General features: G+C 42.4%; 10 protein-coding genes and 1 long non-coding RNA gene across 24 annotated transcripts; 7 read left to right on the forward strand and 4 right to left on the reverse strand.

Moving 5' to 3' along the window:
* Positions 1–455: 455 nt before the first annotated feature.
* On the reverse strand, positions 456–14,587 carry LOC124187471 (regulator of G-protein signaling 19). Its single transcript, XM_046579690.1, has 6 exons — positions 12,363–14,587; positions 11,925–12,242; positions 8,710–9,062; positions 8,413–8,421; positions 5,638–6,034; positions 456–4,333 (listed from the first exon to the last, which is right to left on the reverse strand). The coding sequence occupies exons 2-6, from the start codon at positions 11,931–11,933 to the stop codon at positions 4,052–4,054; spliced, it is 1,050 nt and encodes a 349-aa protein (XP_046435646.1). The 5' UTR covers positions 11,934–12,242; positions 12,363–14,587; the 3' UTR covers positions 456–4,051.
* A 4,886-nt stretch (positions 14,588–19,473) lies between these two features.
* Positions 19,474–34,683, forward strand: LOC124187340 (protein charlatan). 12 transcript variants are annotated; one of them, XR_006871891.1, is made up of 9 exons: positions 19,474–19,725; positions 22,230–22,558; positions 22,961–23,152; positions 23,371–23,684; positions 23,825–24,336; positions 24,455–24,745; positions 24,835–24,939; positions 25,727–27,582; positions 34,673–34,683. XR_006871891.1 is itself a non-coding variant. In XM_046579685.1 (8 exons), the coding sequence occupies exons 2-8, from the start codon at positions 22,411–22,413 to the stop codon at positions 28,748–28,750; spliced, it is 1,572 nt and encodes a 523-aa protein (XP_046435641.1). In that variant the 5' UTR covers positions 19,474–19,725; positions 22,230–22,410; the 3' UTR covers positions 28,751–29,099. The 12 variants fall into 12 exon arrangements, 11 of the variants coding, with proteins under 11 accessions (XP_046435641.1, XP_046435629.1, XP_046435637.1 ...); XM_046579685.1 differs by lacking the exons at positions 25,727–27,582; positions 34,673–34,683 and adding an exon at positions 28,741–29,099; XM_046579673.1 differs by lacking the exon at positions 34,673–34,683 and having other exon boundaries at positions 25,727–27,690.
* On the reverse strand, positions 24,824–28,757 carry LOC124187484. The gene is made up of 3 exons (XR_006872009.1): positions 28,632–28,757; positions 28,217–28,375; positions 24,824–24,947 (listed from the first exon to the last, which is right to left on the reverse strand). It is a non-coding gene; the product is annotated as an uncharacterized LOC124187484 (long non-coding RNA).
* On the forward strand, positions 29,215–32,893 carry LOC124187455. Its single transcript, XM_046579687.1, has 9 exons — positions 29,215–29,892; positions 29,971–30,186; positions 30,248–30,434; positions 30,564–30,781; positions 30,869–31,000; positions 31,069–31,408; positions 31,516–31,748; positions 32,343–32,511; positions 32,736–32,893. Exons 1-9 carry the CDS (start codon positions 29,711–29,713, stop codon positions 32,871–32,873), a joined length of 1,815 nt encoding a protein of 604 aa, XP_046435643.1. The 5' UTR covers positions 29,215–29,710; the 3' UTR covers positions 32,874–32,893.
* Positions 34,684–35,093: 410 nt separating the features above from the next.
* Positions 35,094–39,806, forward strand: LOC124177471 (GSK-3-binding protein-like). The gene has a single exon (XM_046559857.1). The coding sequence runs from the start codon at positions 36,491–36,493 to the stop codon at positions 37,076–37,078; it is 588 nt and encodes a 195-aa protein (XP_046415813.1). The 5' UTR covers positions 35,094–36,490; the 3' UTR covers positions 37,079–39,806.
* Positions 39,807–45,667: 5,861 nt separating this feature from the next.
* Positions 45,668–62,654, forward strand: LOC124186553 (xaa-Pro dipeptidase). 2 transcript variants are annotated; one of them, XM_046578364.1, is made up of 9 exons: positions 45,669–46,019; positions 50,739–50,937; positions 52,444–52,683; positions 52,848–52,909; positions 53,029–53,073; positions 56,573–56,842; positions 60,356–60,800; positions 61,349–61,500; positions 61,686–62,654. In XM_046578364.1, the coding sequence occupies exons 1-9, from the start codon at positions 46,000–46,002 to the stop codon at positions 61,762–61,764; spliced, it is 1,512 nt and encodes a 503-aa protein (XP_046434320.1). In that variant the 5' UTR covers positions 45,669–45,999; the 3' UTR covers positions 61,765–62,654. The 2 variants fall into 2 exon arrangements, with proteins under 2 accessions (XP_046434327.1, XP_046434320.1); XM_046578371.1 differs by lacking the exon at positions 56,573–56,842 and having other exon boundaries at positions 45,668–46,019.
* On the forward strand, positions 53,094–54,854 carry LOC124186563. Its single transcript, XM_046578385.1, has one exon. The coding sequence runs from the start codon at positions 53,607–53,609 to the stop codon at positions 54,852–54,854; it is 1,248 nt and encodes a 415-aa protein (XP_046434341.1). The 5' UTR covers positions 53,094–53,606.
* On the forward strand, positions 55,218–56,517 carry LOC124186567 (FAST kinase domain-containing protein 3, mitochondrial-like). The gene has a single exon (XM_046578402.1). It carries the CDS (start codon positions 55,226–55,228, stop codon positions 56,138–56,140), a length of 915 nt encoding a protein of 304 aa, XP_046434358.1. The 5' UTR covers positions 55,218–55,225; the 3' UTR covers positions 56,141–56,517.
* Positions 62,655–64,518: 1,864 nt separating the features above from the next.
* Positions 64,519–85,162, forward strand: LOC124186523 (C-Maf-inducing protein-like). The gene is made up of 9 exons (XM_046578307.1): positions 64,519–64,986; positions 65,051–67,778; positions 75,949–76,128; positions 77,747–78,327; positions 80,259–80,351; positions 80,466–80,718; positions 81,694–81,951; positions 82,073–82,373; positions 82,467–85,162. Exons 2-9 carry the CDS (start codon positions 66,567–66,569, stop codon positions 82,589–82,591), a joined length of 3,003 nt encoding a protein of 1,000 aa, XP_046434263.1. The 5' UTR covers positions 64,519–64,986; positions 65,051–66,566; the 3' UTR covers positions 82,592–85,162.
* LOC124186578 (ras-related protein Rab-43) lies at positions 84,182–87,241 on the reverse strand. The gene is made up of 5 exons (XM_046578413.1): positions 86,917–87,241; positions 86,739–86,823; positions 86,548–86,646; positions 86,165–86,322; positions 84,182–86,049 (listed from the first exon to the last, which is right to left on the reverse strand). The coding sequence occupies exons 1-5, from the start codon at positions 87,124–87,126 to the stop codon at positions 85,942–85,944; spliced, it is 660 nt and encodes a 219-aa protein (XP_046434369.1). The 5' UTR covers positions 87,127–87,241; the 3' UTR covers positions 84,182–85,941.
* Positions 87,242–89,328: 2,087 nt separating this feature from the next.
* Positions 89,329–117,736, reverse strand: LOC124186513 (protein patched). 2 transcript variants are annotated; one of them, XM_046578290.1, is made up of 11 exons: positions 116,493–117,736; positions 111,833–112,025; positions 104,586–104,775; positions 103,307–103,376; positions 100,470–100,567; positions 100,038–100,245; positions 94,401–94,808; positions 92,448–94,304; positions 91,774–92,262; positions 91,267–91,390; positions 89,329–91,145 (listed from the first exon to the last, which is right to left on the reverse strand). In XM_046578290.1, the coding sequence occupies exons 1-11, from the start codon at positions 116,712–116,714 to the stop codon at positions 90,991–90,993; spliced, it is 4,014 nt and encodes a 1,337-aa protein (XP_046434246.1). In that variant the 5' UTR covers positions 116,715–117,736; the 3' UTR covers positions 89,329–90,990. The 2 variants fall into 2 exon arrangements, with proteins under 2 accessions (XP_046434246.1, XP_046434251.1); XM_046578295.1 differs by lacking the exons at positions 103,307–103,376; positions 104,586–104,775; positions 111,833–112,025; positions 116,493–117,736 and adding an exon at positions 100,800–101,204.
* Between the last annotated feature and the right edge of the window lie 5,249 nt (positions 117,737–122,985).

Here is a 122,985-nt window from a genome sequence, read left to right on the forward strand (position 1 = left end):
GAATTTTCGCGCGTTCGATATTTGAATACTAGGTGAGTGCCACAGAGTCTGACGGAGCAGTTATGATACGATATTTAATTTCTTTGATTATTATTCTGCAATATTTTATAACAATAAAAATTGTCGCTGTAATTATTTTATTTAATTTTTTTTTTTTTTCTATTTTTATTTTACTATAATTCCTTAGACTCGCTTGTAGACAAGTTGTGCATTGAGTGTCGGTATTGTTATTACTATTATTATGATGATTATTATTATATACCTTTACAGAGGTAGGTACTCGCAGAACGCTTCCTGACTGCACCGAGTCGATCCTGAAGGACACCTGCAAGTGTCCCTACACAACTCGTCGATTTGTTAGCATATCAATAACGGTATAATTATCCCCTACGATACAGCTCTGTGCTCTCTCTCTCTCTCTCTCTCTCTCTCTCTCTCTCTCTCTCTCTCTCTCTCTCTCTCTCTCTCTCTCTCTCTCTCTCTCTCTCTCTCTCTATGTATGTTCACACATTCCACGTTCGAGATGCAATAATTACCGGACGTAATACCTCTGTTTCCTAAACGAATCGGTGAAAAAAGTTACTGCATATTGTATACCTCACGTTTCAGGCTCAAATTGTACGGATTTTCGTCAGAATGTTGAAGTGTGTCATCGTGGGTACAATTGGATTCCAAAATAATGGTACATAGATACGTGTTCAGATTATTCTACTAAATGTGAAATTTTTTCGATCAACTGTATGTATAAGAATATATATATATTGATATATATATATATATTGATATATATATATAAAACGCAGAATTTATAAATTGATTAACTTGGGATAAACTGTAAATAAGACTTATATACGTAACGATTAATTATATGTTAATGCACATTCAGTAGAATAATTTATTACAAGTGTTTAGTATCCGATATAGCTGTAGACTTTTTTTTTTATACGGTTAAGGATATCACCTGTTACCGAATTTCACATATATTATTGAGTAAATATAATTATAACGATAATTAAAAATAATAAGTACAATAACTATATAATTATTTTTCTCTCTTTGGTTAAATATTTTTCTTCCAGTTTATAACAAACGTATCACCACTATCAACGTATCGTATAAATGAATAAATAAATAAATAAATCAATAAATAAACAAACAAAGAATACGAAATTACCATGTAGTTAGATAAATAATATCGTAAAAAAAATATGTTGATTTTCTTTTTTTGGTTCTTTCTTTTCATTTGTACAACTAATATATGTATACGCATCGATTTCTCTTCCATTCCTCTTGCTGAATGCATCATATTTCAACGGTATGTATGTATAGGGCGCGATAACTATACGCATGAGTATATAATATAATATACGTATACATATACACATATGCATATACGTATATATGTATATGTAACGTATGTGTAACAACATTAGAAAGAGTCAAACGGTAGACTAGGCGGGTAGGCAGACAAGTAGGTGAGTAGGTAGGTCAATAGGTAAACGTACAGGTCAGGTAAGGTGGGAGGGGATATAAATACGCGTTTAATTTACTCAATTTAAAATACAAATGAACGAAGAAATTTTCAATTTCTTCCCACGTTTCGTCTTTAGGCCCTCGATAATAGACCACGCGTGTTCTCCTCCCTGTCCGCAGATTAAAAGGTGTCATGTGTATATATATATATATATATATATATATGTATATGTATATGCATGTATGTATATTACATACTTATACGAATTCTATAACTTGTTATCATTAGAAGTAAGTATAGGTACAAGGGCCTGCATAACAGTAGCTTACATCTTAAGCGGTATAAAGTACAATCTGTACATTTCGAAGCTCGACGTATCATCTACTGTATGACTCGTGTATATATATATATATACATACACACAGACACATATATATCCATAAGTATAAAATACGTCTTACTCGATTTTACATTTATAGAATATAAGTGTACAAGGTACTGTATATTTCTTTGGCATATTGTTTCAGGTTAAAAAGAGAAAATTTGTGCAGGTATCCGCCCGTAAATAATTTTCTTTCGGGTCAGATATTAATATTCCATCTTTCGTAACTGATTTCTCATTTTCAAGATCCGTTCGAGTTATACATAGGCGATTGTATATTTATGGCTGCGTTTACACATGGGCATTCATTCCAATTGCTTTCCTGAAGTAAGAAATTATTTTACGTATAGTATAAGTGTGCATATATATATATCTGGATCTGCGATAGAGATCAACCACCGTGTCACACTCTCTTTCTTTCTTTTTTCACCTGCTCAATTCTTCCGTTTCTTTTTCACATCTCACTCTCACTCATTCTCACTTTCAATCGTATTCTTCACGTAATTATTATTATAAATACAATGGTTATAATTACAACAATATATTATAATAGTATATAATATAATTATTATAGAGTATAATAAAAAATGACAGGTAACGAGTTTGGTATAAGATGTTCCATGTATGCGTATGTATATAGGTATGTACGTATGTATATATATATATACGTATATGTCTAACGTATTCATGTACCTACATCAAAAAAGTTAATGCAACAGATATACTATACAGTAATTGGATAGGTAATATAGTGACGTTTTGTTTCTGTGCCATTTTCATTTTTTCATATTTTGCTTTTCGTTTCTTTTAATATTTTGTTTTTGTGTTTTTGATGTTGTTCTTGTCGTTGCTGTAGCGTCTGTCCCAGTTGTCTCGGAGACGGTCAGAGTAACTATATGCCTACATTAATTAACGACGCCACTTCATTTACAGGTACACACACCGACCGACTACAGCAGTATAGGAAAAACATAAAAATATGTGCAATCAATCAACGGCTAGCGAAATGTACAGGTGCATTACAGTACAACAGACGTACCCGCACATTTAGGTATACATCATGCTACTTGAAGCGGCGTGTATAAATGGTTTTTTCTTCTTTTTTTTGTTCTCCTTATTCTCGACGATTTATGCATTATTATAATTTAACATAGTATATATACAAACACGTATGTATAAATATATATATATATATATATATATATATATATATATATATATATATATATATATGTATATATATATGTATACGGTATGTAGTATAGTAAGTGATGAACTTTGGTTGTGCGTGTAAAGAGCTTAAATCTTCGTTTACTCGTGTTTCTTTTTGGTTTTCTCTTTTGTTTTTGTTTTTGTTTTTGTTTTTGTTATTTTACATGTATATTATATTATATCCTTGTTCGTTTTTAGATATACATGTATTATATAATGTATAATATATGTACGTGCTTCTCGTTTCTCCGTTCGCTCATGCGTATAAGATATATATTATTACTACTAATATTATTTATTATTGTTATTATTATTAGATATCATCATCATTGTTATTATTACTGTTGTTGTTGTTGTTGTTGTTGTTGTTGTTATTATTATTATTATTATTATTATTATTATCATTAATGTTATTATTATAGCATATATCATCATTGATTGATTATTGATTGTTGCGCATTTCTTCGATGGTTATTATACCCAATAATATATATATATACGATATATATATATACCTATTATGTATACCCGTTGATGCAGTCAAGTATATGTATATATCTATGTATATAATTTACGGTAGCAGCAGCAGTAGCGGTTATAGCAGCAGCCCGCCTGCACCCACCCCCCCGCCTATTTTATTAATGTCATTTCACGTCGCGGCATCCTCGTCAAGTTTCCGAAACTCATATTTTTCGTCCAGCGGGCTTCGAGGTCCTTCCGTATGGTCCCGTCCCTGGAATGGTGCAACCAGCCCTCAACCCTGGGCAACGAGACTGCAATCTTAAGTGGGCATCCTGGAGGGTTGACCAAGAATCAACAGGGAATGTCTGACGGCGGCGTGAGGCCAGGTCATGCCGCTGTTATCCTGCAGGTACCTTTGCATGGCCATCTCACTCCGTAAGATATTATTATATCGTTACCGAGTATCGAAGTAGTTCTGCGGAGATCGAGTCTTCTGCAGCGTTTAGAGGGGATGGTCTGGATTACGTTGCCATCGCCAAGGACCGGTCCTTGTCCTTGTCTTTGTCCTTCTCTTTCGTCGACCTTGATTTGCTCCGCGGCAATCCTTGCTCGCCGCTCGATGGACTCGGCGGTCCGCTTCCCAGGCGTGCCACCCTTCTGTAGATGTCGCTGTTGACGAAACGTGGATACGAGTCTCGGTGCATCAGTGTGTAGATCTGGAGCTGCGCCTCGTCAAATGTGTTTGGCGTTGGTGCCACCATGTTCCTGTTCACGATTTCTCGCACTCGCGAATCCAGGCTCACCTGAAATTCGTCATTCGTATACTTTATGTCGTACCCGATGTATTATGGTACTTACTGAAATAAGACAACAAAGACGATATGAAATGAATGTTTAGAAATTATTTCAGTATCGTGACACATGACAATCGATCTGACCCCGGCCGATAATGCAGCCTCTAAGACGGCTACTTCGTCAGTGCCACTTCTTGATTTTTCCCACATCTTAGGTACTAATTTCCCCGTATGTACTCGAATAAATCATGAACGAAAACTTCGACGGATACTCCCACAAATATGATTCGCAAAGAAAAACAGGCCGTAGTGATTCACTGCCATAGGTATACCCCTCGATGCGTCACGCCAGTGCACGATACGTCGAAACTCGATCCTCTCGAGTTTAGAAAACTTGTTGGAAAGAGAAAGAAGGAAAAAGGAAGGAAACTGAATACTCAAATAAAGAAGGTCGCGAGGTCACAGGCACAGCTGAAGTCGCTGAATTAAGGTCACATGTACGCAAGGTCAACAGGCCAAGGACCTCCCCTTTTCTGGCACGCAGAATTCAAAGTTATAATCGCAATATATCGCAGTATAATCATAATTCATACGACATAGAGTACGTGAAACTACTTCTTCAGTTTTATGTCATATTACAGTAAGATGCATTTTAAAAAAAGATTGAAATCTACCGAAAATTATTAAAACTGTACCAGAGTTAAATAAATAACGACGCTGAGTTGTGCGTAGTTAAAGTCCCGATAATTGTCAACGTTTCGTCAAATCTGGAGGAAGATTTGTAAATTTCAACACAGTGAATACAGTAATAAATGTTCAAAAAGTATCTCAGCATATCTGAGACGATGAATTTATTTTTTCCGAATTCCGGATGGAAATTTGATTCCGTATAGGCATATTATGTACACACATTAGGACATGAGTGATGGGACCAAGGATGCTTAAACGAATGAATTTGTGGATGACGAAACTTGCATTGAAATTGACCAAGACCGTTGGTGTTTTTTTATTTTGTTCTCGCCTTCGGATTGACGTCGACAAGTCTACAAGGATAATAACACTTCGCTTTGGGATACAAATAAAAGAATAAGTACCGCAGACGCTATGACTACATGTTTGAAGAATTTCTCGTTCGCTTAAGCACATCATTGACAAAAGCTTGACTCATCGGAAACAATATAGGTAGATCTCGGGGGTTGTCGTTTTGCCTCCAGCACTGACACCGAATTTACGACAATCTCAAATCCCATATGTTTCCCTGCAGCGAATAGTATATTTAAGCGTTTCGAGCTGAAAGCCTGGGATCTACTCACTTCCTTCGGCGAAAGAATGGATATGTAGTCCTCGTAGATGTATCGAGCCTTCTCCTCGATGCGCTCCGGGTTTCGTTCGAGCTTGAGCTGTTCACAGGCAAGCCAAAAGGCAATGTTCTCTTCGCTGTACTCGCTGACGAGGAACTCGCGGAAGAGCTTGCGCCCCGCGGCGCTGTGCATCAGCCTGTCGAACGAGGAGCCCCACTCTCTGATCTCCTCGAAGCTGCTGCAGGCGACGTCACCGTTTCCGTCGAGGCCGTCGAGGCCATCGCCCGTGAGGTCACCCCCGGTGCCACCCCCGGAACCCAAGTCCCCACCGCCTCCGCCTTTCTTCTTTCCCTGGTCCCCGGAGTTGCCGGCACCACCCCCTGGGCCTCCACCGCCGACAGCAGCCAAACTAGGAACAGGGATTAACACCGTTTGTTAGCGCGTTGTGAGTCGATGAACTATTGACATTACGTCAAGTCGCCGCCAGGCGTCGGACGAGCGCGATCGTTTCTCGCAGAAAAAGTTACACGTTACGGGATTTTGACAGATTTACAAGAACAGGTGGTAACAGCCGCAGTGAGCATTTCTCGAGTACTTTGTATCGTCTGAACTGGACATTGTGAAAGACAACCAGCTAAATGGAGCATTTTTAAGCTCGGTGCAACTAGGCGAGAGACGATGAGGGGAGCTTTCAGTACAGAAATTTCCTATCATTACCGGCTCATTGGCCATCATGAAAAATCCCATAACTGAGTCGGTAAGTGTAAGACGCTACGATTACCCCCGCGCCCATCGTGCCCTTGGCTTGCTTCCAAAAAATACCCATGGCTAGCGGTTGCTTGAGCAATTTTCAATCAACCCATATTTCTAAAAGTTATGTTGTAATATTTATTCAAAACAATCTAAAATACAAAGACCAGATGTGTATCACGGATTTGCAACTTTTAGTTGTTGCTCCAGTCGTCCTTTCGGTTTTCTGAATAGTTGATACGGGGAATTCCCGACTCAAATTAAATATGGCGGCTGCATGATATATCGCATGCGTGCCACTAAGGATATACCTTCTCTAGGGACAATTACTGTGTAGCATGCATGCGACGAGTGGGTATATACATAACGCTGTCGATTTTCCGAACGTCGACCCTAACGTGAAACAGTATTCTACGAATATTAAATAAGCATTTTTAGGATATTGATCCATGGTATAAATATCTACATCCGACAGACTAACGATTGCGGCTTGGGCACAATAAATCGCTCGCGAAGCATGATGGTTAGAAAAAGTAACGCGTGCATCTAGTCGTAATCCGCTGTAACGGGTACAATTCACTTACAGACGGGTTCAAAACCCATCAGCAGGTTCCCAGAACGAAGCTAAAGCAGAGTCATATCGATAAAGATTCGCGGGAAGCCGCTAATTGGCATTCGTACAAGAACTTGAGAGCCCCCGGTGTGCACATAGGGTGTTTCTGAGTAAGCGTCGCAGTGTGTCGGGTTGCCTATCGTCCACCGTTTCGCCGGTGTCGACAAAACATCTGCATGTGGTAAAGTAGCAAGTATAATGGTAAGAGGGGGAAATCGATTAACATTTTTAGCTGGTCATTTCTTACTGGTAGTTCTGTACTATTGACCAAAAACGGAAGAAAAAAATATATATTGCATCGCTGTGTCGATAAAATAATAGCAAATATCGAAATTTGCTTTTCTCATGTTACCGATCTCTACGGGCATTGCTAACACCCGACCATAGGCAACCGAACGTACTGGGGTGTTTGCTCGGAAACATCCTGTATGCATCGTAAACAACCGTTGGACGGTGAGGCTGTATGTATGTATGGAGTCGGCGTTCTTGGCGCCGACCCGTTCCAGACGCGAGGTCGATACGGTCGCGCGAATATTGGCTCGTAACACACGCGTTACGTACCTTGGGTTGCCGCTAGTCAGGCGTAGCTGTTTCGCATGAATGGCAAAGGTTAGAATTCGATCTTTACACTTGCCGGGGGCAGCCTCCAGGGGCCACGAGGTTGTCAAATACCAAATAACTCGTTATATTTCCACTCAGCGGAACAGGGCCGCGTTTCTATAGGGTGTATAACACGCCACAAGGATAACAAAAGTATTTCTGGATTACAACGACAGCTTTCGTGCTGGTTGAGCATTGTATCGTGAAAATTTATGTGATGTTCGTGCGCGACTCCGGTTGATGATTCGATCGCCACGAAGCAACAACTTGATTACATGTATTAGGAATCCGAGTGGCAGGTTATATACCTATGCAAAGGTGACGAGAAACAACTCGATTTTAAATGCACGATAAGTTTTAAATATTTAAAAGTACATGCAATACCGTTTAACGGCGTTATCACGGCCACCCGGCATTCGAATAAAACGGACATAATTAATTTTATTTGACTTTTCATGGGTCAACGCAACTTTGAAAAGATCCTAAGATGCAAGTGTCTATCATTTTCCCAAGCTCAAGCACCTATGTCGAATGGTCTAGACGCGGGGAGCCGAAAATTCAAATTGGAGTGGGAAATTTGAACGCACCTGATGCGATAAAGCCGACGGAAAAGTGAGTACTAACGTAGAGATAAGATCGAACGTTTACATCACAAACCCTATTCTACCATAATGTAACCTAACTTGACTTAACCAGACCTGACTTATCTTGCCACTATCCTGATATATCGAAGAAAGTGGACGACATCGCTTGTCGCCAATTTCATGAACTTTTGGTGCGAGGTCGCACAATGACTAACGAAATTGTATTAATTTTCAGCTTACCACTTGTTCCTGCAGGCAGCATGAAACAGAAAAATTTCAAAGATAGATTAAACGACGAGGATTGATGGATCGGTGAAAAGCACGAAGCAGCGGTAATCAACATAGCTATTATATGATTGTCTCTGGGACAAGTAAGGATCCCTTAAAATTTTCATCGCAACCGAACACCATGGAGATAGAAGATTTGCAAACAAGCAAAGTAACAACGACGACAAGCGGTAAAGAAAAAGAGAAGCCGCAAAACAAGACATAAAAATAAGAATACGACACATAGTGATTAGGTAAGAACGCCAATACCACGAGCAACTGCAACAGCAGCACCAGCACAGGCAACAGTTGTCCTTTTTAGATCGTCCAACAAATGCGTCACGCGTACCAGCGCGCTGCTGCTGCTGCTGTTGCTGTTGTTGTTGCTGTTGCTGCTGCTGCTGCTGCTGTTGTTGCTGTTGTTGCTGCTGCTGTAGCTGTAGCTGTTGCTGTTGCTGCTGCTGTTGCTGTGTGGATTGTTGCGGGTTGCCGTGCTGAACCATTGTTCCTGAACTCTGCGACTGGCCCTGGGATTGGCTCTGCGCTCTTAAGCGACAGCCACCCCCTTCCGTTCCATGACTAACACCGATCCCCATCGCAGTTGCACCGATTCCGCTCGACATCTGAAATAAATTCCAAGACAAGTTGCTTATTATGAAAAAAATTACGAGTTCCGATGCGTTATAGCTGCACTGGGTGGTGTAGAAATTTTTTAAATAACATCGCGTTTAAGCGAAATTCTTCGATAAACCAATTTTCTTTCACCATCATCTACAGTCGTTTCCACTGTAATGGATTCGCGGCGAAATCAGTTCACGTGCAAGATGTCGCGTTTATACAAAGTAAAGGCAATCGTCGTTATTTTACGATCAGTTTTAAACTATTTTAAATCGTAGTGAGAAAAACAAGTTCCTGGCTATGTGTAGGGGCATAAAAATCTCTGATATATTAATTGTGACTATACCGGAAAGTCACAGGAGAAGTAACTGAAATTGGTGTATAGTTAAATTTGTATGATACAGAGATGCTTGTCTTGTATCAAAAATTTTCTCTGCATGTCTGAAGATCGTTACATTAAATCACATTTTAGTGTGTAAATTGAATGGAAGTTCGCGCTGATAAATTTGTCTGCAAGTGGGTTGAATTCAGTTGTTGGAAAATCATAAAGTTCATTCAAGTTATGCAGTAGACCTAGAAGTTGGAAACATTTGAAATTTTCCTGCCAAATCATCTTGAATTTCATTAATGTGTAGACCATCAAGGTGTTCCGCTAGAACAGAAATCAAATCAGCTTTGCCGTTTACGAGTAATTTGAAAATTTGTTGTGAATAACTTTTTAAATAGGTCAAGGATAATAGATGTATCATTTTGAGAAACTGACAAAGTAGAAGAGACGCCACGTGATTGCTGATCAGACCTGTAATCAACATTGACCAGAGCAGCTGTGAGAACCTTTTACGAAATCCTGACCTTAGAATGATCTTACTTCAAACGACGGGCGTCCAGCCTTCATAAAAATTTGTTATAAACACAGAGAATTGAGAAGAAATTCCTTTCAAAGATCCCCAACCCCCTAAAGATACGTAGCTAACGTGATTTTAATTGCGTGAAAATACCATTCGACTCATCAGCCCCCCCCCCCCCCCCCCCCAATTGTTTTCCCGGACGCAAACTTGACTAATGTTGCGTGCTGCTCATTGTCATAACGTCGAATCGTGGCTCTTTTTCTCCTCCCTCACCGCTGCCGCTTAAAGATTAGCAGCGGCACGTTGGCGGCGGTTGAGTGGGCGGCCGAGTGACTGGCATTTGTTTACCGTAGCTTCCAAATTGAATGGACGTTGGTCAAGCGAGGGTTTATCGTGGCCACGGGAGTGTAACGTACACCATTTTTAACAAGCGGTTATTTTTTCCTTTCTTGTCATTTTTGCGTCATTCCTTAATTTTCCTCCTATAATCGGTTAATTGTCGCTAATTGCCCCCGATGGGACCTTCGCAGTTTCAGAACATCGTACTGATAATAAAAACAAAAGAAGAGGAAAAAATTTTTGTTCCCAATTATAATACCTAATAGAAATTTTTAAATAATATTCCACCGTGTAGGCATGACGATAATTACGCCTTCATGCCCCATCTAAGTGGCGGATGATGAATTGAAATGCTTTTAACTCTCCATCGATCGGTGCTCGTTCGCATATTCCCGCACCTGCAGGGTACCCCTCCCCATCACTCCTAACACCGTTTTGACAGGTAATGGTTTAACCGATGATCGCAGTCGCCGTAACGAAGAGCAACAGCGTGAAAAACGAAACCAACGCCATCTGAACCCAATGTAATAAACTGTATCGAATACAAACGTTGAAGGAGATAATGAGAATAAAAAAATTCAACGAAACATCCAAGAATAAAACAACACATCACTGATTGAAAACTTAATCAGCGATATTTTCAGACTTTCGGTCGACAATTGACCGTTGTTTCGTTTAAAGAGAAACAAACGTGAATAAAACAATAACGATCGGTACTGTCATTGGTGTCCGTTATGCTCACTGGTTGTAATTCAGTATTCGAGAAAATGCTAAATATGCGGCTTTGAGACAATGTCCAGTCACTGGTAATATAGATTATAAAAACTAGGAATCTCATTTTAAATGGATAGGTTATCCAAGTCGTAAGTCACACGTATTTAAGGCGCATCGTTAGGTAAAAATTGAAATTCGATTTCACACTGCAAACGAATGTTACAAGCGGACGGATACTGAACTATAAATATTTCCGGATACGTTAACGTCGATTATTTCTGTTTCTTTATTCAGCTGCAAGGTAATTGTGCCACGACATTGTTTATTCACGGTTCAACGATCCAATTTCGGATGCAATTCGAAAATTTGATTGAATGGAACAGCAAACACCTCCAACAAAAGCAACCTACAAGCTTGCAGTGGTACGATGATTTGTACTTCCTTCTCCGCCCATTGACATAATTTCTACAGATCTCAGACGAATTTCAGTACAGGACTCACCAACAAACCATGAATGAAGGTGCAATATCAGTCGGTACGGCATGACGACGATAAACCAAAAATCAATGAATACCAACCAATTCCGATTTGGTCACGAAACCGAAACGTGGTGCGAATGGACGCTGAAGAATCAATTGCAACCTAACCGATACTCATACTTATACCGCACAATAGCTTCTCCGTCCATCGACGTAATATCTGTACAGAACGAGACGACATCATACAGTGAGTTTTTCATTGAAGGCAGGAAATGAACCGATCTTGTCGTCATTACTACACATACATACCCAACGTACTAAGAGACGTTATTACCGATGATGTTTATGCAGTTTTTCCACTCTGTATCTAAACGAGTTCCGCGCGATAGATGTCGGAGCCATTTAAAGTTTCGGAATGAAATTGATGAAGGGAACTTTTGCGGGTGAGGAGGCGAAGCGGCATCTCTAGATTCAGTATCAGACGTACCTCTATCATGTTCCATGCGATTGAAAGCGAGTCCAGCTCGCCTTCCGCGTAACCAGTTGCTCGGTGTCGAGCAACGTTCCTCGTTGGCGATGAGGTGTCCGTGCGGGTGCGGGTGCGGCGGGTGCGGGTGACTCGTAGCGATCCTTAGCCTGGTCCTCCGGGGCCACCTCGCCGGGCCTCGCCCGAACCCCGCATGCTTCCCGCACCCCGTCAGCGTTATACCCGACTAACGTCCCGCTACGTATTACACCGTACCACACGTCACTCCTATGCAACACACTTTCCGATCTTTCCGATGACCACCGAAGCCGTTCACTGCTGGGTGAAAAAAGATTAAATTTTTTTTATTCAAACACGAGAAACGCACAATTCTCCACGAATATCGATATTACTATACGATTATAATAGCGATTTAATCACGAAAATACGATGTTATACCAGCACCAAATATAATCCAAATGTGCACACCGCACGAACTCTCTCACTGCACCCCCCGCAGAATAATCCCGCACACACGAGGCACCCCGAATGGAACTTCTTCTTCTTCTCCTTCCGCTTCTTCTTCTTCTTCTTCTTCTTCTTCTTTTTCTTCCTCTTGTTCAGTTTTTCTTTTCTTTTTCGTTCCTCCCGTATTATTTCCTTCGTTTAACCCCCCCCAGTCAGTATTTTCACCGCTACTTTCACCCTCTGCAGGGCCGGCAACTCCTCCGCGTCGTGCGGAGCAGCAGCATTCCTCCCGTATTCCCCGATGGGGAGGTTTCGGTTTGGCGGGATGACGCTAGGAGGGCTTTTAAGCGGCGCTGGGGGGCGGGAGGGCGGGAGGAAGGGATGACGGGTGGATCGGGAGGTCGGGAGAGAGGGGGGGAGGGAGGGAAGGAGATGGCCCTAGCTCAGCTCCGGGATCGTCCGCGTGCTGCCGAGGCCTCGCGTCGTCTTCTCGCGATCCATTGATGACGTCCTCGGGTACGGCGCACCTCGCCCGGGGTCCTCCTTGCCCTCGTCCTCCTCCTCCTCCGCCTCGGCGCTTCTCGCCAGATAACTACTGCTCCTCCTCGTCGTCGTCGTCGTCGAAGCCGCCCGTGCCTCCTCCGTGCCGCACCAGCTTCTCCGCGTTTTCCTCCAACCAAACAGCACCGCTGATCTATGACCGGTACAAGACAACGCGTTGCCACTCGGTCACCCGCACTCGCGTTCACACAGTAATGTGGGCTTTATCGAGGGTTCTCGGAAAGAAAGAGGGGCCGGAGGGAGAGAGAGAGAGACAGAACGGTGGAGAGGGGGAGGGGGCGGGGGGGCGGGGAAGGAGGAAAAAAAAACGTGTATACAGGTGTATTCGATATATATCCCAGTTTCGAACCGCTGCTGCAGTTGTCACTGCTGCTGCTGCTGCTGTGGTTGCGGGTGTATTCGGCGAAAGCTTGTTCCCCTCGTTTGATTGGTTGGCTTTATTTTTTTTTTTTTTTTTTATTAATTTCTTCGATTATTTGTTTGTATCTTGTTTTTTGTTTGTTTTTTTTTCTTCTCCTCTTCTTATTTCGTTAATTTTCAACAAAAGTACCGGTCGCCGTCGACGACGGTTATAACACTCCGGTGCAACACACCCGACGCACACTCCAGCATTACGACGGATAGGTAGGTACGTGTGTTTCTCCGGTCGTTCGGGTATCTCCTTCTACTGGTATAATCCGAACGGTTGTGGCTCGTTTTTCGTGCTTGATGGTATGTGCGAGTTGAGTAAAAATAGTTTTTCGGCTCTTTCGTTTTCAGGGGTGTGCTGTGTGGCGGTATAAGAGACGGTGTGTGTGATGATGATGTTGGCTTCGCGTTCCCGCTCCAGCCCGCTGGTGGCAGGCGCGGTGCTCGCCGGCGAGTCGGGTCGAGTCGGGTCGAGAGTTCCCACGTATTGATTGGCGAGTGGCTTGGGAGCGCCTTCGCACCGGTCCACCACCACCGACGCGACGCGACGCGACGCGACGCCGACGGCCGCGCTGCCGGAGGTGTACACAACGCAACCCGGATAGGATGAATCGAAGGAGGAAGAGGAACCTCCGCGATCCGTCCCGATTCCCTCCTATACGATAAGGCCGGCCGCCCCCGCGCCGGTTTTCCACCCCCTTAAATTTTCTTGCCAGAGCTCACTTGGTCCCTCGATCGCTTCGCATCACACACACACACACACACACACGCGCGCGCGCGCGCTCATACAGTTACAAACGTAGCGCATGGATTATATACGACCGAAGGAGATCAACGTTGACACAGTTTCCTTTTTTTTTTCTTTCTTCTTGTCTTTCACCCTTCCTACCGATTATTACTCCCATTCACTTACGTTTTAACCCTGTACACACGTGACCCTTTTTTACGTCTACTTGTCACATGCGTTTTTCAAAGGGAGGCGAACTCGCTCGCTCGTATCGCATGCGACTCCCAACGGCGAAAAGCCTGGCCTTCGCGCTAAGCTGACAACTAAACGCCGCGCGATCCTGTCCGTGTGTGTGTGCGTATATAATATACGCAGACGCATACGTATACCTTCGAGCGAGATATTTTTACCCTCGTAATAACAACGAACCTCTCTCTGTTTATTTCGCCCGCGCCACTATATTTCCTCGAGAGTCAGGACGGGAGGGAGGCTCGGGGAGAAGGAGGAGGTGGAGGAGGGACGTCGCTGCTGCCAGCCGTGAGCCGTTTCCGAACTTCACACAATTATCAGCGTTCTCTATCGCATCTCCACGAAATCCGCGACGGATCTAGGCGACTGGCTCCTATACTCGTCTTGATCTTCAACGGCGCGAGATCCGCGAAGCTCTCCGAAGCTCCGAGCACGCTTCGATGTTAACCTCTGATCCACAAAGCCCAGCCGTAACTTTTCTACCTCGATTCCCCCGCGACCAAGCGCGTCGTTCTCTTTTACTTCCTTCTACATAACCGCGATATGTTTCGCTTCAATTGTATACGTAAGACGCCGTGTGCTTGTAGGATTTCCGTTCGTCCGGTGACCCGGTTTCCGTTATAAAAATTTGACAATGGCTTCAATGTAAGCCTCTCGCCTCCGCAGCGGAGCATCGCTGTATATTAAATATACGCCGCGGCGTAATCTTTGTCGGGAAGAAGAAACTCGCTGTAGAATCTACCGCGGTATTTTCTTTACCTTTCGTGTGCTCGGTACTCACACCACTCGACGGTGAATTCTAGGCGTGTGCGCACGTTCTGGTACACCTGCAACCCTCGCTTCGACCTCATTCCGCACCCTTAGCTTATCTCGCCGCCTTTCCGATACACGGTTTATACGTTTTTCACGCGTGTGCTGCAGCCGGCGTGGCGTTTTACCGATAAGGAATCAAAGACTCTCCAGCCGCTCGTCACGGCTCGGAGTGCGCGGAGAAGAAATTTTCAAATCAGTAAAATCGGATTCTCGTGAAAATTACGATACGTATTGTCCGCAGTGATAACAATAACGTTCAAAGTTTAATGGAATTTTCTACCGTATTTTTTAATCTCCGAATTTATTCGTTCAAGAGTTTGCAACGAAACGAAATTAAACTCGGGAGAAAATTCAGCCGACTCGTTTCACCGACGTTATTATTTATTTCGATGAAATTGCAGCGATAACGTTAAACGAGAGTACAAAGTGGAGGCCTCACACCCACGCAAGCGGTGTACCGATACGATCGGACAACCCTTTCGGCTCGGAGACCTTTACAGCACGTCGTTCAAGAAGGTCCTCAGACTCGTGAATTGATTCTCGAGTCTGTATGTATACGTTGTATGTGTACCCGTGAGGTTATATAACAACCCCAATTATTTGATTGAAAATTCAGCAAACCTGAGCTTCCGCGGTTGTCAGAAAAGTATGGAAAAACGAACGAATGATATGTGTCAGAAAATTTGATGCGGCTGCAGCGGAAATATCGGACAAACGTCAGGGAAACAGGGACGTCAATTCTGACGTTCGCAATATTATTTTATATACGCATATGTTCGCTATATAGAAATTATTTCACTCGATGATGGAAACTATTTCAAAATTCCTGTCATTCAAGGTTTATCAGAAGTTACCTTTGGCTATCCATTTTCCTGGGTGCGACGATGTTCGAATTGCCGGAGGACTTGACGCTCCATTGACCGCGTCAAAGTGCACCTTGCGGGGAAAACTCCGGTTATATTATACTCGATTTGAACAGCCGTTCATTGTGTGTAGGAACGATAATATTCTTTGCTTAAACACAAAGGCATAAATTTACGATAAGCCAAACGCAGCTGCCGACCGCAGGGAAATATATGCATACAGCGGTGTAACGGCAAGACTTTTGAAGACCCTTGATAATCGAAGGGTATTCGGAAACTATCTTATTTTCACAATAGCCTTTACCCTGGGACCCCAATAATGAGTATTGCCCATGAAATCTCCTAATACACACACACACACACACATATATATACATATAATCTCCTAATATAAATGTAAGCGTAACTATCGATAAGACCTGACTTTGCAGGATCTTTGCCACCTGTCGATTTCCTATGCAGGGTTCAACTTTTACCTGTTGACAATTCAGCACGCTTTTCAGCTACTTACAATGTCGAAACAAAAGAATATGATCGAATAAGTGTCAAATTTTATTGAAGGTCTCCTAATGTCGTTACAAATTTATGACATGCACCGAAAATTCCCGAACTGACCGAATAGTCGCCGAAACAAAGACTGCAGTTATGCCATTTTTAATTCATTAATCAGTAAAGCACATCTTTTCTTCCGTTTGCATCGACAGTTCCGAATTCAGTATTTTCCGTTCCCGCAGCTTCGTGTCTGGATTTACTTTATTCTTCATTTTAATTATTACTGGCTCACGTTTACCGCCGTAGTGCACCCTAGAATTTGTCACAGTTGCTTTATACAAGTCGTGTCTTTCACGTTCTCCCACAAATGCTTTTTATCGATCGCTTCCTACCGCGACATCGGCAGGCAGTAGAACGAAATAAACAAGAAACGTCTTATTCAGGCTCTGGTCGTTTTGTTATTACTATTATTATTTCTTTCATTTTCTTATTGCTTCGCAGACAAACATACAGCTCCTTCGCGCTGTATAAATTTATTCCATCGCTTTTCCTTGCGTATCTAAGTGCATGCGTATGTATATTATACCGAACCCATTTTTTACGCCATGAAAAATGCCTGTAATAAATTTTATTTTACATATAATTTGTCAAAATTTTTTCCACGTCTTTTAACGGTTTAAAAAACTATTACGCTATTATGAGTCGACTAGTGTTTTCTTTTTTTCATACGCATCGAACGTATACACCGATCGCCAAAAGTTTGGATACAACAGTCGAAATTTCTCGCCACACTAAAATTTAGATAGCGCACTCAATGATAAAGATAATCAAACGTTCCAGGCGGCGTTTCAAAGAGGACAAATCTACCTTCATTTTGCTTCCTTCGAAGTGTTCGTAGCCTCTGTTCGCACACAAGACTGTCGAAACAAATTAAAAAAAAAAAAATATATCGACAATTTCGTGTAGAGCAATTGTGAAACTTTCTAAAAAAACTAAAATGTAGGTTTCGATATTCTTATTAAGTTTACCACAGAAAAAACCGAGGGAAAATTTTTCCCGAAGATGCGCAGTTACTTTCCGGCGGCTAAAAAATAGCCGAAAAACGTCCATGTTCAAAAATATGTACCGGGGCCAAAAGAAAATGTAGAGAATTTTCTAAAAAAGAAAAATAAAGGTAAACTTGTCGTCTTTAAAACGCCGCCAAGAAATTTTGATTATCTTTATTTTTGAGTCCGCTATCTAACTTTTAGTGCGGCAAGAAATTTCGACTGGTATACCCAAACTTCTGGCCGGCAGTTTATACAGTTCAGAAGCTGAACAGCATTATAGCGCATCGATTCGTGAATGTTGAAAAAAGTCATAATAAAACCAGTACTACAACTATATCGGTACATAGCATTCGCATAAATTTTATGAAAAACTCGATGCCTCGTCACGATTTAAATAAATGTTTTTACAGTCATCAGGCTTCGATTGATACGTGTTACATTAAAAAAAACGCTATTCATATATGGATAGATTTCGCTCGAGTTGCAGCGGCACAGGCATATATATTTATATGTACAGGTATGTGTGTAAGTACATATGTAATATATACCTAGGTATATACATCGGATCATCCAATCGGCATAAGAGAATTAATACAATTTTTTCTGTTGTGCCTAAGAGAAATAATATAAATGGAGAAACGGAAACGGAAGAAGATTTACGGATCAACTCTTCCTCCGTATATAAACCCTTCATTTCCACACACGCCCTTCCAATTTTATACGTCTGTATGATAAATCTTGTACACTGCAGTACCGGTGGGCACCATCCCTCCGTAGATGGTACGGCTTATAGAAAGAGGTTGTAGGTAAAGCCAGCTGATCCGTAGTCAGGGGTTTATCATAAAGTATTGATTAAGAGTAAACTATACCCGGAGGGAAAACATCCGGATATCACGGACGAGCGAATTCCGTAAGCTAAATTGAAGCTTTTATACTTCCTTCGAAGGTGAAAACATATATAATAGGGAAAATATTACTTGCTGTCAATTTGAAGAGTATCAACGGTCGCATCTTGATTTCTCGCCGGTATTTGCGATATTCACCTGTCAGATTATTTTCAAACGTTTGTTTCTATTCTTTTTGCCCTACTCTGTCACTTTCGACAAGTTCCGGACAGTCGATCTCTGTCATACATATGCCATAATTTTTGCATGAGCAATGATTTCTGCATCATAAAAAAAGTTGGAAACATACTGTTTTCATTTTGTACAATGATCGATTTCAACAATTACACTCATACATTATGTTATCACTTGCCCTTAAACTGTGCCAGATGAAAAAACATACCAAATAACATAAAGGTTCATCTAATTTTTAAATATTGAACAAGCATGCGCCGACGAAGGTATTTTTCAACCCTTTCGTTCATAAAAACCGGAGAGCAAAATGCGGTCGATTTTCGAACGATCTGTAGTAATTGAAGTATAGATCGACTACACGGGGCCGCATGGTGGAGCATCAGATCTGGTAGATCCCTGGCAATTCCACCCCTGGCAGTGCAGAAAATCTGTATAATCGCGCGAGCTCCGGGTTCCTACGGTTTCTCTCTACGTTGTACGTATAAGAAAGCCAGGAAATCAGCATCCGCCCACGCGTGTCTCACCATGATAGATCCAGTAACTCCTATGAGGATACGAAGCGCAGCTCCAGACGCCGTCACCGTCGTCGTCGTCGTGTCGTGTCGTTGTTGCCGGTATGTGTGTGCAGCCGGGTGACGCGCTTACGTGTATTAAACGCGGGTGGGCGATGAGGAGGAGTACGAGGAGGAGAAGGAGGAGGATGAGGATGGGGAGGAGGAGGAAGAAGAGGAGGAGGAGGAGGAGGAGGAGGAGGAGGAGGAGGAGGAGGTTGAAGGGGGAACGGTGGGAGGAGGAGGGAGGCGGAGGGGGAGGAGTAGGTGGGGAGGGTGAAGGCACGCACGCACGCACGCACGCACAGGCGTAGAGAGAGGAGGAGGCCCATGGGCATGTGTACTGTGCGGGATTGAATGGGCGAGGGGTGGTAGATATTGCCCCCCTCCCAACGCCCACCAACGACCCCCTCCTAACGCCACCCAACACCCCACCCGGCCACCACCCCGCCTGCCACCCACTCGCCACCCGACTGCCGCCGAGGAAACAACCTGCAACTCAACATCGTGGAACACGAGGTTCCTTTCTACGGGACACGAGATCGACTCAGCCTCACTTTGGGTGAGTACAAAATATCAAAACTTGAAAAGAGTGAGTAGGCAATAACAATACGTAAGCTGTACTCCGTACGACCCGTTTCTCGCGTATGTATGTACGTGGCGCGTTGGCATCATCCACCGCCTTCTAAATTTCCCTCCCGAATTCGCCTTGTTTCATTCGGACGTCGCGTCATGCTGGCCTTTCTCCTTCCACATTTCTGTCCTCCTCCTCCTCCTCCTCCTCCTCCTCATCGTCCTCCTGTGAATTAGTTCTTTCGCGTATACATATGATATCTACGTACGTGTATCTATATATACGAATACGGTGCGATCACGACGATGTTTCGCAACGCACAGGTGTGCCCTGCATTCTGCAAACCCCACGAGCTGTAGACAGGCGCAATGGGGTAGTCGCCTAGCAGTTGTCCCAACCGTCTCTACCGTCGCGTCGTGCGTCCCCCGACCATCCCTTAAAACCCGAAGTAGTTGTTTGCGCGCGCGTCCTTCCCCGAATATGAATGTATGTATTGTGTACGTACGTAAATGTGCGCGCGTTTCCATGTGCATATATCGAAAGTGATAACTACAGAGTACAGGGGGTTTACGGTGAAACGATACAAACCGGGGTTTTCACCACTCGCACGAGGATAGATGACGTAACCGCTTGCCTTGCCTTAAAGCTCCTGGATTACAAAACCGTATTGTAATTATTTAAACCGAAAAATTAACGAACATTCTGTGGAACATCTCTCTAACCGCGTTCCTCTAGCTCTGTTCCTACGAGAACCGTTTCCTCGTGAAGTTTCAGCCAACGTGTGTCCCTGATGTCGTTATAGTCAGTGGCTCGCAACCGGTCGACAATCCGTCCATCCATCCGTCGGTCCGTTCGACCGTTCGTTCCTTCGGTCGTTCGTTTGTTGTGCTCGTTTCTCTGCTGCCAACTCGATGAGAAAGGGGAGGAGGGGCAGAGGTCGAAGGGAGCCGAGGCGGTCCGAACTCAGCCGAGGCCCATCTGCCTGACGAACCCCACCAACCTCCCCCCCCCCCCCCCCCCCACTACCCTGCCAACCTGGCGCTCAAGTTTACGTGCTTGCGTTTACGTCCACGTTTACGCCGAGTCTGCACGTTTATCCGTCGATCGGATTGGTGTGCGTGCGCGCCGAGTTACAGCCGCCTCGACCTCCTCCGAGGGTGTATTGATTTTCTCCTCTCACATCCAACGACCCCCGCCCCTCCGCTCTGTCGGTACATACCATCCCTCACGCCCACACGAACGGGCGAACGAACACACGCGCGAAGCATGGAACCACCGGGCCGACGACTAGGAACATGGTCTCGAGACTCCCTGACCCCGGGCGATCAATACAGACGTACAACGCGTCTCTTCAACTTAGTTCCCTCTTTTCTTGATCAGCCCGACGCGCGGTCGACAATTCGTATTTGTATCCTCCTGTACCACCCGAACAACCCCCGCATTAACCCCCATATACGTATGGATAATACGTTTCCGCAAGCTGCAAGCTGCACGTTGACACGACAAACGTGCTGTATCATAATACAATGTATACTTGTTCACTTGGAATTTTTATTTTTACTCAAGTTTAGTTCGAGATCGATTATTATCGTATAATATAAATCTTGATAACGCTAAAATCCATTTACAACCCCCTCTGTTTCAGGATAAATTAGTATGCTAATAAATGTAATACAGAAATCTTTCGTGCCGGGAGAATTCGTTTTTAGATTCCGGAACAGATTGTCATCTATATGTGTGTGTATATATATATATATATATATATATTACGATTTTTCACAAAGTGTATATTAAAGTACGATCGTAATACCGTTGGTTATCGTCTTAATCTTGACATTCGTTTTTTTCCATGTCCCGGAAAGTCGACTAAAAAATGTACAGTAATGCATCACGAACACATTTTGCGATATAAGTACGTTTCGACAATAATAAATTATACGAGCAAAGTAGTATAATGCCAAGAGAAAATGATATTTTTGAGAAGCTAAATCGGCGGTCATTATATACGGTTCCCAATTTCTTTTGCCGCGGAAAGCGCGCAGCTTTCAATGGCATATAAGACTATATTCACCGTTACAACTTACAGTAACTCTTATTCGGCGGTTTGTATTACTATAAAAAAAATAACAGAAAGTTAACATTTTTTTATGAAAGAAAAAAAAAAAAAAATCAACCGTCGCTTGTATATTAAATGATGTTCAAAATGTTGCGACCGATCAAGAAAAGTTGAAAACATGCAGCATGATTAAAGCGCCAAAGTTATAAATTAAGGAAACTGCGATTCAGAACAAAATGGTGTTGAACAATGAGCGTTATTTCTCACTCGCGCAATGTCATCTTACATGCTTATATACGTTATAATATATCTGCATATATACACCGGTATCTATATCATGCATGAAAGGTATAAGAGTCGAGAGGAGTTACGAGATTCTGCCCGGCGCAGGGTTGAAACCTAGGTATAAGAATACCGGAGATGTTCGCAATTTCAGGTATAAGAGGCGGCAGCGGTAGCACCGTCAGAGGAAGAGGAGAAGGTGGTGAAGGAGCCGGCGGAGGGAGGGTGAAGCAGGTCCATCAACCGAGGCCCGGCCTCGAAGCTTACCGCGAACCGGGCCGAGCGCCGGGTGTGCTGACACTGGGAGGGTCGCTGCACCATCACCGGAGGTGGGCATGGAGGGTAGCGGCGTCGGAATCGGCAGGATTGACTGCTACGAAGATATGTTCAAGGAGATCACGAGAAAGCTGTACGGAGAGGATCCTGATCACCGAAGTAAGAAAATTATAAGGTCATGGGACACCTTGAGAGCCGAATACATAGGTACTTTGTTCTCTAATGATGAACGCCGAACAATTTAATCATACCTACATGGATGAAAAGAAACTTTTCAGGGTTCGCATTAACTCTATGAGTAACGTCTTTCGATGTTCAGTATAAATTCTGGATCCGTAATTCGGTGCATTGTGTTGATAATCACCACGTATTTTACAATGAGATCGATCCTTTGAGTGAAAATATGAATCTAAAAATTAGTCAAAATTGTTGCACATTTTATATAATTCCTCTGCGTCGTCATAGCTATACTGCGTATACGCCTGTACTATAATTGCTATATTTGCGCTAATGTTTCTGCTCTGACGTATATAATCGAGGCTAAACTGCATGATCATCTGTTTTACATTTAAATTTCCAATAATTCGTCTCATTTCCTCACGACGATAGCATCGAGCATACAAAATGAGTTCGAGACTTCGGCATCCTATAAAAATAACACGGACGACGATACCGGAAACGGAAATGACGGGACTGACGACGCAGGTTGGACCTGCGCCGAAGAACCTCTGGAATGTACAGAAGGTAGTCGAGTTGCTGCCTACCACGCGACCAAAGCCACTTGGAGATGCTGCGAATGTGGTAAGTATTACGACACTGCATCTCCCGGTGTTGAATCATTTTTCAGTAGAAACTCCAAAGTTTGAATAACGTGCTTGTAAACTCTTGAATCGTACGTGACTGACGTTGTAAAATAGTTAATTAACAAATAGATTGTAATAGATTTTAATCAATAAATTTTTCCTATAAAAAAGTTGGTGACGAATAATTTTTGAACATGCCAACTTGGTCATTTTCAGGCGAATGTCTCGGCGGAGGGCCTCGGGAAGTCGCCGAGCATTTCCTCGGACTGCATCCGTCCAGGGTGTCCGTTGAGGATGGTGGAGTAGGGCACCACGCGGGTCGATCCACGGAGTGCAGGAAAGACTCCCTCGCAGACGAGGTTACCCTTTATCTAGAGCGGGTCCGCGAGCGGGCTGAGAGACCGTCACCTCCGTCTCGTAGGTCCCAGGAAACCCAAACAATTCCTGCAGCTCTTTTGCCTCCCGCCACTAGTTTTCTTCTTCACGATGTTCACGCCGCAACGTCGACGCAGCATGCTCATTTGCATCAGGTATATGAAGATACGATATTAAACTAATAGGTACTACTTAACAGGTGAAAGTTAGTCAGATTATAGGAGGCTAATTGACAAAGAGAATTGAACAAGAAGACTTTCGTACTCACCGTATAATTCAAGTTCGACTTTATCAGCAGAGTCCTGGAACCGGAACCACGACAACAACGGCCAGCGGGAAGAGGTACGCGTGTCCGTATTGTCCCTACGGTACGGACAGGCGAGATCTGTACACCCGGCACGAGAACATTCACCGTGAGGAAAAGCCGTTCCATTGCTACGTCTGCTATAAGCCATTTAACAGAGCGGATCATGTGAAGAAACATTTCTTGAGAATGCATAGGGAACACCGATACGAGTTGGCCAGGATACGTAGACCCACCGGTAGCACCTCCAAGTCCTTACAGGACCAGAGCGCTGCTGCTGGAAGCGGAGGAACCGCTTCCACTGGCTCCCACCATACCGGAAACTACCCAACCGCGTACAACAATAAAAGCTATCAGCTGCATTCCACGTCAACTACTGGTCTCTATCCAACGCCAGGGATGCCTGCCACCACGATGCACACACCAGCACGGAGAACGCAGAATGGCGGATGCAATAGCAAGAGTCACCTCAAAGGAGCGTCGAAAGGAGCCCAAGAAAGAAGGTTGTGAAAATCACAAGTTTGCACAATAATAGTTGTTGATTCTTAGGCTGAAATATGATTATAGTCAATGGAGATGATGTATACGTTTTAATACGATTTGGCGATTCCTTTCACCCAGGTACACGTGCTGTTACTGTTCTTGGAGCGGTGTGGACAACTGGTGCCTGAAACGCCACTTGAACACTCACCTGAAACCGTTTGCTTGCGCGTTATGCGAGTACAAAGCCGCCCGAGCTGAACGTTTGTCAACTCATGTACTCAAGGTCCATAACAGGAGACAATGCTCGCGCTGCTCTTACCTCGCTGAAGATGCTGCACAGCTACAGCTGCACCAGCTACACGTTCACAGGGTTACAACCGCCAATGCCCCAACGGCTCCTCCGACTCCGCGCCATCATCAACACTTACAGTGCGTACAGCCGTGATTGCGAGCATGAAGTATCAGCATTTTAGTATTCATTAGATGCCTAATCAACTTTGTTCTGTCCCAATGAATAGGCCGTCTGGTGGTGGTGGACGCCCGCCGCCTGGTCCCCCTGTATTTCCGGCTCCAGCTCCGCCGACTGTTAGCGGTAGCGTTATACCGCCAACCACAATTCTTGGGTGAGTATCTCCACAGATTATAATTTACTACTTTCAGTTTACTGTCTCACAATCAGTTTCATTCACTCGATGCTATATAATAGCCTATTGGTAAACTAACTGCATAAAAAAAAAGAATTGTACTGCATGATTCAATCAGAATTACTCTACAATCACACTAATTACCTAACGCATGACACATTTGGTACTATTCTTTGCTGTCTCAATTTCTGCATGCCATCCATTCATTCGTATGTTTATGTATGATGTACAAGATTATGCAATCGGAATTAACTACAGCTCTAAATCTAGCAGCAATTGTATTTCTATCGAGTTTGTACGCATCTCTGAAATTACGATTTCGTTACTAGTTTTTCAAAGTGTAGGTCGTCAGAGTCCACTCGCTTCAAGTGAAAGCAAACTTTCAACAGTTTATTGGAAGCATTTGAGGACAACTTCGCTTTCATTAATTTGAGCAAATGGCATTACAAGTTTTCTAACTTTTGTCAGATTACACATTAAAAACTTGGCAAATTGCAGAAAATACCGGTGGAGGTACACCTATACCGTATAGCATATCACACTAGGGCTGGTAGTTTCCTTTTCTTTGCTGCTAACGCTGTTTTCCGATTCGTGCAATTTGTACGAATACATATGTGAAATACTCTGTTATATTCTCTTAATGTCCCTTCAACTAACACCTGATATTCCTGAAATGTTATATTCTCTTAATATCTCTTCAACTAACACCTGATGTTCCTGAAATGATGCGAACGTAACTTATGGAGCAGTGCCGCGGTGGTTGCAGCCACGAGATGGTAGACGGCTCCACAGCCGCGGCAAGCTTACAGTCGCAGGATATATTAATTTGCGAGAATTGCGGATCTGAGTTTCTGAAGAGGACTGGATTCGGAACGCGGCACGAGGGAACTGTCTCTCGACGTTGCAGTGAGAATCAGCCAATTTACTGCTACAAATGCAGTATTTACCAATTGGACGTTGGTACTTGTTCGGAAATGATAGACCGCATAACAAGAAGTTACTTAGCTTCTTATGAAAATCAGATCAAGACAGAAAACAGGAATAGGCCAGATGATGATATTTCGTGCACCAGTGAAAAGCGTGCGCGAAAACAGAGACGGCCACAAAAATTACCTGCCGAAAACGATGTTCAATCTAGACAAAACACTTTCACAGCCATCAATATTCGAGGAACTCAGTCGAGTACGAATCAAACGAAGATAATCGAGATACGAGAAAGATGCTTAGCACAATTAGTCTCCAGAAAAGGATTGTTAAAGTGCTACCGTTGCTCGAGACATGCTTCGGCTAGAGCATTTATGTGGGTCCCTTATCACACCAAGGCTTCCCTAATATTGCATAATCTTTGGCGTCACTCCCGACCTAATATTTCTTTACGCACAAAACGTGAATCGCGATCGGTTACATTACGAGCAACCGTATACACGCGTCATGCGGATGCGTTTCAAGAAATCAGTTAACAATCCTCGATGTTGACTTGGATATATTAATGTTACCGGAGTCCGAAATTAACAGATTTATCATTTAAATTCGAAATTGAATGTAGAACATAACTCTTGAAAGTCGGACCATCTTCACTAATTATGGCAATATTTTACCCAACCAAGATTTATAAATCGTCACTGATTAAGGGCAGAGGTTTCCCAATAATTTAAAATTTGAAGTATTAAATAGACTCTTGGTTTAGCATTTGATGGTTTGCAATGACTAGCATGACTTGAGATATGTCATTCATTAGAATGATCAGAAAACTCTGCCTACGATGATTCAACTTGTTCGAGAAGGAATATAGCATTGTTCAATTTCGAAAACGTATTAGAAGTGAATTGAGCAGCGCCTGCAGCCTCTTTCGCGTTTTTATAGTACTTACTTTGACCAAGTAACACAATACAGACCTCTAAGTAATACAATCATTCCGTGAAACTGAGATTTTAGTATCGCGAATATTTTTGTCTTGTATATATAGCGACAATATTGCGTGTTATTGGAGAAACGAATTACTGATAAAAGTAATGACATTTATATATGTAATCAGACCTTGGTAACTAGCTGTTAATTGTTAAAATTGTTAGAAATTGTGAAGAAATCAGGGCGTTATTTCATTTCTAAAACGTACAACGACCATTTTTTGTAAAATAGCCTTGATAACATAATAATACCATATTATTCTACCATCGGAAGGTTTGTCAATAGTTTTTAGGAGCAGTGCTGTCAAGTCAAGTGTGTATCGTAAGCATAATATAATGGATGTAATGAGATGAAATTGTTAAAGTCAAATTCTACGAACTACGTGTAACGGAGTTTTACAAATTCGATAACGATTTGAATACGTCTAATTAGGAATCAAGATTGTTTCTCCAGTTAAATTATTATACATTCCAAGGACTTTCGTGGTTTGGTTCAAGTAGATCTAATCCAATTTGCCAAAGGCTTGCTCCGAGCTACTTTTGCAATCCTTTTGTTTGTATGGAATAATCGTCCTCAATAAACAGTGTCACTTGAATTGAAGTCTTTTACGCGAATTCAGATAACACTCTAATAAGTCTCATTATCAAGTAACACTGTCTTCAGAGACTAATTGTATATACGTCTAATATATTTTGCTGAGACGTAAGTAGGGAAGTAAGAAAAGAAATTCACTTCCCGAATATGTGCATCTTTTTATAATATGCTATTTGTACAATTATCTTGTTTACGTTATGATATAAAATATATCTATTGACAAACTTATGATCTGAGAATGTTATAGCAATTCCTCCTCAATTTCCTATCCAATTTACGTGTTGATATAAGATTCTAAACTCGAAAAAATTTAATTCGGTAAAATTTCTACCGGAAATTACACAAGAATAAATAATATCTCAGAATGTTGCAAATAAAAATTATGAGAGCTAGACAATCAAACTGCGATTGCTCGTTTTCCAGATTTTACCCATTTGGATCGATGCACGAAATATTCGAGCACAAATCAAACCGTGTTCATCAAGTTTTCGTGGCTATGCTGTATCAGGCGTAAATTTGAGTTGCTTTAGTTTCTAAACAAATCGATGGATGTGATACGGCAGAATAATCTTATATGCTTCAAATATATAGCAAAACATTGTGTATTATCTGCAGTGGATTTACGAACAGTGTCACATAAGAATGCAACAGTATAATTATATTGAGATCACCTCTATGAGAATTATCACTACCCGAAATTATGGGCAAATATCATGGCATCTTGATACTTTAACAGGATGCAGGTAAGACTCACGGTATCGGCTCTTTTTATACATCGACTCCTAACACGTCACTTCAGGCTGCATCGGCGATAATATTCACTGATATAGAGTCGCTGTAGTTTTCAGCTCTGCATAACGGTGATTTGTAATTTCTTCTCTTCATTCTATAAAGCTCTAGAGCCCGCACATACCTGTTGAAAATTAAAAGTAACGGTTATACAGGACGAAAGGTTTCGCAATTTATACCAGAAACGACTTCACGCACGATCTATGAAGAAAAATGATCAAGCGCGTTGTGAAAACACAATTGAACGTCAGGATCTTAGTGTCGGTGTGAAGACGTAATCGTGAATGTCATTTATTTAGGTTGAAAAAACCAGTCCCAGAGATATGGCGTGAAAATCAACGTCTCGGTGACTTGGAAGTGTATATTTGATGAACACTTACTAAGACCAGCTCCACGGATCGAGTTAATTACGAAAAATTATTGAATTGAGCACAAATTTGCACAGATTCGTGACACAGGATGCGAGCTAAGCACATTCGAATTTTTCAGCGCCCCGTGATTTCGGGAGTACTCTGACGGTGGCTCTGCAAGCCACGCTGACGGCGGAACCAACCCGACACCAATGCCTCAAGTTGGCAACAGTTAAATAGTCTCAAGCATTGCGGGGACTTACATTTTCTTGGATCGGTAATAAAATAAACCAACCTAATGTTTTTCCTCTTCCTGCATCTGCCACATTGTGGCTTGTTATTATTAACAAAAGTAAAAGAACCCGTTTGTGATGAAGTGTAGCGGAAAAATGTATAAATAAATATAGAATGTAATCCCACTTGTTCCGGATTTTAGCAGGCTACACGAGAATCAACGGCGCGTCCTCTGACCAGGCTTCTGGAACTAATTTTCTATGACAAAACCATGCTGTTAACAGCTGTTAACATACCCTCAAGCGTCGTGGCGTGCATGCATTGCTTATGTAGCTACTGTCAGGAAATAGAATAAATATAGATTAGTTACCGACATTGGTTTCCCCACTGGAAATTAGTTTAAAAAAAGTGAGTCGAATAGTGCTGCGCTCTGTATGGAGCTTTTGCCAAATTTTGTGCGGCTTATGATTCACCTTTTTTGTCAATTTATAGCCAATGATCTCGTTGATGCTGAAGAATTCCGAATTTCAAACTTCTGAGTGTCGTAAAAAACTGTCATACCTATGTAATGTTTAAAAATATTTTTATGAAGTGGAACAAATAGTAGATAAGTGGCTGTTAAAACGTGGTTCACTCATAGTATATAGTCTTCTTTCTTAGTCTATTTTTTTTTACACTGAAAGCTTGGAAAGTATCCGAAAGCCAGATCGAGGACAATAATTTGTAGGTTATAAACATCGTTGGTAAATACCCGCGGTTTGAACTTTGAACTACACTGTTTACCGAACTGTCGAATGTAACGAAGGTTAGTGAAGTGTCTGGCTGATTGCTTCAATTACTCGATTATATTACAATTAACGCACAAATTACGAGCAATGGAAGTAACAGGATCAATTTTGCACAAAAAAATTCATGAAATTTTCCCCGACATATCACCCAACATAACTCCAGAAATATTAAACAGAATATGCCATCAATCTGAAAGCCGGCGATTTTTGGAATGGTTTTGCTCTCATGTTACGCGTGAGAATTTTTTATCAGATGAGGATATTCAAATGTAAGTATTTTTAATATCTCAGTTGAAAGATAAACCTCTAAGCAAGTAAGATCGATTTTTTTTTTGTCCGAATTGCAGAAAACAACATCTGACAAAAACTAATAAATGGTTAACCGACGATCTGAATGCCGAGCTTGAACAGGCCACTGCAAACTGCCCTGAGCTACGCCAACTCCTACATTCTAAGATTACAGATGAAACGGACTATAATTGTCAATATGAAGTGGAGAGAGAAGCTTATAAGGAGGATTGGGCATACATACAGTTACTCGAACAAAGTGTTAAAAATTTAAAGTAAGTCATTTTCATATAAAAATTTTTTGGACTTTAAATACTAGGAAATTCTGTGTTACAGGGAACAGGAAGACAGAGTGAACGAAGATGTTGAGCAGGAAGAAATTGAGCTTGCTAAAGCGAGCAGCGAATTGGAAGAGCGTTACAAGGACTGTTTGGATCTCACAAGGGATTTTGACGAAGTCCATAGAGTTCTGTACAAAGATGTGGAACATTTAATCAATGTTTATGCTGACGCTGCGGAGATGGTACAAAACTTGGAATTAAAAAGTTATCATAACATTTAATAATTTATAAGAGAAATTAGGAAACTGTATGTACAAATTTCTATTATGTCATTCGAAACAAACAATACATATTTTGACTATTTGGTTCAGAAAGGACCTGCAGTCGTTTGGACCCAGATGCCTTTAGAGCTATGCAAAACTCAGACCGAGATGTACATCAATTATTTAACTGCTTGTATAAAACGACATTTTGGAAACACTGGCAAAGACGAACACATCAATGATTCAGACTATAACACTTTTATGGAAGACAGCAGAGACAGACGCGGAGAAGAAATATTGCAAGAATTATCCGTTTGTTTTAAAAAGTAAATCATTAATCAGTATTGCATATTCTTTATTGCTGTATAAAGTTTAATTTTGTAAGATGTACAAGCATTAAATATGGTTTTCAGTTTGATTACTTCAAAGGTCGAAGAGGTCACTAGCAAAGCGAGCGCAGATGCTTGTCTGGCCATGCAAGAATTGGCAGTGAATATATATAACAATGGTAACCCAAAGCTGCCTCAATCACAAGCGCATCTCGAGTGAGTATTTTATCTATACTTGACATCTGTAATATCTTCGAAAAATCTCAATTAGGCGGTTATTTCAGGGCGGAGGTAACGGAGTTGATCGGAAGGAGAGATTATTTAGAAGAAAAGGTCCGACTTTGGCGAGAAAATCAAGTGGAGGAGGCGGTAACGCATTCTGCAGAATTTTTCATAACCGAAATTCTTGTGCTGGATGCTCGGCTTCGATACGAGAGAAGGGAACACCGTCTATCCAGTATGCTTCGCCTTCGGGAATTAGCACGTGAACGCGGACACGCGCACTCAGACCTGCTTTGCATGCTCATGGAATTGCAATTCAACAGAGTTATGGAAGCGGTTGAATTCGTCGCAGATGCCCGGTATTATCTCTCCACCGAATATTCGCTCTCTTCAGTGAGGGATGTGTGTATATATTTATTGTCTGTTTATTAAATGGAGTGACATAATTAATAAGAACAAATGTTTTTATTCGTGTTTTTTAACTGTTCCATTTACCATTTCAATTACAGAACATCACGCAGCAAATGCAAGCCGAATATGACGCTATCGTTTCAGGCTCACCCGCTAAGAGGAATGTATACAACAAAATATTTATTTCTATGATGAATGGTAACGTAAACGACATTGATTCTTTGGCCGAGTCCATGAGGCAACTCAAACGATTAGTAGCAGATAATGAAGCAAACGAAGAGAAAATATTCGGCGACGATGTTGACGGCAGATTAAACGGGGTCATATCATTGTGAGTACAGGGCAGGGTATAAATAAACGTCTTTGAAAGTACATAATTTGGACAGTTTCCATCCCAATAAACCTCATCAAAAATTTCAGATGCACGGCTTTATTTCCGAAAATTGTTCAACTTCCAGTTTAAAATTTCTTGATATTTCTATACTTGTATCCCACGTATGTGTTTTCGACACAAACACACGTACCTCAACTGTCAACATTCATTTTCCATACAATTTACACATCTAAATTTATCTCCTTGGTCGCAACTGTTTTCGAATCATACGTCAAAGTTGTGAAATTTCAAATTCTCACGTTATGGACGTTATTAGATATGTTTATGCATGCGATTCATCAGTTTTTTGTTAATCTTACTTTCTAATTCCACGAGTATTTGGTTTGCAATTTGAAAATTAATTTCTTTTGATATTTGTTTTTCCTCTGGAATTACACTCTTCCTGCTCATGAATTTAGAAACTGCAATGTTTATTTACGATGTGCCATGCATATGCACATGTACATAACGCAACTATACGTGTAATTTGGACTTTAAAAACTATGTCATGAACATTATTAACCACCGCAACCGGTAAAACTTTTTCTATAGGGAAGACAAACTGAAAGAAGTTTATCAACGGGAAATAAACAACGGCCGCACGTCGAGCTTAATACAAACGTCGTTTGAAACAGCAACGCGAACGAAGGAAGTGGTCAGCCGGGTTTCACAGCTTCAAAACGACGTTGCAGCGCGGAGAAAACGGCTGAAGGAAAAACTGGTAATTTTTTATAGAGAAGTAGAACTTGAATTATTGAAATATTTGATGAGAACAAAGAATATAGTAGGATAGCAGTTGGCTCATTCAACCTCAAATTTATAATTTCAATTAAACTGTTTGCGATTTACTTTTCACGAATGAAAAGAACAATTATAATTATTTATTTCCTAACACTTTTCTCGTAAAAAGTCGCGTTGATTTTATATTATTCTATTTCTTCACAGCGTAAAAATATCGACGGATTTGAATGGGAAAAGTTGATCCTTTGGCAGAGATTCCTCGCTAATCCTAACTCCGTGAAAAAGGTCTATGATGACGCTCAGAAGAGGCTGGAACAGTTACACTTTGGTACCAATTTTTGAGAAAAACTAGCTCAATTATATAAAACGAAGCACGTATTTTTGTAATTTTTTATGTAAGAAAATGAATAAAATCGAATTGTGACAAATATTATAATCAAACAGAGGGATAAGAGAGTCAAGTATTAGAATTAACAGTCATGCGTGACCCAAAAAAAATTTAATTAATAATTTTGGAACACGATTAGTCTGGTTGTAGGAATTGGAATAAAAAGTCAATGAAAATAACCCAAGCATATTGATTTTCGAAGAAAAGAAAGAGAATCAGCCGAGCTGTTTTGAACTTCACAACGTGGGTAGCGCGATTGCAACCCGCTAGCATTGTATTTATGAATTGAAAACGATGCAGAAATCTAGGTACTAGTTAATTGAGGTGCCTCGTGCAGGCACCTTGGCATAATAAATAGCTGCCTGCCTGCGTGGATTGGTGTGTAAATAAAGGAATGGCGCATAAATCAGCTAGCTTCAACGAACCTTGAGCTAGTTTACAAATTCATCCGATTAAATATAGCGATAATTATAAGAACGAGATACGTTTTGGTTACATAATTGATACTGGTATCTCCGCAGACCCACTTACGATAATAGCGTGAATGAATTTTGACAGTTGACAGAGCGTGCTGACTCTCGACGACGTAATAACGGTAATAACCGTCGAAAAAATCGCGAAATCAAGAGAGTGCGATAATACAGATTTCGACAGTCCTACGCTTTATACATTGTTTTGAATTTGTTTTGTCAACCACTCAAGTTTATATTGCGGTCACACGAGCGTGTACGGATCCCAGCGTCAAATCAAACTCTCTCTCTCTTTCTCTCTCGGCTCTTTCCTTAACCTTGACCCATAGCTAGCTAAATTACTGCAGATATATGTACATTCGTTCAGGTTTAATGATGAATGGATACAGCTCCCAAACATCAACGTATCTAGAGTTCTGCAATGGCAGGTTGATCGTTACAACGAAGTCATCGAACTGAATTTCACCCCTTGTACGCATCCTTGCCCTTCGTTCGCACTTAGGGCTTTCATCTAAATTTAGACTACGTTATGCGGGTAGATATAAACGGTATAAAAACCGCCTCAGCTGACGCGTATTTCACTCCTGTTTACAGAGTCGAATAACAACAGCCCGCATTTGTCTCCGATGCCTTAATGGACGATAGGGAAAAAACTACAGGTAGATAAAAACAGCACAGGAAGCGGATAAAAAGCGAAATTACGAACGCGGTTGATTTTGTCAGACAGAACGATTAAGATGCAATCTTAAAATGTAGGAAATCAGTTTCCAATGTCATTCAGGATGATCGAAAGATTTGGAAGGGACCGACGGAGGCCGAAAACAAAATATCTTCGAAAATAGTAATGGTTTTTTCCGAGGTTTCTTTTCCCGATCGAGAATAACATAAACCGGAAGTTCCTCGTCGAGTACCCTTGGTAGATAGATTCCGACGAAGACGAGACAAGTTCCAGGTGTAAAGACGAGAAACTTGAACGGATATTCAAAAATAACGGTCATAAACAACAGTTTCCTCGAAATGTAAACAATACTTTTTGTTTTTCCTTTAATCAAGGCGGAATACAAAAGGGGTTCGATAAGCGCACGTGTTTCTTGCGCCGGGAGGACAAGGTGCGATGAATGATAGACAGCGTGGCAGAAAGGCAGGGAGGGAGGGCGACCCGAGAACAACACACGCACACATCTACACACCTCCGCAGAGGCGCGCACGAGCCTCCGGTGTAACCTTGATCTGACCTGAGGGTTGGTGGGCCTAGGGTCGGGGGACGGGGGAAGGGCAAGGAGGACCGGAAGAGGTCGATCAGGTGGTTTAAAAATGGCAAAGATATCGCCAAACGCTGTAGCGATTAGGCTGCCCGAGTACGGAGAACGAATCGACCGATGGTCGATTTACGCAGCAGTTAGGCTGAAACCCTAATCACCGAAGTAATTAGCCAAACGGCTGTGATGTTTGTAAATAATATTCCCGTTACGGGGGTTAAATTTTGACCGATGTATTACGTGCCGGGCGGTAGAGGGAGAAACGGTATCGAGAATAGTAGCGGATGCATACCAGCGAGTGGGTATCGATTGACCGGGCTTGCCTGAGTTAACGGTTTGTTTACACGAGCGAGTATAAAAGGCGCCACGGCGCATGCGCGAGTCGTTCCAAAACAATAATAGAGTAGGAAGGAAGGCTGGCCTGGCGGCGTCAGGGAGAGACAGGCAGGCAGTAGTCGCTGGCTCGATTCTCCCGTGTTCCGAACGTACGTCGTCGACACGTAACAAAACACGGATACTAAACGAGATATAGGCGGAGAGGCGCGCGCGCGCACTTACGCATACACGTATATATATAATAAACACGACCGAACGACCAACGATCGCGCACCAAAATATATATTGCATATACACGTATTATACATAACTACCATCATCTCGATTGCAGAGAGCGTGTCGTGTCGTACGGTGGTAACTAACTAGCTGGCTGGCTGGCTGGCTGGCTCTGACTCCGACTCTCTATCGCTCGCAGCAACGGTGTCCATAATTTCGTCAGTCGGCTACAGTCTCCGAACCCGCGTGTTGCCATTATTGTGTAATGTTTAATCAACTGTTCTCAATTCTAACTCTCTAAAAAAACTCTTGCCGGTTCTAAGTTGTTTGCACGTGTGTGCTTCGACTACGAGTGCGAGTGTTACATATTCTGTATCTCGTGTTTGTTCCGTTCCGCGGATATACGATATATAGATAAACACACAGCCGCGTAGCCACACAGAGACGTCGGTTACGAACGACGATCCGTCGGCAGCGCGTAGAGTGTGACGTAACGCATACACAGACGCTCGACGCTATTCGAAACCAAAACAATAACAACAATAGACAAAAGAACCGAGAGCTACATTAAGTACAGTTGTAACAAAAGTTTGGCCGAGATAGAGAGGAATATCAAGAGGAAATACCTGCTGCGTAAGAAGCCGAGAGTTGGATCGAAATCTCGTTCATCAACGTTTAATATTTCAATACAATAACAAACCGAGTCTGCGGCGGTGGTAAATACAGCTTGTTCGAACCGGTACGAGTCTATTGATATACGCATATACATCGTACTCGGCGGTCGAACGATAACGAGGAAAATTCCAAACTCGATTTATCCTTGTTGTGTTATTGTTTTTGTTGTTGTTGTTGTCGTCGTCGTCGTCGTCGTCGACCGGTGATACCGTTGCCGGTTTATCGAGAGAATAGCCGAGCAGCAAGTAGCTTGGCTGGGTCGAGTCATCGTCAGTGAGTGGAGAATAGAGCGAGGCAGAGTGAGACTTGAGAGAGGGGGCGTGAGAGAGAGGTGGGATAGTTTTCGTCAGCCGGGTGAGTCACGCTCACGACCCAGTACACATCAGCGGCCCGCAAGTTCGAACTCGCCTGAACGGAGGAGAAAGACCAACTGCATTGCGGTCGCGTTCTGTGGTAGCGAGGGATTCGGAGGTGACCAGGGCATACCATTGCCGAGAGAGTAAGGAATACGTACAAGAATACGGTAGGAGTGCGAGTGTAGCAGCAGCGGCACAACCCGAAGAAACGAGCAGTATCCCTCTTTCTCCCGGCGGAAGACGGACGACGGGCGTAAAGATGCCGAGCGCAGCTGAAGAGACCACTTATTTGAATTTAATCGACGTTATGCCGAGGCGAGAGGCAACGACGACGCAGGAGTTTCTCACGAGAGACGTCGATCTGCTCGTATCCCAGATAAAGGAGAACCTCAGGCTGTCGGGATTCAAGGCCAAGTCGAGCTTCACGCAGAAGAGTCGCCCTTCGCCCTACAGGATACCGTCGAGATCGTGGGCAGACCCGGCGGCGACGTGCGAAGCATGCAGGTTAAGAGTCGACGCGACCGAGGACGAGAGGCAACAGAGTCATCACCACTACCATCACCACCATCATCACCTCCACCACCAGCATCATCATCATCATCATCACAGCCAGAAGAGGTCGAGCACAAACGTCGACGACCCCTACGAGCTGCTCCAGGTCCTGCTTCGAGAGGGTGGTCTGATTAAGGAAGCGGTCAAGAGGCTCCAGGCCTCGTTGCAAGCCTCGCTACAGGCGAATCTTGAGGAGCTGGACAACCCCGAGAAGGAATCTGTCTACGAGAGGAAGCCTTACTTCTACGACTCCGAAGACGAGCCCAGGCCGGTTATACCGCCGCTTGAACTTTGAGGTGATGGAACAAAAACGTACCACGGACTTGGTAGAAATAAACGCGATTTGGTACGATAATCGTAATCGTAATCATAATCACAATCATAACCATGATGTCAAACAGCAACAACGACGACGATAATCAATGTGAAAAAGTGAAATTCATACGTAATTTCGACATACCCTCGCGCTGTTCAGTTTACACGCATACTGTGTGCGGGATACCGAGGTACATACATAGTGTGTTGCCTATAGTGGTAGTTTAATAGTAATCGAAAAATGAAGGTGCAGAACCGATTTAAAAAGAAAAAAAAAACAACAAAAATTCCATAAAAAAAAAAAAATAAACAGTGAACAATTTGGCAAATAAGATTAGGGAAAGAAGAAAAAAAAATTCCATATAAACGTACACACACATCACACATACACGTTTAATTTGAAATGTTACAAAAAAAAAAAAAAAACAAATTCATCCACACCCACCCACCATTGCATTTAAACGTACAATACCAACACCGAGGTTTTCTATAAACCGTATGTTAGCTTGCGCCGAGTATAGGTATAAACGTAATTGGGCAGGAACTCGCCTTACACGGTCGTGTGTTTGTAAATATGGTGTGTTGTTATTTGAAGGAGTATCGCTCCTTCTCTCTCTCCTTCTCACTCTGGCGGATGCTTCGTGAACGTTCGGTCAAGATCGTCGCCGGCGTATCGACTCTGACTATATAACTATATATTCGTAAATACAGATATACGATAGTACACGTATGCTTAGCGAGAGGCTGTACGTGGAAGACTCACGACGAGCGTATGTTACACACAACCATTATCGATGTAGCGTGCCGGCAGAATATAACACACGCATACACGCACACCCGGTATATTACATAGGTGCGCATACACGCTGTGTGATTTTATTCACGTAAGATGCGGCATAAGTTTTTTAATACAACCCACCCCGCACACATTCAAAGCTAAACCGACGCTGGGACAAGCGCAGAGAGACTATAGCCGTAAAACGTATAAAGTTTTACGTACCGTATGTATATTATGTGTACGCGGCACGACGCTTGCCTTTCGCTGCTCTAAACTCTCAACAGTCGCGACACCATTCAACGAATTTCATGACTCACTACTATTATTGTTGTTATTACTACTGCGAACGGGTTCGCAAAACGCAGCTTTCTAACGATTCGCGGTAAATAAATATTGCCACGTTTCGCCGCGAATCGCGAACTGTTCTACGGGCAAAGACGGGGGGGGGTAATATTCGTCATTAAATACTGTTACCAGATTTCGTTGCGCCTCTGTACGGTATTACCGTTGTTGAAAAATTATTTATCGTTATTCACACATGCACGCATCATCGTCATTATTATAATTATTGATATTAGTTTAATTTATACAAACATATAGATACATAACGTACAACGTTTAAAGTTCCAAAACGTGTATTATTCTGGCACCCATCGGACTAGCCAGTGTTTACACCTTTTTCTCCTCCTGTAGCATAATAGGTATGTTACACGTAATGTACCGCAAACAAACCTGGATGATGTACGTGAATAGTATATTATTATGTATAACAACTAAAATATGTATGTCAACATTACGATAAGGGAGTTGCATAGTTAACATGCATACATATATATATATATATTGGTATGTAAAATGCTACGGCGACTTGTATCAATCCGTAATAACTTGCGAGATGAGCATAATACAATATAAGTGTATTTTCATCGAGTACCATCTTTGTAATCAACGATATAACAGTATGTATAGTATAAAAGTTAGAAGGAGAATAATAAGAGATAAAAATAGTAAGAATAATTCTGTACATTTATCAATAAGTACGGTATGCTGTTGCGTTTTTGTGCGCGTATGTGAAATTTTATACTTTGGGAATGAAAGGAAATATGTGATCTCATTTATTTGTCAAACGAAAAAAAAAAAGAAGAAGATAGAAACTGAAAATATGTTCGTCGGTGTCATTTTTTTTTTTTCTCTATTGTCGACATACAGAACATATTGAGGTAAAGTATTTAAGTTGGAACGTTCGATTTGATTGGACATTTCTCCACAATGTTTTCCCCGATTTTTTTTTTTTTTTATTTTTATTTTTTATTTTTTATTTTTGTTCTCTTATTTTCAAGATAAGTTTGTGACCTTTGTTCCGACGAGTCTTGCAGTTGATACACATAATATTATGTCTATACAACCGTGTATATTTACGCGTATAATTGTTCATTGGAATGAAATGGAAATAGCTTGTATGTATGATGATAATAATGAAATGCGAAAAGGCTATGTAGGGAATACACGGAATACAAATATACGAGTAAATACTAAGAAAAATAACGGCTTATTAAAGAGTCGGGAATATAGTACCTACGGGCACCAGCTGTACATGTAATAATAACACATGTGTGTAATTTATACTTCTAACTGCGAGAAGAAACACGGGGCTTATAAATGAAAAAAAAAAAAAAAAAAAATAGCTTTACCTCGTGCCGTGCATGTTTTAGTGCATGGTATGTATAATATAATCACATAATGTTATAATAATCATTTAACATTTAGATGTAACGACGTGTTATGGCTTTTGTAAAATATCATGTATATTCAAGCAGAAAAAAAACCGAAAAAAAACCCGACAAATCATAATGAAATAAAAAAAAAACAAAAAAAAAAAATAATAAACAAAAAAAAAGCTGTATATTAAAATATGGTCATTGACATCAGAGAACGGAGCTATTCACTTCTTACGTTTACCGCAGCTCAACTCGAATGAACAATTGTGTACACCTTCGTTATGTTATAGCAGCGTAAATTTTTTTTCCGAACAGACGTATTGATATTGCGTCGCAACGTGGGTTGTATAAACTGATGAGAATTATTGTGAATGTACAACCAAGTGCGTCCCAGATGTCAACCAAATTACGCATAACTTCGGTGACTACGCGTCATTGCATATTTAAGTATGTTAATAATAAATCTTTCTCAACTAGTATGTAGTTACAAGTATTGTCTACCTACTGAGAATGCTGTGAGAATTAATTTAGTACGATAATATCAATTTCCGACGAATGAGTATGTCGTATAGAAATATAACGATATTCCTTACCGTACGAATTTTTTTTGTACGAGTAAAATCTTTTTTTCCCTCGCATCGTTATATTTTCTTTTTCTTTATCCTTTTTATTTCCCCCGCCTTTCTCGTATTATCGTGACAATAGTGTTGTTGCAATTAAATATTGAAGTCAACAAAAAAAAAAAAAAACAAAAAAAAAGAAAATAAAATTTTTTTTCGGAAGAGAAACGAAAACAATTTAGTAAATTAAGATAAAAAAATTAACTCTATGTGATCGTTGCCGGGGACACCGCCTCTGGCAAATTTATTTAATAATAAAGGAATTAATGAAAAGTTAAACTACCAGTGTACGTTATTTTCTTCGCTCACCTACTTACTCTGATATTGCATGTATCATTCATGTACGTGTAATGGGAATGCGATGTTGGAATTCCTGAATAATGAAACATGCCTGCATAGTGAATTTATGGATCCTATCGCATATATTCATCATCGGACCCATTAGGCTCACAAATATAGATATTACTGCACTACCTCGCTGATGTCAGCAGATAACAACGTTATCATACGCAGTGTAGCACACTTAAACTGTATGCATGTGACCGGCTGCCACACATCCACGAATCGTGTCCTAAAATATACGATGAAACTCCTATGCGTACCATACATATTACCTGTTATACGAAGTACGTATATAGGTATGTATAATGCATGCATGTATGTAGATTAAGGTGGCCCTTAATATGGGTAAAAAAAAAAATTGATCACGCTGCCCTCCAAAACGGTTCCATATAATAAAAAAAGAGGAAGACGTGGCTGTAAGCATGAACTTAAATTTAATTATCAATTTTTTTTCATAATTGGAGAAATTTTGATTCTTTGAATCTAGTTTACGAGTCAATTTTTTTTTTTTTAACTTTCCGAAGCTATTGTATATTGATATTCAATATACAGATCAAATAATAAGGTCCTCCATACTAGATTTGATGAGAGTTCAGTTCTACCATCCTATTATTTTGAAACAATAATTCGATTTAGTTGCTGTTGAACGTTTTTAATCACATCAAAATCAAACATAATCGATCAAAACATAATATTTAAAAAATGTACGAATAACATATCAATACTAGTTCGTTCAGTTCAAATTTATTTATTTAAAACACAGAAATATCTCAAAAGATTGCATGTTACAATAATTTTATTTATATCGATCCGACTAAAAGTTTCGCACAGACGTCTCTTTTTTTGCATCGTGGAATTATTTATGATCGACCGCCAAATTCAAAATTACAAATGAAAAAAAACGTGGAAAGTAGGTAGATTATTCTTAATAAAAATATCTTTTTTTTATTTTCATCAAGTGAAATGTTGATGCCTTTATTTATTTATGCATCAATAGTAGGAAATCGGCAAAGTGAATCAAATTTTAACGTATGAATCGTTGTTACGATGATGCAAAAAAAGTTTCACATCAACATAATGAAAAAAAAAAAAAAATTAAAAATACGAAACCGATTGTGAAAAAATAAGGAATTTTATTAAAATTACGGAAATTTCGTGCTTACAGCCACGTCTTCCTCTTAACGGACATACATGGGGCTTCGCGTGGATTTTTTTTTTTATCATTTGGAATCGTTTTGGAGGGCGGCGCGATCAATTTTTTTTTACCCATATTAAGGGCCACCCTAATGTAGATGGGTATTCTTTGGGATATTACCAAAGGTAGATGGTATACACTTTTATCCAGGAAACCAACAACACCATCAATCGTGCCAGAAGACCTGATTGTGAGTATTCAAGGTGTACACATCTTATACCTGTGATCAATGCCTTAAAAAATACATGTGCCTCATCTGCTCATACGGGACGAGTAAACGGAATTTTCATTTTATCACTGTTGTTATGATATCTAGAAACTAGCTTGACTCGGTGACACACGTTACGTACAGCTCGGTTTTTTTTTTGCCAATTTTTTACGATGTCCGAAAAAGGAATTCGGTAGAATGAAATTGAATGTGATAAAGAATGATGGGTCCCACGTAGATTTGGTAAACTGTAGTGAGTATTGCGCAATTTGTTAGAATTGAACTGTCAGTGTTAACAATTATTGCACAAAATTACGCAACGTTCTTGAGTCATCCGGCCTGATTTTTACCTCAAAGTATAGGCATGCCTGTACTCGTATACAGTCGGTCATTGAGTGACAGGCGGTAGTAAACAAAGAGGGTTAAACTATACGGAAAACAGTGAAACTGACACTTTTACGAAATGTGCGGGCGGAACACGTGTTCCAATGATTCTTCGCCTGTCGGTAAACTCGCGGCGTAATACGGAATTTTGTAAGTTCTAGATACAACCAACAAACCGATTGTATTCCGATACCGTGCTACTTTGTGCGACACCCGTCAGCTGGCCGTATTTGGATTACGACTGGTCCAGATAAACGACTACATCTTGTGCGTTTGCTTTGTTCATCACTTGCTGATGGCAGAAACACGCCACTTATCTAATGGCGGAGGAATCAGGGGAAAAAGTAACTATAAAATTCTCGAAGCCTTGTACATTACACTGAAAAATTCAGTGCTGGTTGGTTTGGTACATCGTGACTAGGGCCCGGATAAATATGTAATAGAATCAAAAAAAAATGTATGTACATATAATACTACAGACTTGAAAAACTGAAATATAAAAAAAAATAGCAACTGCATTTTCTGGTTTCAAACATGATACTTTATGTAAAAAGCAAATATGGAATGAAAATGATTTAAATAAGAGAATATGTATTTACATATTAATCCGGGCCAGAATTATCACGATAAAAGCTCGGATTCGGAAAATTGTTTGTATGGTTCATTTAGCTGGTAAAACAATCAACGATTTTCGCGACAGTTGTACAGTCTATCTAATTTGTTTCGCCATTTTTTTTTAACATGAAATGTCCTAACCGCAACCAGAATTGTACCGGTTAAATATGCCAATAAAGTTTCTCATACTGTAGTAAAAAAAAGTATCTTATACATGTATACCTGCTTCGTTAATCCGGCCAATTTTTTAACGAATTTTATTTAACTGAAAATAACTATCCCTGGTACCGGAAAAAAAAATCGTCAAAACTTTACCAGTCATCTTTACAGGTCTTTACTCATTCATAACGATCAATATTATGTTGCTAGATATGTGTAACTCAGACATATACGGAGAATTTAAACTTATGAATCATTTGTGGAGAAAGTCTTCAAATCTATTTAACAAGTATTGTTATGCGTATACTTGGTTTATCCTCGAGGACTTATATCGTTTTCGACAATTTTTTAGTGTACCTGCGCACAAGGTTCCTGGTACTGTGGTAAAATTTATATAGCTGTTTTATTGGGCCTCCGGGCCTCATTGTTTCGTTCGGAAAGTTTCCAAGCCTCTTTGACAAATTGAAATTCCAGGAACGTCGGTTTACACCTGATATGAGTCCTGGGGCTCCGACGGTCAGTATTCACTATGATTACGCAGCTGTGTACAGACTCGCCTTCACACCAACGCGTATGTTTCCATTATTAATCATTTATTGCTTATCGGGCGATAACGCTATAGCAGAGTTGACGATGTCTTGATTCGAAGTGTCTATCCATCAATTATTATACGATTTACGATTCTAATCGTACCTTTCAGAATGACACATACGAGCGCCGTTCACATTAATACATATCTATATGCATACATCACTCTTCCCATGAACAGAGAGAGAGAGAGAGGGAGAGAGGCATATAACGAACTTTTGAACAAACAAAAATTCTCATCATTCAACCGATTCATGGAAACTTGTCCTCGAGTCCCTGGCTATAGCAAAGTTATTACGAATAACGAATGAAATATCTTTGTTCCCGGTAAATTGTTATCACAATGCGTGGGCGTAACTTGTTATTTCGTCCGTGTACGTCGCTGATTGTAAAACGTATTTACGCACGCAGGTATATTTAATGTTCGTATTCGTCCGCTCCGCTTACCCAGTTTTACACGGTCTATTGTAAATTATTTACATTCACTAGATTATGTAGGCAAGAAGTCAACTCCGAAATGTTAGTGAATCAGTATCGCGAGGTTCCGGAAACTATAAACATCGAGAGTATTATATAAATTGGCCAATTTACCGGGTTCACCCTACCTGCGTAACCAGGGAGGTGAGAATTAGCGCGAATTTTGACAATTCTGTATTGGACCCATCAACGCTGAGAAAGTAAACCAATTATCGAGCGGTCGTAAAGTTCCAACGTTATTCTTCAATGGTTGAAAATTGTTTGAAATATGCTTGACATGGACGAAGATCGATTAGCAGTAAATACATCTGCATGGATTAACCGCATTTGGGCGTATCAAGTTTTTATCTCTTTCTCAATATACAATTCTAAACTATTTCAGGCATTTTATACACAGGCACCGAGGCAAGTTTCGACGATGAACTCGAATCTGGTTTGAGGATTTAACAACCGCGTTGCTTCACGTATATCGGTATCAATATTGTTGAAAAAAACGTTTCCGTCAACAGATTCAGGTCTGGAATTAACCCTATGTTGCGTCGCGAAACCCTCACTAGGTTAAAAGGATAATCTACAGCCACACATCTGGTTTTTTCAGACTTTCGCTAGGTATCTCAGCTTCCCGCCTGTCTGTTGTTCTCAAACTTCCGAATAAGTAGCTGCAAATTTACGAGCCTTTTCCTAGCTTTTCTCTACCTTCTCCCACAATCTAGCCTCTCCCAAGCTCTCCTTCAATTTCGAAGTTCAGTTGTTCACGCACCCTTGAACGGACCAGACGTGTACATCACTCCACGAGTTAAACCAACCCTATGAGTCGACTCGTGTAACGAACCAACAATTCAAACTTTGTGCAACAAATCTACCCATCACACCTTATACTTGTCAAATATATTCGTTATTCTTTCAATCACCGTCAATATCATTCTGACCTAATCACCTGTAACCCTTTAATTCGCGTTACGCACAACAGAGTACGCGTGAACACCCTAGAACGGTAAGGTTATATTTTTTTTTATCTATTCCAGTAACGGACCGTAAAGAAACGCCCCAATCTTGTGAGTTCTATATCTCGGGTACATCGTATCGTTAAGGGTCCTGTAGGGTCTCTTTTTTTTCTTTCCTTTTTTAATAAAGAATCACAGTAGCTAAAAACGTTATGCATAAATTCCAAAAAATTAGTTAAAGATCAGTAAGCGAAACACGCAGAACTTAAGCTGTTCTCTTACGGCGGTAAACTTACATTCGCGTGGGTTTATTTTCTTTTTTTTTTTTCACCCGACGTTACCGTTCTAGGTTTATAAATTTTTACTACCGGCGGTGCTGAAGGGCGGAATTTTCCTCGGACGCATCGCGTGTATCATCCCATCTTCGATTATCGGCAACACGCGCGTGCGTCTGTAAAGTTGCACACACAGTGACACAAGGATACGGCCAGATGACAGGTTCGAGTGACGATAAGAGAGCATATATAAAAGAGGACTTTGGAGTCTGGAAGCGAGACAACGGCCCGCGAGTTGTTCGCAACGTCGTTCTCGTCCGGCTCTCCGCAGTGAACCGGGAAAGGTGCAACGCGAGGATATAAATATCAGGTGCAGAATCATCGGCACATGCAGCACCGGCGTCAACACCGTCGTACAGCAAGAAACAACAGTGCATAAGTTGCGAGGCGATCGTGTCGACCGTCCGGCGAGGAGGAAGAGCAAAACAGAGAGCTTGAGAGTTGAGGCGACGACGAGGACGACAAACGTCGACTTTCAACCCACCGCGCAACTCGAACGCCGCGCCAATACCGTCTGAACAAGTGCCGGATAACCAACATGGCCGATACGCAAGCCACGTACGTATATTTGTCAAAAAGTTTACACCCGGTCCCTGTCGCTTTCTACTCGTACGTCTGAACTGCTTTCAGGCTTTGACATTTGGTTCGGCTGCAGGCCGTTTTGTACAATTCCACTATAATCTTACAGCCCGTGAAAATTAGTATAACGTATGGAAATTATCCACGGAGCTCGGTGTAAAACGAGGTTGAAGTTAGTAACGTTATCGTAACACGAAAGATTGGTGAAAAAACAAAAGTCACTATTTTCTTTATTTGACAATGATTTTCGCCGGCAAGGCGAAATAAACGTTTTCACCCAGCATGAATCGTTACGATAACGTTACTAACTTCAACGCGATGAGATAAAGCGTACTGTGAAGTGTGAGAGAACAACGCCTCCCACTTGGACGGGAAATTTTTATCTTTCTGTTCTTGTTAGTTTTTTTTTTTTTTACTTTTAACATTTTTTTTCCGCTATAGAAAAATTGTCCGTCGTTAGCTGGTATTATACCAACTCACAGACATCTAATCTCCGGTAGATGTATCAACGTCTGGTGCTGTATAAATGCCGTTAGAACTGGTTTAATAAAGAGCGGGAGTTCAGACTGCCGACGGATCATAACACCGAACTCCGCTTCGTGCATATACATATACCTACTGACAAGGAAATATTCCACGCACATTTTGTATACCTACATATGTATGTAGGTATGGCATCGAGTGCGGATTAACCCGATCGAAAGATTGTCACCTCGGTATAATTGCATGTTTTTGTCGATGTGTTGTACCGCTGTTCGATCAAACTTCACAGCAGTCACCTGTTTTGTTTTATATACTTTTTCAACTTACACTTTATTTGCTTAGATCGTTGTAGCTATAATTCGATGAATATTGTTTCAACGATTGTCTTGTCTGTCGGCCCCCCTACAGCGTGCAAAAACAAATCGATGTAGATAACGATGATTTGAGACAATCGTAATGTTTACCGTGGCTCGGGCACAGGTCTGTAGAATTACTTGACCGAAATACCCTGCACGCGGTATCGACAATAAGCTATAAACATTTAATTTGCAATATGTACTTTGTATTGTCCACTATTTGTATTGCCCCGTTGTTTGTTTCCATCGAAAACAGGTGGCAATTTGAAAAGAAACCGTTGCCCGCAGCTGCGAACTTGCATGGTGGAAGGGGTAAGGTGGAGAGATTAAATTTTATTGTTGTCCACCGATAATGACGTGACATCGGACGGAGTATCTGTCTCTATTATTAGATAAAAGCTTCGAGACAGCTAAATGTTCCTCCATTTACCAAGCTGGTGATCATTTAGTCGGCCAGAGAGGGGAAGGTATGCGGGTTCGGTTATACTCGGCCAGCCTCGTCACGAGGAGTAAATATGTGTAACGTGTTTATTTTACACGCATGTGATCGCGTAGTTTTCCTTCGCGGACAAGTAGTGGTGGATTAGCTATAGTATCATGGTTCAAGGTATTCCGTTGAGATTCGAATCTAGAATAGGTGTAATATATATAACAAGACCAGAGTCGAGAATAGCTTTCTCGGAAATGCCCATAGCGGTTTCCGAATTCCAAATTGCATACAAAATTTGTTTGTCCTCTTTCAGCCGAACGTCAATTTCAGTCGATACGGCGAAAAAGCTTCACATATATTCATATCAGTGATACACGTTTATACGCAAATCTATTTTATGCCCGCAGTTATAAATTGCTGTGTATGATACGTGTACACCAATATCGCCGAGTGCTATTTTTCTCATCAAGAGAGTCGCAGCCCTTTCTTTTTCCGACTATAATATATTGCTTGTTTTTATTTCTTCATCTTTGTTTGGAACACCGCCACGTGTACGTCGTTGGATAACCGTTTAACGGAAATTTACTGAGTGTAGGATAGAAATTAAGATAGGTTTTAATCGTTATTCTCGTTCTATTTCCGTGGGGTCAATTTTATTTTTTTTTTCATTCATCCTAATTCGTCTCTCAATTCTACTCGGCTGACTGGAGTTAGTTGAATGTTCAAGTTTTTAATGCTTGATTTATGTCGCTTCGTCTACACACGGTTTGATTGTCATCAAGCAATTAGCTGCCTGCGATTCAAAATAACGTATAGACAAGGACAGAAATATGAAACGTCGATGCAATATGACGTCGTTCGAGTTGTGGTGATAACTTGCACGTATTTTTGCTCAAAATAAACAGATTGACAGCAACAAATACATACGTATAGTACGATACATTTTGTCACACGCGAATGACGCGATCGACTATTTTTGGTGTTTCGAACGTATTGTTAATTTAAAATGATTGTATCAATTATGTATGTAAGCTTCGGAGAAGAAGTAGAATATACGTGATATGTAAAGTTTAATTGATCAACAACGGTTTCATAAATTTCCCTGAACTAGATACGCAATTCTGCATTACATATATATATGTATATATATATATATATATATATATACACATATATATGTGTAAACAGCTGTCAGCACTGAAACTAATAACGATTGACAAATAGTTGAGTGAACTGTGTTGCACAATTCGTTCCTTAAACGTTACAATGGTCAAAGCAGTCACCCATTTACACAGTTTGTTGGGCTCGTTCTTCGTCATTCTGAAAATCACAAATTTCCTGTTCGTCTGTTACTGTCCGTCACGTTTCAGGAGGTTTATAAATAAACGTCACGGTTCGTGGAAGCTCGAAGGTATCTGGTTACGAGTATTAGTATAGCTCTAGCTGGTTCAAAATTCAATTCCACATTTGCATGTCAACTTTACCTACGGTTTGTAGATCGGCAATTCTACGCGTCAGCGAATATTTTATCGAACCATAAATTGACGCAATATTCACTCTGCTTCATCCGCGCATATTTCTATTGTGTATTATACTCGATATTTGCTTGCGTATGTAGGTCTAATGGAAAATTGAATCAAAGCTGATCGTTAGTCTGATATCCACCATGTATGAGGATCTAAACGTTCGTTATATAATATCGAGATTTATTCATTTCAGGATGAGGAGTCTCATTTATATTGGACATCGCCTGGATGACATAAATGTTTTGTATCAACCTTGACAATATGTATACTATATTCTTTTTATATACGCGGCTTTGCGTGATGTAATCGATAAAGATTTTCCTCTCGCAAAGGATCTCTAACGTTACACAATTGTGGCTATTGTCTTCCGGTTGATAAAGCTACCAGGAATATTTCATTGCGGTAAAGGCGGTCGTGCATATTGAATGAAGTCTGTTGGTATGAAATGTGTAATTTGTATAGTAGCAATCAAGCAGAAAAAAAAAAACAGAAACGGAAGAAAAAAATAAGTGAATAAATCGGAGTCCTCCTTCTTAGGTAAATAAATAACGCATTCGAAATGCGGTAATAAAAAGATGACAAAGTTCCATTACGATGTTACAACGGTACTTTATTTTTACGATCTACACCGTGTGCAATGCAGTTTGCAAAGCCATGACATCGGTCAAACTTCTCTGAACACCGAGTACCTATAACAAGATATTAGACAAACCTGATTCGCTAATTGAGTCCACTCGACTCACCTTGGCCGGACGGGGGTTAATCTTAATACTGACTGACAGGCTCCCCACACATCTATCCGTGCGCATTATACCCTTAAATACGTAGTTCCAGTTATATTATTGCAGAGTGTGAAAAAACAGTTCGCGATCACGCGATGGCTAATCTGAAATGGCGTGAATTCGAAACTCATTGTATGATCACGGAGAAAGTTGCTTGGACAAAAAGAATGGCGGCTTACGAGCAATAAAAAACGAAATGACAAGTACGATGAATCGGGAAATTCCACCACTACCAATTCTATCAAATTTGGTTTGGCTTCTTCGGAACGAACGCCTCTGTAATTTTCACTCATGTAGTGAAAATACCGCAGTCGGCGCTATTATTTAATAACATAAAATATCATATATAAATATCCAAAATAAGTTTTGTCGAACGCAACAGTGATGCGAAAAAAATGTACTCTTGTCACTGAATTACCGTACTTGTGGTTGGAATACATTTCCCACCCATCTTCACGCATGGAAGAAAAATTGCACTGATCGCGATATTTTCACTGCATCAGTGCTGTGTAGGATTGGAGAGTAGTGAAAAATAATACCATTTTACTCAGGCGGTAAAGACTGACTATAGCATCCTCTTAAACTGACAACGAAACACGCGGAATCCCCGCCGTCTCGAAGCATGAAATTGTCTCGCAGAGTTCTCAGATGAATATCATCAAGCAAGATAGAGAAAAAATGCGAGAAATCGAGCGTGTCACCAATATGTGTTACGTTACGAAAAGCACCATATGGATCTTACGTCCGACGACTAGAACGTTTGCGTAAACGATGTCGGGAGGTTTTATGACGGTCTAATAACGATGACACGAGTTTGGGGGCTAAATATAACCACGTATGCAAAATATAGGTATATCTATTCTAGTTCGAGGTATGCGCCTAGGTGACGACGATCTTGTCGCATGTCAGTGACGTATAGATATATAATATCCGCGTCACGGCAGCTCTGCGTATTCTGTAATACTTACATAGGTAGAACGTATACTATCGAGATGACATGTGTGATAATGAAGAGAAGCACCCAAAATTGAGAATAAACAAACGTATTTTAAAATAAAATTCAAAGTTTCGTATAGTCTTTGCGGTGAATGACCTGGACCTTTTTTTTTTATTCCTCTCAGGTGCCCGATGGAGTCGCATTTCGTGAGGGGCGAACACACCTTGAAGGTCCCTATGTCGCTTTTCCGGGAAAACCGGGAACGACTTGCCGCTGTTCTTCGGGGAAATACCGCCGTACCAGAAAAGGGCGCCTTCGTAGTTCTCCAGGGCGGTGTCGAGGTCCCGTTCAACGACACCGACATCTCCTGGCCGTTCCGACAGGCAAGGATTTCCATATGTATGCTTTACTAGCTGTTAATGATCTAAAATAATAGTGCGATTTTTTTTATACTCACAAACCGCATGCAAAATAGAGTTTTTTTTTTATTTTTATCTTAGATACTGTAGGAAGTGGCGTGCAATTATGTTTCGAAATTACACGTTGAGCACAACTCTGATACGCATACCAGAGCATCATTCGTGATACACGATGCACATGCCCATACTTTCTTCAAGTAATCGTTAATCGTTGCGTCATTTTGTGAAGCTGTATATTAGCTATATCATTCATGCGTTATAAAATCAAGAGTCTGGTAACACCGTGATTGTTGGATTGTATAAGACTGTAAAGGTAATCCAGAAATGATTGTTTGTTCATTGCAAATGTAATTTATCATCGGTGCATCTCATCAACGAAATAGAGAGGTCAGAAGACGAAATTTAGTTCCGTGATATGAAATGAGAGAAAAAATAAAAAAATACCGAATCATATTCACTACGATAAAGTACAATAAGACAGAGGCCATAAATGTAGTTTGGTAAAAACTGTATGAGATATTATCTAGTGACAGAAGAATATACAGGCTTCTCCACGTATTATATATACGGTAATTTCAAACTATAAGCGATATGCAGAGACTATATATATAAAAAAGTCCTGCTACTTTACATCTGGCATGAGAATCAGACTTTCGCGTATATAACGAATTTGCTGACTCGTTTAGGTAATCTGTAAATAATTATTGCTAGACAGTAAATAACGTGGAATAAAGTAATCGCTGACAATTTTTATTTTTCAGTATCTATGCACAGTGTATAAACAATTAATGTTGTACTATAAAATTTTTTGACTTAAAAACAGCTGCCACTTGGGAGTTTCGTGCATTGTATAGGCGCAGAAAAGTCTTGATGGGAGAAATAGAAGACGCGGTGACTTGTAATTTGAAAATTCAACGCAAAGGGTGAACTAATTTAAAATTATTTTCAAACGTTACCGTCGCTAAAATAATCCTCAACTCTCACCTTTTGCGTAGAAAGTGGTCGGCACTTACGTATTATACTCGTACGTATGCCCATAATAATATATTCTCTGCGAGTATATATTTACGTGTATATATTCATTGATATACGTCTGCTCGTCACTCGTTCATATTAACACTTGGCTTACACGTGCGGTATATACATAACAACCGCAACTATACAGCTCGTCCAGTAATAAGTATACTTGTGGTTTTGTAAGTAAAATCGATGTACATACACACGCATAGTTACATGTGGGATAAAATCGTGGGAAGAAAAAGTCGTTCATATAATTATCCTGATCACGTAAGAAACGGGAATTCCCGAATCAATAAAAGATATTTTTAGCCTAGCTCTTTCTTCTCTTACAATTATCAACTAGTCAATTTGACCGTAGCTGCTTAATTCGACTATAATTCATGTTTCTTCCGTGCGAAATGCCGTGGAATTATCCGATTAACATTGTGGCGTTCTTTTCCGTTCGAGCAGGAGTCGTACTTCCAGTGGTGCTTCGGGGTCGAGGAACCAGACTGTTACGGATGCATTGACGTCACGACATCCGAGTCCATACTGTTCTTCCCCCGGTTACCGGCCGAGTATGCTGTGTGGCAAGGCACCCTCTACACGACCGATGACTTCCGGAAACGTTACGCGGTCGACAAGGTTTACTACACAGACGAGATTGCGGATGTACTAAGCGAGCGGGGTGCCTCCGTGCTTCTGACGTTGGTGAGCTCCGTCTTTTTTTTTTACGTCGGTAATGAAGAAAATGATAAAATGTCCACCCGTTTTGAGCCATATGGTAGATAAATTGGAAAAATTATACACACTGCGTGCCTATGCTTGGTTTTATGTATCTACATATTTTTTTACGAGTTTGTCTTTTGCCTTAGAACGGGTTAAACACCGACAGCGGACTTGCCGCGCGTGAGGCTGTTTTCGACAAGATTGGCCAGTGAGTATAATATAAATCAAAATGTATATTCATAGTCTTTCCATCGATTCTAAATATAGTATTGAATCTCTCACGAAATGAAAATTTCTCACAATAGACGCACGTTTCTCATATTTCAGATTCAACGTTAACAACACGTTGTTGTATCCGGAAATATCTGAATGGTGAGTCCTGCAGCTCTTCATTAGGATCAATATTATCAAATACGTTTTTGTTGCTAACTGGTAAATTGCGAATGCTTTTTAACTACTGCGTGGGTAAGCTGATATTTCAGAATATCAAAAGATCGCTGCTATGCCGACGGAGTTTTTGCAATACAAGTACGTCAATCGCAAATGACGCCTCTTACCAAAAGAGAATTATGCACTCAAGTTGGATTAAAAATGCTGCAGTTATAGCTAGCGTGAATATTTTAACAAGTAAAGATCGTTCGATATTTGAATAGCCGACCCCTCATTTGTTGAGAATAATTTGGCAATTTGACAGGACCATTTTTCTAAAGAATTTATCCATCACATTTTATTCCCGGAAAGTCATTTTCTCATTCAGATTAAATTTGATGTAATGTTTTTTCCATTAAATCAAATCGCTTATGAAACTCGTTTCGACGCGTCCGTTGTGGATTCCCATTGAATTGCAAATGAGGCGTCACAAATTGAAAAATAAGAAACCCAAGTAACCTCAAAGAACACACACGATGCTTCTGAGAGCAGTGTTTTCAAGACTTCCACTTCATTTCGCTTCTCGGATGGTTCTTCGTTCTTCGATTTCGGCTCTCAGCACTATAGCAAGAGACAGACCACGGGCATTATTGTGCAGTACGATACTTGTCCAGGATGGATCACTGGTCCACGAGTTGCCGGTGATGGTCAGAAGGGCGAATGACTTGTTGCTGCAGGATGAAAAGGGCCAGCGAACGAGCAGCCGGAGTAAAATGGCGAAAAAGTCGAAGAGCGGAGGGCGACGGGGACCGAGTCGAAGGATCGACATCGAGACGGATGAGGGAACGGCGATCCTGTTCGGATCGGATCTCGATTTCCTCAACGAGGCCAACGTCGAGCAGCTCCTTGCTGGCCTCGAGTCATGCTACACGCCGAAAGGGGTTTTCTCGCTCTTGGAGACGATAATAGTAGAGGAGATAAACTCGATGGTCGCTGTTCAGGCGCTCCGAAAGATAATCGAGCTCGAAAACTCCCCGCGAAACGGAAACCGAGCGAGTCCAACCAGCAACCGCGAATTAGTCCTTGGTCAGGTGGTCGAAATGATTGTCGGGACTCAGGACAGCGACACGCTCATCGAAGCTCTTGATCTCCTGACCAGGGACACGATCAGCCCGCCGGTAAACCCCTTGCGGGATCGTCTTTGCGACGAAGTCGCGTCCAGAATCGCCGACAATGAGATGAACGTCGCCCAGATCGTCGAGGCGGTTCGGATCATGACGAAATTCAGGAATCTTGAGTACCAGGAAGTCGTTGATTCTCTCTGGGTCGGTCTCGCAGCTAAAGAGAGCGAAGTCTCAGCTGAGGATCTGGTCCCTCTCTTCAGATCTCTTTACTCGTTCAAGAAGAGCAGGAGGTTCGTTCACGCCATTCTTGATCGCAGACTCGACCGCCATTTGAGGTTGCTCTCGGGCCGACAGATAGCCGACATTCTCAATACTCTGGCCAACGCGGCCATCGAGTCTCCAGAGACTCTCAGATTGGCCAACAGGTGGGCTGCCGCCAAGGCGAACACCGTCAACGAGCAGGATCTTCTGGACCTCGTCCGCACCTGGACGGTCACTCGCAACGTCGATCCAGCCGTCGAAAAAATGATGGAGACTCATGTCCAGGCGAAGCAGGGCAAGACCAGGGCAAAGGAGGTGCAGCTGCCATCGATGCATGAGTATTTTCGTAGCGCGTGTTCGGTTCTTTTGGGGTCCTGGGTTCGCTGGTTCCGAATTTGAAAGCAGGATTGCGTCATTGCATATTGGACAGAACGAACGTGGTCGAGGACATGGATTCGAGGCACTAGAAAACGTCCAACACGCGCTGCGAAAGTGTGTATCTACAAGCAAATAGTAAAAACTTTCGAGTGGCTATTCACTCAATTAGGAATCACTTGGAAATCACTGGAAATGAGTGACTATCGAGCTATTTATTAACATTAGAAATCGCCTGAAAATTAGTGAGAAGTCGATCAATCTTGAACGTTTTTGAATGACTGGGAAATCAATGGATGTCAAAGTATCCTTTGAGACCAACGATTCCCAAGTGATTTCCAAGTAATTTCCAAGCGAAAAGCCCCTCTGAAAAAACGGACGACACCAACTGAATTATGGCATGTTCTCTGAAGGTGCCGACATTGATCGGAGCGATGATGAACTACTGCGAGAGCACGAGGATCAGAAACCCCGTTATTCTTTCTGGGTGTGCCGACTACCTGGCAAAGAACGCCAGGAGTCTTCCAGCGGGAGCGATCGTGTCGATTTTCGTACCATTCGGTAGCCTCTACTTCCGGCCTCCAGAGCCGATATCCGGCCGATTTTGGAAGTCCTTGGAGGACGCGGTGGCGTATAGGTTCCTTCAGCTGAAGCCGAACGAGGCGTTGGACGTTTTGCTGGCCTTTATCCACCTAGAACGACACCCGGTTAGGTTCGCCGAAAAGGTCTTCAGGGCCGGTTTTCTCGACCGGCTTTTCCATAGGCGGAACCTCCGCTCGCTCGACGCTTCCAAGACGAAACTGAGGCTTTTTGACGCCGCCATGACACTCGAATGCCCGCAGTACGCCGGCCCGATGATCCCAAGAGAAGAGAGGCCCGGAAACCCGGACTGCCGGGACGCGAGGCTCAAGAGAATCGTCAACCGGATTCATCCCCATCTCGTCAAGCTCGCGGGCCGCCATTACATCGTCAGCAAGACTATTTTCCTGGGCCAGCTACCCAGCGTCGAGTTCTACGCGATCGACGCCTTTATTTATCCCAGATTTGGGCCTTCTCCGAGCCAGGCTTTCAGCTTCGAAAAACAGCACCGGAACCTCAGCATCGCCGTCCTTGTTCACCTCCCCGAACACTTTTGCCGCAACAGTTCGCAGCTTATGGGACCTCAAGTCACGAGGAAAAGGCACTTCCGAAAACTTGGGCTTCGCGTTATGTCACTCGATTTTCAGACTCTCGAGAAAATTATTGCGGAACCACTCGCTGTCGCTCGATACCTCGAGGAAAGGTTTCTCGCCACCGAAGAGGGAATGTAGCAACCTGGTACAGCGTCGATTTGGTTATACATAATATCCTGGACTTAATTCAGTGGACGCAAGTGCCTTGATAGTTTTTCTCTGATGCTTCTCATTAACAGTTCGCAAAGCTGTTGCACGCCACTAGTCTAAACAAGTATGCGAAAAACTCATTCGACTTTCATAAAACTCGGATCCGGTGTTCTGTTTGAGAATTTTATAATTCAAATGAGAATTCACGAGTAGGGATCGAAAAAATCCCAAGGCCGCCATGTCTGATTTCTTTTTAACCCCAGACGAGAAATCCGGTAGCTCAAATAATTTCTCCTGAACTTGACTCCCAGAGAAAAGTATCGATGTCTTATTTACTTTTTCAATAAAATGGAAAGCATTTCATTGGATCTATTTTTTTTTCTTTTTTCTTTTTTTTTCTTTCGTTTTTCGTAAGGATAGCCGAGTGATCAAGTCACCGAGGGAGATCGAGGTCTTGAAATACGTGGTAAAAGTCAGCTCCGACGCACATCGAGCAGTGATGCGAACGGTGCGACCGGGTCTCGCTGAGTTTCAAGCGGAAGCTGCCTTCATGCACCATGCCTACTCCGTAGGCGGATGTCGCCATGTTTCTTACACCTGCATATGCGGATCCGGCCACAACGCTTCTATCCTTCACTACGGCCATGCCGGTGCACCGAATAACAGGGTCCTCAAGGACGGAGACATGTGGTGAGCAATGCAGACTCTGCGTCCTAGATTTCAAATCTTTGGTTTCTTATTCCTGTAATTACATTCCCCGTAAAATTTACAGTCCTAGAATCGTCACCTTGTGATTGTCAATAGACTGTCGGCCAGGGTCACGGATGTTAATAAAATTATTATTCATAAGGGGCGTATTTTCGGAAAGCTTGTACAGGTTTCTGGTGCCACAGTTCTCTCAACAACACTGCAAAATTCACAAATTCGTAACTTCGTCATTAATTATATGTATAGGGTTAGGTTAAATGTGTAATGGTAGTATACGATTTTTTTAAGGGTGAAAATCAGATAATAAAAAGAAAAATACTCGTAAAGTGGAAATTAAACGACCGATCCGTTCGACGCAAAATTGTCCGTACAGTAATTAGGTTCTCTTACTCGCAAGTCGAAGGTCGATGTTTTTCGTTAACCTGTCGAGTGTATTAAAAAAATTTTTTTTTTTTACATTCGCTGTGCGAACGGTATAATACCTACCAGCATGTAAGATATTTTTCAGGACAAAACGACGTTTTGTGGGTCGTGTCAAAAATATACATGAATTATGCATAATACGTGTATACATTGAAGTTCGAAATTCCTTGCTTGGAATTAGATTTCGTGATATAAAAAGTGACTGGTATCGCCGGCTATGCATGTAATAATATTATACTCTCGGTCTATTGTGGATTCAATCAAAAGACCAGACACGCGTGTCCTCCTCTCCAACTTCAGTCCGCAGCGGCGAATTCCGCGGTTACGTGACGAAATCAAAAATTCTAATATTCGATATCCTCCTCCCCCTGGCCTGGTAATTAAGCGTCTCACATAAGCTGTACCACCTTCGTTACGAATCGGTTAATTACTGGGAGAGTGAATCATTCAGGTGCTTGAACCTCGTGATCTCTTGCGTAACGCTGAAAACTCATGGGCGGTGTAATTAATCCGCTTGAATAGATCGCATTTAATGGATGAAAACGTGATCGCGGTGTTACATGTTCCGTGTTCGATTTTACCTTCCACCATTGTTCTACATTCTGGAAAGAACCACGCCGAGTTTTACCTAAATCCATGTTGGTCGTAATCTCTCTTTACTTTCGGACGTCATTAAGTCTATAATGCGTGTGTTAATACCGATCTTAATACGGCATGCGGTTTGTTCAGCTTCATTTTTTCAGAGAAACAATTTATTTTATCAAAGTATTACATTATACCATGTACTATAGTACGTGTAATAATTTTTCTCCGTACTTCGACGAGCCTTTTATTTACATATTATGAAAGAAATTAAAACGCGCAAGCGCCGCCTGTTCTCCATACTCATTTCATACGTCACGATCTCATATGGTCATACATACAAATTATCTTGCATATCCATTCATTTACAATACTCGGCAGGTGTTTTACTGGCGTATTTTTTTCACAAATTCCTCGCACATGTTTGCTATCACGCGGGAGCACCGTTTGTCAAGATACTTTGCTTACAGTCGGTTTCCTTTTCTTTTTCTACTTCTTTTCTTTTTATTGCTAGTTTTTTATTTGTTTTTTTTTTTATTTTTTTTTTCATACTTCCCCTTCACATTCTCGCAGCCTCATCAAAGAGTTGGTGATCGTTAAAATTGTAAAGATATATATCATACTCATACATATATGTGAACACTTAATTCATTCATTCGGGATATTTCACACATACGTGTATAATGGACATAATTTGAGGTCTCATGGAATCATTCATCCCAGACCCTGCAAATTATACTCTGTAATATTTAATACAAGCATAAACAATGAAAATTAACAGGTGTTATAATATAATCACCGTTAATTCGGTAGCAAAGGACATTTTGCACCGTTAACAAAAACTTTACATATCATTTCTACCAGCTATAATGTATTTCGAAGCTGATGTAAATATATTACTCATGTACAGGTGTATAGGTATTATACATGGAAAGTAGTATCACGTTTGTACGTGAAGATACGACGATTACCGCTTATCGTTAAAGCCGCGCATATAACGATAAACTCTTACCTACGTACGTTCGCAAAAAAACGGCGAAAGAAAAAATTTAAGTGAGAAATGAAAAGTTGTGAAGTAGAAGTGAAGTACAAGAGAAGATACAAAAAATAGGCGACGATTTATGTACTTATCATGTCAAAGGAATAAATACAGAAATGAAATAATCAATAGGAGCTATTTAGAATTTCAAATTTATTTATTGCTCAGGATCTTGTATATGTAACTACGTACAATATATGTATAATACGTTCTCAGAGAGGGAGATACGTAAAGTGTTTAGATATATCAGGAATTTCATGAAACGAAACACATCCATATAAGGCCCATCAATCTAGCCGCGCATGTCTCGGTGCGTTCTGCAAAACTGAACGCTTGTTATGCATATGTACGTATATTATGCACATCGTAACCTCTTTCATCACTCGTAAATAATTGAATATACAATGTTATACACAGCGTTTAAAAACGGTGTTATTCTCTGGGGAAACATCGGGTCGTGTAAGGAATGAGAACGGAATTGAAGATACTTCGGGTGTGCGTATAGTATGGTTAAAGAGTGTCCATACTAAAAACGCGAAGTAAATGAAACTGCAGAAGTCACTTTAGTTGGATGTGCACGAAAACTGTGCAACGTCCAAATAAGAATTAGAATTCTCTGTAAATCAAAATGATCATACTTTGGTCATGAAAGTATTATTCTTATCGAAAAGCGATCTCAGGTTATTTTACGAGGAATCAATCACGAAGAAAACAAGTATAAATTTCAAAAAATCTCGACGAAAGATATGCCTCAGGAATTAAAAGAGTGGCACAATAATGAGAACTCTCCCAGTTTGATGATAACTGCTGGACATTTGTAGATAAAGTTGGCGGTTTCGCTATTTTTTCTATACGCCGAGATGATCGTCGTTTAATCAACACCAGTTGGATCCACTCCAGCTGCGTCTCCGATCCGTTTTCATATCGTAATTTGCATTTCCTGCCGTCTGAGCTTTTCTGGACTCTTTCACACGACATATTATCATACTCTGCTGTTTTGTAGTATGTAGGTAATTACGCGCTGCGTGAAAATTGTTGCTTCGTCTTTTTTCTTTCCGTCTGTGCGTCTACGCAATACAGATAATTATACTCGGAGGTTAAACACTTGGAAACGGACGCGGAAATGCATTCACACAAATCAATGAGCTGTGCAAACAAACCGCAAGAAGTGCATTAATCGCAGCTGCTGAAGCGATTGCGGTCTTGTGCTTCTTACTACTTTACGTCCTTGCAATATATTGGATTGCTTCTCACTAAAACTTCGTCAGTTTCTCACCACTTTCATATCCAGTTGCAGAACGTGACCGTATTTTAACTCTTCAAGTTCCATCCGAACGGATTTGTACCTATCACAAATCGTAGTTGCGAGGTTGTTTCAAACAATACGAAGCACGTCGATTAGCCTCCTTTTCGTATCGCCCCTTAACTGGTCTCCATGTTTTCCTCTTCAGCCTCTTCGACATGGGCGCAAATTACTGCGGCTACGCGGCTGACATAACCTGCAGTTATCCGGCCAACGGCAAGTTCACCGAGGACCAGAAGATGGTCTACAATGCGGTCCTCGATGCTCGGAACGCCGTCATGAACGCGGCGAAGCCTGGAGTATCATGGTCGAAAATGCACCTTTTGGCGAACAGAGTGATGCTGGGAGGTCTCGTTAAAGGAGGAATACTCGTCGGCGATGTTGACCAAATGATTCTCGCCGGTCTCGGCGAGGTATTCCAGCCCCATGGTCTCGGGCACTTGCTGGGTCTCGACGTTCACGACGTCGGCGGCTACCTGCCGGGACATCCGACACGTTCGAGCGAACCTGGACTCCGGAAGCTGCGGACCGCGAGGACCCTGAAAGCTGGAATGGTGCTGACCATCGAGCCGGGATGCTACTTCATCGACTGTGTAAGCATGGACCACCTTACGTGTACCGGTTTCTAAATCACGCTGAACACGAAGCTGTTCAATGCAGAAAGTTTCCACGAGGGTCGTCGTGTGTTTCGGGATAGACTTTTGCTCCTTCGGATTTCACGAGCTGCTTCGGAAAATGGATCGGGAATAACTTGGGAGAATCGCTCTGTTTGGCAAGTGATGCGTGATATTACAGTATGGAGCATTCGGCTCTAGATCCATTCCCAAAGTCTTTATGTAGTATTGAAGAATGTCGGGTTTGATCGTTACGTTTGCTCTCTTACTCAATTGCATCGCAAGCCAAACGAAGTCGTATCTACTAATTTGTACTTAGAATCCTTGAGCAGAATCGGTTCAGCCTGGTGTTCGTTCCATTCTCGACAGACGTATAAAGATTTCACGAGCGAAACGAATGACAAAAATGAATGTTGGTATAAACAGATGCGCGTTCAACGTGCGACAAAGACGGCATTGTGACATTGGTCTGATATTCGGTGTTTGTTGGTGTGACTAATATTCGCATGGTAAAATCGTCTCTATAGAAACTGGATGAAGCATTGGCCAACGGGGACCAAGCAAAGTACATCGTGAGAGAAGAATTGGAGCGTTTCCGAGGTTGGGGAGGCGTGCGTATCGAGGACGACGTTCTCGTTACGGAGACGGGAGTGGAGAACATGACTGATGTGCCCAGGACGTGAGTTCGCCTCGTATTACCATAAACCGAGACCATCGCTATCATTGCATTATTATGCATTTTTACGAGCTTTATAATGCCGCGATTCCACGATTATGCTCGGATGCATGGAGCCACACTTATATCGTTATACGTATGCGACTTTGAGGATTTCTCAGCTCAACTGTTCGTTTCAATTTTCACAGCACCGAGGAGATCGAGGCCTGGATGACGGTTGGCAGAAATTCCAAATTACCTCAAGAGTGCAAGTTCTCCGACGCGTAGATCATCAAAATTCTATCAAATATTATGCATCTGTGACGTGCTTCGGCGGCGTCGCGAATACAAATGTCGAGGTGTCTGCTGCTCCTGGAGGATCCATTAAATCTGTGCACGTTCGGTGGTGCTTTTTATTCACTCGATAATAATCAATTTTTATTCAGTCGACAGGCTGCGGGCAATTTTAATTCTTGTTTATTAATCTGTTAACAAAGTTCCAGCGCGCAGCGATATCTGCTGGAATTACGTAAACGAGTTTTACGATAATAAAAATAGTATTGATTTATAAATTTGCATATTATAACTCTTCGCAACATGTGATAATTTTCATTTCTCTATTTTTTGTTTCGAAACTTTTTTCCCGCGTCTTGATTATTTTTTGTTTGTGTTTCGGATGATTTTTAAATTTTTACCGTTACGACAAACGCTCTTTCTGTATGTTATATCCTAAGCAGTTCTCACAGTATTTTATGACAATCAAATAATGGTTGAAAATATTCTAAATCAGCTGGCACTCCGTGGATTAAATTGCACGGATACATAATGGTGTTGATTGAATAAAATTAACATTCGTTATCCTACATTATATATTTTGTACACATATACTATTGAATATGTAAATTGGAACATGTTTGATATACCTGATATGTATGATTTTAAATTTTTGAGACTGTGTAACCTGGCTGTATATGCATAGGTTTGATAATAATACTGTACTCATTGTCAGAATATAATATAAAATTCTAACGAGAACGAATTATTAGCGTATATATATATATACATATACATATATAAATATGTATATATAAACACCGCAATTCACCAAATGGCAGACAGTCGACTTCAATGACGTATGGTTATTATTCTTTTGAAATAAACGCCTTTGGCGCGAGCAACGATTTGCTAATTTTTTCGTTCCATTTAGTGTCACATTTTTTTCTTTTCCGTAAAATTTTAGGCACTTGGTTCAGCCTGCGGTATTAAATGACCAGGAGTACAGCATGGGGGCCGCTGTTGTGTAGCAGGAAGTGAACGCAACCACAGTTGACGTAGAATCACCGTGGCGGTTCGTATTTCTACCTACCGAGTGGTCCGTTTGATTTAAACTCCCGAAGATTGAAAATATTCAAATGCCGGTCGTTGATTTGAAAATAAACTGTATCAAAGAGGCACATTTTTCGGATTCATTCGGGATCTCTTTTTTTTTCAAATCTTTCTAATCTTGCTACCATTTTATACTCCCGTTTCAGAACAAAAATTCATTCGGCAGGGCATAATCAGTCGTTGAAAATTAATCACACGAGTTACTCACAATTGTCTCGTTACAGTCACAAATTTTTGAAATAGTATATTGTGTTACAAGTGCGGAAAGTAGGCAATTTCCGACGAGTGTAAAGTATGCACCATAAGCACATGTTATTCATCCGACATCTGCGAAGGAAAGTTTGACTTTAGAAGTAAACAAATTTAATACGATAATTTAAAAGAATTAGATCGAGGGCAATCAAGAGGTTCAGAGGCACGAGCCTGGCTTTATGAAACTTGACCTAACGCGCAAACTTCAGCTTAAACTCAGCCCAATGACTAACAGTGCGTGAAATCCGTGCGTAAAATTAAGTTATCGAAAAGTGCGCATGCGCCAAGATAGCCCTAGTGCGTAAAATTGAGAATTTCAGTTAAGCGCATGCGCCCGCGTTGGATTAGCGCACTCCTCAGAAATGGTGGACCTCACTCACGGTGTAAAAAATTCAAAAATCCAACTAAATCATAACTTTCCAACCGTTTGTTGAAAATATAAATTTATCCGCGTTATTGATTCGACAGATTTCGTACAGCTTGAAACGAAATCGTAACCTGTCGATTGGATTTCATTCGAAACTTTATTATGTTACCCTTGATGTACATATGCTTGTATTATATTTTTATTATGCGTATGTAAGAGTATCGTGCAGCTCGGAGAGTTAAAATTAAAGTTATCTGTCGGTGCTATCAATCACGCATATGAACGGATGTTCTCGCTTTTTCGACACGTGCATACATGCAATGCCTTCTCAATCACATCGTCAGAATTTCAGGCTAGATAAAAATATTCTATTTTCAGTTTACATTACCGTTTTATTTTTTGTTTCTTCCATTCGGCGGAAATGAAAAGTTTTTTAATATGAAAGTTTGTCTAGAAATTTATTATAACTCTGAGGAGAAATAAAATACCGAAACGTCGAAATATTTATACGAAAATCAAGAAAAGTCTACCTTTCAGAAATTTGAATTTATTAGCGATATTTTGTACAAACATTAGCTGACAAAAAAATTCTATATCCATTTATTTACATAACCGTGAATAAGAAATTTTTCACCCGATATAATCGGCCAAATTTTGCGAATGTTTCGCACGTGATACCGATAATTCTATAATAAATTAATGACGCGCAGTAATACGGAAATAAATATTATTCGCCTCTCCGAAGAAAAATGTAGCGAGATTTGAAAAGAATAAATTCAGATCGAGATTGAGGCTTGCAGGTTTTCAAAGCTGCCTGTAAACGGTAGGTATGAGGGAAAACGTTATCACGACGAGGGGACCGAACCCGTGTTTCAAAACTGGCGACACCTTGTATAAGCATCGTGTACAGACGGCATAATGGTCTCTCTACGACGAATCGACACACCCACACCGAGGTAAACACATGCAGACGTGGGTATAAGCACGGTGTGACGTTATAAGCGCGTTATCGGTTGCGCTACGAAGGTTTGCGCAGTTGGGTTTCAGGCGTCGGCGCGGCCTGATCATCATCCCACTTCGCAGCTGCGCGTTTAGCCAAAAGATGAGAGCAAGCTGATTTTCACTTGGGCGATATTTGTTGCAGCAACATTGAGATAAGCTCGTGTAAATCAAACCAGCACCAGCAGCAGCAGCAGCAGCAGCAGCGGCTGCGTCACTAAAAGCGATATACATCGACGCTTCTAATTATAAATTTTCTGACGATACGTGAGGTTCTCGATTACGGCCGAGAGCGAGGGACGAGGAGCGATATTCGAGCCAGTAAAAGTGGTCCAGAACTCGCTCTCCGCGTAGCGCATTTCAGAGATTTCGGGTCGTCGGCTTACGCGAGGCGAATTCGAGCCGATCCGCCGCTCGTTTTCCTCGATCGGTCAAAACCCCGAGCTAATTAAACCGGGCTGTCTTGATCGGCGGGTTGCGTAACAGTGTAGCGGCATCGATCAGGAGTGAGTGAGCTTTTTAAAGCCAACAGTCGCTTCTCGGACTAACGCAGAGTTTTTATCACCGTAGAGAACGAAGCGGTCGGATAACTTGGACGGGATTTCTTAACACACGAGGGAGTAAACACAGAGCCGTCGATACGGAGGCTGAAAAATCACCCCTTCCAACCCTAGAACGCAACGGTCGGATTTGAATAATTCCACGTAAATCAACACGCCGCAAAATCCCAGTCGCTGATTGCGCGCTTAGCTGTGCGCCGAGCTGATTGTTAGCCGATCGCGACGGCGACGGCAGCGCCCGCTGACCGTTTATAAATATACAACGTCAGGCGGAATACAGTCGTCGTGACAGGCACGTGTGAGAAAATTCTCTTCGAGCAGTCTGTATATCGGTGGTAATCGACCCCTCGGCGTCGACGCGCGTGATTCGATTCTCGAGATACGCGAACGCGCGCACCTCCGTTACACCCACCCACACAACGAATAAACCACGAACAAGGTGTTTCTCATGCGCGTGCGAGCGCAGGACGAGCCGCAGAAGAGCTGGAAGACGGAGTAATTGAAATCCTGGAGCAGGGATTCCGCCCCGAGAATCGATCCATCAATCCATCCATCTATCCGTCCATCCGTCCGTCCATCCATCTGTCAAGAGTGGAAGAGAAAAATAGTGCGGTGGATGACGGAATTCGTCGGGTGTACGTCGAAACGTTGACAAGTGCGGAGTACCTCCAACGTGCCGGGGATTGTAACGAGATACCGTATCTGTTGCGTACAACGACGATGTTGTGCCGCTGGTGGGAAACGTTCTTTACTTTAACGAGCTTCTTGCCTACTAGTCGTTAGATACATGGTCGCGTTGTAGCCGCGCGACGCCCAGGCAGACGGCACTTTGTACCATATATTACACTTCGTCGGTGGAGGCAGCGCGCTTATGTGCTTGCGAACGCGATCGAACGGCGGAGCTTTTTTTACCGATCCTATTACGACTCGGGTGTGCAGTTCCGGAGGTGATTATTGTGCGGGGCAGCGACGCCTGTCGCGGGGTTAGACCTCGACGGTAATAAGGAGACGCTGATGACATTTGGTGCGAACCAGTGCAGACCGCCTGGAAGGAAGCGCCCGATCCTTCTTCCCCTGGATTCTTGCGTCGGCGGCAAACCTGCGGCTGGAGTCGAAAACTCGGATTGCAGCATCGCCCGAGGCGTTCCTTCATCGGGAACAGTAGAAGCCCCGAACCATAGGAGAAACGGATCGGCGTCGCGTGGTGGCGTGACTCTCTCCTGCATCGATCGAACGGACGCAGCAGCGACGCCCTCTTGACGCCCCCACCTGCGTACCGTATCGTCGGAATTCTACGCGTCGAGAATACACCCCGAAATTTAACTCCGGGGTGTGCGTCTTTGGACCTCGGTGTTCTAGTAGTCGGAGTACATCGTCGCCTGTAATGGTGCGGATTATAGTCGGGGCGGTATCCTCGGCTGGGGCGTGAAGTCGAGGGTGGTCAGTGAGTCGCGCGAAGGTGGTTAACGACCTCGAGACTCCAAGGAGGCGGGGCGCGGGGCATAAGCAAGGGTGCAACGGTGCAAATGAAGGACCAGAGGAGGGTGCCAATGTTTTGCTTCCAGAGCCCGTTCACTCGGGGAAGTTCCCGAGGAAGTGCGCAATCGTCGAGGACCGCGAGCCCATCGGCGGCGATGCAGCGCCCCCCAGACGCCTCGGCGGCCGGCAGTCGTCCCCCGACGACCGCCGATCACGAGTCGATCGGGAGCAGACGACGCGGCTCCGAGACGAACAGCGAGGGCTCCGGCTCATCCTCGATAAAGTACATCGACCAGGAAGCCACCTGCATGTCGGGGAGCAGCAGCACCGACACCCTTCCGGGTATCCGCGCGGACTACCTCGACGTCGACCCCCTATCGTCCCCCGAGACCCCCGTCGCCTGCAACGGCGACCTCGCCGAGCCCGACCTCGGCACGGAGAGGCCGAGTTCCGGGTCGTTCCTGAGCGTCAACCCCCCGTCGACGGGGCCCAAGGAGAACCGACCCGTCCACCTATCGCCCAACGGCCAGAAGTCGAACGGGGGCGGCAGGTGGCGTAGGAGATTTTTGCTCAGACTGAGGTCGACCGAGTCCTCGACATCGAGCACCGGGGAACCGTCCCCGACCCCGTCTCCGTCGCCGTCCCCGACTCCGTCCCCCTCTCCGTCGCCCGGCAACCCTAACCACGTGCAGAGGTCCTCCTTCTCCTCGGCCCAGGATATACCAGCGTTGGAAAACGGATTCGGGGAAGCTTCCGCCGAGGGTGTAGCGAAGAGTCTGTGCGTCGAGGAAGGATCTCTCCCCTCGAGCCCCGCGCCGGGTGTCGGACTGGCCCCCGGGGGCGGGGCCTACTACGCTTTCCTCACCGCAAACTGCGTCATACGTCAGGAACCAACGAGCACCAGTTCGCCCCAGCTTTCGTCGGCGGCGAGCACTCCTCGAGCCAGTGTCGACTCTCCGATATCCTACAAGGATCTTCCGCCGCAAGGAGCCACCCTGGAGCCCCAGACTCTCGAGGCCAGCTGTCTTCCCGCCGCCAGATCCTGCCCCAACCTGGAACGCCAGAGCGGACCCTCGAGTCCCAGTCCGAGCCCCGGGCCGGCTGGGCCCCGTTTCAAACCCCTCGAGGAGGGCGACATCCAGGTCTGCTATTTGAACCACACGAGGACTCTGGTCAGCAAGATACTGTCGAACAAGTTCCTGAGGAGGTGGGAGACCCATCATCTCTACTTGAACGATGCCTGCCTCTCGTCGAGAACGGTAAGCCGATTTTCTACCTACATTATACGTCACGCGCACACGTACGTACGTCAATTTTTTGCGTTTCACACGTGTGCGAGTGTGGCGATTAAACGTGGCTTTTATCTCAGTCAGCGTGTGTCTTCTTTTTTCTCTCTCTCTACTTTTTCCCCTCTTCTTCTTTCTCAATCAAATATCTATATATGCATGTAACACCCGCGGCGTCTTGTACCGCTGACGTATTACCGAGCACTGCTTTGGAGTTTGGAGTGTGATATAATATGCTAATTATCGTAATTATGTTCTGTTTGTTTAAATGATACTTAAAAACTACGCGGTCGAAGAAGCTGCGACGCGACGTTTTTGCTCTATGCTTAATACCGGTGTGCCGTGGTGTGTAACGTACGTTATAAATTGATTAACCAACGTGCGATACACGCATATACAATTATACATACACACGGATTGTACCGTACATTTTTACGTGAGTCTTTTGGATGTTTCTCTTATCACTTGACTGATTGCAGTGCTGTTTATAGCTCGGGGAACCCCCCCTCCCCTTTCGCCCAGTTTGATGGTGTTTCTTCTGCAAATTTCTGCATCCAAACCGATCAGAGATACACTCTTTCCCGCAGTCATATTTTGCAATGCAGCTGAAGCTGTAATTTCATTCACGATGTTCAGCCTGTTTTCACATAAATCATTTTTTTTTCTTTCTCCGTTTTTTAAATATCTCAAGAATAAAAGTCGACTTTGTACTCGTATAAAGAATAACGAACGAAACAACGTAAATTACGATAAAAATTATCTTTTACGATTATATTGAGGTTGAAGTTTCAGACGTTAATGTAATTCGGAATTTTGCCAGAAAACCGCTGTCTCGCTAATTTCGTACCCTGTGAAATTACATTGAAAAATGGAAAATTGTATTTTTTTTTTTATTTCCAATGATACGTTAGCTTAGTCGATTATAGGCCTTCGGGCTATTGATGATCTGCATTGATTCGAAAAGTCCAATAGTCGTCCAACAACTTGGATCGTTCAATTAAAGATCTGCGATCGTACAATTTTTCCTTATATAGTATACGATCACTAACGGCAGTCAATTACGAATTCTGCACCGCGGAAGTCCGACTGCAGCATAAATATGCGGTATAAAATAATTGCCATTTAAGAAAGGTACACTTCGAAACTGCGAATACATTTACGTGCATTGGAGAACCCGCAGCTTGCACCGGAGAGTTGATTTATATTGAGTGTCCATCGGTCCGAAATTTCAAATAATTGTAACGCTAAATGCGAGGGAAAAAAAACGTGGATCAAAAATGAAAGCGGTTAAATAGAAAAAAAAAAATATCTCTCGAAACAATTGCAGAGGCAAAACGTGAAGGAAACGCTGACAGTAAATCTGTCTACGTACAAACAAGCTGATAGAGAAAACCTTGTTATTATCTTTCGGATCGCTAGATTTACCTTGAATCCTACCACTATACTGAAATGAATACTAATTATTTTTCTCGACGTAAATGGTAATTTACAAATTGTTTCCGTTTTGTTTTATATCATTTTTTTTTTCTTCTTTACCGTCAATCGGTCATCTTTGAAACGGTCAGTATATTTTCTTGCTTCAGTAACGGAAATTATTCGGGAAAAGATTTTTTCACGCGTCAGTTTGTTTGTCGGTAAACGAGTGTGAAATCCATCGGCGTCATTGCAATTTTTATATTTTACGTTCGCGAATAATTTCCCGGTGTCTTCTTTGTACGTCGTAGCGGAGGAAATGCGGTATCGTTGAGGAAAAATAAAAATGTGAGAATATCGGTTGCAATATGAGCTTCTGAGTAAATTATTTAAAACAGGGCGTGATTGCGCGCCAGAAAGACGTGAAATAGAGCAAACTTTGATTCATTCGTAGCGCAGGAATATGCATAATTTACGGTTTGTGAAAAAAAACTTCAATTGCATTTCGGAAGAGGCGTAAGTCCGGTCCCCTTGTTCAATATACTGGTAATACTAACCCGAATGAAAAGCTTGATATTTTTTTTTTCTCCCTTAAATTGCAAGTTAAACTTACGAAGTCTGCTTAATCGGTCATTGCTTCCAGTTATGTGCTAGCATTACAGTGTACCGATACGCCCGTTTATCGGAATCATTGTTTTCACTTGGAAAAAAAAAATTGATTTTAAATATAGCGCAAATGCGTGCAGGAGCCGGCGCACCTATACGCTCTATCCATATATAAATAATTCAAACTAATTAGCTGTCCGCTCGTGTTAATGGATTCGTCGGAGTCCCGCTGCATTCGACATTAATCATAGCCACACAATTTGTTTTTCCCTTCTCTCTCTCTCTCTCGCCGCCGCGAGTGTACGTAGTTTTCCTAATATAGCCCAGCTCTGCAGGATTAGATTCCGAATTGGGTCGAATAACTTTGAGCTTAATATCGGCAGAAAAAATGCAACTTCATTTTTATCTGTACGGTGGTCAGTCGTAGGTTATGCACGTAGAGTTTAGACCGCAACGACCCAGTAATATCAGCCTCCTGACGTCAATGGTTTCGCAATTCGGAATTAGTTTTCCTCTCGTTATTCCCAGACGATAAGATTCGAGCCCCTTCCGCTCTGCCGGCCGTCGATGGCCCAGGTAAAACGGGGATTATACCTGCGGTTTTACCCGCTATCTGTGAAAGTCCTGCAAATGCATTCCCGGGAAACGGCGTCACGTACTTGCGTCGGGGAGGCCGGTTTGCAATATCGTACGCACGAAGGTGGCTTCCAATTTACGGGAGAAGAGGAACCCGAGACGAGCTATCTCAGGAAAAAGGGGACGCGGCGTCATCCTAGCGCCGCGGATCGTTACCTCTTACGATTAGAGACCGCCGATAACTACTTGTTGGCTCAATGGAAGGCCCACGAAAGGCAAATGGTAATACCGCTGTGCGTGCGTCGACGACAATACTGACGTCAAGCCTGACCCTGGTAGCATGCTTCTCAGACTTGTGCTGTTCCGTCTGCTGGTGTCGGCTGTTCTCGCCACGGTTGGTTCGCGACTGGCCCTGGGTGGTGTTTGGGCGGCGACTTAGACGCCCGAAGCTCCTTGTTCGACAATTCCTTAACGCCGATTATGTGCTGACCCCGGTTCGCTTTTGTTCCAACAACGTACCCGCGAAGGCTGCGTAATTACCGTCTCGACAATTAAGAGTTAACCATTGGCTGCTACGCGCGTTGCAGACTAGGAGGCGCGAATTTCGCAACTTGTGTACTCAGTTTTTAGGCGCGTTCCACGAAGGCGAAACTATGACTAGGCCACTCTTGCCATCTTTCTGTTTCGCATTGAGCGTCGTTCGAGAACTCGCAACTTCTGATAATTTTTCTACGGGCGAAAAAAAATTTCAGGCGCGTCGTACGGCGGCCATGTTGTGCGCTGTACGTACAATAAGGGTCCGACAAGGAATATTACACATTTTCTAGTTCACATTGCCTCGGCAAAGTTTTCAACCGACACCCAGTATTGTGCAATCAATTTTCTTACACGTTTCCGATAAACTTTTTACGCTTTCAAGAACGATCATTGATTACGTACAACGGTACCGCGCGTCATCTGCTTGTGTTTCCTCCATTAAAAACCGACGTTATATCGACGAAGACGCTTCCAGGCCCGATGAAACAAGCATCTTCACGTGGCCCGCGGGTGATCAATGAGCAAATCTCGTACGAGATATAGGATCGTCGTGATTACGAGATCACGAACGGCAATACATCGACGGCGTAAATACGTGCGTCAATTGTTGAACCTAACCATCCTCCGATTCTATAACTCATCTCAACCCGGAACGAATCAGCGTTTCCGTACGTGGGTGCATATAATTCGAAGAGAGTACACAGTCCAGATGGAACGTCATATCGTGTTACCACTCCTCGTTTCCAATTCGCATTATAAGTAACCTGCCGCGGACAGGGGTGGGGAGTGAAAATAAAATGTAGGGGAAAATTTCACCCGGCAACCGCCATGCAGATTCCACCACCCCCGCTTACACTCGACGAGGTATTTCGTTGAAATGATTTTATCGAACACCGACGTCATCGAGCTCTTTCATTCACCCGGGGATGCAGCAGCTGCAGCAGCAGCAGCGGCAGCAAACCGCGTCACCATCACCGCCCCCCGAATCCCCGACAGCGTCCCAGTTTTACGCGGCTCGGTTTAAGTCCCCTTCGACCTCCTCTTCCGACCTCACGCGGCTCCCTGCAGGCCCTCCTGCACACCGCGACCCGCTAGACCAGTCGTTCAACCCTCGGCCTAGATACGTCCCTGACGTCATTCCCTCCTATCTCGCCAGCCAGTGCGTATATGTATACCTATATTCGTGTAGGTGGGCACGACAGAGGCATGCTGCTCTCTCTCTCTCTCTCTCTGTGTGTGTGTGTGTGTGGATGCGGCGCAGGGCGTCGATAGGTATACACACATACACCGCATACCCAATGATGCCGCGTGTCGTGTATGTACACGATTTGCACGTAGTTCGGCACTGACTTAGACGGTGTGTTGGGTGTGTTTACACGCATTAGAACATACCTAAGGGGCACGTACAATGACGGTCAAAAGTTTCCCAACGTAGGTTGCGGTACGTACCTTGTATACCTGCAATATCGCTCAAACTTAGGTGTCTAGCGGGAAAGCTCCTACTTTTGATTGCAGTGAGACTGCTGCATTAGAACTTCTCCGATATTCCGCAGCCGTTGTATCCGTATTCTTATGCATATAGGTTGCGCACTGTCTGCGAGGAAACTTTATTAGATACAATAATTAGGAGTGACTGCGGTACGTGACTGTTTGAAAATGTGGCGTGAAAAATTGATTGCTTTTTTTTTCATTTTGCTGCAACACTTGTGGAAGATCCTCTCCAGAGAGAAGTCGACTTGTACGAAGGGTTTTTTTGTTGCAAAAATTCTTATCTACGGACTTTTGTGCGTATAATCGGAGAGGTGTTGAACACAAATTTCTTGTACATTTGAGTTTTTATTTTTATTTTCAAAAAACATGTTGCATTGTCACGCTGCAGTTGTTTGAATTTAGATAATACAGCATCTGTGCACATTTTATCAGGTACATAACATTTCTGTCTTAGTTTAAATAAAAATATATAATATTCTAAACTCATCCCGCGAATACGGTGGACGTTTACAGTATTGTGTGTTCCGTGACGAGATTTGAAGGAAAAAATTTTAACTAAAAATTGAGAACGGGTAGCGGGGATTCGAAAATTTTTATAGAGCTTTATATTAAGGAAAAATAACCTTACTGAACTTGTATGAATTTCATTTAAACTCATTAAATGCATTATACATAAGTATATGCTAATAATTATTAGCGTCTCTGAATTAAAAAGATAGACGGTGTCTACCGAAAAGAGAAACATGTATGCCGGATATTGTGCTCACGAAGGGGAAAACTTGAAGAATAAGTTATATCGAACCGACGTTGATCGAGAGTTTTCGCAGAAAAAAATTCGGCCCGATGACGTAGACTCTCACCGTTGGCTGTTATGGTCGGATCGGGTGATTCGGGTTATCAGAAATTGTCGTTCTTGGACAATGGTCGTTTCACCGAAGCGATGAGATGTACGTTATAGGTATTACAGTGATATTTACTTACGGTGAGTATATTTTTAACCGTGCAAACGTAAACGCGAACCTCTGGGAAATTACCTACGTTATTACACCTATCGCGGGAACGGAATATTTTTACGAAGGCCTAGATGTGTAGTTCAGTTTTGAAGAAGAGCAATAAAAACGAGATTCTAACCGTGTTTGCAACCGCACGTTGTTGCCTTTATATATTATATTATACACTGGGACGAATTTCATTTGTTACAGTAACTAGAAAAATTCGGTTAAACAGGTATCGTTAAAAAAATTACTTGAATATTGTTGGAATTACGAAAAACGAGGCACAAGTTACCATTTTGCGCTATTGTCGATCCATAATTTTTGGTAATTGCAACGCAAAATCAGTTTTTTCGGTTTACTCTACTTTTTTACTTAAATAAGGCTTTAACGTCAATTTATCGTTGCACAAGCATTAAATTTTCGCAACAGTTGCAAGAAAATCTAGCAACAGTGATCGTAATGAGAAAGAATAGCAACGGATACTAAACTTTCCGGTAACAACTAGAAAACTAATTTTCATTTTCTACCTAGAACTGTATTTTCCGATTTTGGTAAAAAATCGAAATAGTTAAGAACTGAGCGGTAACCGGAAATAAAAATTTCTCTCAGTGTACCGTATCAAAGAAATTATAGTCTTTAGTGTTCGCTGACAGGTCAAGGTGTTTTTTTGCTGTAGATCTTCTTACGCGAAATTTCGTTTTTATTCTTTGCATTGTGAAACGCATGCGAACAACAGAATTTTAGCCCGACAATGAATTTCAGGATTTTCTATTGAGGTCAACACGTCGACAATTGACACCAGTTTGAATAAAAGATATCGATAACGTGAACGTTCGCCTGTATTGACGTACACGTATTTCGGCGAACATAAATTCACTGTAAAAAATGTGAAGCTCAACAAGTCCCTAATATTTAGAAACATTTTCCAGAATTACGGGAATAGGTGGAATGTAGATGATACCAGCCGTTTTTCTGCGTCAGTAAATTTTTGGAAATCTGAGAACGCGGACAATTATCGTTTATACCATGTCATGTTTTCATCATTTATCTCAATTTTTTCTTTATGCGTGTATTATACTTATATATTTGATAAGCGATCGCGTAATCAATATTAATTTGTAATTGTTGTTTGAAATTTTTTATCATTCGCCGACTGGTCAATGGTCCAAGGTTCGTGTTCCACGGTTCAGAATAGACTGACATTAGTCGCCCTCGTATGGATTATACTGGGACAATCAAATGACAGGGCTGCAACGAGTCACGGCCACATTTTCTGCGTCTTTTAATTCGGTAATCTGTCGGCGAAAATAGAAAAAAAAAAAGGATACAACTGCTGTTCAATTTACCGACGATTTGAAATTGTTTCAGATGACCGAATAGACTGAAAAATGAGAACATCTAGGTTACACCTAAAACGAGGAAAATGCATCGGTTGAACGTATTGAAATTCTAAACATTCCGTTGAGCCGCGTATTGCGGAGAAAGGAATTAGTGATCGTTGCTTGCTGTATTATTTTGTTTGCTTTCATATCTCTTAATTTACAAACGAGTAAAATTACCAATTCCAGATAAAGTAAACAGGTTTCAAGGAATGATGCGTAGTCTCACATCGGGTAAGGTATTTTCTCATCGTTCAACAGACGTCATTTCATTCCAGGAAATTAACACCTGGTTACTTCCTCATCGCGAATTCTGTTTGACCAACGATAAAATTATAACTTTCGTTCACCCCGGCGGGGTGATTAAATGCAGTGATCGAGATGAAAATCAGGTCGAAATTATTATACTTTAAAAACGTTGATATATTACTCGGAAAATTATGCTCAGTACGACGAAACGTGTTGTTAATTTATGTTAATCTTTACCTCGGCAAATAACTTGCGTAAATATACAATCGAAACAAGATTCTGTATATATATACATATATATATACAATAATTCGATGAAATATTTCTCTCTCCAAGTAATTCCTTTCAAATAATATAACAACAACAACAATAACAATAAACTAATAACGACGAACGCTGTGTGGAAGAAACAATAAAGCAATCTCGTCGAAACGTTATAGAATCGTTTTACCCATTGAACTGGTAACATTGGTTATCGATTTTCGTTCGATAGTTTTAGTCCCTCCACAATGTTTAGGTCGATTGGCCTCGGGGGTGGGGGAGGATGTATAGAAATTGGTAAATAACAAACAGTCTGTATTTCAATTCGCTTCCAGGATTCCATTTCACGCATCTCGAGCTGTTACACTTTCGTCTCAATTCAGCGAACATGTGAATATGCGTAGGTTCATCGGGTTATAATGCAAAAATAGTTATCTGCGCATACTGACGTTGTAGGTGTAATAACAATACAAGTCTTGGAGAAAAATTTCACAGGAAAAAATTTCTTTTCAACGTCTCTCACGTCTTAAAGTTATAGTTGACAGGTGAACCCCGAGCATTGGCTATTGTACGCAAACAGCGGTCTCGTTTCGTCGTTTTTTTTTTATGTAATATTTTTTTACCTCTCTGTTCCAGCTCACGGGATTTCTTCAACATCCGGTACCATACAGCAGCATGTCTGAGGTTTACGCTGTCGCGAGATGGGATCCGACCTACAAGTACTGCCTCCGTATCGTCTTACCGGACGGATCGCTTCTCTTGCAGGCTGGTAACGCTTACACGAGGGATCAGTGGTACCATTCCATACTATGGAAGGTGCGTATGCGATATATTTTATGTCCATTATCGCTGGTACCGCAGATTTTTAAACTGCGCAAAACCCCCTGAGATCTTAAATGCACGGTGACATTGTAGCTGGTTTTTTCTTTTCGTCCGCCGACAAAATCTATGGAATATATTGAAAATTCAGTTAATTTAACCGCGTATCTACGTCAGTACCTACCTACGTGTAACTTCACGTCTGATCGACTTGGGTGAGATATGTAATGTTTTGGGAATAAATGATAAGTTTTGTAAAAATAATTCTGAAATCAAGAAATGTATGAAAAGTTAATATTCGTAATAATAACGCGCATCGAATTAAATGGCAATTATTTTTTCTACAAATGCACTAGTTTTAGTTATTCGAGTCCGTTGCAAGATTCAATATAACGATTTGAAAATACTGCAACTTATTTTTTCAATGCAACAGTCTAGTATTATTATCAGTCCTTCTTCTATCAGACTTCTTGTAACTCTACCTCGTTTATCTCTAAATTCGTACATTTTATTGTAATTATAGATAAGCAATAAAGCAAACATCGATACCAAAAGTATCTCCGGTGCACTTTTTTCCATAGCCTAAGAATAAACTGCAGCATGGATGAGCCGTATTGTTAGACCGTTAAAAATTTACGCCCGTCATTCCGACGCTTAATACGTTTGCGTTATGGGAATTGCACTATAATTTATCTGGAAGGTAATTTCGTTATCGGCGAATCTGCTTCAGTTTATGGTCTGGATTGGAATAACGATTGGGAAGAGCGCGAAATCCACGTGTCGAATATTCGACTCCTGGAGTCACATAATTCGATGATATATTTTTCGTTGTTTACACGTTCTTGAATAATGTGTCACGCATATATCTACACTGTAAATTTATATCATATATACAAACCAATAACAAGTATTAATTCTGACTTGCGATTAGCGTAAAAATTGACGCGGATCCGGCGCCATTAAAAGGTTCAGAAACGGGTAATCGCAATGCGAATGATCAGGATGCACGTATCAGTTATCCGGAAAAAAATATCCGTCTTTCTATTTATCATAAATCCCATCAACACGATGTACAATTCTTCGCACATTCGTACGTGGCTGTAAACATGTTTGCAGACTCGTGAAACAGACCATCCATCCATCCTTTGGACTATGTAACACATTATACTCGGCACGCGTGCTTTTCAACCAAAATTTCGCAGACCACCAGCCGATGGTTTGCGAAGTAACGATGATTGGTACAAAAGCATGACAGCTAGCTCACGGTTCGTCGGCACTTCGATGATTTTTCGTACATACAAGTAAATAAGAATGACACTGCAGAAGAAATATCTTATACCAAAAGCACGTGTGAGCTAAGGGGGTGTCCATTAATTACGCGAGGTTTTTTTTTCTTAAATTTGGACCTCCTCACCCTAGATTTACCCTATAATATTTAAATAATTAAATTTATTCGATATCTTCGTGTATTTTGCTTCATACCACCAGCTAACCTATCAAAAACGTATATTCCCTGAATGAAGAAAAGTTGCCGTGTAATTTTCATTGGCCCTCCATTTCAATTTCGCCTAATTAACGAAAAGCATCCGAAATTTTTAACCCTGTTCTATTGCAGAAGAGCATCTTCAAGTACCAACACTTGGTCTCGGTGAGCACCAGGGAGGAGGTCGTGCTTCGAGAGCTCAAAGCGATGGTAGATTTCGCCCTGTGGACTCCCCTGCAGGACGAAAGGGTCGCCGGGGCGCCGCTCGAGGCGGTAGCCAGACTCCTGGAGGAACCGGAAGCGGCCGATTCGAAGAGCGGAAAGGGCGGCGCGGCCCGCTGCGACGGCAGGGGTGGGAGAAATTGGGCCGAGGCTGTTCTGGCCGTGGCGGCACCGCTTTTGGAAAAAGTCGCGCCGCCACCGACGCTTGCAAGAGCTTTGGCAAGGCTGGCCCAACTCCACCCGAGGTCTCCTCTCGTCGCGGCTCTCGCCCCGGCCATAACAAGGTGCCTCAAGCACACCGTCGACTTCGGCAAGTCGCCCGACATGCGGAAGCTCCTTCAAGTCTTCGTCGCCGCTCTCTACGAAAACAACGACGGCGAACAGGCGATCAGGGACTACATTGCCTCCGTTCACGGACCCGGAAGCGACTGTCCTCATCCAAGGGTACTTCCGAATCTAGTGTCGATTTGCGTCGCTGCCATATTTCACAGGTGAGCTGGTGGCCTTTTCCAAATTCCCGTTTCTCTGTTTTCAGACGAAAAAGGGATGTTGTTCTAATCAACTGGGAAATTGAGAGTTGAATTTTTTAATGGATCTCGACGTTTCAAGGTCTAGAGAATTGCCACCCAAACCATTTTCGAACGGATGTCTGATTCTGTGCGTGTGTATCTATGTATGGACGCATGCATGTATGTGATCAATTTTTTTATCCGACGAAATGTCGAAAACGAGTTACCGGATTTCAATGATTTTGGTCTCAATTGGCGCGGCTTTTCCAAACTCAGAACTGAGTAGATTTTTGCTTTGATCGGTTCGGTAATTTTTTAATTATTTAAATAACAGCATTACAAAAAAAAATTAATTAAAATGATGATATCTTGAGAGTGGATGAATGGATTTTTTTTGGGTCGCTTATCAGGAGTCTGAGGTCAGATTTGAAAAATTCAAATGTGGCGTATTCAATAATCTCAAAAAAAAAAAAAAAACTAAAAATACGAATCTCAATCCAGATTGTAAGATAGAAAATGGCGATCCAATATGGTAAAAAAAAGTCTAAAAATATACCGACCTTGGTAGAGATTGCTAAGTGGAGGTTTTTTCCGAGGGCTTTAAAAGCGTTAATCACAATTCTGAATTTGTAGTTCAAAATTCGAATTGCATATTGTTCCTTTTTTTTTCTCTCTATAAACTTGGAACCTGCAGTGTGAGAACGGGACGTTCTTAGGGCTGGCAAATGGCCAGTCTGGAAGCCGCTTGTTCTCCTCACGATCAGTCCGGAATTGCAGAGCGTATGAGCAGAAGTTGCTATAATCACTGCGGAAATGAAAAATTCAGTATTTTTACTTGATCTCGACGTTTTGAGGTCTCGAGAATCACCCTCCGGCCATTTCTACATGGATGTTTAGGTGTGCGATGAAGTTGTTCTTTCTCTCTCTCTCTCTCTCTCTCTCTCTCTCTCTCTCTCTCTCTCTCTCTTCTAACGATATGTCGCCAACGAATCGAAGGATTCTTATTACTCTATTTTCAACCGAGGCAGTCAATTGCGTGACTCAGAACTTGATTTGATTTTGAGCTCAATCGGGTCAAGTGTTGCTAACAATAAGCTGTTGGTATAATCCAAAGATGTAAAATTTTTTGTCCTATAGCTTCTCAATAACGGTTCAACCGATTTTCATCGAACTTGGTCCATCGGTTTGACTTCGTTCAACTTAAAACCTGTCATATTTCGAGCCATCTTTGTTTTTTTGTTTTTATTTTAAGAAAGAATCCTTGTCTAATGGGAATGGTCGAATTTTCATGGAAGGGTCCTCCGAATATTTCTTTAACCTGGCTTGGCTGCCATATTGTTTTTAGCTCTCATCGAAAATCAACTCCAACTAGTTTGTGTTATAGTAAATGTACAATACAACGTTCGTTACATCAATACGATGTTTTGTGAAATCTGTTCCTATAATTACATACACATACATATAGGTATGTATAGCGAAGAGTTAGATTTGTCTATGGATGAAAAAATAAAAAACTTATCAAGATTCTGCGAAGCTGAGGGTAAATATTTTTCTCCGCGAGCAATTGTGTGCCTCAATGATCTACGTATGTTTTCAGAGCTATCTTTCCATTTACAGCGGTTCTTCCTAAAAACCTTATCAAATATACATACATTCAAAGCATACCTCATGTGGTCAATGTTATATATACCTAGTCGTACATAAAAATACAGGTGATATACTGCGCAAACATCCGGTATAGGTATATGCGTATGTATAATTGAAAAAAAAAAAAAAAACGTTGTTTACCCTGTATAACAGGATCATCGTGCTTCGGTCTCAGTCGGTTGATTTATCAAGAATCGGTACAGAGTCTAGTCGGACAAAAATGTTTAAAATAAACTGACGCGTGTTGGGGGGCATGTGTGTTACAGATTCGAGGTCGCGCGTCATTCTTCGTCTGCAGATGAACAGCCAGCCTCGTCATTGCCTCCTCTCCAGTGTTATCTTCTCCTCTTGAACGTTGCGTGAGTATGGTGTTACAATTTTGGAAGCGGAGCGTACAACCAGATTTTCGATCGCAGGATCTCGATCATAATCCGGGAGTAAAAACCGTCTCATTAATCGGAAATCCTTCGCAGATCGGAGTACGCTGATTGGCGGCCTGGACTCGGCGGCCTTTTGCAGCCGGTTCCGTTCCCCGAAGAAGCTCTGGCCGACAAAGCTGTCCAATTGTCATTGCTGGTCGGCGTCGCCGGACGCCTCGCCAAGGACCCGAGGTGTTCAGTTCACCGATGCTTACTTCCGGTACGAGAACCGAGACCCGGATGGATCCACATCGCGGCTCCAGCGAGCCCCGCCTGTCCGGATCAAGGGCAGCTTTTTGGAGAAATGGTATACAACGAACGATTTTTACGACTTTATCGGAGGAGGGATTTTGCGTCGTTTCTGATAGTTAACATCATTTAGTCGTTTTTTTGTAAACGGAGATAAGATCCGGCGTTTGCCTATCCCGGTTCGGTTCGTTGTCTGATCGATACGCGAGACTAACCGATACTTGGATATAATTCGTTGTTTCGAGATAAGGGATAAAGTATGGCGCGCATATTAAGCATCGAAAGCGTTATAGGTGTGTACACACGTGTGTAATATGCGGTAGTGATAACCGGGCAATAATAATAACAACGGGAACTGATGATGATAATGGCTCGTTAATCAATCCTCAATCATTGATAAGACCGCCGACTGCAGCAGGCTGCAGACATATTGCAACGCGTACTTAATACCAACCGAGACGATTTATCATACGAGGTACGTTTAAACGGAGAGGAAAAAATTTGGACAGCGTAGTATAATAAAAGTCTCTTTGTAACGCCGGAGTGACGCGGATGACGAAACCGCAGGTTCTTTTCATCCATGTGCTTCCGCCCGCGGTAAAATCCGTTATTCAATCGAATATTCTGGCCTTGTGTTATGACGTCGTTAAATGATATGATACGCATATAAACGGTATGCTTTTTTTTTATACGATACAGCTGGGTACCTGGAGAAAAATTCTGAAATTCCATACAGAAAAAATAAAAAAAAAAACAAAACAACACAAAATAAAAAAAACGTCAAGCAAATATTATTACCTATAAAGGAAATATGTGGTACCTTGATGAAAAGTGAGAATCGTATATTGACGGTAAACTTGAATGGTAACGTAACTTACGAGTATTCTTGACCATTGGCTACTAAAATTTGTTATTTATTATTTATTTTATAAAATTTACAGCTGAGTTAATAACGTCGACGGTTTACCTGCTTGTTCATAGTACAGTTAGAAGTTTCTATACAGTAACCGATAAAAATTTTTGCAAAATGCAGCTAACGACGCTGTTCGAGTGTTGCTGTCGGAGGAAGAAATTTGTTGGATCACTCATGAAACAGGCCGGAGGCGCTTGTATCCTCCTAGGAGTCAGAGGATGCGACGCGGCTCAAGAGGCATTGTGTCTGATGTTGGAGTGGAGGTTGCTCCCGAACGAGGAAGCCAGACTGCAAGTAGTTTCCGCCCTGCAATCCACAGCTTCGGGAAGAACAAAGTACGCCGCACTTTGTCAGCGGCAGAGAAACCTGCAGGAGTTGGTGAGCCTCTCCTCGTATTAATCATCTCAACTTTCTCCCTCGTTCCTTCCGCGTCTTCACATTATCAAACTTATGTGATTCTACGTTCTCACCTCATCAAATGTTTATCCCGAAATGGTAGCAACAAAAAGGGGGACCCAAGAAGCTGACGCTGCCTGTTCGAGCGACTGACGCCGACGTCGCTCTTCTTCTGGGCGGAGGTGCTCTAGGAAATTTGGAGTGTTTGAGCCTGGCTTTCACGTCTGTGACTTCGGCCTGTGCCGAACAGTTGATAAAGCTACCGGCCTTGAGATATCTCAACTTGTGGGCAACGCAGTTCGGCGATGCCGGCCTACAAATGATCAGCGAACACCTCCAGAAGCTGCAGGTGTTGAACTTGTGCGAGACGCCGGTTTCCGACAAGGGAATTTCCACCCTTGCCTGTAAGTTTCAAGGCTGCTTAAAACGGCCGGATGACGCGTCGATGTTAAACCGTCATTACGTGGTTATAATCCTCCGTCAATTTCACCTTCCAGCGCTAACGAGTCTGAGGAAGTTGAACTTGAACAGCACCAAACTGTCGGCCCAAACCTTCGAATCGTTGAAGAAGCGATTGCCGGCTCTTCAGGAATTCGATGTTCGATACACAGAGGCTTGGTGACCCGAACCTCCGCCCAGAAATTTACCGAACAACCTCAACAATCTCTTGGATAATAACGCTTCGACAAATATATTAACCGCAAGGCGACAGCGTTGAGATGAATATTTTTGAGCAACCACTGCCACCGATTACAAAGTTCAATACTTTATTTACAGTTGTTCGTCCCTGGCCTACATTACAATGTGTGTACAATTATAATAGTAAACATACGAAAAATTTAACTCCCGTAAAAGGTGTACAATTTCGTTCGATGCAAAGCTGATGAATTGAGTTTTGTTGCGTTTCTGTTGAAATTTTCATCACCGTCGCGGAAATTTCGCGCTAGTGAATTTTCTAAAAACGAAGGTGACTTGGAAATTTTAAAATCATCTCTTCATCCAACTTACAAATACATAGAATCACGTGTTCTTCTTGTTTTTCATTTATATTGTAGGTGGATTGATTAACTAACGGAACACTCGGTATGTATACTACAATTCGTTATAGTATAGGGTATTACATCTCAATATTGAATGACCGTTATTAGTGTACATAGATAGCTAGATACGCGGTGAGGAAGAACCGTATAATATACAGCTTAAGTTAATAATTTATTAAAGCTAGGGAATATTATACATATATACACCGTACGTACATACATGCATACATGGACACGCATATAGGTATACGTATGCCTGAGTAAGTGAAATGATTTAACACACCGCGGCTATACTACGCGCGTACGATATATAAGTTGTTAATTCAATTTGGAAGAAAAATTTTTAAATAACAAAAACGCATGTATAGAGTATAACGAAATTGAGGAGAAACCGAAAGATGATGTGGCGTATAGGATTGTATATTACAAGTTATACGTATAATACATTATATAGTACCCTAATGATAGGACGACTGATTCCGTATTTTATTTGAATATATATTTGCAAAGCTGCAAGGGAGCAAGCGTTGTATGAAGACTGTATCTGTCAATTTCATTAATGATTATCAAATTAGTTAATTATGATAATAATATAATAAAAATAATAAAAAATAATAACATTAATAATAATAATAATAACAACAACAACAACAACAACAACAACAACAACATTGATAATTCATTAATTTATGATAATAATAAATACAAGTTTAATATTCATTCTGCCTTTGTGACATTTCCCACTACAAATACAATCCACACCTATGCATAATATAAGTAACCCGTAAATAGAAACAAATTAAGTACGAGTACGTCAAAATTCAGAAAAATACTATGCGTCAAAAGTATTGATGATTCATCGGAACATTTCCCTTATCGTCAATGTGTGAACGTAATTACAATTTTTATTTTTATTTTTTCTTCTCTTATTTTCTGTCAGTGAAATAAATTAACCGGGATAATCGTTAATCATACGCATGAACATAACGGCGTTTTAACGCTAATACATCGAAACAAATTGATACGATTAATATTTTCATACTTATTTACTGTTATTATTATATCGTTCCTGTCGACAAAATTTTCGAAGGTAAATATGTATTTTTTTATTTTGCTTTCTTTCGTCTTCTCACACTGGATGGTAAATTATTTCAATAATAGGTAATATTAAATTAAACATTAGAAAAACTTTTAATTGTTACAAGTTAGTTATAAGTATGTATACATTTATATACATATATATATATATAGACATATGTATTATAGATATGTGCAGAATGAGTATTCATATTAAAAAATTGTGAAGTACCACTGTTTACCGATATTTATACTGCACTGTACATTAATAACAACAACAACAACAAGAATAACAACAACAACCTTCTTGTGCGTTCATTTGATGAAAGACAGTGGCGTGAGATTTTCAGTAAAATTCAAGTTGTCAAATGATTAAAAACTAAGACTGATCCTCCTCTCACCGGCCGACTTATTTGAACTGGTATAATATAATATGGAAAGCACTTGTCATTCAGCTTTCGGGTTACTCTGCACAAGAATTAATTAATTGTAAATCATATTATATTTCTAGAGCGCCGCGGATGCCTGTTATTAACAATAATGATAATAAGATTAATAATAATAGGTAAGAACTGTAAAATCAAATACATATAAAAAAATACACTTCGTATTTAAATACTTTGGCTAGATCTTGTTGGGATTCGTTGTCAGATTGCTTTTTGCATAAGTATAGTATACATATGATGTGAGCCTATCAATATAAGATTAGGGTAATCCTACGACATACAACTATAGATTTCTTATTAAAATTAGTATGAAAATTAATGTTTTACGTCTAGGTAAAACGTGTTAACATAACACTCGGGTTCTAATACAATAGTACCAGAATCCGGATCTGCCTAATATCAGGTTACTTCATAGGTATATAAAAAAAAATAAGATCATAACAAAAAATTGTATGAATGTGTAAACTCAATTTGGTATCTATGATGTAATAAAAATAAAAACATTGTCAAGCATATGGAAAAACGAGAATGAGAATGAAAAATATCCAGATTGAAAATATCTGTTTGGTTCTTCCAGATCTACAGTATGGAAATTAATAATATTCTCAGTATGATGTAAAAAACGTTGTCCCTACTGATAAAAAAATAAGATACTTTCAACGCTTTAATAGTACATTGTGTACCAAGGGTGGAAAAAAGGCGATGACGAGTGTGATGTTTGCTGCCTGAGCAAAACGAGGGTGGTGATCAAACGAAGGAAATCGTCTTCTCGTCATGCACACGATTATTTCTGTCCGAGCCCTTTTGAAAAATCGCCTTTCGTGCATGTGAAGCGGGCGCATGAAAACGGCAATTTCACGTCCGCTTCGCATGCGCGAATAGGCGTTATCTCTAGTGGGGGTCGGACAAAAGACATTAACTTACATTTGCCGTTTGATCGGGATGTTGGTAATATATATCAGTAATTGTTATAAAAATTCCTATTCATTATTCTTATCATTTCAATTCCTTGGAAGTCAAAGGCACTTGGCTTACGAGCTTGTTCAGGTCACTGAGATAATGTAGAGTATATATAGAATAAGAGAGATATCGTCGAATAGAGATAGAGTTGAACAAGAAGAGGAAAAATATGCCTCAAAATAAATACGTAGCTTTTATGAAACTCCACCTCTCTCATTCTTTGTTTGTACCTCTTTAGTTAAATTTTTCTTTAAAACATATGCTCTACATGTCCGATATTAGTTATATATATCTACTATATATGTGTATATTGTCGTTATTGAATAGTATTTTTTGTGGCTTGGATGGAGTTTTTGTTCAAAACTCGTTTAAAGCTGTTTGAAAAATAATTTTAATATTACAGTACTGTTTAGTGAGCCGACTAAACACCGCCGACAGGTTTCTTCTGATCAGAAAATTTTGTACGGACAGCTCGAACAGGAAGACAACTCACGACCAGCTCCCAATTTCACTGTTTCCTCTGCCATTTCCTCAAACTGACGATTCTCGTGTCGTCGCTATGGAAAAATAACAAAATTGATTGAGCTATGGGAACTCTTGTGTCGAGCGTATCACACTCAATATTTTTCTCCTGATTTTACTGAAATAGGAATGGGACACTGGAATACATACCTTTAATTCAGAGGCCAGGTATGAGAACATCGCATCGATGTTGGTGTTTTCTTTTGCAGAAGTTTCAATAACATGTAAAACTTCTGGCAGATACTCGGAAACTGCTTCAGCTTCACCTTTCTCAACCTCTCTCAGACTCTCCAGGTCACATTTGTTACCTAATAATTTTCACATGGAATTAAACCCTGAAGAAAATACAAGCAAGATGGCAAGAATGCACACATTCCAATGTATCTAAAGCGAGTTATCAAAGTTCTTACAACATTCCCAGCACTGCAGCTAGAAATATTATTACAATATTATATAAAAAATGATCAAACTTTATAAATATTAGCTATGTCTTATCATGGAGTATTAATACATGAAAAAATTGACATGCTCACCGACTAAAATCAACATGACATGAGACGATGTGTATTTACGGACCTCTTCAACCCATCGCTGCAGGCTGAGAAACGTGGATCGTTTTGTTATGTCATAAACTATGGAGAGAGAGAGAAGGGAAACAATGTTAGGCGCTGAAATTGTGACAGATATTTTCTAGGATTGGTTATTTTTGGTAACTATGCATTACCTACGACAACACCATTCGCTGATCTATAGTAGCTCTGAGTGATTGTGCGAAATCTTTCTTGCCCAGCAGTGTCCCAAATCTGCAACTGTCAAAGGGGAGAATGTGAGGTTAGGCTAGGGATAATTGCGTCGTCTCAGCCCTGTTGGTGAGAACACCAACCGAAAAGAAGATCGCCTACCTTGACTTTCTTCCCGTCGACGATGACAGTCTTCATTGAGAAATCGACACCGATCGTGCTTCCGTGTCTCTCAATGAAAGTCCCAGATCTAAACCTCTGGACGACGCAGGTTTTACCAGTACCACAATCACCGATCAAAACGATCTTGAAGAGGTAATCGAACCGCTCGTCGCTCATACTCATCAAATTATCCGGATCGCGGTTTGACATTTTTTTCTTAACGATAAAATACGTAAAAATAATTACACTTGTTAAGTATCTACAACCTCACCTCGCTGTCAACATTGGGCTACGCCATTTTGGGAGAGAGCTGTCTTCACATCAAAGCTGCTACGATATCACGTGATTTCTCAGCATCCCCAAAGGTGTCGCTACCGATCAGCTTACAAAATGGCGCTATTTAAGAATAAAGACGTAGACATCGTGGTCGTATAAGTTTCACGCTGCAACCCAAGATCGGCTCGTGGTAATTGTGTTTCTCGGCTGAACGATCATTGGCCAACTTCAAGTTGGTAGTCGGTAACTTTGATAACACGTGTCGGTAACGACCAATGAATAGTAATACAACGCATAATAACAAAGGATGATCGGTACTGCTCGAGTGCGAGACTAGCTGGCGAGACTCGTTGACATTTCAACGGTCAGTTGGAACTGCGTCGGGACATTGCGGCTGAATTTATGTGCAGGTATGCGTTCAGGCCCAGCGTAGATATGTAACAGTTCTCTACCGTTATGCCATCGACACCATAAGTTATAACATAAGTTGGTTATTGCAATTATCGAAAAAGAGATTAAACGATCGACGTCACATTGCAACCCGTCGAAATTATGCAGTATCGGTTTTGCACGTGATATTGACGAGTTCGAATTATAGTTTTTATTCATGTAATGACTCGTACTTTTCGTACAACAAATATTTCTCTCGGTGCGAAGGATATTCGTATGATTCTGAAAAAAATTACGTGAAATATACAACAGATTTTGGGTGGGATTTGATGCTTCGTAAACAAATGAAGCGCAGCAGGCTCGGTGTTGCTTGGCAATTAACGGCGTCACGCTGAAGTTAGTCACCGGTCCCGACCTACCGATTCACAAACAAAGTAACTCCTTCAATCGACCGCGGTTTGGCGTTTCCGACATTTTATAACCTATCCGTTGATTCAAGTAGTTAGATCCTAAGAAATATTGTGTTTACGAATATTCTGCGAATCGGCGGCTAGCTTCAGAGTCATGTTAACCGCGCGACGTTTCCGCCAACGAATTTTTTCGTGTCGGATATGATTATTTATAATGTTTTTGTGTGCGAAAGAAGTGCGCTTAAATTAGTGTGTCGTCTATTCATACTTGTGATACGTTAAGCTGTGAAGTTGGCTGTGTATTCCGTTCAAATCCCAACTGCCAGAATCAGCCGTCATTATTACTTACACACAATACACACAGGTAATTACTGTTTTACTTCCTTGTCGAATGCTGAGAAATAGGACAGAATCGTGTATCTTTCCTAGGTATTCGCATACGGATATTTTTCGAATCATTGTTACTTTTTTGATCGCATTCTCCAAATTATAAGACAGCAAATGCCGAACCTATGTGAACTTGGCATATAAAAATCCAGAATTCAAGAAAGTTGAATCAGTTTCGGTCTCATCCAATCTAGTTCTGCAGTTCCTGATAGACATGGATCACAGTTCCGATCCTGAAATTACCTGAAACAGGGTTTTGCAGAAACTGATATGATGTTAATTAGCGGCTGCACACCAAATTCTGAAATGAAAAGTTCTTTCAGTGAAATTTGAGAGTTTTTGAAAATACCTATAGTTTCTTTTTCATTTCGAAACAAAATTGCGGCAATAATGAACTTCTAAAACAGAGTTCCGACCTATGAAATTGTTTAAACAACCGTTAGTTCCTTTCGTAGCGTTTAAAAGCGATAAATGGGAATGTGGGAATGTATCGTTCATTATATCCACAAACAACGCTGTTGACAACGTTGAAGAGAGTTGTACGATGAATAAGTGGCCTAAATGGGACTCTATAAAAGATTTTAGGCTTGCAATTATTCCATTACTGTCAAACGATTTGATTTGCAAGCCAGTAAAATTAGAGAACCTCACGCTGAATGTTATCAACACCTGTGCGTTTGACTGTACCTTTCAACTTATTACGTATGGAATAACGACACACAAGACTTATACCTACAGAACTCTATTGGATGCGACTGAAACTGTTCCAACTCTTGAATTTTCAATTTTGATAGGCTAAGGTTACACAGATAAATGCCGATTGCATGCGAGTTCTGGATAAACTCTTTCTAATCATCAGCAATCTTAATACGAATTGTGGTTTTTTGAACCCCGTAACCTGCTACCTTACTAGCAGTGACACGTCACCAGAAAAATTTGGAATTTCCAGTATATTAGTTTATTCAATATGTACAAAAAATGCATTACACAGTATAGAAATAATTGCTCTGGTATTCGTATAAAGAATAACTAGGTTTTGTTTTCTTTTCATAATCAATACATTATAATAATATTAAGTCATGGAGCAGGTATAGTGCTTAAGGGAGGTATGTTGACTATTATCTTTTTATATAAAACTAATAGCGCGTACCACTTAAATCTTTCCTATACAAAACATGGTTAGGTATCGATATTAAGATCATCATACAACTGCCGTTACTGGCTACGCGTTACTTTGCTTTGAAATAAAAAATATATAACCTCATTTTCGTTTCTTACTAATCTATACCATTATCATTACTATATTTTATTATTATTATTATTATTCAATTTTTTTATTCCCCTTTTAATTGATATAACGATAATAACAATAGGAATAGTAATAATGATAATAATAACAACGGAAGATTTCAGTGAAACATTGATACTCGGTTGTTTGATTTTAACCTGCGATAAATATATTACAACTTTTTACACAATTTAATAATAGAGGTATGATTGATTTAACATTATTGTAAGTTTTATTAAATTAGGCCATAGACTTTTTAATTAAAGTAAATGTTGATAATAATAATAATAATAATAATAATAATACGTATAGTGTAGCATAAATAATTGAGTATTTTTACAAGTCACTGTACTTAATAACAATAATAATTATTAGGTTAAGAGATTGTACACGTGCCGTCGTATATCCGTATAATATCCATGTACATTGTACAAATATTTCTCTTATCCATATGGAAAAGAAAAAACTAAAATAAATAATAAATAGGGTTTCAGTTTCACCTCACTTCGCTTAAATTCATTTTATTCTATGCATCAATGCACTTTTGTTGTTCATTACGTCGCACAACGTGAAGCTATTTAATAAATAAAACAGAATTCAATTTTCTACCCCTTTTTTGATCCAGTTGGATAATTTACGGAGAATCAATACTCTGCAATGTCAACAACGGAATCTCAAGCTTATAATTAACTGCATAGTTAGTCCTTCTCTCTTTCTCTATCATGCACACTTTTTTCACTCAAACCGCACGCATCCACGTATCCACACGGTACGAAACGCAGAAAAGCACACACGTTTGTTCTTCTTTTGCCACCACCAAAGTATATACGCAGTGGCGTGATATCTTCTTTTTTTTTTTTTCTTATGTCTCTTTGTAGATTTCATTTCATGATTCTTCATTTTATAACTCGAAAATAATCATCGAAATACTTTGAATTACTTATTAACGCATCGAGAGATAATTAAATGTACCAGATGCACCGAGGACAGCACCGAAAATTCGTACCGCCGTCTAAATTCCAAACTGTTATCACTTAATTTCTTTGTATCAAAACAGTACAACTATTGTGTATTTTGATGACAACTTTATATATACAATTCTGGTACGTCTAACTTGTTCTCGTACTCTTAACGGTAGTAAAAGTTGATCGTTAATCGGTAAGAAGAAGAAATAAAAAAAAAACGACCTAAAAACTGTAATGAAAATTAAGTATTAAAGAGGAACAGGGAGAAGGAAAAAGTTGAAACTAGCCTAGTCAGCCTTGTGTAGGTTTTCGTTCCGCTCTGTACTTTATCAGCAGTTGCCGATTGTCCCGGTACTTGTCAGTGTTTGTACGTGTTCGTCGGGTTCGCATTTGAGTCAGAATCTGGTTCAGAACCGGAAGATTCCCCCCCGTTAACGTTCGTGCTGCAACGCGAACTCCGCCTGCTGCTCGCGACACCGCCGTGTCTGCATTTCTCACCACGGTCCACTCCACCTAAAATTTTATAGAAAACAAATCGTCACTTGCTATAGAATACGGGCTGAAAAGCGAGGGGATAACTCAAAAGCGAATTCAAATAAGCGAAATTAACACAAATCAGGGTTATTACACTTACTGGACAACGGCGTGTGGACTTCGACCTTTATGTTAGCTGTAGCTGTCACCTTAGTTGTGATGTGAGAAGCCGAAGGTACTGGAGACGTTCGACTAGAACCACTCGTGTCGGATCCACCACAGTTCTGTTAGTCAAATAAAAAGGAAAATTCACACGTGTTAGGCATGCGTTAAGATTCTTCGTTCCGCTGGCGTGCTTAAATGAAGGGCAAAGGCTTGAAAATTATTTCCTTGAAATAATCTTCACCGCACAACACTGCAAAATCTGTATCTCTACTTTTCACTCGTGTGCTTTCAAGGGTATTTTCTAGGAGGTATTCAAATCAGCTTATAATTTTCTGGTTAAAATAAAAAGTTGAAAGATTAAAAATAGTGTATTCCAAATTTATCAACCAATGGTTGTCTTTTTTGACTGACGCATCATTTTACGAGCTTTCGCAATTGATTTCCGATTGCAGCTAATCGGCTTTCTGCGTCACGAGATTAAAAATTGATATTCAAACCGTACCTGATTGCCGCACGTCGAAGTCGTCTCGACTTTAAGCTCTGGCTGAACAATGATGCACGATTCCTGAGTACTGTGCCATGAATTTGGTTCCTCAGTGATTGTGGTCAGCGAAGGCTCGGCGTGCAGCCTATTGCTCTCGCTCTTGTGGGGTCGTTTAGGCGGCGCCGGGGGCTTGGTCCGCCTGACAATGGGGGATGCTGGGGGCGTGGGTGTCGATATTCTGTCAGGATGATCGTTGGGTATGACTTCCGGCGATGGACCAACCAGGGAAAGGAGTATGGGGAAGAAGAAGAGTCCGTTCACGAGCCCGATACCAATGAGGCTGACCAGTACCAGGAAAAAGTACCGCACTATGAAGTCAAACTCAGACAGTCCGAGCATCATTACCGCCAATAGCGTCGTGAGAGCACCGTGCACCACTGGAGCATACATGTGTTCCAAGGCCAGTCTGACTCGTCTGTCCCTGCTGCCGATGCTCGTAACGAAACTCTGCAAAAAGTGAAAATAAAGGTTTAACTTTGAAGCAGCGAAACTCGTTGGAACTGATTCGGGTTTCAAGAAATATGAAATTGCATTCAGCCTTTAATTCCAGTATTGAAAATGAGAAGGTCAAGTTCATGTGACCTTACGACAAACGAATCGCGTTTTGGATAAAGAAAGAAAATCATTCTTACCAGACATATGTGAACGGTGAAGTGTACGGCGATACCGACGCTCACGACGAGTAAAACAGCGGGAACGGCGCTTAGTTTTATACCGCAAAGTCCCATGATCCCAAGTAGCTGTAAAACAACCCCAGCCAACGAGGTACCGACGAGAAGAGCGGCCCATAGATTGAGAAGAAGAACTCCAACTACGGCAACGGAAGCGCCGAGGGCAGCGAGAAGCGCTATACCGAGACATCCTCTCAGGCCCATGTACTGTTCCCAATAAAGAAATGGAATCCCGGAGGGAAAATTAGGAAGACCACGTTCCTCGAATTTTCTGCAGAGTTCTCGAACACTGCCGATGAGCTCGGTGATCTGATCGGTGTCCGTGAGTTTGTGAAGGTAAAAAGGCATCTGGGCGTAGGTGAGAGGCATGCTCTTTGGTATCTTGAGCTCGGGGTCGTTTGTGTAGAACCACTGCCTGGGTTCCGGTCTCAAGTTAGCCTGAGAAGCGCCGTAGGCAAAGGCGTCATTCGACGCCCAGGCGCTGAGGTAGTTGTAAAAAGCCCTAGGATTTATAATACCGTCAGAGTCGACAAGTCGCGTTTGATTGATGAGCGTCTTGTCGATCGGGTTGTCAACGTGGCCGGTTTGCACCATCAACTTATACGCCAGGATTGCGTCGTCGCTCGCGTTCTTGAACCACTCCTCCTGAACGACGCACCCTCGGCTGTAGTCGCGGTCGAACGCCGCCTGAAGTCCCTTCAACCAGTCCCTGAAAAGGCCGAGCCAGAACTCCGGGAGTCCACCGTCGTCGTTCTTGATGACATTCTTGACACGCATGAAGGCATCGTGGTACTCGTAGAGGAGCCGCTGATTATTCGGGTACTCAAAGTCGCGTCCGGTCACCGCGTACATGTTGTAAAATCCGAAGTGCTTCGCTTGGGCGGCGAGGAAGCCGTGCTCGTCAGAATTTTGGGGGACGAGGTCGGTCAGCTCGAGTCCATCGTTGACCCTCGTCGCCTGCCAAGCGCTGCCGGCCAGAATACCAGCGAAGAGCATCATCCCGAAGACCTTGGTCGTCGGACGGGTTACGAAAGGTGCGTAATGCCGGGCGGCGAGCTGCGAGAGGCCAAATCCGAGGCAGTCGTCCTTTGAGCAGCCGGTCAGCGAGTCGTCCTCGGTGGGCTGCTTCTCGGCGTCCCCTTTGAGGTCGCCGCCGATCCACGCCTCGTTCCTGTGGCTCCTCGGGCTCAGTATTTGCGTGCAGGTCTCCCGGCGCTCGGGCGGAATCGCCCGCGTCACGGTCTGCTTCGCGGTTCCGCAACCGTTGCCCCTGCAGCCTGCGCTGCCTGGGGAGTAAACCGTGGGCCTTTTCAGGGCCGGAAGGTAACAGCAGAAAATGTCGGAGCGGCCGGACCGACGCCGGCGAAGATCGAGGCTCACCATCGCCGGGAAAATCAGCAGCATCGCGGCGAGGTTGAAGAGGATCAGGATCGCGGCCTGCAGAGAGAAGACCCTCAGAGCCGGTACGGGGATCATCGCCGCGGCGAAAAATGCCGAGACGTTGCTCAGCCCCGTCAGGAGTACAGACAACCCCGTACGTTTCAGCACCATTCCCGTCTGTTCTCCGCTCCGCACCTCGTTAACCGACAACTCCGCGTAGGTATGGGTCAGCAGGAACATGTCGTGAACACCAAGACCCAGCGCCAAGAAAGGCACGATCTGCGTCGTCGCCGCGTTGAATGGGATGCCCAAGAGCGCGCAGAAACCCAGACCCGCTGCGACCACCGTGCACACCAGCATCACACCCGCGATTCCAACCCCCGATTGTGAGCGCACAGGGTCGTTCCACCTCAGGAGAGCCAATCCCGCGTAGAGGACCTGTGAAAATTTTGGAACAAGGTATAAGGATCACTCATCGTTTAGTTTCGTTGACGTCGGAGTTACTCCACGCGGAGATGGTAGAAGAGAACTCACCATTAGCGCGCACCCGATGACGATTTTCACGACCGATATCTCGCTGTACTTTCCAAGAATGTCGTTCATCGTGGTTGTGCTAAAGGCGTAGAGGTTGTAAGGCGCGCTTCCGTTTCCCTTCAGTTGTTTCTTTATTTCGTTGCTGAACGCCCGCTGCCAGGTATCGAGAACGATAGACGCCTTCTCCTGGGACCAATCGATGTGATGAACTCTGTACGTGTTCGCCCAAAACTCGTAGAGTTCCCGCTCTCCCATTAGCTGAACGACGGTCTGCAGTGCTGCGGCCCGCGTAAGGTGACCAGTCTTATTGTGCTTTGCTCCCCCGACTACGAGCTCCTCTGGCCAGTGCATGTACTTCGCTGCAAATCCGTAACAGCCTCCGGTCAGCTCTGCTCCTACGTCTGGTGGCTGATGAAAAAAAAAAAACAACGTCAACGTCGAGCTTTATTTTTGCGAAACGGGTTGTGAGTTATCGCTTAAATTTGGGCAGCAAAGGTGTGCGAAGCTTCTCTGTGTTAACATACTATCAGAATTCTATTCCGAAAGAGGATCAAAGGCGATAAACGTTTTCATTAGTAAACAAAGGGCGGTTCATTAAGGAATTCATGTCATATCTTATTAAGAAAACTGTTTCATGATTTATGCAGCAATCCAATTGGTCGTAAGTGTCACTCTCGCCGGTGTGCTTATATTATACCCTGGCTATATAGGTATAATGTGATGTTTTAACGGCGGAATTGAGAACCTCATAATAAACTTTCGAGGACTATATAGGTAGCTATATTACCTACCGATTCGTATACCAGGTATAGGAGGGTAATATACAGGTATAGTTGGGTCGGGTTGGGTCCGTGAAAATGACGAAACGGCGACTGCGGTGGTCGCGGAGGTAAGCCATGGAATGGGGAGAGAACCGGAGAGGGAAGAGACCTCACAGCGCGCTTTTATGGGCCCGTTATATACATATACCTACATGGTCCATTTCTCGTCGGACGGATCGGACCGGATGATAATATTAGGTACCCTCGATTCAACAAATTTTCACTAGATTCATATTTGTGGAAATGCGAATCCGCACGCGCAAATATCCGGGACCAATTCGGCGAATTGTCCGTATTGGTCTTCGCTCTATTATCGAACGATCCATATTAATTTCTGTTCTTCCACAAAGATCGATCTTTATCTTGAAACTCGTTTTCGACGGCGCACGGTGTTCATCTTTTTAAACACTTTCCGCTTATAAGTTTCCAGCAATTGCGTTACCTCGTAAGCACAAGATAATGAAATTACCTTTATTCTAACTTTTGTCAACACTCGTAAAAACAAAAAGAGCGGAAACTGATTCTACTTCTAAACTCAAATACGATAATGCAATTTCTAGGCAGGATAAGTTACCATCTTGTCACTATTTCACGTAAATTACGGAGTGCCGATTTCATCCGTAAATGCGGATAGTGTTTTGTCCGCTTGAGAAAATACGAGACGATGATATTATTAATCCTTCCCTTAGAAACCAATCTATCCAAGTTTGTTTCGGTATAGTGTCCATATGAAAATAAATAATACAAATTTATTGACTTTGCAACGTTAACGTAGCGATATATTCTTGTAGAAAAAAAAATAAATAAAAATAAAAAAAAACAGAAAACTTGCTACAATCTACCGATATTCCGCAAATTCCAAATTTTCGAAACAAGGATTTCAAGAGAGATAAAAATTAAAAATCACGTTCCATCACGTTTCTCGTTATTTTTCGAGCCACCCTTTATCTGTCCGAACATTGTTATACACAGATCGCGTATGTATACCTAACACATACCAAAGCTATGCCTTCATTCTATACATGAACTTATAAACGCACATTCTTAGAACTGTATGGTTAAAATGTACCTACCCCATGCGCACGTAATAAAGTACCGCGAGGCTACTTTTGACCTTGCATACTCCCTCCGTCGAGATCGGAGCCAGCATATTACAACCTCCGTCTCGTCGCGTGAAACAAGACGCATGCCGCAAGACGCAAGCCGCAAAACGCAAGACGCGAGATCACCGCGTTGCGTTGCGGCGTCTCCCGGTCGGAACGGAAGAGATGCCCGAGTGAGCGCCCGCACACGCACACTTACACGCGACACCCGCATGCCGAGGTTGGGGCCGGGGCCACCCACGATTATCCCACCGTGATTATCGTACGCGGTGGGCCTCCGTCATCCCCCCCCCCCCCTCCCCTCCCCTCACCCTCAACGGCCCGTCGCAATCTCTTTTTCTTTTCCTCACAGTCTCTCCGCATAACGTAGGTGTATGTACGCAGGTATATATGTGTGTGTATGCAACGCGTAGAGATACATGCGTAATCGTATTGCCGCGCGACGGCAACGGCACACATGATTATAAACATTGTACGCAAGTTATGTACGGACACGACGGATGTATCGGGTACATGTATGTAAACGAATTAAAGCTTTACCAAACACTGCGCGTATACGTACAATATTATATGTGTGTATATCGTGTGTACATTGGCATAGGCATGCATTCGTCCGTTAACCTCGAATACCAGTTGTATTATAACACCTATGCTTTGCTGTGTATATACTCGCGAAAAATGTGTTGAAGTGAAAAACAAGCGAAATGGATAAAAAGAGGAGAGAGAATTTAAAAAGAAAAAAACAAAATGGGAAATAATAAGAAAAACACCGTCGTGGATTATATACGCAAATAAACCGCGACTCGTGCGCGTTTACGTGTTTGTAGCGCGATCGCTTCTATGATCGAAATTATATCTGTATTATATGTGGATGTGTGTGTGCGCGCGGGCTTTTCTTGCGCGACCTTCGCGGGTGAGAGGACGGGTACCAATAACCGCAGTGTGCGCGAAACGCCGATGCGATTATACGTGTACAAATGTCCCGGTATCTATACATAGGTTGAACTTGGCTCTCGCGATTTTTATAACTGTTTAGACGAAATTTTTACATCTTTATTTTTGGCCGCGTTTTTTGAACAATCTTAAAATCGAATGGGTATCGCATGAAATTGGAAAAAAAAAACAAAAAAAATTTAATTGAACGACAAAGATGATACAACGAGCAGCAGCTATCTTTGCGTAACGTAAGTACGAGAAAGGGCCTGCAGTGTGTTGGTCGGTTTTTAAAGAACCGCTGCTGCACTGCTGAACTGTTAAGGAATGCCGCGTCACGTTTTCTGACCGCCTCGCTGGGCCCCGTCTGCAGACTAGGTATACTTTCACCCTTCTCTCTTTCTCTCTGTATTCTCTTTTCATCTCCGGGCTCCTTGCATGTCGCTTCGCTGCTAAGACGAGAGGATTAACACTTCACGTGGAAGAAAAACATGCCAAATGAATTGGGTATTAACCCAAACCCTGACAGTTCCGCGGTCTCCGTATGCTTCGAGGTGTACAGGCTGATTCAAATTTGATAGAAACTTGTCTTTTTTTTTTTTTATTCCAGGGTAGGAAAATTCTTCGTACATACATTTATTCAAACTCTCAGGAAATGAAAAATTAACTGCTTTCCGTGTTACCGTACACGACCTGCGACTAAATCTAATCTCGCATAAAATTTAGACCGTTTACTTAAGAATCTTCGATTCGATCGGAACATTTTTTCAACACTTCATGCTTCTCTTTCAACCCTTTAAATAACCGATTTGAGATTGTAAAAAAATGACCCATCGTTAAATTTTAAAACCCGTACCTTGGCTAATTTTGTAAATATTCTTCAAATACCCGTCATCTCCGTTTTCTAATGTAAAAATTTTGGGAACAGTCGTTTAAAATAAATTTTAGTCTCGGTATAAAAAACTTTGCATAGCGTTAGTAAACGCAAACCGCAAACAATAAAAAAAAAAAAAATCCTATCAAAACAGTACGGCCCGAAAATAAAGAAACGGTCTAAAACATCTTTGGAAATAGGTTGTAGAATTTGTTGTTCGAATTGAGAAGGAAGGTGTTAAAAAGTCACACTTACATACGTATGCATGTAAAATTCCTTGCGCAGGAAAGTATTATATTACGTACGTATATAATTAATTCCCAAGAAATGATTTATATTCCAAAATTCACCCGGCACACCTGAGAATCGCCATCACGTAATACGCATAAAAGAAATAAATACATAACCAATAGATCAGAGGCGGAGGTGCATGTACGACAAAAGCGCAACAATGAACGACGCCCGGTGCGGGACCACCGGAGCAGATTGCCGAGGCATTCACGGGCTGCATGCGGAATATCGACGGCATTTACCGTCCGTCGAAGAGACGGTCGCCGATGGGCCCTGGTGTTGGTGGCCGGGCCCAGGTATCATTGTAGCAACAATAGGCGGTAAGTGGTATGACGCGCGTCTGTCGGCGTAATGTTATTTTATCGTTCTCCCCGGTGCATGCTCGGCTCCTCACACGCAACCTCGCATACGCATTGCCTGATCACCGCTGACGGACCGAAGGAAATATCAACCGAAAATCCCGCCGCCGTATGCGCATGCGGTATGTATAATGCATAAACGTCGTTGTTGCTTCACGTTACGGAGTCGGCTAATGAATGAATCTTCTTTTATCTTGTATGATTGTTTTGTACTTCTCTTTCTTTTTTTCTTTCTTCTTTACAACAAACGTAGTCGCATCATCGAAGAACCGATCGGACTCGAAAGTACCGAAGGTGAAGAAGCAATGCGAACGCGATAGAACATTGAATTGTCATTTCTCGCTGGGATATCTTGTTTTTTTTTTTTTCTCAAACTAGAAGAGAAATTTCGTATGCAAAGAATAAGCGATTTGAATTGTTAGCGGGAATTTACAGATATTAAGTATTATTGTACGTGCCCTTTTTTAACGCCAATGGTCCGTGACGTTGTATAATTAATAATTAAATTCGTTGTTGCATAATTATTTTCTATTTTATTGACAAACGATTAACGAATCTTAGACAAACAATTGTTAGATACTTGAGATTCGCGCAAACATCTTCATACTAGTTTATTTCACACAATTCGAATATTAGATCCTATGGAAACTATAAAGCTATATAAAATGGTAAGAAATCTTTCTTCCGAATGATCATATAAAGACGTGTCGACAGATTTACGGAGTTTAAATTTCCTCCCAACACAAAATGAGCGGGTTTTTTTTTCTATGGGTGAAAAATCGCGTCACATGAGCACAGGCGTATAAAATGAATTGAGTTAAATTCTTAAGATGACGCCAACGACTGATTATCTTCGACGTATAAATTGTACACACGTACCCACGTCATTCGACAGATGAACAACGTGCAGAGTATGGCCGTAGTGTTTAAGTATCGTCGATTGATTTCCTCCTCTTCGGGACAGCAGCTCCGACAAGTTTGGTTATCGGTTAGGAATATAAAGCGGGTCGTTTAAAATTCTACAGACGTCGTCAGATACGTATTTCGGGTCGTTATAAATGTAAGTTAAGTATTCCCCGGCGGTTATCTTCCGCGCTTAGCTCTTCGTCGGAATAATTGATCAGAACTGTAAATTAATCAGTCCGACGAGAGAGGGAGAATCGTCGCTTCGCAACTATAAACTGATAAGGCTGTTAAATATATTTACATCTCAACGGTGATCGGGACCTTTTTATAAATATCGGGGTTAAACCTACCTGTTGTGACTTTTTGTTCGGGGCAGTTTCGGGACAGTCCTTGTCCGTGGGGTCGAGACACGGTTTGCTCTGGTACCCGTTCGTTATCCCTGACCGTTTCATGTAGTCCTCGAGAGTCTTGAAGGAGAATACGAACGGAAGTTTTTTCATCTGTTCCAGCATCTCGGTGGGGTTTAAATGCGTCCATTGAACCACGGTTTTAGTGTGCCTGTTCAAATGCCAAGTTACGTGTGAGTTCGATCCTTGCAATTCACTTGTTAGAATTTCTCATGAAGGAATCACATTTAATTTCACTCCATATACAGTATAATTTATTCGTTCAATTCAAACGTCTTTGTTCGGATCATTCGTTCACTCGCAACGTTCTTTCTCACAACTCAAGTTCAAGTTTAAATTTAATTCTCAACGTACGAAGAAAAAAAAAAAACTTACGGTATGTGAACTGGATACTCCGGACCAAGGAGTTTGCTACCTTCCCAAAAACAGTCCAAGGGCGTGATTATTGCGCACGGTATGATGTGCTCGAATATCTGAAAAATTCAAGAAGCCGGTTGAATTGTTGGGTCCGGTTACAGAAATTGCGAAAAATATTTCCTCTCTCTCTCTCTCTCTCTCTCTCTCTTTAAATCCCAAGGCGACCTCGCCTCCTCTCTTGCGCAGGGTCCGTTTATAGTTGAGGAGGCAGAAACTAACACGCGGTTAGGTATAATATACTTGTATAGAGGATCGCGGAGAAACGAGCTTTCTTAGAATAGGACGAACCTTGCGCCCTACTTCGCCTCGCCTTCTGTCCTTATATTCCCCTCTCCCTTCCTTCCTCATCTACCTTTAGTCCTTCGGCAACAAAATCACTCCGTATAGTTTTCTCCTCTCTTGTCTTCTCTTTCTACACCTCATCCCGCCCTTTTCCTTTCCCCTTCCCCCAACTTGCGCAGGAAAGATTATAGCAGATTAAGTTTCCTACTTCTCGGAAGAATTTTAAACAGCGGTAGAGATTCGAAGAGGTCTGCATCCTCCCTTCTTCACTTCTTTCCCTTCCGCCTCAGTCCTGACCTCTTCCAGAACAGTGCGGAATAATTAAGGCGATAAATTGTGCTATCCGGATGTCAAATGAATGTCAGGCTTGTACACGGTTTTTCTTCATTGTTATTTACTTTAGAATTGAGAGAGATGAGAAAGACCTAGGTTGGCAGGCCAGACTAAACACAGAAATAGAAAAACAATCTTCGTAGAAAAAAAGGAATGGAAATTATTTACCTAAAAATGGCAAGAATATTTAGATATGAATGCATACAAAAACATGTCTTGCTTTTACAGAGAGTCGAAAAACGAAAGGAGCAAGGAAATCGAAATGGATAGAAAAAGGATGAAATGAATCCAACCTCACAATTGGTAAATGGAAAAAGTCCCTTAAAACTGACCGAATCGCTCCGCTCGTTGAAAAAATCGAAGGCGTGTAACGTATTAACTGCATACTTCAGAGCACAAGTAGGTATTTGCTTTCCGATGTCCGACAGCAGTATCAAGTATAAAATGATTACCGGTAGGGGTAGAAGATAATTGGATGGGTAGGTTTGAAGATGGTGGGCGCGTGCGCGCACGCAACCGGATTTTACAGTAGCCTGCGAGATATGCAGATTGTGGTCGCGGGGCAACGTCATATTTCCTGCAGATACCGGTTGCCGTACGAAGCTGCTCGTCGTCGTCGTCAAGGATACTTTGCTCGTACCCATTAATAACGCACAATACAATACGAGTCCATTGGATAACGAACGGCTCGATTCTTTCTCGTTCCATATTACTTTACCCGGATTTTCCCGATCAGTGGTCCACCGCTTGTAATTTGAGCACGAGAAATCGGTGGTTTAAAATCTTCCATAATTCCACTCAACGACCAAAACATCCATACACGTTATGCCGTCGAAGTGGGAGTGATCGTAGTCGATCAGAACTGCCGGAGTAGCGGTTGCGGGTTGGACGAATAAGTTGTATTCGACGTAAATAGATGGTTGACGAAGACCTGCACGGACGTACTGTAACATCCTCGAGTATTCTCTCAGAGTGTGTATACCTGCTGCGGCACGTTGCACCGACATACGCAACCATAATCTACTCTATACTCGTATAATATTATACAAGCACGGGACGTAATCGGTCGGCATCGGCATCGGCATCGGCATCGGCAGCTCAACGGGCTGCGATACTACCCGAAGGGCATTTATTGCGCTCGCATTTGCGTACGTAACGACGAGGGTCCGCGCCGACGACCCGAAGAAGACCACACGCCGCGACGACCCGGTGTAAGAGGACATTGGTTGAAGAGGTGATGGGTGGCGGTAGGGAGCGAGGGGGATGGGGATGGAGATGGGCACAGGAAGAGAACCCGCGGCCGGTGCCTGCGCCAAAGACGAGGAGGAAGACGAGGAAGACGGAGCCAGGCGCACCCCGTCATTATGCGAGGCTAATTGCCTCGCCGCTTATTTAGTAGTGGCTGGCTGCTCGTTCGTTCCTTCGTCCGCTGGTCGTCTTGCCGCCGCCGCCGCCGTCAGACTCTCTCTGCCCCCTTTCTCTTCCATGCCCTTCTCTTCCCGTCTCTTCATCGCCGTGCCGCGAACCACTTGATGGGCTTACACAGACCCCACCATAATGCGTATTATACCCTATATGTCTTGTACCTTCGGGCTACGATATACCGATCGTAAATCGTCTGTCCCAGACGTATTTACAGTCTATATAGATATCCCGCTTGTGTCTACATACGTAAGATATGTCGTACATTTTTATGAACGCTTCGGTGTGTTTGGGTTAGAACGTGCAGATTAAACCGTTGAGCGTGCACTTCGAGCGGATTTGGTTATTGATTCATTTTGGCATGGTTTTTGTGTTCAACGAATCTCGTAATGTGCGTACGTATCATGAGACGTTATGTTTTGACAATGTGACATTGAATTGCGCAAAATTTCTTCTTATACCCAACTTACTCTCGACTTTTGTAGGCAGGCTTTTGACTATTTTCTGAAAATCTTTCTTTTTTTTTTACGCTCCTCCGATCAAAAAATCATCTTGATTGATGTGAAACGTTTTTCAATCGTGTTTTGCAATTTGTTCAAACATTTTTTAAATCCTTTGGGAAATCATTGAAATCCCTGTAGAGTATCCGTCAAATAATAAAAATATTGTTTTTTTTTTACGTTTATTCGTTGCTGAGAATTTCATAATTTTACGCACATCGACGTAGTACGATTATAAGCGTAGATAAAATTACATACCTGGTCGACAAAGTGCATATCGTAATTGGGCACGCTCGGCGCGTAGCACATGTCTTTCAGGCGCCAGGACCTAGAAACAAAGAATATAACGTGAGGCTAGACTACACGCATCTAAATCTCATGCGTTGTTACATGTTATAAATTGCGTGCGATCTGTTTTTCTTTTTTAGTCTGGTAGCCGGTTTTTGGTTGGAAATTATCAAATTTTCTGAACCAATTAGTATCCCTCGAAAAGTAATTTTTGGTAATAGGTCGATTAGAAGTGTTGTTTATCTTTTTTTCTTCTCGCTTTTATCGTACAGAAAATTATTTCAAGCTCATTGCGTATGGATAGCAAAAATAATCTCGACGATATTCCGTAATTGCGCATCCGTATAAACAAAATTCTTAATTCTCTCTAACTTGGAGAAAGAAAGAAAAAAAAAATTATAATATCGTAGCGTTTAGAAACACGAAAACTAATTTCAACAGTGTATTTTTCTACATATATCATTCTAATTGTAATGATCTATGATAGTTAGGATTGTTTTTTTGTTTTTTTTTTCTTTTAAAATTTGTCCAGTTTATTGTCTTTACATGAAAGAAGTTTCATGCTTTAGGCAAATCCCGTATGAACTCTGGGGTTGAGCTATGCGAGCGCACAGCGTAGCAACGCCGTTAATTCTTATGGTGGAGTTGTTGCTAATTAAGTATGCATACAGGTGTGGATGGCACAAACGAAGATATGATCTTTCTGGCAACTTATACACACACACACCAGTGCATTATGAAAGTTATGTAACGTTTACCGGTGTGTAAGTATACCTTCTATGCAATATACGCGACACATATTCGAAGGGGGTGAAGATGTTGTATATTCGGGATTCATCCGCATCCACGGGCATAGTGTACAACTTTTAAAAATGCATCTCAGTACTCCATCGCTCGACGCTCGAGAATGCTCGTTGGGTTGTTGGCCAACCAGGATGTGGATTTTTTTTATTGCTTTTATTTAGTTTCACTTTATACTATTCAATTTCTTTCTTATCTCTCTGTACTCGTATGTCGAGCGAAAAGAAAGAAGAAGAATCGAAAATTTATCCGTATGTTACGCTAAATTACAAAAATAAAAAAATTGAACAGAAAACAGGAGAAAAGATGTTATAATAATATTAATAATATTAATAATTGCATCACGTGAAACGTAAGGTGTACATTTTGAAAGAAATTAAGTCTTGACACTAACGAAACGGAAATAACTATAGGACGGTACAAGAAAGGGGAAAAAAAGGAAACTTACGTATCGAACAACTGGACGGTGACTTGAGTCGCGGCTCTGAGGGCGGTCAAATGTTCCTTCAGAGCACTCGAATGTAGGATATTTGCTCCCGCGTGCTTCGGGGTCTGGATCACGAGCTGATGCGTCGAGGCTGCAGCCTCGCCGAGAGCCTTGCTCGCGTACTGGACCTCTTTCTCCAGCCTTCCACCCGCTGCAAAGTAAAAGCGAGCCAAAAAGTTTTATTGCAAATTGTGTGCAGAGGATAACTGAGACTGGGTAAATCACCATTTTTATAATACTTCGGGGGTTTTCCCTTCGTTAAAAATAATAGGATATTTGTAAAAATTTTATACGTATCATATAGTCGTAGGTAGAAGAAACACATTATTGACTCTTCTGCTGTTTCGTCTTTTCATGTGCATTATTAACATCAAAAACAACTTTTACGTATCGACTGCAAATGAGGTTAAAACTCGTATCGGTTTTTTTTTTTTTTTTTTCCTTTCGGTCTTGGAATTTAATGTCCTTCTAAGTCTTCAATTTTACTGATAAATCGATATTATTTGATTCGAATATCCGGTTCAACATCAAAATTTCAGGTTTTTTCCAGCGATAATTATACGAAATTAACCGCTTTTATAATTCCAAAAACAATAATTGAACCCACATTGAATGGGTGTACCAGCAAAAATGACCTTTTCTGCCGCGAGGCTTCGGGATTAGGTGGTACGGAATATACCCTTTATTTTCTTCAAATCATCAGTAATAACCGTACGGTTTATGTTTGAACCTATATTGTACGCGATATGTCGTAAAGGGACGTTTGTCTGGCTTTTGGCTCTTGTGGTTGTTGGGCCCCTAGGGCCCCTGGGCCACCCAGAGGGTACCGGAGCCGCCGTTCTTTGGGTCGTTCCCAGCTTTCCCCGATTCCTAGTTGTACTGTAAGTACGACGGACATGTTGCGGGTGGCGAGTGCGAATGGACCAATTTTTACGAAATTTGTTCCACTGTTCGATCTTCATTCAACTTTTCATTACAACTGTTTGTATAGATTTTGAGGAACAAGTTCAAAGTCGAGATTGGATCCCTGAATTTTTTTGCAAAGTATAAAAATCTCAACATTGTCAAAATTTCTTATCATTTCGAAAACAACGGTAATAACAGCGATTACTTGTAAATAATAAAATTATCGCAGTCATTTTAAGTCAATCGATAACTTTTCCCGTTCACTTCTTCGTAGCATCTTACTTCTTTTCTTTCTTCATTAAATTCCAAATAAAATTTCCACGATTTTTTCATCAACTATCTTTTCGTTCTCTTTTCCGAATTGTTTATCGTTGACGGTACAACACCAGCAAAAAAAGTAACAACAATATTAACAATCGTTGTTGTTTCTCGAAAAATTTCCACCCACCCCAATTACCATTTACGATTTCTTCATCCCTTGCCGCAATGCCGTGGTCCTTGTCGATTTTTCATCCTTCTAAGATTGCGGCAGACCGGCAACTGCTGCAGCTTGTGCATGCATGCCGCTAATAGGTAGGTGAAGGAACGTGGCCGCGGCGCTCTGCGCGTAGACGGGCAGCGGAAGAGACGGCAGTGAGATGAAGGGGAAGGGTGGCGGAGGGGGGTGGGGGGAGGTTAAGGGAGGGGGTGTCTAGATGAATGGAGGTGGATGGCGGGGAGAGGGGAGGGGGCGTCGCGCGGGAGGTCGCGGCCACGCCGCGCGCCATTGACCGCTTGGCGGTCCAGCACGAAGCGCGTCGCCAGGATCAATTCCGAACCGTTTTCCGCGTTTAACCCTCAGACCCCCTATGGTCCCGATTTTATCGCTTTTCACGTACTTTAATTTCCGTTTCTGAATTTTGTACGACGAAGGTGTGTAAAGTTGTTCGCCATTTAGATTCTTGGCGATGAACCCGTACGCCGATGATGAATTTGCCAATTTTCGAGTAACGGAAGATCGTAAATTATTTTTCTTGCTTTTCTTGATTGCGCAAAAATTTGTAAAATTAATTTTTTCAACCGCACGCTAATTCTCGAAAGCTTGAATTTGACGATTGCGCCTGCGCGGATACGTATTTTTTTTTTTTTTTTTTTTATGCGATATTTCGATAAGGTGCAATTTTAAAAACTGTCGATGCTTCGCGAGAGCTTCATATTTCTTTTTGTACACTTTATTGCAGAGACGTACAGGAAATATCGTATACTTAATCAAATTATCAATTACAGAACTCCTTTAATACGAAGAGTACTGTGAACGTAAATATAAACAGTAAATGAATGAATATAAGATGGCAATCAATCGAAAGAAACTCTAGAAATATCATGTAACTAATACTAGTCCTCGACAGTGTATTATGTACAGTATCAAGCAGAATGTGCTAGACAAAACATTACATATAAAGAGATTCGCAGAGTTTATCGAACATAAAAACATGCGCTGTCGTTAAACGCATCGACGGTAAAAAAAATAAATTCGCAATTAACGATCTGTAATAAAATGTAATCCAAAACATGCAAATTCCACATCGTGATTTCTTCCGCGTCACGATAGCCAAGAAACACGTGTGTCTAAAGTATATCTTGCGGACCGATGCCCGCGGGACGGTTAGTAGCAGAGAGAAGTAAAATCGAAGCCGTCTTGCTGTTATTCGGACTACCGGTCGTCGATCGGGAGAATTGGCCGACGTAGTACGACGTTTACGTTACACGCAAAGTTGCGGAGCGCACGCGTCGCCGCTGTCGAACGTCGTACGCAAAACACCATCTAGTAAGGAATGGGATAAGCCGCGGTTTCCGCAGCGTCCAACGAATGCGCGCAAGCACGGATCATCCGCAATGGTGGTTCGTACGGACTTGGCTGAAACGACGATGACGATGACGGGGGCCGAGGACGGAGATGCGGTACCTACAACCACAACGCGGCGTCGCGTCGAGCGAGACGAAAAGAGAGACGGAAAGGAAGAGAGAGAGAGTGAGAGAGCGACGGCGGGGCGACGGTCCGGCGGGCAGGGGAGAGGCAGACCCCCGACGCTGGCCGCGGGCCACCCACGGAGACCATTCACCGGAACCGAGCCCCGTCCAGTTCAGTGGTTTTCATTTCGAAGCTTTCCGTACCCCGTCGGAATGTCGGCAGGGAGGTAGAAGGAAGAAAGAAAAAGAAGAAGCAGAAGGAGGTACGAGGCCTACTCCTCGGTTCCCCGAAAAGTGAGAAACCAAGACACCGGGCTTCGGGGATCCTCGGTTTTTAATCCAAGACTCCGATTCATAGGTGTTGAAACGTCCGCGCAGCACCGAGGATCTAGTTGTTGATCATACCGCGTCGGTAAGGTCGACTAGGAAAGAAGTACCGGGCCTCACCTACGCGTGTCGATTACCAAGGGTACTTCGGATCTCACTTTTGCCAATCGTTGATCGAGCGGTGTTCGCGTAAGATGTGCAAAAAAAGATTCGAGCCTGGATACTTGCTTCCTCGGGCTCCCGGGGTGCTCTTTCGAGGGGATGAGATCCTCTGTTGGAACAGCCGCGTTCGTTGGTCCCGTGGTCCGTCTGTCTGTCCGCTCGCTCATCGGCGCAACAACAACAACAGCAACAATAACAACAACAACGGATTCCCTCCCGGTGGGTCCTCGGACGCTCTCCGTCTTCGTCTCCGGTCTCTCCGTCTGGGCCCGAGGCTCTCTTTCATCCTCGTCGGAACCTCTCGCTCAAATGCGCTCAAAGGCATGGGGGCCTAATGAAGATGTAAGCAGTCGACCCGCATGCGCCGTCGTGCCTTCTTCCTTCGTCCTCCGTGGCCCCGGTCCTCGGGACCGAGCGACGCTCATATTTGACCAAAGTCAATGTAGCGGGTGTCTGATTACTCCTCATTTCCACTTTCCTGACTCGTTCGGAGTGCGAAATTCGCCTCGTCACGCGAGACGGATATTCAAGTCAGATTTCAACACTCTACGCTAGAGAAGTGGGAAATATGGAATATATTGACTCTTGAAGGGGTTTCAAATATTCTAAACCCCATTGGGGTATTCGTGGAATGTAAACCCATCCGTTGAATTTTCTCCTTTCATTCCAACGTCAGGCGAAAGTTGCGAACTAATCGAAGAAAATTATAAATCTAAGATTTCCTAGTCCAAAGGTCTGTAATAATCTTCTTTTCCAACTTCCATTTCTCATCACAGCGAGGTTTGTAATCATTGTTTAGTGTACCTAATTAAGCCAAAATGAGTATACATACTGTATTACACTACACATTTAGATTATCATTGTTTGATAACAATGACGATAGTAATTAAATATTATTACAATTATCATCGAGAGCATGTTTCGGGTCACCAATTCAATCGATAATCGAGCGGGTCGTGAGGTTAAATAAAATTGCGAACCTTGAATGTGTATAATCTACCAAGATCACTTTTACTTTCGCGTAATTCGCGTTCGCGTTGCTCGCGCTTTGATCAGTAGCTCTCACTTTCGCGACGAAATTCGCAGCCGCGACGGTCACGGCTGAACCGGTGATCCTCAATAAACCGTTACTTGTCGTATTACGAAGATAACGAAATGCGGAATGATTATGCTTCCGCAAGGTTGCGGATCTATGACACGCTTATCCGTGTACAAAGTATTTATATACATCTATGTGCATGGATTTATAAATAGAGGAATTCAAGGTGCCGTGCGGTCGAATTCCACTGTTTGAATATTCCAGTGTGATATTGGTGAAGTGAAGAGCAATGTGAAAATGTAAGTATATAATACATTTCTCTTTTGACATTCATGAATCCTAAATTTTTGAAAAAATAACCAATTGAACGATTTAATTTTACTTCGCTCATTGTGGATGGACGTACTTTTTGATGAAAATCACATATTCTGACACAAAATGACCTACCGATTTTTTTCTTTCTATTATTATTATAGCCGTGATACCGTAAATTCCTCAATATAAGTGATTATTCTAGCAATATGTACCCGAACTCCGACACTCCAGGGAACTTGACACGCTGGAATGAGTGATACTTGTCCCTTACTAAGTTCAGACTGCAGCGGGACTATAATACAATATCTGTAGGTGTGCGTGCGCATTCGTTGCAGGGCCTCCATGCCTACATTCCGACATATTTTACAGCTGTGAAGCGGGTTGAACCGGATGAATCATCTCCGAGGGTGTCTCGGAGCTTTCTTCGGGATGACCCTGTATCATATTATCTTATACCGCGTCTCAAATCCGTACCTACGCTCAAACTAAGCATACAATTCAATGCTCTGGTATGCGTATCCTCTTACACCACGGCAGACGATGATACGATCGGAACAGATACAGGATTTTCATGTTTCATCACAAGTCCCACTGACCCCGTAAGGTTCGTCATCGTGTCGTTTTTGAAGGACCAACCCCATTCTGCATATCGTGGCTTTTGTCATCTTGCCAACTTTGTTCGAAAGTTGGCCAATTCCTGGGAGCTCGAGTAACTCCAGTAACTTCAGTGCGGTTCGTTCACACTTTTCGAAGAACTCGGAGCCTTGACTCGCATATGCGGATGCAGCACTCTACTCCGGGAGAGATATCATCCATCCGTGCAGCGCCGTGTCGTGTCGTTGACATCTCAATGTTTTCGAAACCGGACTGCATCCACTCAACGTCGTTCACCCCGCAGTCAGTGCGTTTCCTTGGGCCCCGCTTCGATTTCGTTTTAGAAAGAACAAAATAAATTAGTGCAAGGCCTGACCTGACCAACTTGGCGAAATTTTCGGTCGACGTTATTCGGAGGATATCGCGCATGCGAGAACACCCTTCAGACCTTCTTAAACAGTTTCCGGTTATGGCATACCGGCTACTACCAGTTCGTTGCTGCATCTTGCTATATAAGTTTTCTTGGAATCCTTGGAGTTCACTCCTTCTCTACACTGGAGGTATAAATTACAATAAGTAGACCCGTAGACTACCGGGGAGAAGGTACTGTAACCCATAACTGGATGCCCGCACCTATCGTTCAATCTTTGCCTCACGGATATCCGGTATGAGAGGCTATATAGGCGAAGCGATCCAAGCTGCGTGCAGCACGTATTGCATCTGGACCTTGTCTGCAACTGTCGGCGACGCGACAGGCTACCAATTTCGACATCAAAAGAGAATCGAGGTTCACTTTATCCTGGTTTATTTATTACCGATTCAACATTCGTTGGACCAAAGTTAGTTTGGACTTGTAGGTAAGGTTATCGGTATCCGATGCTTCAACGGCGTTTCAAGAATGTCAAACGATCAGAGAGAATTTTGTGAAATCGCGGATTGGTTCCACAGCTGCGTATACATTCGTGGACAAACCTACGGATATCAAAAAAGCTTCGTGCCGGTTTTGAAGGCTGGATAAGCGGTTGAGGTGATGGGAGGGTAACAACCTCTTGCCTGCACCTTAAACGCAAAATAATTTCCCGTTATTTGTGGACAAATTACACAACGCCGAAGTAGTTGTGCAGTGTTGTAGGTACCCTGGAACTTGTGCCTCTTATAACCACCCGCCAACAATACGCGGCGAAAATCATGCCAGAGAAGAATGGTGGTGCCCGGGTAAATATAGGGGGCCCACCCAACACGCGGCTAATGTACTGTAGCTACGAGTAAGAAACGAAGTCGCGAGAGCGATATCGTTTTGCTCGAGTTGCTTCGCGGTCGGTCGGTTGGTCGGTTGGACCGACGGACGGACCGACTTCGTAAAGCCGGACAGGAATAGGAACGGCGCGAGACGTGCGCGGAAGATGAAGAAGAAGAACTTGCCCGAGACGGTCATCCGCTGACTGACTGACAGCCGCCATTAGAACCTCTTACGATCGCTCTCGAAACACGCAACTCGCCGACGTTTCTCGATATTACACACTACTTTATAATATCATCATCCGGTGGCAAAATTACTGCAGGGGTACACGAAGAGATGATTTTTCTCTATAAATTTCGTATACCCACAAATCTGTATATATATATACACATAATAATAGCCAAGGGATTCTTCGGAAATTGGGCCAATCTTTTACATCGGGTGTTTTTCCATCATTATTTATAAACTGGTATCTATTCACGATCTGCGTCAGGAAAAAAACCTTCGTCAATGTCTGTTCATCGCTTGGTGAAGATTTTTCAAACCGTTCCATACGATCACGAGTATGTTGTTTGGACTGTTTGATGAAAGTTCGTGTTTCCTTTTTTATAAGACTCGCGACTGGTATCGAAAACCGTGAATACAACAATGATAACATCTGTGCCATGCACTTACCCTGTACCCATAGTTGGTCTACCCGGCTGTGAACTTGGACCGACTTTAGAGCAACGCAGAAGGTCGCTAGAGCCAGTATCGCGACAAAAAGCACCTTCCCTGCGTGCCTCTGCAGGAAGTATCCCAGCTGGCTCAGATGATCCTGAAGGAGCGCTCGAATCCACACGGCCGACCTTTGACCCTCCGCCTTCCCCTGAAAAGTAACCATAAAAAAAGAATACAAGGTTAAATTTTATTGGAGATATAAATTTGAAATACTGGTGATTTCGAAAAATTAACGACGGAGCCAGGAATCGAACCTGGTATCTAGAGATGCTTGACCTGAGCCTTACTCCACTAGACCTAGACTAGACTAGTTAGATTTTATTCTCTGTTTAGGTAGTTTCGTTTGTTTATATTGTAAATTTACATGCAAACCAAAATTGACAACTTCCGTGTTTAAAATTAGAAACAATTGGCAACATTTTTCCACCGATGTCAAGAAACGAACAGAGAATAATACAACAACAGAAAATCTGTGACAGAAAACAAAGCTACAGGTATGTGAGAGACGGAAGGAACCAGATGTGAATGTGAAAAATGAGTAGGTATGCAACGTTATACGAATAGAGTTCTGAGAATTTTTCAGAACATGCAAGTCAAATTTCAGGATATTTATCGAGGATCGTCGGCTATGCGATGAATAATTTACGATAGACCCGGACTCGTGGCCTGAGGAGGGGATAAAATGATATTAAGGCAAAACGGAGGGCGGCAACATATTTTCGAGAAACGACGTATGTACCTACACTTTGACACATACACACACACACATGGACACGGGGCATACAGAAAAGCGAAGGAAGAGGAGGGCAGGTGCTAACCGTGGCTTACTAATATCCCAAGGCGAGGTATAACGCACTTCTCAGGCCGGTGTGCCGTGTATGGCTGGCTTGCATAACACTGCAGTCGCACACGCAGTCAGCCACAAGTGTAAGTGAGTAGGAGGATCATCCGTAGGCTGCTGGACCATCCTAAATTAAGATAGCATCGAGATGCTCGCACAATTTCGGATAATATTTGTTCTCCCAGTGCATTGCCTGATGTGTGCCTTCAAGCATGTTGCGTTCATTTTAAGCTTACTGATTTCGAGTGCTCTCTACACGGGGAATGACGATGAAAATGATGAAAAACCGCTGAAACGGTTTCCGACTGTAGGGTCACATGTCCCATTCCGGGTCCATGGTACCGTCGTTGCTATTAATTCAGGACTTTCTCATCTCGGACGAGGAGTTATACTTATCGTGGCCTCACGCCTCCGTTACCGCTGAGCGAACCGATGAGAAGAGAAGCTTTGTTTCGAATCCTGCACGCCCTGAGGCTCGCGCTAGGATCAATCTTCAACATTATAGAAGTGGATACCTCTACTCTCCGAACATCCAGGGACCGCCGATCTACTCGCCCGGAGGAAGAAAAGGTGTGCAGGAGTTGGATATAACCGGCAACGTTGCGCCACACTGGGACCCCGGACCGGCCCAAGGTACCCGGGTCACTTTGACAATATCCCTCCTGGACCACACGCAACCACCAACCCTATTCTCCGCGCGTCTCCTCGACTCTCGCTTCAATTCCCGCAAGGACCACCAAGGACGGAGACGAAGGAACGAACAGCGATACATACACTCCAATATCGTCATCCGTGTGCCGCAGTGCACCTTTGCCTCACCTTGGTATAACACGCGTATTGTACCCCGCGTTATGCGCCTGTGTCGGGCACAGGTAGGTATGTACACATATCGACGCGAGGAATCTGCACCTCTCCCACCACCACAAGCCCCGGGCCCCGAGCTTCTTGCTTCTTTGCACCTGCGCTAGATCCAGCTTTTCGTACCGACCGTAGGTATGAAACATATTTCACGATGACCGGGTGTACTCAGGATTTCGAAGCATAGAGGTCTTTAGGGCCGAAAATGAAACAAGATTTTTACAATTTGCAAATTGTGATACACTTTCAAGTCTTATCACGATCTACTGCAGACAATCACTTTGTCGCGGTGATGATGTTTCGCGAACTGTCAGTTGTGCGATCCGGATAAATTTCGAATCGGAAAAACTGGTGTGATAACGACCTTGCTACAGGGACTAGACGAGTCGAATAAAAATACCCCAAGTCTCCAGGGTCTTGGGAATTTTCAGCTGTCGTAACGTGTCTGCAGTTCTCTCTCAGGCATTACTTTCGCGCCCTTTAACGGACGTAACAGCTGATATCGTCAAGCGAGTGTTGTGTGGAAGTACTTGACACACGCATACGGGCACGTATAAATAGCGGCGTACCTATAACGAGGAGACTGACGCCTACACCAGACTCCAAACAAGCCCTACAGTGTCGAGTGTGGAGTGTGGAGAAAGCGACGGGAGAATTTCCCGCCGCCACCAGAGGGCCCACGGATCAACGAAAGTCGAAAATGAAGACATTCGTTCACGAGCTATGGGCAACAGGGACGAGGGGCGTGTATCCCCTCGTCAAGATCAAAGGAATCACCGGCTACCGCTACCGCGGCGTTTTCTTTCCGGGCCCCAAGCAAGGGCGATTCGGAGAAAGACCATGCCTGATGGGTACCGGGCAGCTAGCAGCTAGATGCCAATGTACAGATGCGCTCTTCGGAATGCTTGTCGCACAATCCGCCGTACTTTGCAGTAGGTATATAGATGTCTCAAATTGCAGAAATGACCACTGTAATACAGCGTCCTCCAAAATTTGTGATAAGAATTTACGGTTTCGAAACAATTCAGTATTTTATTGACAACCCTTGTTCAAACGTTGTCATTTGTCTGAAACTAAAAACAAGCTAAAATAAAAGGAAGACTTTTTTCTAAACCGACTTGTTAGATACCATTAAAATTTATCGCAAATTGACTAAAAATGTTACATTGCGCAAATGTTAGTTTCTTAAAAGATTTTTTTCCTATCTCGTTAGTTCGGTAATCGATAACAGATTACGTGGCACATGCGCAGAGACTCTTGATGACCGTAGGAGGGAACGGCTAGTGGGATTCTTCGTATATATTATTAGTACTTATATACTGTAGTGTATGTATGCCGCACACGATGGCGGCACCTTTAATCTTACGCGCTGCACATTCAGGACTCCGAAGACGATGCGACGCGACGCGACGCGACGTGAGAGCTGAAGACGAAGACGAAGGTGACGCTCGGTGGGACCGGACGGTACGGGATGCAACTGACAAGTGCGACCATTCTATACCAGAGTATCCGTATGTAGGTACTACGTCCGTCTCTTTACACATGCGTGAACCATATGTACATATACCATGCGCATACGTACGTACATGGTTTATGTAGTTAAACCGCGATTGCGCATCGCGTCAATATATTCAAACATGTTCATAAATCGTGCTTTTATACTTTACGTATGACGCATACTATGTAAGTACTTTCTCTTGACCACGTTACGCGTAACCACGTGGTTGTGCTTGCGCATGGAGACATTGGTATAAGTATAGTTTACCTATAAAGGTGCGATAGTTGATCAAGTTCGTAAACTGTAAGGCGTTATTATTGCACATACGCGAGGAGCATTAAATCAGGTTATAAACGGTTCGCCGTTTTCTGATGGGTTAGCATATAACGATGTCAATTGCGTCGTTGTTCGTTTGGAAGCTTGCTTTTACCCGAGCTTTTATCTCTTTGTAGATTAAACTATGATGAATATACATATGGATATGGCGGGAAAGGATATCAGGAGATTTTTTTATATCCCAATTTAATTGTCTGTATTTGTACTATCGTAATCATGGTTGGTACAGTCCAGTATGCAGAACAATTGCTCATCACGAAAATTATGATTCCATCTTTCAGCTAACGCTCTGAGCCGTGGCGGGCGCTGCTGGTTATGCAGAACCAGGAAGTCGAGAGAGCTGAAGATCGAGAGAGGAGAATGGCGAGAAAGCTGGTGCTAGAGGTCGAGGGCTGACCCTTCCCAGTTGCAATGGACTCATTTTTCGATTCTCCGTGTAGCGTCAACTATGTCGTACGGAAAGAGTCAGGCATAATCCTCGACTGTCGGACAAATACTGCTACTTATAATGTAGATATAACACAATTTCAGGAAATCGTGATATAGTTCTTCCTATAAATCAGTTTGAAAGTAAATTTAGAGAATAACAAGAAGAAAAGAAGAGTAAACCAAGTGAAGGAAAAAATGTGAATGAGTCTCGTATCACAGAGAAGTCTTTATGTAAAAGGCCATGAATTTTCGCTGGGTGCATACCAATCCGTGTGGTAAGGTATCACGATTTCGAAAGACCCGTAAAAGCTTTTGAAAAGGTCTGGGAAACCTCTACGCTGGTCTGCGATTGAAATTGACTTAGGTCACGGACGACGAGGTGGAGAAGGAGGAGCAGTATTATGATTCGTGCTGCCCGTTGAGTTTTCAAAGTGGAACGTACAGTTATATTCGGGCCCGTTTCAAAGTTCCGATTTCCGCTCCGCTGAATTTTTAGTGCAAACTTGAACAACAGAATCTCCTCGCACGATTGAATCAGGATTGCATATTGGCTTTCGGAGATACTTTTGAGAGGACCATCGAGAGTAAAACTAATCAGATACCCGAGAGTTTCACGGTTCTGAAATATCAAAATTTCTTCTCCATCTTCTTACCTTCTCGAGCTGATCCAAAGCGATCGCGGCATCGGTCCAGCTGGGCCTGACGTAAAGGTCGGTTTCGTGCCTGTGTCTGGTACTTCCGGTGTACCTCGCATTCGAGGAGGGTTGGTCAAGGTCTGTTTCGCGGTCGGTTTGGGACGGCGCGGGCCCGTGTAACCGTTCAGAACCGGAAGGGTGGTCCGCTAGGATCCCCGTTGGACCGGACAGAGCGACCATGGTCTGCAACGCATCTGCCCTCTCGAAAACTCGCTCCCGGTTTATCCGTGTTTCACAGTAACCTACTTCCGGCTCTCCGGGCCCCGACTAAATGCGGGAAAAAAAATCCTCGTCATATCCGTCACCCGGATTTAATAAATGGGCGTGAAACTAACTGTCGGAGAACTACCGCAGCTTGAAGCCGCCTCCTTCCCCTACAACCCTGTCAAACACTCGCGCACAATTTTACGTGCGATCAGTCGCACCACCGAATATACATATATTCAAGTGTAAAACTGCAAACTGCTCGAATTCTCACACTGACGATCGACGCACGCACTCCGTCACGTTTGGGACCCGCGAAACTTGGTCGGTAAACACAGACTGGGCCCGGTCCCCTGCTCCTGATTTCGATGCCGTCAACCCGAGTCAGCACCGCCTCGTTTCTCGTTTCTCCCCTCTTTCGTTCCTTCCTTCCTTCCGTCCTTCCCCTTTTACGGGAGTATTTACTACGCTGGAGTTCGTCAGACGGAGGCCGGTTTGATACACGAGACGATCGGCGACGATTTCACGCCGCGCGTCTACCGCGAGGAATAGACAATTCGCGTTCCTGGTATAAGGTTGCACTCTTCGTTAAACCTCGCGCTTTCATTCCTCATTCGTAACTCGTATAACCCCTACGGTTAGCACCTTACTCGGTTTGATCTTCTTTTTTCTGGATCGAGGACGAGGCTTCGAGAACGAATGCTGGGTGCGTATCGCGTGTAGCTTGCGCGTAACGATCTAAAACGTGTTCGTTTAATCTTTTGTTTTTCTTTTTCCTTTCCTCTTTCAATTTCTGCTCATTACTATCACGCTGATATTGGCGGTTCTGGTTTCAATTTCAAACTATCGTTCAGTCGTTGCGGCTATTGTTGTTCTACTGTCACTGCACCGATCCTCGCAGACGACTATTCGGCAAGCGCTGCGAACCAAGCCTTGTACTCCTTCTTCTCTCGCTAACTTAACCGCGACCGGCACTTCGAACGGTCCAAGTCCGTACTAACCGACTCACAGTCCCACATTTCTCTTCTGGCCCCCGAGTCGCAGTCCCTCTCTTTTCCGCTATCCCTACCTCTCTATCGCTCTCGCTCTATCACTTATTCCCCTCACCTCTCGCCCCTGCCAGCCGGCAGCCATGCCGCATCATCCCTCCCGCTCCCTTTCTCCCGGTTCCTTTCCTCTCCAACAACGCTTCATCTTTCTCGCGCTCGTCGGCAGGACCGGTACAACTATCAAAGGGCACCGTGGGTACTCGGATCATTCAGCGAGATGGACGATATAGTATTTCGTTCTGTGTAAAGAGGATATTGTTTTTTTCTCGGCAATTTTTAAAAGACCTCCAGTTACTTCCGCAATTTATGCCGATGGTATAATTTACTTCGAAATAGAAAATTTCTCGATTCTGCACTTTCACATTTTTATCATCCTGTGCGTACGAAGTGGTAATTTCAAGTTAATTAATCTTAACCAGAAGACGAAATTACACACCAAGTGGCTAAAAGAATTCACGTGACTTTGGTCTATTTGCAGTCACATTGAAAATTTTGGACCAATAAGAAGTGGTATATTATACATACATTTTCGGGTACCAAAATTGCCAGACGAGAAAAAAAAAAACAGAAAAAGAGGGAAAAAAAAGTATTCACAAGTGTTCCGCATTCACGAATGGCTAGTTACGTACCTGGGACACCAGTGACGTCAGAGTCGAGTTCAACCGAGCGTAGCCGAGATCGAATCGGGTGTTTTCCGATTGGTCCAAACTGAACGCGGCGTCACCGGTTGCCAGGCAACGCTCAGCGCTTTGAGCGCAATATGCGCTGGTCACAGTGGCGGCGGCTGGCGCTCGGTGCGCGCGGCGCGGCGGGGTGCTCGAACGTAGAGGCGTGGACGGGGTGAGGGGAAATTCGGACCACACACGCGGTACCATTTCCCCTCGAGCAAAAACATTACACACTTGCGAGCGCGCGCGCGTTCGTGCAGGGTACCGACGTACGCACGCACGCACGTACGCACGCGCATGGATCCCAGCCTTGGACGTGTGCGTGCGCACTACCGTCGTGTCTAAGTCGAATTCGGGTGTTGCCTATGCGCCTGTGTGATACCCTATCACTTAGAGTTGAAAAACTGCACTCTATGCGTGCTCGAGTCGCACCTCTGGCTCGGTCAATCACCGTTGAAAGCATCCTCTTCCCTCGTTATGCTTATGTGGAAATTTCAGGCCATAATATCTACTCACGCTCAGTGCGCATCACCGGGTTGTCCCGATCGGTCTCGGCCACACAGAATGACACTTTTCAGGGCTTAAATTTGATTTGGTACAGAATATGCTGCGCGCAGGGTCGGATTTTTACACCAATCTTGCTCGAGTTCACTGCTCTGGCACTTTACCGTGAAATCCGTTAAAGAACACGCGTGATCTATTTTCACGCATGTCAACGTTTATCTTACTAGCTGAAAACTTTTACTCCTGTATAATGGATGTTTGAGTATTTTTAAACTCTGGTCCAACAGTTTTGCACTTCTTTTCTTAAATAATTTTACATTCGATGCATTGTTGTTGACGATTAGATTTGAAACAAAATTTTAAGGGTAATTCATAATTTTTAAACGTTTGGCGAGAACTCGCGTCACAACTAAAAAATACTTCAATCTCATCGGATAATGAGAAGAACGAAATAAACGCAGACCAGATTAGGTCTAGTTCGACGTGATAACAACGTTTCTACATTTCAAAGAAATTGAATTTGATCAAAATACAAGCGCTCGTCGTTGCGGACAATTAAATGCGAAAAAAACCCAATAAGCGTCATTCGGTACATTGGAAGATACACTAATTGGCACTATTTTTAAAACCTTTCCAGAGAAATCAACGTCAACAACTGAAAGACAGTTCAATCTTATCGCATGTTTCGAAGAATAAATATATTTTGCAAACCAGATTAAGTCCAGTTTCACGTGATTACCTTTCAAGATTTCAAAATATTTGAATTCGAAAAACAAATTAAGCGCTCTCATTTTTCCTTACACGTATCGCGTAAAATAAACTAACAATAAGTGTTATTTTCGAAACCTGATATTTGTGCAAATTCGCAATGGGCTTACGCAATAAACTGTACGATATGAAAGGACACAGAGTGCAGAAGAATCGTAGAACGAGGATGGACTCCTTTATCTTCCACTTCCTATAATTAATATCTACAAATACTGATAAAATCAATTCTCATCACGGTGCAGTTCACTAATCAGTACCCAAAACTTTCACCGTACGTTTTTCTGCATGTAACAAACATGGCAGATTTCAGTCGGATGTTTACTCCTCAGGAGGGACATTCCCAAGTCGATTCCACGGGCCCAGGTAGATGCTGGGGGCTGGACGCTGTCGGAGCGCGGGGGGCCTTGAATCGTGACTGAACGACCGCGAGGGGAGCCGAGGTGTTATTCACGCGTAACGAATCGCGCCGCACCGCATAGCATGAGAAATAAAAATGAATTTTCCATCGACGTAGGTGTCGCAATATACATTGCATACCTATATACTCATACATCAACTTGTCCGTACAAACGAGAGCTCAAAGCACACGTGTGTTATTAACGATAACCTAGCCGAGGAATCGTCTGACTCGGTAGACTGGTCGGTCTCCGTGACTCCTTGACTCAGTTCGGACGTGCCCCCGGAAGATAACCTGCAACTTCATCTTGAGGGGATGTCGGAGTACCGACAGAGTAAAAAAATCGCATTTCATAACCTGAACAGTGAAATTGCATCATATTTTGGGTGATGTCAGGTGATAGAGTTTTACAACCGTATAACCTGCTCGTGTAGTAGTGGTTCAGACAGGTTTCGATAATTTAACGAAACATCATAAGTAATAGATTTCTAGCTGATACTCATACTTCTTTCGAGGTTATGGTATACTATTCTATAGCTAAATGCCACATTTTTGCTTTCAATTCTAAAATTCCCCGAACTTATCTGAGTAACTACTTGAAGTCTCGTTATCGCTCATGAGAAGAAAATAGTTCAAGTTTGATTTTCTCTACCCGAAGGTCCGACATTCCTTTGATCCATGCTTGAGCTCCAGTTTGGATATGTAGTAGACCCTTTCTCCCATGAATTTTTCTTGATTCCGAGTCTTTGGGAAAATAAAGTCACCCCGTCATTCCTCACTTTCGGTATCGAGCTCTATAACCAGCGGTCTTGCAAGACGAGAACCGATCCCAGATGGTTCCAAATCTCTTCTCCAAGATACTCCGTTCGATTGAACTGCGACGACCTTCGACTCCTGGCAGCCCCCTTAATTACTGCGCTCACCTTGCTTGCGCGCAATTACTGATTCGGCCTGTCCGTTATTCCCCCTAATAATTCGTCTACGAGTAATGTAAATACATGGAGCGTAACAAGTTGCCTTTTGCAGTAGCTGTCGGGGTTCGCCTGTACAACATTACACGTACCCATATCATTCGTAATTATTCCCCGGTAATAGTTTCGAGCTGTGTTCAACGTCAATGTGGTTCGACGTAGATACGGCAACGTGCTGTGGCAACACGGACGTAGGATGGCGGCTACCGCGGTGTTATAACGGCGCGCAAGAACGTCGCGGTTGAGGAGGAAGAGGTGAGGCTGCAACCGAAGAAGAAGGGCGGCGAGCCAAGCGGTGCGCGTCTTCTACATAGACCGATTCGACGTGTGCGTAGAGACGAATACCCCTAAATGGGAAGAAGACCACCCACGATCGACGGACCGACTGCGTTTCATTTCCCCCATACCCCCGTCGAGTTTCCCCTTCTTGTGTACGTGCACGTCCGTTAAAAGCGATCGCGAGATGCGCGCGTAAGCTGCGCGTTTTTATAATTTTATTACAGGCACATATGTACACATACCGACGATTCCCGATATATGCAGCGGCGTTGTGCCGTGATTCGAAAACTGCGGTTAACAACGTCTATTGTTAATCGATTTACTCCTGGTGTACGGGATCTTAGTCACGCTTTGAACACCGTCTGCTGTAACCAGTACATTACGTGGACGTAACTGCGGCGCATCATAATTACCTCCGTATTCCTTGTACCATACGTAACAATTTTAACGAAAAACCTGCTTCCGGGTTTCAGGATAAATATGAAAATATATCGAGGTGTAGCTTGTACCGTGCAAGGAAATTCATTATGTGATCTTGTACGAGTACATCATTTTCTAGAACGACCTGTAATCGGCACAAGTCATTTTTATGGGGTCTCGCCATAAAAATAAAATATCCTCCGACGCCCACGTATAAATTTATTCAAATTCAATAATGATAAAAATCGGAATGCATCGATACCATTATCAATACCCAAAAAGAGAAATCGAATAATGGCAAGCGAAATTCGCTCGTTTCGCTACACAGTAGAATCCCATTTATTGAAACAACAACCCACAGAACTTTCTGCGAACTTTTAGTTGGGGTTGAAAGTGTCGAGTGACTCGGGGCTGATTAAATGAGGTTCTGCTTTTCACTAATAAAAACCTGTCCTCTTTACAGGATTTCGTGAAGCAAGAACCTGAAAAATGTGCAGGAAGATGACTAGAAACGTGAGTGAAAGCGACCGTAAAATTTTTTCGAAAAATTCGTCGCCCATTCTTGCGCAAAATCACATCGCGTAGCTCATTCTACTATTGTCATTGTCTGCGTAACAATTCACCGGTTTGTTGATAAACAATCCGTTGTATCCATTGGATATGCGTTATACGTACGCATGTATTAACAATATTAGATATGGTCACCATGCTACCTGACTATTGCGGGTTAGCCATACGCCTCTTAAGCACACACGCGTTCTTAACTCCTCGCCAACGCTGTATATCTTGCTTTGATCTTTGCCGCGATCTATCTGCGACAGTACCGTTACCTGGCGTAGGTAGGTAGGCAGGATATAGCGGCTCGCGTTCTTGGCCTCACTCTTTCCACACTCCTGCGTCTTAAATCATACATCAGCGAGTATGTGCATATACGTGTGTGTTTCTTTGTGTGTAAAACACTCACGGGAATAGAGTCACGGACCCAATCCGTCTCACAGTAACTCGTAATAGCATTTAATGGAATAAATGTGTATGGTGAAATGTGAGTTGCCTTTTTCAACGTTTTTTGACTTCAAGACGGCTCGTTTGAAGACAGTCTTTATCCCATTACGGGACTGCAATCTTCTTGAGATTAGGCAAAGTGAATGCGTCGTGGGGAGTAATCGCACCTTGATTTCAATATTTACAGAA

This window comes from Neodiprion fabricii, chromosome 1, assembly GCF_021155785.1.
Source record: "Neodiprion fabricii isolate iyNeoFabr1 chromosome 1, iyNeoFabr1.1, whole genome shotgun sequence".
Classification (NCBI taxonomy): Eukaryota; Metazoa; Arthropoda; class Insecta; order Hymenoptera; family Diprionidae; genus Neodiprion; species Neodiprion fabricii.

Excerpts from the sequence above, each read along its gene's own strand:
- LOC124187471 (XM_046579690.1), bottom strand. Across the intron at positions 4,334-5,637 it reads CCATTCTTTCGCCGAAGGAA|GTGAGCCTGGATTCGCGAGT; the intron begins GTGAGTAGATCC and ends GACGAATTTCAG.
- LOC124187340 (XM_046579673.1), top strand. The coding sequence starts at position 22,411 with ATGGAGGGTAGCGGCGTCGGAATCGGCAGGATTGACTGCTACGAAGAT. Across the intron at positions 22,559-22,960 it reads CTTGAGAGCCGAATACATAG|CATCGAGCATACAAAATGAG; the intron begins GTACTTTGTTCT and ends TCACGACGATAG. Across the intron at positions 24,746-24,834 it reads CGCCATCATCAACACTTACA|GCCGTCTGGTGGTGGTGGAC; the intron begins GTGCGTACAGCC and ends CCCAATGAATAG.
- LOC124187455 (XM_046579687.1), top strand. The coding sequence starts at position 29,711 with ATGGAAGTAACAGGATCAATTTTGCACAAAAAAATTCATGAAATTTTC. Across the intron at positions 29,893-29,970 it reads TCAGATGAGGATATTCAAAT|AAAACAACATCTGACAAAAA; the intron begins GTAAGTATTTTT and ends TCCGAATTGCAG. Across the intron at positions 30,187-30,247 it reads CAAAGTGTTAAAAATTTAAA|GGAACAGGAAGACAGAGTGA; the intron begins GTAAGTCATTTT and ends TCTGTGTTACAG.
- LOC124177471 (XM_046559857.1), top strand. The coding sequence starts at position 36,491 with ATGCCGAGCGCAGCTGAAGAGACCACTTATTTGAATTTAATCGACGTT.
- LOC124186553 (XM_046578364.1), top strand. The coding sequence starts at position 46,000 with ATGGCCGATACGCAAGCCAC. Across the intron at positions 50,938-52,443 it reads TCTCCTGGCCGTTCCGACAG|GAGTCGTACTTCCAGTGGTG; the intron begins GCAAGGATTTCC and ends CCGTTCGAGCAG. Across the intron at positions 61,501-61,685 it reads ATGACTGATGTGCCCAGGAC|CACCGAGGAGATCGAGGCCT; the intron begins GTGAGTTCGCCT and ends CAATTTTCACAG.
- LOC124186563 (XM_046578385.1), top strand. The coding sequence starts at position 53,607 with ATGCTTCTGAGAGCAGTGTTTTCAAGACTTCCACTTCATTTCGCTTCT.
- LOC124186567 (XM_046578402.1), top strand. The coding sequence starts at position 55,226 with ATGGCATGTTCTCTGAAGGTGCCGACATTGATCGGAGCGATGATGAAC.
- LOC124186523 (XM_046578307.1), top strand. The coding sequence starts at position 66,567 with ATGAAGGACCAGAGGAGGGTGCCAATGTTTTGCTTCCAGAGCCCGTTC. Across the intron at positions 76,129-77,746 it reads ACCATTCCATACTATGGAAG|AAGAGCATCTTCAAGTACCA; the intron begins GTGCGTATGCGA and ends GTTCTATTGCAG. Across the intron at positions 78,328-80,258 it reads GTCGCTGCCATATTTCACAG|ATTCGAGGTCGCGCGTCATT; the intron begins GTGAGCTGGTGG and ends TGTGTGTTACAG.
- LOC124186578 (XM_046578413.1), bottom strand. The coding sequence starts at position 87,126 with ATGTCAAACCGCGATCCGGATAATTTGATGAGTATGAGCGACGAGCGG. Across the intron at positions 86,647-86,738 it reads AGCGAATGGTGTTGTCGTAG|TTTATGACATAACAAAACGA; the intron begins GTAATGCATAGT and ends CTCTCTCCATAG. Across the intron at positions 86,323-86,547 it reads TGTCATGTTGATTTTAGTCG|GTAACAAATGTGACCTGGAG; the intron begins GTGAGCATGTCA and ends GAAAATTATTAG.
- LOC124186513 (XM_046578290.1), bottom strand. The coding sequence starts at position 116,714 with ATGGTCGCTCTGTCCGGTCCAACGGGGATCCTAGCGGACCACCCTTCC. Across the intron at positions 94,305-94,400 it reads TCATCGGGTGCGCGCTAATG|GTCCTCTACGCGGGATTGGC; the intron begins GTGAGTTCTCTT and ends AAATTTTCACAG. Across the intron at positions 92,263-92,447 it reads TCACCGTTCACATATGTCTG|AGTTTCGTTACGAGCATCGG; the intron begins GTAAGAATGATT and ends CACTTTTTGCAG.